At 37.1% G+C, this 144,179-nt stretch overlaps 3 protein-coding genes, 2 long non-coding RNA genes and 2 pseudogenes across 14 annotated transcripts in view; 4 read left to right on the top strand and 3 right to left on the bottom strand.

The window, feature by feature from the left end:
• The first annotated feature begins 34,625 nt into the window (after positions 1 to 34,625).
• On the top strand, positions 34,626 to 86,475 carry ZNF280C (zinc finger protein 280C). 5 transcript variants are annotated; one of them, XM_011384229.2, is made up of 22 exons: positions 34,627 to 34,799; positions 35,602 to 35,683; positions 42,740 to 42,778; positions 42,897 to 42,943; positions 46,665 to 46,811; positions 48,328 to 48,393; positions 48,489 to 48,625; positions 52,503 to 52,617; positions 56,469 to 56,639; positions 56,783 to 56,892; positions 60,751 to 60,971; positions 64,020 to 64,177; positions 64,830 to 64,930; positions 65,711 to 65,857; positions 71,148 to 71,279; positions 74,443 to 74,753; positions 75,215 to 75,355; positions 82,079 to 82,141; positions 83,961 to 84,017; positions 85,210 to 85,328; positions 85,472 to 85,508; positions 85,637 to 86,475. In XM_011384229.2, exons 4-22 carry the CDS (start codon positions 42,913 to 42,915, stop codon positions 85,650 to 85,652), a joined length of 2,280 nt encoding a protein of 759 aa, XP_011382531.1. In that variant the 5' UTR covers positions 34,627 to 34,799; positions 35,602 to 35,683; positions 42,740 to 42,778; positions 42,897 to 42,912; the 3' UTR covers positions 85,653 to 86,475. The 5 variants fall into 5 exon arrangements, with proteins under 5 accessions (XP_011382533.1, XP_011382531.1, XP_011382529.1 ...); XM_011384227.2 differs by lacking the exon at positions 35,602 to 35,683; XM_011384228.2 differs by lacking the exon at positions 35,602 to 35,683 and having other exon boundaries at positions 42,740 to 42,943; positions 85,637 to 85,682; positions 86,174 to 86,475.
• Positions 86,476 to 102,308: 15,833 nt separating this feature from the next.
• RAB33A (RAB33A, member RAS oncogene family) lies at positions 102,309 to 111,659 on the bottom strand. Its single transcript, XM_011384223.2, has 2 exons — positions 110,850 to 111,659; positions 102,309 to 102,894 (listed from the first exon to the last, which is right to left on the bottom strand). The coding sequence occupies exons 1-2, from the start codon at positions 111,105 to 111,107 to the stop codon at positions 102,439 to 102,441; spliced, it is 714 nt and encodes a 237-aa protein (XP_011382525.1). The 5' UTR covers positions 111,108 to 111,659; the 3' UTR covers positions 102,309 to 102,438.
• LOC111733441 lies at positions 109,077 to 109,195 on the top strand (annotated as a pseudogene).
• Positions 111,660 to 112,538: 879 nt separating the features above from the next.
• Positions 112,539 to 115,983, bottom strand: LOC105308315. 2 transcript variants are annotated; one of them, XR_897287.2, is made up of 3 exons: positions 115,759 to 115,983; positions 115,366 to 115,484; positions 112,539 to 114,321 (listed from the first exon to the last, which is right to left on the bottom strand). It is a non-coding gene; the product is annotated as an uncharacterized LOC105308315 (long non-coding RNA). The 2 variants fall into 2 exon arrangements; XR_002777990.1 differs by lacking the exon at positions 115,366 to 115,484.
• A 46-nt stretch (positions 115,984 to 116,029) lies between these two features.
• Positions 116,030 to 144,179, top strand: part of AIFM1 (apoptosis inducing factor mitochondria associated 1) — a 32,223-nt gene continuing 4,073 nt past the window's right edge. Inside the window, exons 1-12 of one of the 2 annotated variants that reach the window (XM_011384221.1) lie at positions 116,030 to 116,374; positions 126,275 to 126,417; positions 131,856 to 131,955; positions 132,927 to 133,051; positions 133,179 to 133,309; positions 134,495 to 134,585; positions 138,732 to 138,816; positions 139,452 to 139,528; positions 140,448 to 140,556; positions 141,324 to 141,431; positions 141,780 to 141,868; positions 142,315 to 142,455. In XM_011384221.1, coding sequence (XP_011382523.1) covers positions 116,269 to 116,374; positions 126,275 to 126,417; positions 131,856 to 131,955; positions 132,927 to 133,051; positions 133,179 to 133,309; positions 134,495 to 134,585; positions 138,732 to 138,816; positions 139,452 to 139,528; positions 140,448 to 140,556; positions 141,324 to 141,431; positions 141,780 to 141,868; positions 142,315 to 142,455 — 1,305 coding nt within the window. In that variant the 5' untranslated portion in view covers positions 116,030 to 116,268. Of the gene's footprint in view, positions 116,375 to 126,274; positions 126,418 to 127,603; positions 127,729 to 131,855; positions 131,956 to 132,926; positions 133,052 to 133,178; positions 133,310 to 134,494; positions 134,586 to 138,731; positions 138,817 to 139,451; positions 139,529 to 140,447; positions 140,557 to 141,323; positions 141,432 to 141,779; positions 141,869 to 142,314; positions 142,456 to 144,179 lie in introns of those variants that run through there. The other variant, XM_011384222.2, reaches the window with a different exon arrangement.
• Positions 121,907 to 144,179, bottom strand: part of LOC111733423 — a 42,193-nt gene continuing 19,920 nt past the window's right edge. For 2 of the 4 annotated variants that reach the window (XR_002777986.1, XR_002777988.1), the window contains exons 3-4: positions 139,605 to 139,720; positions 130,771 to 131,091 (exon numbers count right to left, since the gene is read on the bottom strand). This is a non-coding gene — a long non-coding RNA (uncharacterized LOC111733423). Of the gene's footprint in view, positions 122,885 to 130,770; positions 131,092 to 139,604; positions 139,721 to 144,179 lie in introns of those variants that run through there. The other 2 variants (XR_002777987.1, XR_002777989.1) reach the window with 2 other exon arrangements.
• Positions 128,647 to 128,764, top strand: LOC111733440 (annotated as a pseudogene).

The following is a 144,179-nucleotide window of genomic DNA, read 5'->3' as shown; positions in this document are numbered from 1 at the left end:
TAAAATGAGTTGGGAAGTATTGCCTCCTCTTCGATTTTTTGGAAGAGTTTGAGGAGAATAGGTATTAAATCTTCTTTGAATGTTTGGTAGAATTCACTGGTGAAGCCATCTGGTCCTGGACTTTTACTTTTTGGTAGGTTTTTGATGATTGTTTCAATTTCCATACTGCTGATTGGTCTACATAGATTTTCCAGTTCTTCTTGATTCAGTCTAGGAAGATTGTATTTTTGTAAATATTGGTCCATTTCTTCTAGGTTATTAAATTTGGTGCTATATACTTTTTCATAGTATTGTATTATCCTTTGTATTTCAACCCTGTTTTTGTTTATTTATGTCTTTTTTTTTCTTATTGGGTCTATCTAGGGGTTTGTCAATTTTACTAACCTCAAAGACTCAGCTCTTCGTTGCATTTATTTTTTCTATTTTTTTTTGTTTTCTATTTTATTTTATTTTTTGCTCTAATTTTGATCATTTCTTTCCTTCTGCTGATTTTAGGGTTCATTTGTTCTTCCTTTTCTAGATTTTTTGTTTGATTCTTTTGTTTTGTTTTGTTTTTTAGCTGAGGCAACCCTTAGTTGACCTCACAGATTACAAGGACCTTGTCAGTTTATAATCCCTTATTATTTTTTTATTTTTTATGCCTACAGCACCTGGTCTTCCTAGATGGTTTCCCATCCAAGTACTAACCTGGCCTGACCCTGCTTAGCTTCCAAAATCAGGGTGGCATGGCCATACACCTTTTCTAGTTTTTTTAAGATGAAGCATTAGGTTGTTTATTTGGGCTTGTTCTTTTTGGTTTTGTTTGTTTGTTTGTTTGTTTTTGAGATAGTCCTGTAATGATATGAACTTTCCTCTTATTACCACTTTTGCCATGTCCCAGAAGTTTTGGTATGTTGTGCTATCATTATCATTTTTTTCTATGTGTTTCTGATCTCTCTTTTTATTTCTTCTCTGACCAGCCATGCTTTAGTAGCATGTTGTTTAATCTCCATGTATTTGTGTTTCTTCTCACTTTCCTTTTACAGTTGATTCCGGCTTCAAAGCATTATGATCAGAGAATATGGCTGGTATGATTTCAACCCTCTTATATTTGTTGAGTCCTTCTCTGTGTCCCAGTATGTGGTCAGTCTTGAGAATATTCCTCCTGCACCACAGAAGAATGTATAAGCAGCTGTGTCGGGATGAAAGGCTCTGTAAATGTCGATTATGTCCAGTTGGTCTATGTGTCATTTAAGGATGTTATTTCCTTATTGATTTACTGTTTAGATGATCTGTCCATATCCGACAGTGCGGTGTTTAGATCCCCTACTACGATAGTGTTTTGGTCTGTTTGTCCCTTTAGTTCTGTTAGTAATTGCTTTACATATTCCGGGGCTCCCTGATTGGGAACATAGATATTAATAAGTGTTATGTAATCTTTGTTTATGATTCCCTTTATCATTATGAATTGTCCCTCAGTATCTTTCTTTACCTTTTTTATTTTGAAGTCTATTTTGTCCGATATTGGTACCACTACTCCTGCTTTTCTCTGAATGCCACTTCCTTGAAATATCATTTTCCACCCTTTCACTTTGAGTCTATATTTGTCTTTGGAGCTGAGATGTGTGTCCTGGAGGCAGCATATGGTTGGGTTTTGTTTTTTGATCCAGTCTGCAACTCCGTGTCTTTTTATTGGTGAGTACAGTCCATTTACATTTAGCGTAATTATTTAAATATGTGGTTTTCCTATAGCCATTTTATCTTCTGCTTTCTGGTAGTTTGGCATTTCCATTGCTTCTTTGTCCTTCTGTTTCTGTTTTCTTTAATTTGGTTGAGTTTTGTGTATTTTCCCTCTGATTCTTCTTCTTTTATGTTATATACTTCAGTTCTGAATATTTGGCTTGTGGTTACCATTACAAATATGTAAAAGAAAATTGTGTGTGTGTGTGTGTGTGTGTGTGTGTGTGTATGTGTGTGTGTGTGTGTCCTTTTCCTTCTTCATGTGCCTTATCTCCATTCCGCTTTGCGAATTTGGATCTTTGAATTCTCCCCTTTTCTGTCATGGCTGTCTCAATTTGTCCCTATGTATGCCAAACGTTCATTACTATCTTGCAAATCGCTTCTCATTGTTTAAGCTTATTCTTAAGCCTATTGTTTAAGCCTATTCTTACTAAGGGTTGCACTCCTCTGCTTCTATCTGCCTGCTAATTGTCTTACTCATAATTATGTTTTGTTTTGGTTTTTTTTTGTCATTTTGTTTTAGGTAAGCTGACCCCTTTCAGTATTTCCTGTAATGTAGGCCTCGTAGTGGAGAATTTTCTCAATTTTTGTACGTCTGGAAAGGTCTTTATTTCTCCTTCATATCTGAAGGAGAGCTTTGCTGGATCCAGTATTCATGGCTAGAAGTTCCCTTCATTTAATAGTTTGAATATTTGATTCCACTCCTTACTGGCTTGTAAGGTTTGTGCTGAGAAGTCCAACGATAATCTAATGAGTTGTCCTTTATAGGTTACTGTCTTCTTTTCTCTGGTTGCCGCGAGAACTCTTTCTTCATCATTTGTTTTTGATAATTTTAATATAATGTGTCTTGGTGAAGGCCTTTTTGGGTTGAGATAATGGTGTGTGCTGTTGACTTCTTGAATTCCAAGCTCCAGTTCATTCCTTAGATTTGGGAAATTCTCATCAACTGTTTGACTGAAAATGCTTTCTAATCTCTGCTCCTTTTCCTCCCCATCGAGAATTCTCATTATTCTTATGTTTCCTCTCCTGATGCTATCAGCTAGCTCTTGTATTTCTCTACCATTAGTTTTTATTCTTCGGCTTCTCTCCTCTTCCTTCCGATTTATTTCTAGATTTCTGTCTTCAATATCACAGATCCTTTCCTCCATTTGGCCAACTCTATTTCCCAAGTTTGCTGTTTCATTGTTCATCTCTTTTAGTGTGTTCTTTTCTCCAAAAGTTCTATTTGGTTCTTTTGAAGGGTTTAAATCTCCTTGCCAAAAAAAAAAAAAAAAGCTCATTCTGTTGATATGGTTGTTTTTTCAATTCCTGGATTTGTTGATGTGACTTATTTTGGATCTCACTGAGTGTTTGCAGAAGGATCACCCTGAATTCTCTGTCATTTAAGTGGCATATTTCTTTGTCTTTAAGCTTATTTTCTGGAGATTTTTCTCTTTCTTTCTGAGCTGCCTTGTCATCTTGGTTATTCATGGTGTTTAAAGGACTATTTCTCCACTTGGGCCTTAATGGAAGTGTATTCTGGGTTTTTTTTTTGTTTGTTTTTTGGGTTTTTTTTCCAAAAGATTTATTATATAAAAGTCTCTCTTTAGCCTATTGCTAAAACCAGTTTTCTTTTAGTTTCCAGTAGGTGGTGTCTAAGCCTCTTGGATCCCTGCTTTATATAATGCCTTTTTTCCTTATAAATATCCAATCATGCTCGTTACTCTCAGTCTCAGTACCTGTCAGTGTTAGCGACTATTTTGGGAGCTTTTGCTCAAATTCCCCTATGGCTCTGCAGTGTTGGGTCTTGGAGGATATGGGGAGAGGTGCCATCTGGGTTGAGGAATGGGGATTGCATCTCAGTCTCACATTTTGCAACTGCAGTTGGCAATAATCAATTGTTGCTTCTCTGCCGTCCCCACTTCTTTGCCATCCCCACTTCTCTGCCATTCCCACTTCTCTGCTTTCTTTTCTGATCCCTGGGCCCTGCTGCTGCATCGAGCTCACAGCTCTCTCAGGCAGGGCTGTGCAGGGAACCTGCGGTACCTTCTCTAATCCCTCATCCTGCAGCGAGCTCCTGCTACGGGAGGCTGCTTCTTTGTTTCTCCCAGTCTATTGCCTAAATCCTACGATTCTGACCTGTGATAGCTCTTATTCGCAGACCCCTCTCTTAGATATGCTTGTGTGCAGGTTGGGTGTTTTGTTGAATTTTAGATGTTCAGCTTATTGTTGTTTCAAGGAGAGAGTTCTGGGAACATCTCTCACTCCACTATGTTTCTGACCTGATGTACTGTTTTATCATTGAGCATCCTTATAACCAGCGTTTTGAACTCTGTATCTGTTAGATTGCTTGATTCTATTATTCCTGGATCTCTGTTCTGTTCTCTTATATGGTTTCTGTTTCTCTGTCTTCCCATTTTGGCTGCCTTTCTGTGCCTCTTTCTATGTGCTAAGCAAAGCTCCTAAGTCTCCCATTCTTATGAATGTGTGTCTGTGTAGTAGGTGTCCGGCAGCATAGTCATGAGAGGGGTTCATCTACAGGCCACGTTTAGCCTCAGCCTGTGCCCCTCCAGGGCCAGTTGTTAAGATTCAGTAAGCAATCCACAGATGCTGTGCTTATTGTTGCCTCAAGAGTCTGTGCCAGAAACCAATGCCAGCTGCCACCTGTGTGGGTCTTGGAGCTGCTCAGCAAAGAGCACCAGACTCGCCAAGGATACAACTGGATGTGGCTTAGTTTTGGGCACAGTTAGAGGAGGCGGAGTTTCAGGGAATACCTCTGTGCAGAGCAACCTCTGTTATCCAGTTTGATGATATCTCAACTATGACAGTGTCTGAATTTCCACGCAAGGAGGGGTAGGGCTCAACAAAGGAACAATGGTTGCCACCAGCATTTCTGCCCAAGTGAAAGCCTCACCTCCGGCTCTTGTTCAAACAACTCAGTGTCTCCCTATAAGTCCCTGGTGCCTCCTGAGAAGCTGACCCAGTGCTGGTGCTCAGAGCAAGCAAGTCTATCACGCAAAAGTCCGATCGCAGACTTCGACTCATTTAAGAGGTGTCTGCAGCTGCCATAGCCTCTGTCGCACTCAGCTGCTCCAGGTTGGGCAGCCTCGTGTCTTCGACCCATCGTATCTCTTATCATTGCAGGGTGATTTCTTATTTCTCTCCCTAGTTGCATGGCTTGTGTTCATCTAGATGCCAGGAGATTCTGCTTGCTGTTTGCTCCATGTTTCCATCACAACTTTGATTTGGTCACAAGAGGGGATGTACAAAGCCTCTATTGTCTATGCCATTTGGCCCAGGCTCCTCTTCACAATCTTGAAAATGAACTTAGAGGCACAAAATTTTCAATACACAACTTTGTATTGAAAAAGAACAATGTAGGAGAATGCAGCTTTCCCAATTTCAAAACTTACTACAAAGATGAAGTAATGAAAACAGTGTATTCCTGCCATAAGGATAGAAACATAGAGAAGTGGAATAGAATGAGAGTACAGAAATAAACCCACACATCTATGGTGAATTTATTTTTAATGAGGATGGCACAACCTTTCAATGAGAAAAAAAATAATATATTCAACCAATGGTTCTAAGAGAAATGTATATCCACATGCAAAAGAAGGATTGTGTCCCCTACCTTATACAATAAGCAAAAATCAACCCACAAGGGATCAAAGACCTAAATGTAAGAGTTTAAAATTTTTAATTCTTGCACGGAAACATAGGTGTAAATACTTGTGGTCCTAGATTAGGCAAACGGTTCCTTTCCATTTCTAGGTATATACCTAATGTACTGAAAACATATATTCACACAATAAGTTGCACATGAATGTTCATAGCAACATTATTTTTAATACAGTAAAAGTAGAAACAATCCAGATATCTATGAACTAATGAATGGTTAAAAAATTGAGGTAAACGCATACAATAAAATAGTATACAACCATAAAAGGGAGTGAAGTACTGCAACAAGCTACCACATGGGGGAACCCTGAATACATTTTGCTCACGGAAAGAAACCAGACACAAAAGGCCACATAATATACAATGCCGTTTATATGAAATATCCAGAATTGTCAAATCTATAGAGATAGCAAATACATTCGTGTTTGAATGAGGCTAGAGGATCTAGTGGTGATGATGATGATAGTTAAAGTGTAGGGAGTTTCTTTTCGAAGTGATGAAAATGTGCTACAATGTACTATGGTAAAGAAGACATATAAATGGACACTAAACCCATGAAAAGATGCTCAATATCATTAGTCATTAGGGAAATACACATCACAACCACAACACAATACCACTTCACACTCACTAAGATGGCTATAATTTTAAAAAGAAAGAAAGAAGAAAGAAAGAGAGGAGAGAGAGAGAGAGAGAGAGAGAGAGAGAGAGAGAGAGAGAGAGAGAGAAAGAGAGAGAGAAGGAAGGAAGGAAGGAAGGAAGGAAGGAAGGAAGGAAGGAAGGAAGGAAGGAAGGAAGGGAAAATATGAGTTACTTTTAAATAGTTTGGAAGGGAGGTAGGAAAGGAGGAAGGGAGGGAAAGAGGGAGGAAGGGATGAATGAATGAATTGATGAAGTAAATGTGGAAAAATGTTAATTGTGGATCTGGGTAAAGTGGATATAGCAGAATTATATCTATTCTCACACTTTTTCACAAGTTTAAAATAGCAACAAAATAAAATGTTTAAAAAAAACACATGAATTAGAAGTATCACCATAAACTCAATGTCTCCCCACCCCCAAGTTAAGTATTTCCTAATTCTGTCCTTTTAAGAGACCTAGAAACAATGACAACCTAATCAACGGCACGTGGTTTTGTGAGAAAACGTCCATTCTTTTAAAAAGATGCACACCGAGATTCACAGGGGTAAAATGGTAAGATGTCTGGGATTAAATTTGAAGTAACAGAAAAAGAGAGATGAACAAACATCACAGAATCTTGACAACGGCCAAGTCTGGCAGGTGCATGGGAGCCCGCTGTCCTATGTTCTGTGTGTGCATTTGATATTTTTTATTTTTTTCAATGGACCACAAAGGCATGTTAAGATTTTTTTTTTAACTGATAAGAATTTTCCAGGTGTGGCATATGGTCCACTCTCTTTTTGGGCTTGAAGGGTCTGATTTGGCCACGGTAAGATCTGTCTTTCCCGAGAGGCTGAGGGGAAGGGCATTTGCTGTGGGAGGACGGGGCCATTTGGCTATTATTATTCATAATAGTCAAAAAGTGGAAACAACCCAAATGTCCATCAAAGGAAGAATGAATAAACAAAAGGAGGTGTATCTATACAACCTTGAAAACATGATGCTATGTGAAAAAGGCCAGACACAAAAGATTACATATTGTATGATTCCATTTATATGAAATGTCCAGGATAGGCAAATCTATAGAGACATGAAGTAGAATGGAGATTGCTTGTGGCTGAGGGAGAAAAGGATGTTAGTAAGTGACTGCTTATTGTATATGGGTTTGTTTTTCAGAGTGATGAAAATGATATGGCATTAGATTGGTGATATTTGCACAATATTTGGAATTCCTAAAAACCATTGGATTGCACACTTTTGAAATGGTTAATTTTGTGAGAAGAGGACCAAAATAGTCATTTCTCCTAAGAGGACATAAGGATGGCCAATAGACTTATGAAAAGATGCTCAATGTCACTAATCATTAGAGAAATGTTAATTAAAACCACAATAAAATATCACCGCACACCTGTCAGAATGGCCATTATCCGTAAATCAAAAAACAAGTGTTGGCAAGGATGTGAAGAAAAGGGAACCTTCGTGCACTGTTAGTGGGATTGCAAATTGTCGGAGCCACTATGGAAAACAGTTTGGAGGTTCCTTAAAAAATTAAACAGAACTAACAGATGAACCAGCAATTCCACTTCTGTGTATTTATCTGAAGAAAACCAAAACTCTAATTCAAAAAGGTAATGCACCCAATTGTTCATTGCAGCATTATTCACAATAGCCAAGATATGGAAGCAACCTAAGTCCCCATCAATAGACGATTGGATAAAGAAGTGGTACATATATACAATAGAATATTATTTGGTCATAAAAAAGAATGAAATTTTACCAGTTTTGGCAACATAGATGAACCTAGAAGGTATTATGCTAATTGAAATAAGTCAGATAGAAAAAGATATATACCATATGATTTCACTTATATGTGGAATCTAAAGAAGAAAATGAACAAACAAAACTAAAACAGACTCACAGATACAGAGAACAAACTGATGGTTGCCAAATGGGAGAGGTGTTAGGGGGCTAGGTGAAAAGGGGAAAGGTATTAAGAAGTACAAATTGGCAGTTACAGAATAGTCATGGGGATGTACAGCATAGGGAATATAGTCAATAATACTGTAATAACTAAGTATGGTGCTAGGTGGGTAGGTGGGTACTAAACTAATCGGGGGATCACTTGATAAATTATATAAATGTCCGATCACTATGCTGTACACCTGAAACTAATACAAAATAATTGTCTATGTAAACTATAGTGGAAAAATAAAAAAAAATGTTTAGGGTAACAAAAATAAGAAGAGAGGTACACTGGTGGAATTTGAATAAATGTAAGTGATTGGCAATGAGAATAAAGTGAAAGTGACTGAAGTCATTCAAAAATTGGTTAATTTTATGGTATCTGAACTACAAATCAATTAAAAACTTATTTTCTGTAAATGAACAATGCAGAAACAAATAAAGAATTATATTTCACTTCTAATCCCACCAAACATATAGCCAGTAAAGACTTTTTGGTATGTTTTCTTTCCCTTCTAATCTATGCATGTGTGCACATGTATAATATATATTTCAAAATTAAAAATGAGATCTTATTTTAAATATAATTTTATAACTTAATGATATTTTATAAAAAAAATTACCTTTATGATATGGATAGAACAATGTAATTAGCCCCCATGAATCTACCATCTGGGTCAACAAATATTCAACTTATGGCCTATTTTGCTTCATCTTTATTTCCTAATTAACTTGAAGCAAATCCCAGACATCAAGTCATTTTATCCATAAATATTTCAGCATACATACTTAAAAAGATACTTTTTAAAAATATAACAATAATGTCAATATTATACTTACAATTTTTATAATAAATTTTAATACCATTGACCTTTCAGTCAGTGTTCAAGTATCCTCCAATTGTATTATGGATGTTTTTGTTACAGTTTGTTTGTTGAAATTGAGATCCAAATAAGTTCCACATATTACAATTGTTTGGTATGTCTTAAGTGTGTTTTAATCTAGAGCATCTCCCTCCATCTCCTTCAATTTATTTGTTGAAACAATACTGAGTTTTCTGTCCTGTAGAGTTTTCCATAGTCTGAGTTTTCTAATTATGTCCTTTAGTGTGTTATTTATCCTCTGTATTTTCTGTAAATTATTATTAAGATTATGGTCTTAATCGGATTTTAGTTTGATTTTTCACAAGAATATTTCATACAGTTGTATACATGCCATCAGGAGGCAAATAATGCCTAATGCCTGCTTGTCCCTGTTTTTGCGACATTAACAGCCTCTGAAGATACTTTCCGAGCTGTACTGTTTCATTAAGGATAATAAAATGATGGCATTCTATCATTTCTTCTCCATTTATTATCTGGAATCCTTTTGTAAAGAGAAATGTCTCCTTATTAACTCTGTGGTTGCCCTGATGTACAATATGCCTATGAAAGATGGGATAAATACTTCCTTCATTCTCTTGTATTTTCCAGTTCTTAAAATAGTTGGTTCCATAACATTATTCTAGAGCATCAATCTCTAATGCACTGAAACAGATTTTCTATTATTTATTATTTATTATCTACCTGTTTATGATCATGCTGTTTATAATTCATTACAGCTATTATTCTCATTGGTACTCAAATTATGCCCTCTTTCAGAAGCAGGAAGATCTTCAAGTTGACTCCTGAGTCCTTTTTAGCATGACCCAGTGGCCTTTGATACATAACTTCCAATATGACAAGGTATTCCAGGATCATCTTGTAATTTCCTACACCAACCGTGGAGTTGGCTTTTTCTCCACGGATATCTGGAAAAGACTATTTTAAATAGCTGCATCTTATGCACGCATTATTATTTATTTAAACAGTCCACTATTCAGAGGAAATGAGCTTTAGATAATTTCTAACTATTTGGTATTATAAATTAAATACTATTTTATAGAAATCATATATATAAGTGACTGTGTGCTAATAAATGTTTTCTCTATTATTTAATATTTAATGAAAACCTAGTCAATCGACCCATTTATGGCCTGACCAATAAACTGGTGTGTATCATTCATTTATTAGAGACATTTTCCTGTTGCAATCAATGAATTAAAAGGTGGCAGCAAACATAAAATAAAACCTCTGGAGAGAAAAGTATGCATGCTTAGTTCCTAAGGATATTAGTCCCTAAAGATATTCTACTTCCTGGAACTATAATTCCTCTCATAGTCTCTGGACATTTCATCACCAGCCAGGAAGATAAAACTTGGTGGGAATATGATAATTGAAAGATTTTAGTTGTTAAGCTCCATTGGAGGTGGCTTACTTCCTGTTCACCTATGCAAGGAGTTATCTAGAAAACTATTGCTATCTAGAAAACTACTCCCTTACTCCTAAGAATTATAAACAGAAAGTCACTTTTTCCCCAATCATACAAAATTCCCTATTTGGTTGGCTGGCAATATTTGTATTGACTGAACTATTAGAGTGAATTAAGCCATCATATATTTGGTAAGTATACCAAGGAAATTGGTATTCATTTTGGAGTACTAAAAGTTTTCTTTAATTTTTTAACAGAATGCTTCTAATTCCAATTGATACATCATACGATCTGCCTTTTTCTCATACTGTTTGAAAACTATTTTTCTAAGACTCCTGGACATTGGTAACTCTTTTCTTTAGGAATAAAATAAAGCATTCTCCAGAAGGAAGCCAGCACATAATTTTCATATTTTCTTTTTTTACCATATATCTTTATTTACTTTAAGACTCATGCCATCCATATTTTGAAAGGAATGTAAGTCAGGTTGTGTGAGAGAAAGGTGCTTTTAGTCAAAATTCATTAATTAAAAGTAGTTACAATTCATAGGTGCATTTGGTGGGAAAGACTTTATCCTATGGAACAGTTAATAGAGGAAGCCACTCACTCTTCAAATTATTGAAACTTCAAGCACTGAATGTTCATTCACAACTCAGTGTGCTTGAAACTGTGTAGAGTTTACAAGTTCTGTTTATTATCTACCTATTTATGATCATGCTGTTTATAATTAACCATGCCAAAATAGAAAACTAGTGTACAAGCTTTGCTGAAGGACATTATGTTAATTTTTTTTTTTTTTTGGTTCATTTTGTTAATTGTGAGGAGAGCGGTATGTAGACAAGTAGAGTTGCTAAATAACATACAGTACATACTTCTACTAAAAAATATTCATTGTTTATCTTGAAATTTAAATTTAACTGGGGGTCTTATATTTTTATTTGCTAAATCTGACAACACTATGGATGAGTAGAGAGTAATAGTCACTGATCTTCAGAAATTAAAAGGGACTACACATTCTATGGTGTAGAGCAGCACTTCTGAACTTTAATGTAAATATGAATTATTTAGGGTGCTTATTTAAAAGCATATTCTGATACTGAGTATCTGGAGCAAGACCAGAGGGTCTGCGTTTCTAACAGTTGATATTGATAATGCTGGTTTGAGTAGCACAGTTTGAGCACGGCTACTGTGAAAATTTAAGTGTGCATGTGTGTGTGTGTGTGTGTGTGTCTGTGTGTGTGTGTATGCTGTGTGTTTTGGCTACCCAGCATCTGAACTCAATTTGTGCACATAGGGAATTCACCAACATATGATTCTTGGAGGAAAATAGAGCATGGTTCCCACTATGGTAGCTTATAGGAGGTATTAAATGTTCATTTTACCAGCCTGCATTGCAGCCTAAACTGAGTTCTGTGATCTACACTGGGCCAGTCAGAAGCTCCTGCATAGAAATTTGAGTCAAGAACTAGTAACACCTAAGAACTATGATAACAGTGGGTTTTCACTCTTGCAACAGCCCCATTTGTGGCCAAATTGAGTTCCCAGAGCAGAGTTGTTGGTGGTGAAGTAGGAAGGGGCAGAGTCCAGCATGTTCAAGAGTATCGGTCTACTCACCAGGCTGAATCTGCAGCATTTTAGGCATTGTTCCTAGCTGCACAGCTCTGAGCTTGGTTCCTAACCCTCATTCTGTGAGTTGCTTCCTTTCTTACTAGCCACTTAGAATTTATATTTGTTGCTTGAAATTAAGAATTCTAATGAAGCCAAAGGGTCTGGTCTGTCAGAGGCTACCTGGCTTGCACAGTCTTGTCAATTGGCAGTATATGTGCCATCTAGGTAACCACTCAAGGTGATCTTTGCTTCACAGGGTGAGGACCATTCTGAGAGAGGAGCAATGTTTACCTGTGGGAATGGTATTTATTTCCTGACATATACCTCTATGTCTCTTCTCTTATTATTATGTCTAGTGATGATCGGTCTTGGCTTAATCGGACTAGATGCGTATGCTAACCCTATCATTGACTAGTTATGTGATTTGAGGCAAATCACTTAATCTCCATTTCCTTGGCTGTTAAAAGGGGGAAAGACTACATGATTCTATAATTGTCTTTATTCACATTATTTCATAATTATTTGTTTCATACAATCTTATTGAGGCACAAACTGCACATCATAAAAATCATCCATTCAGGTTGGGTCCAGGAAAAAACCTGGCGGAGGGAGAGACATCCTCAAATCTCTCCCCTTGAAGCAACAATAAGCTGAACATCTAAAATTCAACAAAAACACTCAAACTGCACACTATGAAGTCTGAGCGTGGGATCTGCGCATAAGAGCTACTACAGGTCAGAACCACAGGTGTCAGGCGATGGACCAGGACAAATAAAGAAGCTGCCTCTCATAGCCGCCAGAGCTCCTTGCAGGAGGAGGGGAAGAGGGTGAAGGTGCGGCAACTTCCCTGATCAGCCCTGCCTGGAAGTGCCGGGACTTTTCTACACAGCTGGCAGGAGGGCTCAGTCAACAGGGCAGAAAGCAGAGAAGCGGGACTGGACAGCAGAGAAACAAGAGTTGATTTTTACTGGCCCCAGTTGTAAAACAGAGGCTGAGCTGCATCCTCCAACCCCTAACCAGAGGGCCCCTCCCCCCATACCCTCCGATACCGTTCACCATGGAGCCCCAGGGGAATCTGAGCAAAAGCTGTGGAGACTGAAGTTACCTCTCTCAGCCTCTAGAGCTCCTTGCAGGAGGTGGGGGAGGGGAGAAGGTGCAGCGACTTCCCTGAACAGCCCTTCCTGGAAGTGCCGGGACTTTTCTATGCAGTCAGCAGCAGGGCTCAGTCAGCAGGGCAGAAAGCAGAGAAGTGGGACAGGACCACAGAGAAACAACAGCTGATTTTTACCAGCTCTGGTTGCAAAACTGAGGCTGAGCCACAGCTTCCAACCCCCAACTCAGAAGGCCCCTCCCCCCATATCCTCCGAGATCGATCACAGCGGAGCCCCACGAGAATCTGAGCACATGCTATCAAAACTGTTGCTAACACTGACAGAGACTGAAACTGAGAGTAGCAAGTGTGATTAAAATCTACAAGAAAATAAAAGACATTAGGCTCTATATAAAGCAGGGATCCAAGAGGTTTAGAAGCCACTAACTTGAAACCAAAAGAAAAGCACCTTCTTTGCAGCAGGCTAAATAGAGACCTCTATATAATAAATCTTCCTTCTGGAAAAACAACGGAATACACTTCCATTAAGGCCCAGGTGGAGAAATAGTCCAGTAAACACCATGAACAACCAGGGTGACAAGGAATCTCAGAAAGAAAAAGAAAAATCTCCAGAAAATGAGCTTACAGACATAGAAATAAGCGACATAAGTGACAGAGAATTCAGGATGGTACTTCTGAAAAAGCTCAGTGAGTTCCAAAACGAGTCATATCAACAATTGCAGAAATTGCAAAAACAATTAGATGAGCAGAGCAAGGAGATTGAAGCCCTCAAAAAGAACAAAATAGAACTTCTAGAGATAAAAAACACAATGCAAGAGTTGAAAAATGAAATAGCAAGTTTGGGAAATATAGTCAACCAAATGGAAGAAAGGATCAGTGATATCGAAGATAGAAATAAAGAAATAAATCAGAAAAAAGAAGAGAGAAATCGAAGAATGAAAAATAATGAAAGAGAAATACAAGAACTAGCTGATACCATCAGGGGAGGAAATATAAGAATAATGGGCATTATCAAAGGTGAGGAAAAGGAGCACTGATTAGAAAGCATTTTCAGACAAATAGTGGACAAGAATTTCCCAAATCTAAGAAATGAGCTGGAGCTAGGAATTCAAGAAGTCAACAGAACACCCAATTATCTCAACCCAAAAAGGCCTTCACCAAGACACATTGTATTAAAGTTATCACAAATCAATGACAATGATAGAATTCCCAGGGCAGCCAGGGGGAGAGAAAATGGTAATGTATAAAGAAAAACCCATTAGATTATCATCGGACTTCGCAGCACAGACCTTAAAAGCTAGAAAGGAATGGAATCAAATATTTAAACTATTAGGTGAAAGGAACTACCAGCCTAGAATAATGTATCCAGCTAAGCTCTCCTTTAGATATGAAGGAGAAATTAAGACCTTTTCAGACATACAAAAATTGAGGGAATTCTCCACTACGAGGCCTGCACTACAGGAAATTCTATAAGGGGTCAGCTCATCTAAAATAAAATAACAACAACAAAAAATACATGATTCGGAGTAAAGTGACTATCAGGCAAATAGAAGCAGAGGAGTGCAACCCTAACTAAGAACAGGGCCTTATAAACTTAAATAATAAGAAGAGAAGTGCTATAGCAAGATAGTAATGAACGTTCAGCATACATAGAAACAAATTGAGATAACAATGACTGAAAAGAGGAGGAATTCAAAGATCCAAATTCCCAAAGGGGAAAGGAGATAAGGCACACACAGAAGAAAATGGACAACTGTGTGCGTGTGTGTGTGTATACATATACATATACATATATATAACTATCTTTTTCATATTTGTAATGGTAAATGACCCCATAGAATCAGAAATAAAGTATATAAGATAAAATAAGAAGAATCAGAGGCAAAACCCACAAAAGCAAACCAAAAAAGAGAAAACAAACACACAAGGACAAGGAAGCAATGGAAATACTGAGCTACCAGAAAGGTAAAATGATTATACGAAACCTCATATTTCAATAATCACCCTAAATGTGAATGGATTGAACTCATCAATAAAAAGGCACAGAGTTGCAGAATGGATCAAAAAACAAAATCCAACCATATGCTGCCTCCAGGACACACATCTCAGTTCTAAAGATAAATATAGACTTGAAGTGAAAGAGTGTAAAATGTTATTTCAAGCAAATGGTATTCAGAGAAAAGCAGGAGTAGCGGTACTAATATCGGACAAAATAGACTTCAAAATAAAAAAGGTAAAGAAAGATACTGAGGGACAGTCATAATGATAAAGGGAATCAGGCATCAAGAAGACATAACACTTATCAATATATATGCTCCCAATCAGGGAGACCCAAAATATGTAAAGCAATTACTAACAGAACTAAAGGGACAAACAGAGCAAAACACTGTCATAGTAGGGGACCTAAATACCCCATTGCCAGATATAGACAGATCATCCAAACAGAAAATCAATAAGGAAATAACATCCTTAAAAGACACATTAGACCAACTGGACATAGTTGACATTTACAGAATTTTACATCCCAAAACAGCTGCTTATACATTCTTCTCTAGTGTGCATGGAACATTCTCAAGAATCGACCACATACTGGGACACAGAGATAGCCTCAACAGATATAAGAGGGTTCAAATCATACCAAACATATTCTCTGATCAAAATGCTTCGAAACTAGAGATCCACTGCAAAAAGAAAGCAGGAAGAACCACAAATACATGGAGATTAAACAACATGCTACTGAAGAATAACTGGGTCAGAGAAGAAATAAAAAGAGAGATCAATGATATGATAATGATAGTATAACATATCTAAACTTTTGGGACATGGCAAAAGCGATCATAAGAGGAAAGTTCATATCATTATAGTCCTACCTCCCCCCCAAAAAAAGAATGAGTCCAAATAAACAACCTAACCCTTCATATTAAAAAACTAGAAAAGGAAGAACAAACGAGGCCTAAAGTCATCAGAAGGAAAGAAATAATCAAAATTAGAGCAGAAATAAATGAAATTGAATTTTAAAAAAAAAAAAAGGAAAGAAAAAATGAATGCAACAAAGAGCTGGATCTTTGAGAAGGTTAATAAAATTGACAAACTCCTGGCTAGACTCACTAAAGAAAACAGAGAAGGACACAAACAAACAAAATCAGGGATGAAAGAGGGGGAATTATGACTGACATCGCAGAGGTACAAAGGATCATGCAAGAATACTATACGAAAGTATATAACACCAAATTTAATAACCTAGAAGAAATGGACCAGTACTTAGAAAAATACAACCTTCCTAGACTGAATCAAGAAGAACTGGAAAATCTATGTAGACCAATCAGCAGTATGGAAATTGAAACAATCGTCAAAAACCTACCAAAAAGTAAAAGTCCAGGACCAGATGGCTTCACGAGTGAATTCTACCAAACATTCAAAGAAGATTTAATACCTATTCTCCTCAAACTCTTCCAAAAAATTGAAGAGGAGGCAATACTTCCCAACTCATTTTATGAGGCCAATATTACTGCGATACCCAAACCAGGTAAAGATAACACAAAAAAGAAAAACTACAGACCAATCTCTCTCATGAACACAGATGCAAAAATCCTAAATAAGATACTAGCGAACTAAATACAGCAACATATTAAAAGGATTATACACCACGACCAAGTGGGCTTCATCCCAGGGGCACAAGGATGGTTCAACATATGCAAATTGATTAATGTGATACACCACATAAACAAATTAAAAAATAAGAATCATATGATCACATCAATAGATGAGGAAAAAGCCTTCGACAAGATATAGCATCCATTTATGATCAAAATACTTCACAAAATTTGAATAGAAGGAAAGTACCTTAACAGCATATATGACAAACCCTCAGCCAACATTATACTTAATGGTGAAAAACTAAAAACCTTCCCTCTAAGATCAGGAACAAGGCAAGGCTGTCCACTATCGCCACTGCTATACAGTATAACATTGGCGGTCCTAGCAAGTGAAATCAGGCAAGAGAAAGATATAAAAGGCATCCAAATAGCAAATGAAGAAGTCAAACTGTCACTATTTGCGGAAGACATGATTCTCTATATAGAAAACCCTAGACTCCACAGAACACTACTAGAAACAATAAGCAAATACAGTAAAATCTCTGGACATAAAATCAACATTCAAAATCCATAGCGTTCTTACACTCTAATAATGAAGCGTCAGAAAAAAAAAAAAGTGGAAAAAATAATTCCTTTTGCAATTGCAACAAAAAGTATAAAATACCTAGGAATAAATTTAATGAAACATGTGAAGAATCTACATAATGAAAACTACAAGACCCTATTAAAAGAAACTGAAGAAGACACAATGAAATGGAAAGATATTCCTTGTTCTTGGATTGGAAGAATGAACATAGTTAAAATGACCATATTACCTAAAGCATTATACAGATTTAATGCAATCCCCATCAAAATCTCATCGGCATTTTTTAAAGAAATCAAACAAAAAATCATCAGATTTGTATGGAAGCACAAAAAACCCGGAATTGCCAAAGCCATCCTGAGAAAAAATAATGAAAGTGGAAGCATCACTCTGCCCAACTTCAAATCATACTACAAAGCAACAGTAATCAAAACGGCATGGTATTGGCAGCAAAACAGACACATGGACCAGCAGAACAGAATCAAGAGTCCACAAGTAAACCCATATTTATATGGGCAAATAATTTTTGACAAAAAAAAGCCAAAAATATACTATGGAGAAAAAATGCCTCTTCAATAAATGGTGCTGGGAAAACTGAAAAGCTACCTGCAAAAAAATGAAACTAAGCTGTTGCCTATCACCATACAGCAAAATTAACTCAAAATGGATTGAAGACCTGAATATAAAACCTGAAACAATAAAATGCATGGAAGAAAACATAAGAACTAAACTCAAGCATCTTGGACCTAAAGAGTATTTTATGAATTTGACCTCAAAGGCAAGGGAAGTAAAAGCAAAAATAAATGAATGGGACTACATCAAACTAAAAAACTTCTGCTCAGCAAAAGAAATCTTCAACAAGGTAAAGAAACAGCCATCCGAATGGGAAAATATATTTGCAAGCAACGCCTCCAATAAGGGCCTAATATCCAAAATATACAAAGAACTCATACAAATCAATAACAACAAAAAAACAAACGATCCAATCAAAAAATTGGCAGAGGACCTGAACAGACACTTCTCCCTAGAGGACATACAAATGGCCAACAAATATATGAAAAGATGTTCAACATCGCTAGCTATTAGGGAAGTGCAAATCAAAACCACAATGAAATACCATCCCACACCTGTTAGACAAGAAATAAGAAATGTTGGAAATGGTGCAGAGAAAAAGAAACACTCATATACTGCTGGCGGGACTGCAAATTGGTACAACCACTATGGAAAACAGTATGGCGTTTCCTCAAAAAACTAAGAATTGATCTACCATATGACCCAACAATCCCACTACTGGGTATTTACCCCAAAGACTTGAAAACCTACATCCAAAAAGATATTTGCACACCGATGTTCATAGCAGCATTATTCACAGTGGCCAGGACATGGAAGCAACCGAAGTGTCCTATGATAGATGATTAACTAAAGAAGCTGTGGCACATATATACAGTGGAATATTATTCAGCCATAAGAAGAGATGAAATACTGCCATTTGTGACAACATGGATGGACCTTGAGATAAACATGCTAAGCAAAATAAGCCAGACTGAAAAAGTTAAAAATCATGTCATATCACTTATATGTGGGATATAAACCTAAAAGTAACAAATGAACAGGACAAACAGACACTCAGGGACATGGACAATGGTTACCAGAGGATGGGGGTGGGAGAGGAGGGAAGAGGTAGACAGAGTTAAGGGGGTCAAATATAGGAAGTTGGGGGAGGGTGAAGTGGGTAAAGGGGATCAAATATATGGTAGCTGAAGGAAACTGGACTTTGGGTGATAATCACACAGTAGAATATATAGATATCAAATTATAATGTACACCTGAAATTTATATATTGTATTAACCAATGTTACCCCAATAACCTTAATTTTAAAAAATCATCCATTCAACTATACAATGTAACATCTTTTAATAAATTAACTTAGTTGTACAACCATCACCATAAGCCAGTTTTAGACCATTTCATCACCCCAGTAGAATCCCTCAAGCCCACTTACAGTTAGTTGATCCCCGTATCCACTCTCAGGCTTGTGACTCATCTATTTATTTTCCATGTCTATAGATTTGCTTTTTCTGGCTGTTTCAAATAAGTAGGACCATACAATCATAATTATTTGTTACACAAGTTTTTTCTGCTATATAGTGAGTTCCCAAAAGGGCTCTGTGTATGAGCAGAAATCAGAGAAATCAATAAAGAAAATCAGTGAAACAAAGAGCTGGATCTTTGAAAAGATCAATAAAATTGACAAATCTCTAGCAAGTCTGATAAAAAAAGGCACAATTATCAATATCAAGAATGAAACAAGGTCTATTACTACAGATCCTGCAGACATTAAAAGGGTAGAAAGAGAATATTACAAACAATTCCACATGCACACACATTTTAGAATTTAGAAATAGACCAATTGCTTGAAAAATCACAAACCAACAAAACTCACTAAAGACAAAATAGATATCTGAAATCTCCAATCACTATTAAAGAATATTAATTTATAATTTGAAACCTCAAAAAGTAATCTCCAGGCTCAGATTATTTCACTGAATAATTATACCGAACTTTTAAATGGAAGTAACATCAAATCTACCCAGCCTTCTTCAGAAAATAGAATAGAGGTAACACTTCCCAACTTAATTTGTGAGGCCAGTATTGCCCTGATACCAAAATCAGACAAAGACAGTACGGGAAAGAAAAAAAAAAAAGAGCTACAGACCAGTATCTCCCATGAACTTAGACACAAAAAATAATTTTAAAAAATACCAACTGCATCTAACAGTATATAAAAACAATTATAAACCACGACGATATGGGATTTTTTTCATGTACTAAAGGCTGGTTCAATATTTAAAAACTCATTCAATGTAACCAACCACATCAACAGGCAAAAAAGAAAAATCCTACAGTCATATCAATTGACACTGAAAAAAGCATTTGGCGAAATCCGATCCCCATTCAATATAAAAGTAAATTAAGAATAGAGGGAAACTTCCTCAACTTGATGAAGAACATCTGCAACAACCTACAGCTAACATTATACTTAACAGTAATAGATCATCATACTCAACGGTAGAGGGCAGAATGCTTTTCCCAGGGGACTGCAACCCAGTCTTGTGCCTCCAGAGAGAAGCTACAGTCCAGTGCACTCATCTCCCTCTGACCCAGCCTCCGGGTGGTGAAGCAAACAGAAAGAAGGACTGTTTATCCTTCCACTAGGTCCTGCACGGCGGGAGGTCAGAGGCTCTGGGACCCCAGTGCCTTTGTCTGCTAGGATGAGCGGCGGGAGATTAGCCTAGGACTAAATTGGAATCGCCGTACAGGAGCAGCTTCAACTCCCAGACACGCTCCCCTTCCCGCCCGGCTTTCTTTCTTCCTCAGCGTTTCTCCTTTGAACCTTCTCTTTGTCTGGACCCTATCTTCTGAACACTTTGATATTTCTTTATAAAGTGAAAAGTGAAAAAAGTGTGAGTGTTTATTAGAATAATAATTAGCATTTTTGTCAAGGTTTATACTAAATGTTCCACTACCATCTAGGCTTTCTTAACAGATTGCATGTAGAGAGCAACTTCATGTAGCCTTCTCTGTGAGAAAGAAGAGAAAGTGCATCCCTCATGATTCTTTAGATACGCCGCGGAGAACTCTCAACATTCTTGAGTGTTCTCTATTCAAAAACAAACTCAAAAATATAAAGGACAATCTAGTGACAGCCAGAGGGGAGGGGAGATGAAGGGCTGAGAGAAAGGGGTGAAAGGTTAAAGAAATACAAACTAGTAGTTGATAGATGGTCACTGGGGATGGGGAGCACGGCATAGGGAATGCAGTTAGCGTTAATGAAATGGCAAGCCGTACAGCAATCAGGGGGATCATTTATAAACTATATACATGCCTAACTAATGTACTATATGCTCGAAACTAATAATAAAATAAATTCTTTTTTAAAATAAGAGGATTTTAAACTGGTGAATTTCTCACTTGGTTTTCAGCTGTGGTCCATTCAGAGCACTTGATATACCTTTTTCTTTTTAAATTAGGAAGAGGAAAAAACAGCACCACTCCCTCCTGCACACATTTTCAGACTTATGAGGCCACAATTGATATATACATTTGAAGGAGGAAAATACTGTATCATGCCTTGTATCTTACTTTCATTACATCCTCCTGAGACTGTGGCTGACCAAGAGGCCTTTGGCACTCCTGAATATAATTGGGATAGGTAATTAGCAGGCTAGTAAGAAAGAACTAAGCAAGTATTATCAAAACAAGTGTATACAGGGACATAAGACAATGGCTTGAGAGCCTGAGGACTTAATGGGCCACCCCAGCTCTGCCACAGACACCCTCTGCCTCTTCACTTCTTCCCAGTAAACTATTCTTATCATTCCCTATCTCACAAATATGTCTTTAAATAAACTTAGATAATTGAGGTAAAAATATCGAAAGTTTTTTTGGGGGAGGGAAGGGAGTGGTAGGTGAAAGACACTCTCTGAATGGAAGATTCAGTAAAAGAAAAGCCATTTCACCTTCAGTTTAGAAACAAGTTTTTTCAATTGAGTTCAGTACACATCTGTTGAGCACTAACTCTATATACAGCATTACGGTCTATGTGCTATGTGGCTTTCATATAGGTGTCATAATCTCATGAAGCCACACTAACTTCTGCATAATCTTTCTCCTATGCCTGTGCCAGTTCCCACCCTAAATGTGGGCCATTTTTGTTCTCTCTCTATTCATGCTCAAAGTCAGCAGAGCATTCTAGATACAGACACAAAATGGTGCCAAAGTTTGGGTCCCCCACTTGAGCCTAAGCTGTGGCTTGAGGTTTAGACATGTCTAATTACTCCAGTGACTGAGAAGCTTCCTGAGAGAGAATATGTCCTTAAGGAAGAAGGAGCCAAATACAATAAGCTTTAGCCAAAAATAATGACTAGGTCATCAGAAAGGAGAGACCCTCTGAGTTCAGCACTGTGTCTCCTGGCCCTTGTCTGAGTCCAGTGGGAGGTATAGAGTGAAGGGAAAGAAGAAGGAAGGGGATTATAGGTGAAAGCTGAAGTACCTGTTTCAAACTTTCAAACTCCACATTTCATATTTATCACACATAATCTCACTTCTTATTTTACTAAAAAGGATCAAATCATCAACACAAGTGCAAGCAACAGAAGACTGGAGGTGACATTTTTTTTTTAAATTATCTCATAATAAAATACGTTTGAGGGAAGTTGGTTCCAAGGTTGGTTAAGTGAGCAGCTCTAGTATGTCATTGAAGACCCAAGTTGATTTCTTCTTTCTGCTCTACCATCCTCAGAATGATGGTAATATCTCCTGTCATCACCTGTCAGGGCCATACCATGGCATAAGCGTTCCTTGACATCAGATGCAAATGGGAGCATTCAGCAAAGAAGGGGGACTCTGCCTACCATATCTGTGATATTCTCTCTCTCTCTCTCTCTCTCTCTCTCTCTCTCTCTCTCTCTCTCTCTCTCAACAAGGGAAAACAAACCCCTTTGAGGAGGCTTCTAGCAAAATTTCCCTTGGGTCCTATTGGCCAAAATGTTCACACATTCATCCTAAACCAATTCTTTGTAAAAGGAATGAGACAAATCACAATACAACACTCACACTGAGGAAGGAAGGAAATCCCTTCCCAGAGCATGTGGCAGAGCAGGCTCCAAACAATGTCAAATTTTGCCAGAAAGAAATAAGGAAAACTGATTGTGGCTTAGGCACCAACAAGTTCCTTCGCCTTGCCTCTCCTCCACTTCAGAATGTTTGTACATATTCCCTTCTACTGCAAAATGTTTTCATAACTACCCCTCTTCATCACCTCTAAGCCACCTGTCTTCACCCAGATTCTATACTATCTCAATTGGAAAGTTAATTCTTCTCCATTTCAAGACCTGGCCCTCTATCTGTCTACTTGATAAATCCTTGACCTTGCTCTTTTCCTAGCCCCTCACAGTGATCTATTGGCTGTTCAACCTGGCACTCTCTTGATGACAATCAGAGATCTGAAGCCCTTTTCTTTATCCCAAGAGAAGCCAGATTTAAAGATGCAAGGACACTTTCAGACCCTATGAGATGAGGCAGGAGTGGGGTGGGGGAGGCAAGGACCAAGAACATACATAATTGTTTCCTACCAAGATTCTATATCTAAGAATTCTATGTCCCACTTTGGGATATAGGAGTGCCATGTAGTACCCTCAGCCACTTGGCTATGGTCTACTTCTAACACCCCTCCACCTGCAATCAGCCACGATTCCCTGGAGATTAGGTTCCACTCTAATAATTTTCTGTGTTTTATCCAAGAGGAAATCTGAGAATGAATGACTTGGCTTGAACCTGAAACTTGTTCCTCTTTCCTATACTCCCATTGATGCATTTATTCATTCAACAAATGTTGAACTCTGTTCCAAAAACAGTATGCTAGGGAGACACTGATGAACGTATCAGGGTTCTCTGCCTTCATGGAGCTTACATTCTGGTGGGGGAAATTTGTTTCTCCCACAAGGCTTGCCTTGAAATTCATGACTCTTGCAGGGACCAGAATATAAACAAAACTTATTAGCACTGCTGAATTATTAACTCAGTACAACCCATGTTTTAATCCTTCACAAACAACTACTATTATTAACGTAAATTATTTTGCTCTTTATACAACTCATAACATATCACATTTCTCACTGAGGCTATTGCTTCAGATAATTATAGTTTCTAACAAGATAAACACAGTGTAGGGCAATGTACTTGTGGTACAATATGCTTTATTAAGAATATACCATGTCAGCTTAGTGGGCTAGGCCATCGATGGAGCCTGTATCTGAGCCAAGTTTATATATCACCAGAGTTGTTGCCCTTTCTCTGCTCATAGTCAGGAATCGATCAGATTATTCAGCAGAATGGTTTGTAGCTGCATTGTCAGGAGATAAAATATCTATTGCTACCAACCCTCCTTTTACTACACATGCTGGAGGATATATAGTAAAAGAAAATTTCCTTTTCTTTTTTTACATTTCAAAATTTACCCAAGTTTATTGTTTTCATTTTTGCTCTTAGTAAAAAAAAACAAAAACAAAAACAAAAACAAAAAATAGAAGTACAAAACTGCTTTTTTATATTTTCTACTTATAATAGTCCTGCTTCAGGTGATATCATGGACCCTTGGTGTCTAATTTATCCTAACAGTGTCTAAAGTAGAAGTAAAGCAATTCAGAAATATGATTCTGGTGATCAACGGGGTGACAGATGTTACAGCCAGGTATTGTAAACCTGAAAATTACTTAATGTTATAAACCAATGTTACCTCATTATATATAAATATATATATTTTTATTTTATATTAAATATAAACCCTATATTTCATCCTATGGCTATGCTCCTAATTTCCATTGTATACCACAATTTGTTTATCCATTTATCTGTTGATAGACATTTGGGTTGTTTCCAGTTTGGGCTATTACAAATAAAACTGCTATGAACATTTATGTACAAGTTTTGAGATGGACATTTATTTTCATTTCTCGTGGGTGAATATCTAGAAATGGAATGGTTGGGTCATACGATAGGTTTATTTTTAAATTTTTCAGAAACTGTCAAACTGTCTTCCAAAGTGATTGTACCATATTACATTCCCATCAGCAGAGTATGAGATTTCCAGTTGTTCCATATCTTTGTTAAAGCTTGGTATGATCAGTTTTTATTTTTTATCTATTATAATGGGTATGTGGTGGAATCTCATTGTGCTTTTTAATTTGCACTTCCCTGATGACTAATGATGTTAAGTATTTTCTCATGCATAGGTCATTTATATATCTCCTTTTGTCAAATGTATGTTCAAATCTTGTGCCCATTACTGTTTATTATTATTGAGTGTGTGTATGGATATATGTATTTTTTTCTGGCTACAGTCCTTAGTTTGAAACGTATTGTGAATATTTTCTCCCAGTATCTGGATTGCCTTTTCATGTTCTCAATGGTGTATTTAATTTATTTTTTATTAAATTTATTGGGGTGACATTGGTTAATAAAATTGCATAGGTTTCAAGTGTACAATTCAATAATGTCATATGTATATTGTATTGTGTGTTTAATGATGTATTTTAAAGGTAAAAAACATTTTGAAGTTTTGCTCTTATTTGTGTTATACCCATAGCTTATTTGAGGAGAATTATCATATAAACAATATTGAGTCATGGTCATGGTATATTTCAGTATTTAGGTGTTCTGTAATTTCTCTCAGTTTTGTTTTATAGTTTCCATGTAGAGGAATTGAATTAAATTTATTCATAAATATTTTATACTTTAGTGCTATCATAAATAGAATTGTTTTCTAAGTTTCATTTTCCAATTTTTTGTTTTTAGTGTATAAAGATATAATTAATTTTGTACATTAACCCTGTATCCTGTGACCTTGCTAAATTCAGTTACTGGTTCTAATATTTGTTTTCTAGGTTCTCTGTAATTTTTTCGTTAGTAGTTATATTATTAAAAATAATTATTGTTTCATTAAAAATAAGGATAGCTTTTCCTCTTCTTTTTCATCTTAATGCCTACAATTTCTTTTTCTTTCTTTTTTGCAGTGGCTAGGACCTTTAATATCATGTTGAATAGCAATGGTGATAGCGGCATCTTTGCCTTATTCCTATATTAGGAAAGATCAATCTTTCATCATTAATAATGATGCTAGCTGTAGGTGTTTTATAGATGCCCTTCGTTCATCTGAGGAAATTTCTTACTATTTCTAATTTTCTGAAAAATTTTATCAGGAATAGATATTGGATTTTGTCACATGCTTTTTCTACATCTATCAAAATGACTATATGGGTTTTCTCCTTTATCTTGTTAATATGGTGAATTACATTAATTGATTATTGGATGTTAAATTAACCTTGCAATCTCAGATAAAACCTACTTAGTCTTGAAGTATCATTCTTTTTACATGCTGCTTATTTTATTTGCTAGTGTTCTGTTAAGAATTCTTGCCTCTGTATTCATAAAGAACATTGCTCTGTAATTTTATTTTTCATAATATTTTTTTCTATTGTTTTTGTATTATGGATATGCTTGCCTCATAAAATGAGCTGGACAATATTCCCTCTTCTTTTGTTTTCTAAAAATTGTAAAATTGGTGCTATTCAGTAAGGAAGCCATTTGGCTCTGCAGTTTTCTTTTAAAAAAGATTCTTTAAACAAATTCAATTTATTTAATAGATATAGGGATACTCGGATTTTCTGCTTGTTCTGTCTATTTTGGTAAGTTTTATTTTTCAACAAAATTGTCCTTTAAATCTAAGTTGTTGAATTTGTCGACATAATGTCACTCATAATGATTGTGGGATTTTGTTTTTTGTTTTTTGGGTTTTTTTGATGTGTGTGTGATTTTTTAAAAATATTTTTAAATTTTTTCTTTTACAGTTGGCATGCAATGTTATATTAGTTTCAGGTGCACAACACAGTGTTTAGAAATTTATGTAACTTGTGAAGTGGTCACCTCAATAAATCTAGTACCCATCTGACACCATACATAGTTACTACAATATTACTGACTATATTCCTTATGCTATACTTTACATCCCCATTACTAATTTGTAACTACCAATTTGTACCTTTTAATTCCTTCCCCCACTTCACCCTTCCCCCAACCCCATCAAAATGTTCTCTATATCAATGAGTTTCTTTCTGTTGTTTGTTTATTTATTTTGTTCTTTAGATTCTCCATGTAAATGAAATCATGTGGAATTTGTTTCACATGACAAGATTTTGTTCTTTTTATGGCTGAGTAATATTCTATTGTATATATGTATAACCTTTTTTATTCATCGATTTATGAACACCTAGGTTGCCTCCATATCTTGGCTATTGTAAATAATATTGCAACGAATATATAGATGCACATGTCCCTTTGAAGTAGTGTTTTGGGTTTCTTCAGATAAATACCCAGAAGTGGGATTACTGGATTTCTCTTCGTCTCTTGTTATAGCCTTTGTTTTAAAATCTATTTTGCTGGTATAAGTATTGCTATATTAGCTTTTTTGTTTGTTTGTTTGTTTGTTTCCATTTTTATGAAATATCTTTTTACATTCCTTTATCATCTGTCTGTGTGTGTCTTTTCATTTGAAGTGAATCTCTTATAGGCAGCATATGTATGGGTCTTGTGTTCTTATTCATTCAGCCACTCTGTCTTTTGATTGGAGCATTTAAGTAATTGTGGAAAATATGTAGTTATTGCCATTTTATCATTCATCTTTTTATCTTCCTCCTTCTCCTCTTCCTCCTCCTCTTCCTCCTCCTCTCCCTTCTCCTCCTCCTCCTTCCTCTTTCCTCCTTCTCCTTCTTCTTCTTCTTCGAAGTTCCTCTAACATATCTTGTAATACTGGTTTGGCGGTGATGAACTCCTTTAGCTTTTTCTTGTCTGGGAAACTATTCACCTGTCTTTCAATTCTAAATGATAGCTTTGCTGGTTGGAGTAATCTTGCTTGTAGATCCTTGCTTTTCATCACTTTGAATATTTCCTGTCTATATCTCTGGTCTGAAAAATTTCTGTTGAGAAATCAGCTGACGGTCTTATGGGAGCTCCCTTGTAGCTAACTTCTTTTTGTCTTCAATCTTTGGCATTTTCATTATGATGTGTCTTGATATGGGCCTATTTGGTTTAATCTTACTTGGGACTCTCTGCACTTCCTGGACTTGTATGCCTATTTCTTTTGCCAGGTTAGGGAAGTTTTCCATCATTATCTCTTCAAACAGCTTTTCAATTCTTTGCTCTCTCTCTTTTCCTTCTGGTACCCTTATGATGTGAATGTTGTCCCAAAGGCCTCTTAAACTAGTCTCATTTTTTCGTATTCTTTTTTCTTGTTGTTCTTCTGATTGGGTGTTTTCTGCTACCTTATCTTCCAAATCACTGATTCGATCCTCTGCTTCATCTAATTTACTGTTGATTCCCTCTAATATATTCTTTATTTCAGTTATTGTATTCTTCATTTCTGACTGTTTTTTTAATGTTTCCTATCTCTTTGATGAAGTTCTCACTGCAGTCATCAATAATCCTTATAATCAGTGTTTTGAACTCTGAATCTGGTAGATTGCTTGCCTCCACTTTGTTTAGCTCTTTTTCTGGAGCTTTGCTCTGTTCTTTCATTTGGGACATGTTTTTTTGTGTCCTCATTTTGGCTGCCTCCTTGTATTTATTTCTGGGTATTAGGTAGAGCTACTATGTCTCCTAGTCTTAGAAGAGTGGCCTTATGTAATAGGTGTCCTGTGGGGCCCAGTGGCGTAGTCTCCCTGGTCACCTGAGCCTTGGTTTCTGATTGCACATCAATAGAAGGGATTAACCCTTGAGCTGATTGGTTGTAAGGACTGATCTATGACTACAGTGGTGGAGTTGTTGTGCAGGAGCTGACCCTACAGAGCAGGATTCTCTTCAGTAAGGCTCTGGTGCATCCCCAGTCTGCCTTTTAGATGTGTCATCTTCACATGTGGCCCTGGGTGATCCACAGTGTTTTCTTATTACTCTTTAATGTCTATAGGATATTTAATAACAACTCCTAGCCATAATTGTGATCATAATTACTATACATGAATTATGTTATATATGTTAACATGTAATAGATTTATTCTTAAAATAAATTCATATATAAATATTTTGAAAATTCTCTGTATTAATTTTAATATGACAAATGTTATAAGTACCTTAATAAGTAAAAACACTTTGATGTCCTCAATAAATTTTAAGAATGTAAAAAGGTTCTGAGAACTACTGCTGCATAATATTTCAGTCCACTCTTCTGCAATTGACAATTGGTTTTTCCTCTAGGTTTTGTCATTATGAATAGAATACTATGAATAGTCTTATACATATCACATGGTGGATGTATATACACATTGGTCTTAGATGTCTAGAGATGGAATGGCTAAGTCTCTTGGTGTGTTCTAAATGGATAATGGTGAATATCAAACCCCTGTTGAAGTCAGAGTCCATTGGATATATTCTAAGGAGTATTGTATAACATATTTTAATATTCAATGGTGACACTTCTATATTCATCTTCAACTCATTCCTCTTCTCACTTGACACATTCCCTCAGGTGAGCTCACATACACACACTAACCTATCCCCAAATCTTTCTCTTCAACTCAGAATTATCCCTTGAGTTCTAGACTTCCATATGTGACAACCTGTTGGACATCTTAATGTCCCATAGATGATCCACAGAGCAAACAAACCAAACATGTTCTAAATAGAACTAGAAACTGTTATTCCCATATTCTATACCCAGAAACCCACACTAGAGAACTGGGTCTCATCCTACTTTCCACCTTCACATTTAACTCCCACATACAGGCACAATCACCAATTCTCCCCTTTTTGTCTGTCTAAATATTAATTAAATCCATCTTCTTCTCTTCCTTCATATTGTTGCTGTCCTGGTTATTTCTTTCTAAACTACCACAGCAACATCCTGTTTATCTCCCAGCATCTAGCCTTAACTCCTCAAGTCTCTCTTCTGTTTTGCGTCCAGAGAGATTAAACTAAATCACAAATATGCACTTTATTCTTCCATCAAAATATTCAACTGCTCCTATGTCCATGAGCTTAAAGTCCAAGTTCCTGGGTGAAGTATTCAATGTCCCCAGTTGTCTGCTTACCTCCATCTACTTCTCCATTTCATTTCCCTCCACTGTCTTTCCCACAATGCTGCATGATTTCTTCTTCTTCTGCATATAGTTTGCTGCTTTGTGTCAGCACAGTTTTTGGAGAAGTAAATGTTAAGATTAGACATGAAAAATATTTATTTGGGAAACCACCTGTAAACGATAAAGGAGAGGGAGCAGAAAATAGGTGCGAAGAGCTTCGAAAACAGGATGCAGGTCTGACACTTGTGAAAGAAGAGATGAAAGAAGGATTGAGTAGGAAGAGCTTCATACTGCAATGCAGTTCTTAAAAAGTCTTGGATAAGGATAATAGGGAGTACCTAAGTAAAAGTTGCCCATTAGAAGACTATCACAACAGGCAAGAATTGTCTGGTTCTAGTAATTCTGCCATATCCAGTCATTCCCTGAGAGTCCCCCAGGGGAGAAGCATGACCCGGTGGGCACATTGCTATAGAGTCAAAGGTGCTGTAGCTGGAGACTATCAGTGATCAATGATCTCTGTGGCAGGTTCACTCATAGAGAGATCTGAGTGGGGTATTGTCACAGCTGCTACATGCTTCTACCCATATAGTATTTCACCATGTTGTTCTATCTACCATTCCCACTGTCGACCCCACTTTTGATTGGTCGACTCCCACCAGTAATTTAAGATCAGCCATCACCTTTTTCCCAAAGCCTTCCCTGACACACTCAGGCTGAATCAAGAGCACACATGAAGCATATCTCTATCATAGCAATTATATATATATAAACCGATTTCCTCCACTTGAATGAAAGCAACTTGAAGGCAAGGACTGGGTCCCATTTATCTCAATATTCCCAACACCTGACATTGTGCTCAGTAAGCATTTGCTGAATGAGTAAATGAATAAATAAATGAATGAATACGTAAACTCAATGTCCCCTACCCAATATCCAATATTTGCTTTAATTAAACTGGTCTCTTTATTGTCTCACGAAAGCATAATTCTCATTATGTCTCCTTACTTTCCTTTATGTCTCTGCTCTTACCTAAAATACCTCTTCTTTGTTTTATGTAGTTGTTTTCATTCTTCAAGACCCTGCTTAGTCTAAACTCAGCTTCAGACAAGCTTTCCATGTATACTTCCATCTGCTCTAATTTCCAGTTTCTATAAATTCTCACTGCACTTGACAGTCTAAACCACACAAAGCTAGTATACTTGATTATACATGTTCTTACATTACTCACTAATGATTTTGGGGGTTCTGAGCCTAGCTTGCCAGTTAGGTGTTAATGCCATAAGAAAAGAGTCTATGTTGTCTACTTTGTCCTCTCTCTAAATATAGCATAATGCAAAGTACTAATTACAAAAATTTAAACCTTTCAACTTTGAAGGGCTAAGTCAATCTCTGCATACAGTTACAAGAGTAGTGTGAAAACTCTCCTTTAATGGAAATTATATAAGTGAGTGAATCATCCTTGAGATTTATTCAAGAGCCTTCTACTTCTAAAGTGGTTTAATCAGAAATGTGAGGAATAGAGAAAGGCCTTAACTGGAATCTTAGAGACCCAGGTAACTAAACATGTTTCTTTTACCAAAATTTACGACAGGAATGACTTTTTCTTAGTGGGAGAGTCATTATACTTGTTATTTACTCTAATGCACTTATTCTACATGAAGGCAGCATTGCTTGATATACCCTGTTATTTGATATATCCCCAAGAATCTTTAATCCCAGTCTCTCATACTATCTACACATTTATTCATTTATCTATTCATTATACATACACACAAACACACACACACATGCATACACACACACACAGCACATCTAAAGAGATAGTATAATGGCTAAGATTCCAGATGCAAAACCAGAATTCCTAGGTTCAAATCCTGGCTTTATCACTTGTGTTGTGTGACTGCAAACAAAGTACTTACTGTCTCTGTGCCATCTGTAAATGAGGATGATAAAAATAGTACTTTCTTGATAGAATTGTATGAAATAACTAATATTTATAAAGTATTGAGAGCAGTGCTTGGTACGCAATAAGTGCTACATATATTTTAGCCACAATTGTAATTATTACTACATATCCAGTGTTTATACTACTACCTCTCCTAACATACAGTCCTAAGAACTTTGGTTACTCCATCCTATGTACTACTTGACATCTTCGTTTTTGATGGGATGAGAAACAGAACAGAAAAATTTTAATGCAGGACCATTGAATACAAATGGGAAGAGCACCAAACTGGAAATACGGAAACCTAAATTTTAGTACTTGCCTTGCCATTTTTCTCTTGTCCCTTGTGTGATATTGGACAACTCTTTTAACTATTGACTCATGTTTCAAATTATGTTGGTTAGCCTAATGCAATAGTTTTCATATGTTTATTATTTATTTTACATACTGACAAATGGATAAATATATATCCATGCAACGGAATATTTTTTGGCCACAAAAGGGAATGAAGTACAACATAGATGAACTGTGAAAATACTATGCAAAAAGAAAGAAGCCAGTTACAAAAGATGGCATATTATATAATTCCATTTATATGAAATGTTCAGAACAGGGAAATCTATAGAGACATAAAGTAGACTAGCGGTAGCCTAGGGCTGAGGGGTAAGCTTGTGGTGGGTGGGTAGGGCACGGTAATTAATGTGTATGAGGTTTTTTTGGGGGGGTGATGAAAATGTTCTAAAATTGACTGTGTTGGTGGTCACACATATCTGCGATTATAATAGAAACCATTGAACTGTACACTTTAAATGAGTGAATTGTATGGTATGTGAACTGTATCTCAATAAAACCATTTAAAAATTCTTGTACACCATCATTCATAGCTTCATTGTTTATAATAGCCAAAAAGTAGAAACAACCCATACTTCTATCACCTGAAGAATGGATAAACAAAAAGTGGTATATGTACATAATGGAATATTATGCAGCCATAAAAAGAAATGAAGTACTGATTAATACTATCAGATGGCTAAACTTACCTCTAAAACATTATGCTAAGTGAAAGAAGCCAGACATGAAATGTTAAATATTATATGCTCTCCCTTATGTGCAAACTCTAGAAACGGCAAATCTATAGAGAAACAAAGTTGATTAAAGGTTGCCAGGGAATATGGATAGGAGAGAATTGGGAGTATCTATTAACAAGTATAGGATTTCTTTGGCGGAGTGATGGAAATGTTCTGGAGTTAGATAGTTGTGATAGTTATACAATACTGTGAATATATTAGAAGCCATTGTATTAAACACTTTAAAATGGTCTTTTTAAAATCTATTTCAATTTTTTAAAAATTGCCCCCCAAAATGCTGTATAGGAGTAAATCCTGATTTAACAGCAGTCCTTAAAAAAAAGGAACACGTGACCAGTTGGTCAAAAAGACCAAACAAAACTGTGTTTTTTTTAGAAGCTTGTGAAAGAGTTTTAAGGATAAAGTTGTCAAAATCATCCAATTTCCCACGTGTGGATTCTATTATCACCAGGCATCTCTTTCATTATAGTTTGGTTTCTTGTGTATATTTCATTTTGAGAGAAAATTTGTTGACGAGAATTTTCTGGTCTTTTTGGCCATTATATTTTTCATGGAAAAAAAAAGAGAATAAATTGGATAGGAATTTTGGTTTGTTTTATAAATGTTATCTGGTCATCCCAGTGAGGCATATTTGACCCCCCCTCCTAATTTTAGCTCAGATGTGGAGGCTCTTCATACACTGAGAGAATCTGAGATAAATTTCATTTCTCAAGGGATCCCTGAAAAAGCAGGAGGTCCAAACAGGTCGGCTGATTTGAGAGAGGAAAAGGAAGTGCTTCCGGACTTTATAGTCTCTAGAGGGTGGGATGGGGTGAAGCTCTCCACCATGGGCTGCACATCTGCAAGTTTTAAATTTCTCACTGACAACAAAGAAGATAATGGGCTTTCTTATTAGCCTGTCCAGAAGTGGGGGTCAATCTACAAATACTCCAAGGTTTTGAAACTTTTAATTTTCCATATTTGTTATTTTCATTATTTGTTGTCTTTTCTTGTAAAGCTTATCTTCAGGGCCAGTGGCAAAGGGATGTATAGATGAGAAAGAAGAAATTAGCTCAAATAGAATTGGTAGGATTTAGTGACTAAACTTGAGTGCATGTTAAGCGACTATCAAGGCTAGGTTTTAAGTCTGGGTAGGGTAACTTTTGAGAGAATGACCACTATTGCTACAAACATTGTGAGGAAAGTTGGGAGAGGAAACTTTCTTTACCATTCAGAACATAGTATTTAGAAAATTTTTCTGCAAGTTGTGTCTTCGCAAATGTTTCTCCCGTAAATGTATTTTTTCCTTAACATTTTAATAGCATTATAGATATCTATATGACAGGAATAACATGCAAGAAAACTATACGTTTAAAAAAATTAGTAAAATTAACCAATAATTTAAATAACCTGACTTTTATTCCTTTTACTCATCTGATTTAGGTCTTCATTTCTCTGGTATATAATTTTTTTTTTCCCATTGATGCCTCCATGCCTTTCATACAGGGAGGTTGCATTATTCACGTTTCTATGTGCTCAGATACTTTGTGCAGCTCGGATTCCCGCATTGCAACTCGGGTTGGACAGCAGACTTGCAGAAGAGACCGGCATCAGCGCCAGGCCCTTGCCCTGGCTCAAGGCCCACGGCCCACGGCCCACGGCCCACGGCCCACCGCCCACCGCCCACCGCCCACCGCCAGAGAGCCGCTGCCTTCGAGAATGTGTAAGGCCATGCACATGTCTGCACCCGCCCTCCCTGGTCTGTTGGAAAAGAAACCCGGATGTGTGGGGGCGGAAAGGAGGGGGGAGGAGGAGCAGGAGCTGGCGTCTACCCATGAGGCAGCGCGCGTAATTATATCCTTCTACCCTGGTCTGAGGCGCACATTCCGCGCTGGGAGTCACCCGCGGTTGTTACTTTCTCTGTGGCCGCCGCCTGGTGTTTTCGTGCTCCTCCCTTCCCTCCTCTTTCTCCTCTTCGGAGTCCTAGTCAGGCCGACCTGTTCTGCTTGCGGTAAGTGTCCCTCGCTCCCGCCTGTGCCTCGTGGAGCACGCAGAATCCGTCCCGCGCAACCGTGACCACCTTGTTCTGAGGACGCCACGGCGGCCTGGCTGTGAGGAAGGCAGATTGAGGGTCTGGGTGCCAGTGTGGGTCGCCAGGATATCCCAGGGCGCGGTGGAGGGGACGGGAGCGGTGGTGCGGTGCCGGGTGGACCACCATTTTGCGCCAGCCTTGGCGGGGGAGGGATCTTGGGAAGGTAGCTGCTCGGCGGCAGGGTTTGGCGGGCTGTTCAGGCCGTGGTCGCGCGGGCCGCAGCCTCTCCCTCATCTCCCGGGGCCTGTGCATCTGTCTGTCCCCAGAGTGGTTTTGGCTTTTCTTTCCGGAGGCAACTGCCTTTTGTACATTTGATGCTGATGTTTGGCGAGACCCGCCCACCCCCAAGTCTCTAAAGTCATAGGAAAAGAGACCAGAGAGGATTCCGAACTTTGAGGCTTCAGAGGCCCTTGGGGTCCATCCGTTCTGTCCAGGTTCCCCCCCCCATCCCCACCCAAGTTACTGGTCTTGGAGTGCTCACACTCTTGTTCTTGCCAAAGAGACTTCCCTTCTCCGTCAAAGAAATCGTGCTCCATTTCGTTATTGTCTAGAGAAGAAAAGCCCTGAGGAGAAACGTGTAGTTAGATACACATTTTTTTTAACAGTGAGCTTTGCAGGTTTTACTTAATGGGGAAAAAAAAATCGTTATGAAGTTTTAGCCTTCTCTAGACACAGAAGGAGTTCCTCTTAACTTATCTCAAATTTTAATGCTTTTATTAAGGAAAAGAGAAGAAAATGTCAAGTGCACCATCTTCTGTAAGCATGAGAGATCTTCATCCAAGGGATTCTCTTTGTTTGCAAAGGTTATTTAGTTTTGTTTTTTTTTAAATATGTAAACTTAAATTTTGTCTTTTCTGTTTTCAGTTATGGATTGTGGGTTTTAATATCTGTTAGTGCCATTAAATGTAAAATTGAAACCAAGAAATCGAGTTTTAAACTACAAAAGTCAGCTTTTGTAAGATGTCTTGCTTTGAGGGTTACTAAACAAACTGAAACTGTTACCTTAAGAATAAACTTTACCGACCCTATGAAGGCACTAGTTTTGCTTATAAAATTAAGTTAGGGTTGTATGTCCTTGGTGTTTTGACATTGCCACAAATTCCACTATAATTGCATTTGTGTATTTGTATCTTGCATTTGTGTATTTCATTGATATCACCCATTTTGATGTGGGCTGTGGGGTGTTGATAAAACTGTTTCGAAGGTGAAGAAACAGCTTCAATGAGAAGATTTTGCTGAGGTCATAATGGCTAGGAATTGATAAAACCTTTTCTTAAACCTAAGACTTTTAACTTTTCACCCAATATTCAATTTACTGGATTGTGCTCCACTTCTTGTTAGAGTGAGGTGGTGAAGGAGAAACAAGGCTCAGCTAAATATATTTTTTAATTCTCCTTTATATTTTTAAGACTTCTTATCGTTTCAACTTTTTAGTATTTAAATAATATTGTTATTATTTCTAAGTATGTTGAAAAGTTGAAGAGCCCATTGAGAAAAGTTCTGGTGTTGAAGGGCTCCAAACTTCAGCTTCCCCGGTCAACCTATTTTCTTCAGTTAAGTTTTCAATCCAGTCCAATTTCTTCAACCCAGAGTTTTACTACTCAGCATTGGCTTTTTTAGTTTCGGAGATGAGTAAGGGGAAAGGGATTTGTAAATCTGTACCTCCTCTTTTCTCCCATTTGTTCTCTTTATTCAGGAGGACATTTAGAATCATACCAAAATATTTTTTGTTGCTGTTACTCTAACTGGGCAGGGAAAATACCTAAATGAATAACAATTTTTGTAAATAGAAAGGAATCCATAGTTTTAGTGACAAATAAGATTATACTGAAAACATATTTTGTTATTTCAAAAGTAACTTTTTAAAGATCGGAAATATTTGTGACCTATTCACTAATTAAATATATAACTGCATTTCTTTTTTTGTCTTCATGCATCAAGAGTGATTTTAAAATACTTGTTTTTCAATCAAGTTGTTTTAAATACCAACTTGGGAAGGCTTGGTTTACTCAGTAATTTGTATCAAAAATGTGTGTCTAGACTTTTTGATTAATTCTCTGAAAAGCAGTTTTCTTTTAAGTAGTGTCTTTATTAACCTTGAGCATGTCAGGAAAAATAGTCATAGCTTTGTGCCATCTGGGTCCAGTATGCTATTTTGATTTTTTTTAATATATATTTTAAGTAATTTTACAAATAACTTACAAAAGAATAAAGAAATAATGAAGCCAAATTTTTTAGATATTTATTAAGAATTTAGACATAGTGTACTTTGTATATACTTAGAAAAGCAAAAGATACATTTCAGAAACTGATAAAAGACTCCAGTTGTCTGTTATTAAGAAAGATATTAAAGGCATTGCAAAAGTATAAATTGGTGCTATTCATCTCATTAAATTTTTTGTTTTAGAAAAGTTATTTTTATTAAAACTATGAATATTATTGTACTTATTGCTTTAAATAAATGCAGATTTAATTTTTTAAGTTGTGATTTTTAATATGTTGTTTCAGTAGATACAATCCACATAAATGAAAAGCTCACTGTTGTCTTTAATAAGTTTTAAGAATGAAAAGAGGTCCTGAGACCAAAAAGTTTGAGAACTACTGATCTGCTGTACTTTATTTGTGACAATATTTTAACAGTTCTTTATATGAACTAGAATTTTGTTTCATTTTTAGTGCAAAGTACTGTACAATAATTTTTTATATGCTTTACTTTCTCAGTGCTCCAAGGAAGATATTACTGTTTTTATTTTCCAGATAGAAAAACTAAGCTCAAAGAGTTTGATTAAACATTATATGCATTTGGCAGCAAGAAAGTGGGAGACTCCAAATTACCACTCATTTATTCAGCCCTTATGACCGGTGTTCCCATCATTGTACTCCACGTTTTTTCTTGACATTTTCCCTAGTGGATAAAATTTACCCCTGTAAGGTGTGAATTAATAAATAATACATATTTCCTGAGATTACCTTAAGAATTAGTAATTATAAGATATTTTATGAAACTTATACAAGATAGTATATAGTTTGGCTTTGAAAGGCCAATTATACATTAGTCTTTTTGCCAGGTTCTTATACATATGGATTACAATAAAAACATATTCTTATAGATAAAAACTTTAGCCTAAATGTGATATAAAAATTAGTTCACAGAGAGTAAGGTTTACTATAGTTCCCCATCCTAAACAGTAGCATAAAAAAAGTTTTAAAATATAGGCAATCTTTGCAAAATATTATGCTAATGAATTTTAAATCTTAGTGTTAACTAGCTATTTTCTATAAATAGATAAAGTATGAAAGTCAATAGAGACCAAAGTGAAAAACCTAAATAAAATTAGGGGGAAAATAATAAAATTATTAAAGAAATATCTTCTCAAAATGTACTTGGACTTCGTGTGTTCAGGCTTTCATGAAATAAATAATCCCCACATAATAAAAACTTCCGGGCAAAAAAAAAAAAAAAGGCGGTTAGCCTATGTTTTACTTCTAAATTATATGTGATTTGTTCCCAAAACCTGGTTTGAGAGTTTGAATTATTTAGGTGCCAGTAAAATTGTCTAAGGAACCAAGGTATAATCCAGTGTTTCTGGGATTTGAGTACTGTACCAGTTAATTTCTGTTATAAGATAAACATTTTCACAGATACTCTTCTACTTAAAATGTTTAAACTATTCTTAGAGCACTTACATACCATAAAACAAAATAATCAAATAAAACTACAAAATCAATGCCATTTGAATCAACTTTAATATGTCAAATAATATATTTTGATGAAACAAAGTCACTGCCTATTTTTATTGAGTTTTTATACCTATAATTCATATCTATGTAAATAATAGCAAGTTTTTTCTATTTAGACCTTTTCAATATCTTCATTTCTATAGCTAACTATATTGTCATTTGCCCTTCATTTAGTGCAAATCCATTATTTAGATATTCTCTCCCTCTGATCTTTTATTACTAGCCAACAGCTGTAAAAGTTATAATACTTGATGACAATGCAGTAGTAAGTACACAAAAAACATAAGTTTTAATACAATCCAGCAGCTCCACTTCTGGGTGTTTTATCAGAAGAAAACAGAAACACTAACTTGAAAAGATATCTGCACCCTCACGTTTATTGCAGCATTATTTACAATAACCAAGACATGGGGGAAAAAACTAAGTGTCCGTGGAGGTATGAATGTTAGAGATGTGGTGTATGTACATGCAATGGAACATTAACAAGTCATTTAAAAAAAAGGAAATCGTGCCATTTGCAACAACATGGATGGACCTTGAAGGCATTATGCTAAGTGAAATGTCATACAGAGAAAGACAAATACTGTTTGATCTCACTTATATATGGAATCTAAAAAAAAAAAAAAAAAAAAACTCATAGATACAGAGAACAACTTGATGGTTGCCAGAGGGTGGGCAAATTGGATAAAGGTGATCAAAAGGTACAAACTTCCAGTTATAAAATAAATAAGTCCTGGGGATGTAATATACAACATGTTGACTATAGCTAATAAGACTATTGAATATTTGAAAGTTACTAAGAGACTAGATCTTAAAATTCTTCTCATAAGAAAAAAAATGTAACTGTATGGTGATAGGTATTAAGTAGACTTACTGTGGTGATGATTTCACAATATACGTATTCTGAATCGCTATATTGTATACCTGAAACTGATTTAATGTTATATGTTAATTATATCTCAATTTTAAAAACCACAAGTACTGAAATTATATGACAGCTTAGTTATAAAGTGGTAATCCAGATGATCTCCAGAGCTTGCTGATGTTAATTTTTTAGATAGATAGCAAAATAATATATTGTTTTAGAGCTCTCTTGCACCTGGAATGTATCTATTTTCCCCAGAGGTTTGTTAGTTTGAAAAATATTCGGATGGTAATTCATTAGTAAGTGTATTGTTGCTCTTCAATACAAGTACCAGAAACCTAGCTCAAAGTAGATCAAACCAGAAATGAACAATTTTTCCCTGTCTTATCTGAACAGTCTTAGTAGTTAATTTGCTTCAAGCATGGCTAGCTTCAGGTGTTTAAATGGTATCATCGGAACCTAAATGGCTCCCTTCCACCCTTCTCCACCCTTCTCTACCCAAGTCATAGCATGCGCCCCCCCCCCCCCCCCCCCCCCCCCCCCCTCTCTCTCTCCCTCCCCCTTCCCCTACTTCCTCCCTCCCTCCCTCCCTCCCTCTCCTATCTTTCTTACTGATTTATAGAAAATTTTTCCTTTAGGGGTTTTTGTTCTTTCTTAGGCAATCTTTCTCCACATGCTAACTCACCCATGCCCAGCTTTATATCCTACCAGCTTATTGTTTTCTTAATAGCTTTATTGAGATATAATTCATATAACATACAATTCACCCATTCATAGTGTACAATTCAATGGTTTTAGTATAGTCACAGTGTTGTACAACCATTACCAATCAATTTTAGGGTATTTTCATCACCCCCACCTCCCCCCCAAAAAAATTCCATACCCATTTGGAGTCATTCCCCATTTCCCTCCCAGCCCTAAGCAACTACTATTTTACTTTCTGTCTTTATGGATTTACTATTTCTGGACATTTCATATAAATGAAATCATACAATACATGATCTTTTTGACTGGCTTCTTTCACTTAATGTTCTCAAGATCCATCTATATGGTAGTATGTATCAGTACTTCATTCCTTTTTATGACTATTATTCAATTTTATAGGTATATCATATTGTTTATCCATTTATCAACCGAGCATTTGGGTTTCTACTTTTTTGGCTTTATCAATAATTCTACTATAAACATCTGTGTACAAGTTTTCATGTGAACTTGTTTTCAATTCTCTTGCTATTGCTGAGTCATAAGATAACCTTATGCTTAACTTTGTGAGGAACTGCCAAAGTGTGTTCCTCAGTGTCTGCATCATTTCATAGTCCCACTAGCAATGTATGAGGGTTCCCATTTCTCCATATCCTTGCCGACACCTGTTATTATCTGTCTTTTTTATTATAGCCATTCCAGTGAGTGTGAAATAGTATCCATTTTTTAAAATGTTTTTTTTTGTGGTAAAATACACATAATATATACAATTTATGATTTGAACTATTTTAATCAGTTTTTTAATTATATAGAATGAACTCTCAAAAGAATGTTCAATTTTAAATATACAAAATCTGAAAACAAAAAGTATCTAAATAATTTTAATTATTTATCCAAGCAGTCTCTAAAAAATAATGGGTGTGTCCCAAGAGGTGTTTGTAAGTTAGTTACTTGGAAATCACTTTTCCCCCATAGGAACAGTGTATTAAACATGGGCATAATATCTCTACCTGAGTTAATAGATGAAGTGGAGAGTTCTTTACTCTTCTACCTATTTCAGTGCCAACTCTGAGTTACAGAACCTAGAGACCCTCTGGAGTTGCTATTATAGAAGCTCCAAGATTCTCATTGTGTGTTTTGCTGGATATTCCATTTCTCTGACAGATTACTCAAACTCCCATAGAATTCCTTGCCATGACACCAAAACTCTGAAGTGATAATTTGAGAGTTTTTTGTGGTGATAGTTTTGGAGGGCTCAACTACCTTATTGGATAGCACAGTTTTAGACTAAAGTGATTCCAAATGGAATCTGAGGGTTTCTTACTCTTTAGAGTGTTTGCGAATGTACTAATTGAGGCTCTTTGGTGGCTGCTATGGGACCAAAAGCCATCTCTGTAGTCATAGGCAGTAGATAGAACTTGCTTATATATGCTATTAGTACATTTAGTACTAATTTTAGGGTGTTCCAATTGATATTTTATATGCTCATTTAATAAAAGTGTTCTGTATGAATCTCATAGTTTTGACTCTTAAAAATATTATATATTCTTAGCAGCAGTAGGTTCTTAAGGCTGAGCAAGAATTATCATGTAATTTATCAACTTGACATGCATTACCTTAATTCTAGTTGTGGGACAAGTGATAACTATTCAAATAATTGAGTAAAGAGATTTGAATAGTCAAACCTCAGAACTAGGGAAATTTACTTAAGTATTGAATTCACTAGAGATTCTCGTAATAGTAATTCAAGCATTTATAGCAATAACTTTTTCTGGAGTTAGTTTTTTCTCCCTTTGGTCTGATTATGTCTAAATAATTGGGAATTGAAAAAAACAGGGAAGCTTACTTTTTCAGTCTAAGGATAAAGACAAATGTTGAAGACTCAATTATCTGTTTATCCTAATACTTTAGATTTCTGATGTCTACTTTTTTAATATTTTTGTTAATGTAACAGGTTTTTTTTTAAGCCCAAAGGTCCATAGACATATAAAATTGTAAACTTCTGAGGGCAAAAACTATGATTTATTCATCTTATTTTTTCTCTAGAACTGAGCACATTACCTTGAGCACAAAAAGCAATGAGTTACTCTATGATGAAATTTATCCAACTAATTTTCAGTTCCTTAGTGTTGATAAGAAACAAAAAATATATAAACTAAAATTTTCTTTGCATGTGTTTTCTCATAATAATTACATTTATTTCTGCTGCAAAGAATAAGTAAGTTACAGGTTAATGTCACTTAGCATTTCAAAATTCACATTTACTGAAACATATCTTATAGGATGATTACTTATTTTTACAAAAGGATGCCTTTAAAAGATTGTAATTTAATAGATCAGATTTCTTCAAGTAACAAATTCTTAATACTTCAGCATTTTATTTAACAAATTTGCATTCATTCAGTAATGAACCAATTTGGGGAATTAAGTAGCATGTGTATATCAAACATCAAATTGAAAAGGTAAGCTTTTTTTATAGGCGAAAAATATTAAATGTGTGTACATTTAATTTAACAAACCTATCCTAATAATAGGTATTTTTATTTTATAGGGCAGAAAACTAAGACCTAACCTTGTCTGGAGTCACATGGTGAGTTTGCTGGACATTAAAATCAGAACCAAAGATTTCTGAATCCTAAGTTGCATGTTTCAAGATTTGGTGTTAAAGTGACTCATAAAGCTGATTGATGTCATATGTTGGTGCTTAGGTGACTCTGCAACTTGATGGATGACAACAAACCTTTTCAACCAAAAAGTAAGTATTGATTCTGCAAGCGATACTCATATATTTGGCTTTTGTACTTAGAACCTTGCTTCATAAGAAAAGATGAGTCAGTAGAGGTGGGCACATTTAAAAAGAAACACATTCATTAAAGTAATACATGCTCACACTAAAAAAGAATAGTATACAATAAAAGTGTTAGTAAAGGAGGAATGAAATGTTTCTTCCTCATCTCCAAAAGTAATTACTGTTATCAGTTTGGTATACATAACCACAAACTTTTTTATGTATAGACAAAAAAATAAATATTTCTAAATGAAATACTGTATCTGCTATTATGTGCTTTTAAGTAATCTTTACTCAATAATCTATCTTGAAATATATTGACAGTTGGCAGTACCTAGTTAAAAGAACAAGGACGACCTATGTGTCAATATGGTATCAAGACCATGGTATTATTAGTAGACATGATCTCCCTTATTTTTTAAAACTTGGCATTGCCTGACTGCCCATATATCATCATATATGAAGTGCCTACTGCATATCCAGTAGACTGCTGTGTATAATGGGAAATACGAAGGAAGAAGAAAATATGTTCTTTACTCTTACGGAGCTTACTATAGAGTCAAACATATATAGTTAAGACACATTAATAGAGAGCAATTTGAGATCATAAATAGTAAATCTTGAATTGCATGACATAGACTTTCAGTGTAGTAAGAGGTGGAAGAAAAACAAGGTCTAATGGTGTATTGAGTAAGTTATAATCCAATCAAGAGTTGGGAAGGGGCAGGGAATTGATATATTTTTTTTTAATATCTGCTTGAAGTTAGGTATTTTACATTTCATTTTCCTGAATTTACCTTACCACTTTGATTAGGTAGATATTATACCCTTATTAGAAAGGAACAGATTCGAGTAATCTCCGGAGTTACATGATTAGAAATGGTGCAGTGAAGATTTGAACTGTTCAATTCGATGTCAAGTTCATGCTCTTTCTACTATACTTGAATAATATAGACAGTATAAGGAGGAAGGATATTTTAGATGGAAAAAGCAGTACAAAGAGCTTCAAGAGACACAGGATTGTTTTTTCAAGTACTCAGAATATGCAAATGCTAAACTATGAAATGCTTTTTAATTTTACTTAGAGCATTGTGTGTGTATAACTTTTAAAATTAATTTATTTTAATTAGTTTCCAGTATACAGTACATTGGTTAGACATTTATATAGTTTATGAAATGAACCCCCTAATTGCTCCTTCTCTCCTCTGGTTTTCCACCTAGCCAATATATTAATGCTAACTGCATTCCCTATGCTATGCTCCCTATCCCCGTGACCATCTATCAACTGCTAATTTGTACTCCTTTAATCCTTCACCCCATTCTCCCAGTCCCCCCAACACCCCTCCCCTCTGTACAAATTGTCCACTATATTTGTATGTTTTTGATTAGTTTCTTAGATTCTGCATATAAATGAAATCATATGGTATTTATCTTTCTCTGACTTATTTCACTCAGCATAATATCCTCTATCTAGGTCCATTCATGTTGTTGCAAATGGTAGGATTTCATTTTTTTAATGGCTGAGTAATATTCCATTGTATATATAAACCACAACTTCTTTATCTAATTGTTGATGGACATTTAGGTTGCTTCCATATCTTGGCTATCATAAATTGTGCTGCCATGAACATAGGGGTTCATAGATCTTTACAAATTATTGTTTGAGTTTTCTTTGGACAAATACCCAGAAGTGCAATTGCTAGGTCAAAAGGTGTATCCATTTTTAATTTTTTGAGAAACCTCAAAACTGTTTTCCATAGTGGCTGCACCAGTTTGCATTCTCACCAACAGTGTATGGGAGTTCCCTTTTCTCCGATCCTCGCCAACACTTGTTATTCTTTGATTTATTGATGATAGCCATTCTGACAAGTGTGAGGCGATATCTTATTGTAGTAATATGTTATTGATACATTTACTTTTTTCTATTTTTAAAGATATTCAGCAACTTAAAATTTTCATTTTTTAAAATTTCCTAAATTTTATTAAAATCTATAGTCAAGTTACCTCACACCTTTCTGTACCTCTTAACTCGATTTTCTACATGGTAAAACTTGTCAGGTAATCTAACAATTTTAATTGTGTATGAGTGTGTGTGTGTGTGTGTGTGTGTGTGTGTTTTCTCCTGGAGACATTCCTCCTGGGAATAATGTTCTCCTGCTCTATTCTGCCTGGTTGCTCTCTAAACCTATTGAACAGCTATTGTACTGGGACTTTCCTTTGTCTTTGTATTGTATAAAATGTCAGATTTTCTGCATACTATGTCTTCCTCATTTTTCTTTGTGTCTCATATTTTAGTGGATTTTTTTCTAAGATAGAAAGGGTGAATGGGAGGTAATTTTTGTGTCTTTATTCTCAATGAAAGAATATGTACTTCATGCTTGATGAAAATCTTCACTGAGTTTAGAATTCTAAATTGAAAATTGTTACTAAGACTTTGAAAGAAATATTTTCTTCTCTCTCTCTCTCTCTCTCTCTCTCTCCCCGCCCCACCCCCCTCTCCCTCTCTTTCTCTCTTTCAGATTTTACTATATTCCCTTATCTCCAGCATTCTGAAATTTCACAGTATGTCCCTCTACTGTAGTTTTTTTTCTTCATTATGCTAAGTGCTGGTGGGCCCTTTCAATTTGGAGATTTGTGTCTTTTAAAACTGGGAATTTTTTTTTCCTTTGATTAGATTCCCTCTTTTTATTTATTCTTTTTCTGGAACTTACTAAAGGTGAATTGTACCTTTGAAATTGATTTTCTAACAATCTTGTATTCTCTATGTATATTTTTGTCTTTTAGTTCCACTTATGAAACATTTGCTCAACTTTGGCAATTGATTTTACTAAATTTTGATTATCTTGTTTATAATCTTTTTTTTCTGAATGTTACTTTTTATAATATTCTTGTTTTCTCTCTCTAAAAATGCTAATTATGTTATCTCTAGCATTTTTCTCCTGCCTTCTATATTATCTCTGTTTTCTCTAAGATCTTTTAATCTGTTTTATTGTTTTGGTCTTTCATATTGGAGGTTTTAGTCATATTTATGGTACTCATTGGTTGTCCATCAATATTTAAGAATGAGGCACTAAAAGGATTACTAGGAGCTCTGTGTGCTTGGTCAGCACTTGCAGGCTGGTGGTATTCACAGTATGTTCTTTACTTAGTTTTTTCAGGCGAGGAATGTCTAATCTGCTCTGAGATGGAATAAGCCTCACTTAATTCCTCTCTTTCCATTGTAGCACCTCACCTCTGTTTTGCTCTGCCTGGTATCCCTCAATCTGTTCAAGTTTTTCTATTATATCTCCCATCTGTTGCCTCTTATTCTTAGTTTAGCCCCCTTTTATTAATACAGAAGTTTGTAGGTGGAGGGGGTTCAGATAATAGTCTGGTACAGTTATTTTCATAGATATAATCATTGTCTAGTCATAAAACTGAAACTCAGTTTGATTGGATCTGATTGTTACTAAAATTTATTGGCCACTATAAATGACTATTGTCATCCATTATCTAGCTAGCTAGCTTAATTTTACTAGTTTTGATGTTAGAGATTGAATTTTGAGTTTCTTAATTTTGCTACCATGTACTGACTACAAATATCAATTCAGTCAATTGATATTAGAATTATTAAAGTACATGTTAAATATTATACTGTTTTTAAAAAATACTTAAAAATAAAATTTGTTTCTCTCCTTTTGAAAATTAGATAATTCAAAAATGGCAGAACTCTTTATGGAATGTGAAGAAGAAGAACTGGAACCATGGCAGAAGAAAGTAGAAGAAATTCAGGATGAAGAAGATGATGAGCTGATCTTTGTCGGAGAGATATCAAGTTCAAAACCAGCCATTTCAAGTAAGCATTTACTTTCAGTGAAGTAAAGTTTTATAAGATGTTCTTCCTAATACAAATGTTTGTGGGTTGTCTCATATGTCACTGTTACTCTGTAAAGCCTAGTTCTTGCTTCTCTTGACTCTAAACTTCTGATAGCACTCTATTCAGTTTTATCAGAAATAGAATAATGTATTTTAATTCCCATGATTTCTTGTGGCAAATTGAAAGGTGCTAAGTGGAGTGCCACTTCAATTATAAAATGAACAAGGCATGTTATCATGTTTGTTAATAGTGGAAAAGAATATTATATTCTATTAATTATTGTTTCCTAGTCACTATGATTATTTTTATACTGAAATATTACCATATTTCAAAATTATTATTCAAATCATCTTATTGAAAGTATGACAGTTCAAGTTGGATTTATATCAATTGTAGATAACTGTTAACAGTACTTAACTAGAATAATGTGTATTAGTTTTAAGTGATTCTATCAAAAAGAAAGTCGACCCTAGTGAAATCTCTAAATTAACTCAGAATTTAAATGATCTCATTAATGTTTTATATGTGAGCCATAAAATATTTTTAGCATATGGAACCTGAGGTAAATATTTACAGAACCACCATAGAGGGTATTAAAAACTTGTGTTTGATAGACTACTGTCACCTAAAAGTATTATAGGAATAACTCTTTAATGGCTTGAGTAAATACTTATTTTGAATTTCTAAATGAAACAATATCATGTTGTTTGAATAAGTAGATTTTTCTCTCAGAAGATTTCTGTAGTGCTTAGTCATAGAGCACTGCATTTCCATTATCATAAAACAACCCTACTTTTGTGACACTTTACCTTATAGAATTATTTTATGAGATCTGGTTCTTTTCTTCTAGGAGGAAACAAAGGAAATTTTTTGAGGTTTTATAGGATTTTTAATGCTTCATATCTTTTCCTGATTAGCAATTTTAGGCAGATCTCTACTCTTCCAAATTTTCATTTGATTCCTCAATAACCTAGAAGTTATGGGTTCACATGGGTACAAGAGTAAGCAATCTTAAATTGATCGAGATCTAGGAAGCTAAGCAGGGTCAGGCCTGGTTAGTACTTGGATGGGAGACTACCTGGGAATACCAGGTGCTGTAGGTGGTTTTAAAAAATTAAATTAATCAAGAAGCTCATGTTAGGCTCAAATTTATTTTGGGTATAGCATTAAATTTTAGATACTCTGGAAAACTCTAGGTCTTATTTAGACTGCAGTCTCTGTAGTGTTCTTTTCAGAACTCCAGAGTAATGGCACAGATAATCCAATCAGCTTGCCCATAATGAAACATCCAGGCTTTTAAGGGTAGTGATACGGCATAGGGATTGGGGAAAGGTTTGAGTCGCAGGGACCCAAGTCTATATACAGTCTATCACCATTAAGATAAAGAAATATACTTCAATTATTGGTTATATATGGATATATTTTGGAAAGTTTAATCTGTTATCTTAATATATATTTCATTCAAATAAATTTTAAAATAAATATAATTTTATAGATATTTTGAACAGAGGTAACGCCAGCTCATCTTCAAAAGGAATAAAGAATGAGACACTCAATCAAGGTAGACTATTGTACTATTTTAATTTTAAGTGAAATATTTTGACAAAATTGGTTGTATAGAAAATATTCAATATATTGTGTAATTTTAAAATACAGGTGTTACTGATGCATTCAAGCCTACAAGTCAACACTACAAAGACCCAACATCAAATCCAGTGGCTGCCTTACCTAGATTTCATCCTGAATCTAAATCTTCACATAGCTCTGTTATTGTTCAGAACGTGTCTAAACCTGTAAGTTTTTCTGAAAATACACAACTAGCTCAGGGACACATTGGATATTAGAATACCCAGTTAGAATTGTGGACTTATAACTAGTCACCATTTCAGTAGAGGCATAATCACTATAAGAAAATATCACCATCTTTATGAAAGCTCAGCAAATACCCAGAGTAATAAATGCAGGAACTAACTATCCAACCTGTTAATAAATCAGATAATTATATTTAGTTTAATTTAAATAGATATAATATTGATAGCTGCACTATCTAAAGGTAAGTTAAAAAGTATAATCAGTAATGAATGTTGCATTATGGCAAAATTCTTAAGATAGTAAATTGAACTAAGTATTCTGAATTGGAACATTGTTCTCAGATCATTGTCTATTCTGAAAACATGCCTTCATAGTTTAGTTTTTAAACTTTTTACTAGATAATGGTAATATTCAATATTCCTTAGACTGTTAATATGGGTCCTTTTTTTGCCCTAAATGCTATATATAAATTAATCTCATTTAATTCTTATGACTTCTCTATGAGGTAGGCACAATAATTATCCCATTTTATAGTTGAAGAAACTGAGGCTCAGAGAGGCTAAATAATTCACTCAAGACCACACAGCTGGTAAATGATGGATCTGAGATTGCAATCCACGTTAGACCACAGTTTCAAAAATATGCACAACATCTATCCATACATTTAAGTCTATATACTTTAAAAAAATAGAAGTAATGCCTTAAGGCAACATAGATTAATTGGGGTTCCCTGAGACTCTTTCAGAAGTCCATGAGGTTAAAACTGTTGTCATAGTAACACTGCGACATTTGCTCTTTCACTTTGTTAATATTTACACTGGTGATGCAAAAGTAGTGGAGGGTAAAACTGCTGGTACTTTAATATGAATTAAGGCAATGGAACAGAATTGTACTAGCAGTTTTTGTACTAGTGACCCCCGAGCACCCACAGTAGAAAAATTGACTTTTATTTAAGAATATCCTTGAAGAAGTAATATTTTTTACTAATTTTATTAACTCAACCCTTGAATACACTTTTTAATGGCATGCCATTTTTCCTTGAAAGGATAACTGGCAAAGCACCGTGAATTAATTATTTATTCTGCATAACAATAATACCACAAACTTAGCAACTTAAAAAAAATATACACGTATTATCTCATGGTTTCTTTGAGTCAGGAGTCAGGGCATGGCTTGACTGGATCCTCTGCTTCAAGGTCTCACGAGGCTACAATCAAAGCGTTAGCCAGATCTGCAATATCATTTAATATGGCTTCCAACATCACTTGGTTGTTGGTGTTATCCAGTCCTTTGTTGGTTGTCAGACTGAGGACATCAGCTTCTTGCTGTTGTCAACCGGAAACTACCCTCAGTTCCCTGCTATGAAGGCCTTCCTAACATGACTAGTTGCTTCCTCAAAAACAGCAAGGTAAAGAGTCCTCAGCAAGATGGGCTGTGTAACAATCATACATCTCATCAATATTTTATTGGTTAGAAGCAGTCACGAGTCTCATACATACTTAAGTGGAGATTTCACAAGTGTATAAATATCAGAAGGAAATCATAGGGACCACCTTTAGAGTCTGTCTGATACATATAGTTTTTCAGTCTTCAAAAATGTACAAAGTGTGCCTGTCACAGAAAAATACTAATAGTATCCTTGCCAATGAGAAACCTTGAGCTTTCAAGCAAAAGTTAGAATTTTGGTAAACTTGTATCTGTATTCTGAAACATCTATCAGTAATGGTATGAGCCCTTAGTATTTCAAGAAACCTGGTTTAAAAATGAGAGAATTGAGTGCTGATTCAGTCTTTGATCCTAAATAGAGCATTGTCACAACTTCTCCGGGCCTCACTTTCTTCATTTCTAAAATCAGAACCTCTACCCAGACTATTGGCTCTCAAACTCTAAGATATTCTAAGCATCCATAGGCTGTTTTTTAATGTTTTTTTAGAAACTTCATAGGTATACCTGAAGGTGGCAGGCTACCAGAAATACAAAAAAAATTATTTGGTTTTAACTGGAATCAGATTAACTCACTGGTTTCTCACGCTATTAATAAGCTGTTTGTCATTTGGAAATGGGAGGACACTCATCATTTAAATGCAAATAAATGAAAATCATTCATACATTGGACCCATGGGGAAAGAATAATAAAGGGTGGAGGGGTGGTATCTTTCGTGTTAGAAAAGTTAGAAACTAGAGTTCATTCAAACTCAGAATTTTTATTTCTGTGGGCATGATGTTTTAATCAAAGCTTCTCAATCAGGTTGCCAATCCTGCTTTAAAAAAAATAAAGGATTTTTTAAAAATAAAGATTTTTGTCAATCAGTGTGTGGTGAGACCTGGGTATGATTGATTTTTTAAAAATTTAAGGTGCCTTTAATGTGCAGCCAGAGATGAGAAGGACAGATATATATAGATATAGATAGATATAGATATAGATACATACATACATACACACACACACATACACACATATATACGTATATAGACATACACATATACATACATATGTGTATATGTATACATACAAACACACACACACATGTTCTCAAATGAATTGAGAATCTTAAGTAAGGAAATAGTCTTTGAAAATTTTAAACTTTTTCATTCTCTTTAGCTCAACAACTCTTTTGGGGAAGCAGAGAGATAATTATTATTCCTTTTAAAGTCAGCAAGATATAGCTTAAGGGCACAGGCTTTGTAATCAGGCTAGCTTAGGTTTTAATTCCAGCTTTATCATCAATAACAAGCTGGGTTGTACTAGAAACCTCACTTAACCATACTTAAGTTTATCATTTATAAAAGGGAGATAATATTCGGTCTTTATTAGTACTGTTGTGATAATTACTTGATAAAATGCATGTACTGTGAAAAAGGCAAGTACATTTTAAATGGACAATAATTGGTAACTTATTTCATTTGTAAAGGAAAATAACTTGAATCTCAGAAGGGACTTGCCCAAGGTTTCATAGTTAAATAAATGGACAGGTCTTCTGAATCCCAGTCTATTGCATATTGTACCTTACCCCAGGGTATTTTGTATCTTTCTGAACTATTTTATGAGATATAAAAAATTGGAGAATTATTTTAACATGCTATTTGTCGAATAACGTGTTTGCTCTCTGAAATGGTGGTACTTAATTAACCAGAGTCATCACCGAGGAAAGGGTTTAAAGTATTAACTTTATTTGGAGGAACTAATGTTAAAGAACTATTTTGGACATTGCTAGTGAATAATTTTCATTTTTAAGGGCAAATATTCAGAGAAAATATTTACCCTGCAGTTAGATTGTGCTTGGTTACAGTAAAGTAATATAGCCATTGTTGATTTTATATAATACACATTCAGGCTCAAATGTTTTGTCATTGGATATTTTTCAAAAACATTAAGTCTGTCATTTAATTTATTGAACCATTCTTCTATTGTCGAACATACAGGTTTTCATTTTTTGCTATAATAAATAATTCTCCATTAAATATTTTCATTTCCTTAGCATGAATTCTCAGAAGTGGAATATTTGAAATAATTGAGTCAAAAGATATGAACTTTTTAAAGCCCTTGATAGATAACTGCTAAAATTTTCCTACAGAAAAGCTTTGCCAAAATATAACCTCTACTTTGCCAATACTATTATTATTTTTGAATTTTAACTTTTTACTTCAAAACAATTTTAGATTTCCAGAAAAATTGTAATAATCTAGAGTTCTCTATACTCCTTACCTAGTAGATGCTAATTTTGACAGTAATAATTACCTTTGTGTTTTATAATTTATTAATAGTTGAATCTATAAGGTTATCTTTATAGTATTGGCATATAGTTAAATTTACTTTTATAAAAGTTTATGAAACAAAATAATTATAACTTTTTACAGGATTTTACAAAGAATTCATCACAAGTTGAATCGGATGATTCTTCAGATTTACTGTTTGACTTGACCCAGGATACAATACCACTGTCCCAAGAGGGATCAACAATTTATATAGAAGGTTTGGTTTAGCACTTTTTATAAATAAAAGGAAAACTTGAATACACATATGGAATGAATTTCTATTTTGAAGTCCATACCTTCATGTTAAGTTTTTCATATATTGTAAGACGAAAGCTAATAGTTCCTGAATGCCTTTCTTGGGTGATTTTATATAAAATTGTATTTAATAATAGAATATTTTATTTCTGTTAAGTTGGCTAACATGTATTCTTTGAGCTCATTCTCACTTGGAACCAGCCATGGGCTGAAAAGTCTTAATATAATTTCTGTGAATCAGGGAAGTCCCTTGATGCCCTAATACTATGTTTTTGTTTTTGTTTTTTAAATATTAAATGTTTGGAAGGTCATTAGTATGAGGAAAAGTGAATAGTTATGGTTAATTTCTTCATAGGCTACTTTATGTCTTTCTATCCAAATAAATGCTATAGATGTAATAACTAAATACGATTAGAGAGTAGTATTATAAAATGATAGTACTAAAGAAATAGCAATTCGCACATACTAAGTACTCAGTAAATATCCATTAAAGGAATAATCAAAATGTCCAACTGGAGAAGAATTACAGTTCTTTGATTGTATACCATAACAAAGTTTTTCATTATCATGTAATAAATTAGTATGCCTTAAACGAATTTTACCTAGTTGAAAAAGCCCTATAATCAAAAGCAATTACTATTTCTATATTAACAAATTTTATATATTTCACTAAATGGAGCAAGGTACACAAGAATTTTTACATGTTTAAATTGTTTAACTAACAAATTAGTATGCATTTGCCAAACAAAAATAGTAAGAAATTTATAGTAATATGTGTACCAAAAATATTTCCCCATTTTGAAAATACTTGGTTTGATATTCACCTATCTAGGTGTCACTTATATAGTTAGTAAAATAGCCAAGAACCAAAATAAATGAGATAAAATATTTGAAATCTGAATTTCTAAAGCACATGGTCTTTATTCATAGAAAAAGCCAGAATTCTTGAAGCTTCTAGGGAGTAAAGACAGTGACTCTCTCTATAAAGTCGTAGTACTACAAGGAGTAGAACTTTGCCGTAATGATAAATAGGGTTATAGTTGATTAGGAAGATAGAGGTTTCAGCCTCTATTCTAAAGGCTTTTGTGGCCTTTATCGAGTCAGCTAACCTCTTTACACCTAATTTTTTCATTATTAAAATATATACTTTAATTCATTCATTCTTCAGACCTAAAATCAGCTGTTTGGCGATATAATTTTATCTGCTTATCTCAGCTTTTATGAGCCTCAAGTGAGATAAATAAGTGAGAAATGCATTAAATCCTTAAAGGACTTGACAGTAATTCTTAGCATGATAATTATGAATACTAACATGTGCTATGAGTTCAAAAGAGTGATTAATGGACTTCTGTCTAGGATGATCATAGAAGGTTCTTGGAGAAAGCTGGATTTGAACTTGACCAAAGAATGAAAATAGGATTTTCATTGGTACCTTTGTGGATAGTGAACAGCACAAGCCAAAGGCAACCAATATAAATAAGTCAAAGCGTCAGAATTTAAAACTATTGAGCTCAGAGTAATTTTATTTAACTTAATTTTATTTAACTCATGCTTTAAAAATTTGTATATCAGTGGACAATTTGGTGACGGACAGAGAGGAGGGGGTTTGTGGGGCTAGGAGAATGAGGTGAAGGATTAAAGAAGTACAAATTAGTAGTTGATAGTTGGTCATGGGGATGGGGAGCACAGCAGAGGGAATACAGTTAGCATTAATATGATGGCTAAGTGGAGGGCCAGGGGAGGGAGGGAGCAATTGGGGGGATCGTTTTATGGACAACATAGATGTCTAACCAATATATTGTATACTCGAAACTAATTTAAATAAATTTATATTTTTAAAAAAACTTGTATATAAAACAGTCTATTTTTACTATACAGCCTACTAGATAGATAATCAGTTACCTAGTCCAAAATACCGGCTGTCTGGTTTTTCAAGTAACCTAAACATCTGAGAAGAATGTTAGTGTGATTATGCAGAAATCAGTCCCGTGTGCCTGCAGTATAGCTGTCAGTAATCATGTGCTTAAAGATGGAAAAAGTCACTTCTACATTATCTCAAAGAATGAAACATAAATTTGACAAAAGAGCTCACTAATATAATACTCTTATTTTCCTAGCTTATATCTATTCTACTACTATTAGTGAACAGTTGGGAGAATTAAAATACAATCCACAGTTTTAGAATCTTTATCACAAAGTATGATTTTGTGTTACTTTCTAAAGGACTTTTGCTGGGTCTGGTTGCCCCACTTCTCTTGCAAATGCCCTGAATTATGTAATCCTTTAGTCTTTAAGATGATGGTTTTCAAACTCAAAACTTCTTAGCAATGAAATCTCTATTCAAACAAAATTTTATTTAAACATCTAATTTAGGAAAAAAAGGTAAAAGGGGAGTTTCTCTGTCTGACATGCCCACTATATTCCCTTAGAACCATTAGACTCAGGTGGACATAGTTTTAAAGCCATTATACTAACTCCAAACTTTTTCATAAGAATCAGTGAAGTACTGCCATTCAAGATTAGTTGTTTCTATTTTGTAAATAGGGAACCAACTTGAGTTTTCCATTAGACAGCTTAAGTATTTTTCCATTAGACAGCTTAAGTATTTTTTTAAGTATCTTAAAGGGTTTCTCTAAATTTTTAGAATAGAAATTGTTTTTGTTTACAAGCTCAAATGTATTTAAGCATCTTAAGATAAATTCATTTTTTGTAACCAAGCTTAGAGTATTCACGGTGCTTTAATTTTTTTTCTTGGAATATATATATTTTTTTGGTTTGACTTTTTTCATGGTACCTATTTATATATTTATTCAAAGGTGTCTTTAGAATTTTCATTTGCATTAAAAGTTTATTTCATGAGAAGAGTCTATCCAGGTCCTCTGCCCATTTTTTTAAATTGGATTGTTTGTTTTTTGTTGTTGAGTTGTATGAGTTCTTTATATATTTTGGATATTGGCCCCTTATCAGAGGTGTTGCTTGCAAATATCTTCTCCCATTTGGTTGGTTGCCTCTTTATTTTGTTGATGCTTTTCCTGTGCAGAAGCTTTTTAGTTTGATATAGTCTCATTCATTTATTTTTGCTTTTACTTCCTTTGCCTTTGAGATTAAATTCATGAAATCTTCTCTAAGACCAAGGTTCATAAGTTTAGTACCTATGTTTTCTTCTATGCATTTTATATTTTCAGGTCTTAAATTTAGGTCTTTGATTCACTTTGAGTTAATTTTTCTGTATGGCGACAAATAACAGTCTAGTTTCATTCTTTTACCCGTGGCTTTCCAAATTTCCCAGCACTATTTATTGAACAGGGATTTTTTTTTTTTCTCCATTGTATGCTTTTGGCTTTTTTTTACTCACAGGCACAGAAAACAGTTTAGTGGTTACCAGAGGAAAAAAGGGGGGCAGTAGAAAAGGGTAAAGAGAGTCAAATACATGATTACAGAAGATTTGACTTTGGTGAGCACACAATGGAATATACAGAGAATGTATTACAGAATTATACACTTGAAACATATATAATTTTATTAACCAATGGCACCACAATAAAATAATTTTTTTAAAGTTTACTTCATGACTTGTTCAAATATATGTAGTACATAATAACTGTTTGTGCAGTTTCTACCTATTGATCATATAAATTTTGATCATTCTTTATTGTCATTTGTATGATGTGATGATTTAATTATATTACCTTTAATTTAGCTCCAAAGCATTTTTACTTAATTTTAAAGGTAAGGCCCTTTTAGCAGCATTTGTAAGCAATGTTCTATACTAAAGCATTTAAAATATCTTTTTCACTATTTAAATTATTGTAGCTCCGGATGAAACTCTGCCTATAATAAAACGTCCTTCAGCTTCTAAAGTAAACAAAATCAATTCAAAAAAGCCAAAGACCAGTGAAGATGTTTCTGAAATAAATTCTTGTGCTTCGTTGTCTTTAGTCAACTCTCCTTTGGTGACATCCTCCCCTGTTATGATATCAAAAGGTAAATATGAATCTGTTATATAAAAGAGAAAATATTTATGCATAAGTTTTAGAAATTGCAATGAACTTTAAAACTATTATTACTGGTTGTTTAAGGTTTAAAAAAGAAAAGTTTAAATCACAAAAATCCTTAATTTATTTTAGGTACAGATACCTCATCAATTGAACATAAAACTGGAATGCCTTTTCAAAGATCTTGTCCAAAGTGCAATGTTCAGTTTAATCTTTTGGATGCTTTGAAATATCACATGAAGGTAAAATTTTCAAAATGTAATTTTTAAAAATATTCAAATTTCTGAAAATATTAAGGATTGATATATAGTAAATGCTAGTTGATCCAGATATTTAGATAAGAAATCGTATTGGTATTTTCATACAGCTTAAGTAAAATTTGATATTCATAATGATTACCCTCATACAAGATTTAAAAATCCTTCTCAAGCATCAAATTTTGAAAATTATGTGTATATATACACTACAGTATATGCATATTTTAATTTTTAATGAAATACAATAGGCAATTAGTTGCTTTTATTTATATTGTACAATTCGATGAGGTTTTTTTTTCAATTATAGTTGCCATACAATAATATGCCAGTTTCAGTTTTACAACATAGATATCAGAGATCCACATAATTCACAAAGTAGTCACCCCATTAAATCTAGTACCCCTGTTCCCCCTTACATATTTATTACAACACTATTAACCATCTTCCCCCATGCTGCACTCTACATTTCCATATCTATTCTGCAACTATCCATTTGTACCTCTTAATCCCTTTGCCTTTTTTTTTGTCTCCCCAACCCCCTCCCATCTAGTATCCCTCTAAATATTCTTTGTATCTCTGAATTTATTTCCACTTTTATTGTTGTTGTTGTTTATTTTGTTCTTTAGATTCCACATATATGTAAAATTATGCAATATTTGTCTTTCTCTATCCCATTCATTTCATTCAGCGCAATACTCTCTAGGTCCATCAAGGCAGTATCTTTTTCCATTCCCTTCTTTTTAGTGTGTGTCTTTTAACCTGAAGTGAGTCTCTTATAGGCAGCATATGTAGGGGTCTTGTTTTATTATCCATTCAGCCACTCTGTGGTTGGAGCGCTTAATTCTTTTCCATTTGATGTACTTGTTGATAGGAATGTAGTTATTACCATTCTTTATTCCTGCTTCTCATACATGTTTTTTCTTCTTAAGTCCCTCCACCATTTCCTGTAATACTGGCTTCGTAATGATAAATATCTTTAGCTTATTTTTGTCTGGGAAGCTCTCGATCTGTCCTTTAACTCTAAATGGTAGCTCTTCTGGATAAAGTATTCTTGGTTGTAAATCCTGGGTTTTCATCACGTCGAATATTTTGTGCCAAGCTCTTCTGTCCTGCATAGTTTCTTTTGAAAAATCAACTGCCAGTCCTATGGATGCTCCCTTGTAGGTAACTAACTGCTTTTCTTTTGCTGCTTTTAAGATTCTCTCCTTGTATTTAACCTTTGGCATTTTAATTATGATGTGTCTTGGTGTGGGCTTCTTTGGGTTCCTGGTTTTAGGGACTCTGTGCTTCCTGGGATTTTATGTCTATTTCTTTCACCAGGTTAGGGAAGTTTTCCATCATTATTTCTTCAAATAGTTCCTCAATGTCTTGTTTTCCTTCAGGTACCCCTATGATGTAGATATTTTTACCTTTAATGGCATCCCATTGGCTCCTTAAATTATCATAATCTTGGCTTCTTTTTTCTTGCCATTCTGATTGAGTGTCCTTGGCTTTCTCATCCTCTTTATAAGTCATTTGATCCTCTTCTTTATTCACTGTGTTCATTCCATTTAATATACTTCTCATTTCAGCTAATATGTTCTTCATTTCTGACTGGTTCCCTTTTATAATTTCCATTCCAATTTTTATGTTTTTTATCTCTTTGTTAAACTTCTCACTGAATTCATCTACATTTCCCATAAGTTCATTGAGCATCTTTATAACCAGTGTTTTGAATTCTGCATCTGTTAGATTACTTGACTCCATTATTCCTGGATCTCTGTTCTCTTCTCTCATATGGTTTCTGCTTCTTTGTCTTTCCATTTTGGCTGCCTTTCTGTGTTCATTTCTATGTACTAAGAAAAACTCTTGCCTCCCGGTCTTATTAGTGTGGCTTCGTGTGGTAGGAGTCCAGTGGCACAGTCCTGAGAGGAGTTCAGCTGCAAGCCAAATTTAGCCCCACCCTGTGCCCCTCCAGGTCTACCTGTTAGATTCAGCAAGCAATCCACAGATGCTGTGCTTATAGTTGCCTCAAAAGAGCACACCAGAAACCAAGGCCAGCTGCCACCAGTGTGAGTCTAGGCGCTGCTCAGCAAGGGGCACCTGGCTAAGGGAGGATGCACCTGGATGTGGCTTGGGTAGGGCCGCAAGTTGGGGGAGACAGAGTTTCAGAGAATCCTCTGGATGGAGTGACCTCTGTTATCCAGTTTGATGACTTCTCTGCTATGGCACTGTGTCTGCACACTGAGAGTGGGGAAGGCTCAACAGAGGAACAATTGATACCACCAGCACTTTTGCCTGGGAGAGAGCCTTGCCTCCGGCCCTCGCTCCAACAAGTCAATGCCCTCCTGTAAGTCCCTGGTGTCCCCTGCGCAGCCGAACTTGCCCTGGTGCTCAGAGTGAGCAGGTCCATCACCGCAGAAGTCCACTCGCGGACACGGCCCCTTTAAGAGGAGTCCGCAGCTGCCGCTGCATCCATCCCAGTCAGCTGCTGGGAACCGGGCAGCCTCGTGTCCTCACCCCGTACTACCTTCTCCTGTTGCAGAGTGATTTCTTCGATTTCTCCCTAGTTGTATGGCTTATTCATCGAGATCTCAGGCGATTTTCCTTGCTATTTGCTCCTTGTTTCTGTCACAACTTTGATTTGGTCGCCAGAGGGATGAACAGAGCCTCTATCATCTATACCATTTTTTCTTCCTCTCAGATCTATTTTTTAACTTCATTGTGAATGTACCCTTTAGGATTTTTATAAAGTGTTCCTTTTTTTTTGGCCTGGATTCTATTTTGTTTGATATCAGGCTCACAACCCTTTCTTTCTTATGTTCATTTTCCTGTTATATTCTTTGTTTACCTTTTTATTTTTGACTTCCAAATCATTTTGTTTTTGGTAGTTTCTTGCTTTTACCAGAGTTGTTTTTCCTTTTGTCTTCCTACACGAAATTTCTTTTTTTTTTTTTTCCGGTGGTTGAGTTAAACATATGTATTCATTGACAAGATAAATTTAATTGGTCTGATAGGTTTAATTGGACTCGATTCTGTTATAATTTTTGTTGTGCTTTATTTTTTTAAAGGCTTTCACTTTGTGGTTGCTTTGTGTGTACATAATTGGTATTTTTAGGAAAGTTTGTTTTTTTGCTCTCTAGTTATTCTTAAAGAATTCTTCTAGAGAAATTCTACAACTGAAAATTGTTTATAATAAGTGAATTCATTTTATCTCATTGGAAATAAAAAAAACTCATGTATGAAAATATTCTCCATTAAAGTCAGTTTACATGTGGTCGTGATTTTATTCATGAGATAGATTTACCCTTCTGGTATTTCAGCATTCTAGATAGATTGTGCTGAGGTTTTCAAGATGTAAGTGATGATTCTTTCTTTGTGTCCCATACATTTCCTAGCACCTTGTGGCTGGTTATCTGTGCTTAAAGTCCAGTTCCAACCAGGCTTTACTGAACTATTATGTTATTTTATAATTAACCATAATAATGGTGTATAAAACTACCATTCCATTTAAGGTATATCTTGACACATGAAATGTATGTTGTTAGCCAAGGGACAAATTATGATTAAATATTTACATCTGAGAAGTTTAATTGCAAGGGAAAATGTTATATAACCATCCTTGATCTTAAGGTTTTTGATTTGTTTTTGAAGTTATTTCTCTATTAAAATAATAGGTGTGTATTGTTTGAATTTTTTAGACTACGTAAAGAATGAAGCCAACATTTTGGTGAATATCTTTCCAAATATATTTGAAGCATAGTTTTACATGAGCTGGCCCTAATTATAAACACAGAGTCATTTTTAGCATCTAATTTTTAAAAGAGATATAAATAAGGCTCATATTTTTTCTTCCTCTTTTAGTGTTGTTGTCCAGACATGCTAAATCAATTTTTGGAAATGGTTAAAGTAGAAATTTCAAGTACTGAAAATAAAGATAAAGCTGGTGCAGAGAAAGGAAAATTGATCATGTTAGTTAGTGACTTTTACTATGGAAGACATGAAGGAGCTGTTGACGATGAACAGAAGACTTACACGACCTTTAAATGCTTCAGTTGCTTGAAAGTTCTTAAAAATAATATTAGGTATGTAAATATTTATTTCTATTTATGTTTGAAATTAGGATGCTACAGATGCAAATATTGTATCGTTATTTTTCTATGTCATCCTACATAAGCGATAATACTTTGTACAAAGAACAAAGGCAGATTATCATGTTGAAAAGCTTTTGTCCTTTCTTGTATTTTAGGAGTTTGACAGTTGGATCTACTTAGTTGCATTTCTTTGAAATAACTTAAAGACGAGATTTATTTTTACCTAAGAGAAAATCATTTCTTTTTTCTATATTTATCATTGAACTAGAAGCCTTCATGAGACATTTGTATTTTTTAGCAGCTTTTGAATTTTACTTTTCCTATCATGTGAAGAACCTCTTTATCCAGTTTGACCTCCTCTATGCTAGTCTTATTTAATGCTCTAATTTTTCATTTCATATTCACAATTTTTAGTACACTTACCTTGCAGAGAAAATTATCTTCTTTGGTGCTCTTTAGAAGAGTACCAGTTCTATGAAACATGTCTACTTTAATTTTATAATTTAGTACATTTTAAAAGTAAAGATTTAATTCTCAGTGGAATTTTGAAAGTTCATACATGTTATGCTTTAAATTTTAAAAACTTGTACTTTGCAGTCTGAGTTGTATGGCATATTACATATCTATCATCTTAAGTGAGAGAGTAATGAGAGCAAAGTAACAAGACATATTGATTGGTATTTTTTATTGGTTATACTATACAATCTGACACTTTTTCCAACACTATATTATAAAAAATATTAAATATTCATCTAAGTTGAACAATTTTACAGTGAACATCTATATATTTACCACCTCAATTTTACCATTATCATTTTATTATACTTGTGTATTTATTCGTCCATAGACCCACCTGATTTTTTTTTATATACTTTTCAGAGTAAATTCCAGACATCAGTGCACTTTTCTTAGGTGAGATACACATATGTATATGCATATATGTACATATTGTGACACGCATACACATAAACTTTAAAAATATACTTATCTTTGATAAACATTGTTTGTAACTAATATTCTTAAGCATCATATAGGTCATTTCTAAGCCTAGCATTTATTTTATTTTATGGTAAATTCTTGGGTCCAGAATGAAATACATATAAAAACCCTGAAATATACTGTAATATAAGCCTAAAACTAAATTATGAATGTTATGTTTAGAGTAGTGCTTTATAGTTTTCCAAGATTTTTCAAATATTAGTCATATGAGTTTTCATACTTCTTTACCTCCTTTTTATCAATCTCTAACAGCCATCAATTGCTAACTGTCCCAGTAGTTTAACAGAAGAGAAATTATGCTTTGAGATGTAACAATAATAGAATTCCGTGACCATTATCCATATTTTTACCATTTTTACAGTAAAATACATCAGAAAATGTTAGAAAATGTTGTAGAATGCATAGAAAAGTGGTTCACTGGTTTATGTTCCTTATTATATTTAAATATTATTCATATAAGATTTGATGTTACTTTAGCAATAGCTTTTTGGATTTTCCTTTAGGATTAGCCATTGAATATTAAACATGAAGTTTTCTTTTTTTGTTTTCCCGTCAAGACTGGTTATAGAGTTCTAGTTTATCAGAATATCTAGAAATTTTAAGCTAACCATATTTTATAATATCTAGGAATTTTATAGCATTTTTGACATATTATTCGGTAAATGAAACCTAAACAGTAAACACTGTTATATATGTTAAATAACATTTTACCTTAGTGGTAAAAACTAGGGTGGCAAATTAACAGTTTTAGAGAATAATAGAAGCTAATAGTTCAAGATTTCTACTCTCTGCTCTGTCAACATGTAGAATATTTTTTTTCCTACATTGAGTGTCACCAAAACCAGGTAGGGCTATTTTATTCTGAGAATAGCCTTGTAAGGGATTTTCTTTCTTCCACATCTCCATCAAATAGACAGTAATTGATAAAGAGATTATTTTATACAAATAAATTTTATTAAAGTTATGAGCTGAAAGTTTAATGGCTCATGACCTTTATAAGTAAACTTAGGCCAGACTAGGATTTTTAAAATAGATTATAATAGAAATAATGTTAAAATGAAAGGAAGAAAAAAAGACATTTCACAGTATACCATAAGGAGCTCTAAATAGAAATAGTGTGTTGGAAGTGTAAAAAGATAAATCTTAAAACCTCCATGATGATTGCTGTCTAGGTTGATGACATTATCACTTTATTTCAAGATTATTTCCTTTAAGGACTCATAGTGAATAACAATATTTGGTCCAGTCTTAAATTGTTATTTTGATTGAATGACTTGACTTTGAAATTCAGTAAAGAGTTTCAGTTAACTCTGAAATAGATATGCCTGTTTATATTTTAATCTCTGCCATTGAAAATCAGAGTTCCTTCTTCTAAGAAGCCTTTTTGGGAATCTGACATAGTAGAATGTAGAATTAAATGAATGGTGCTAAAATGGTCATAGTCTGCAAGTTAAAACGAACCATTTGTGCTAACAGTAAACCAGTGCCGTTAAGTAAAACAAAAGGTTCTCATAATTATTAGTATTAAAATGCTACTACATGCATTTAGAAACCAAGACACAAATCAGAAAAAACTAATAATTTGTATTTCAAGCAGCTGAAAACTATTGCTTATCTTTAAGGCCTTCCAAATATTTCTTTCATGACTCTAGCTGCTTTTGATGGTAGGGTTTCCTTGCTTTAAGTATTTTATTTTAAAATGTAAATGGTATTTCATGTATGGAAAAGAAGCCTGCCATTTTTCTTTACAAAAATTTTTTTTTCATCTGAAATAGTGAAGAGTTATAGCAAATTAGTGGTATTTCATATTAACTATAAGAATGGATTATTTTAAAACAAAGATGCAAGGAAAAAATTTACTGAGCCATTTAATGAAAGTGATTATTTAAAGTACACATTTTTCTAGAAGACTTTAAGGCTTAGAGACATTATTTTGAGTAATACAACTGCATGTTTAACCTTTAGATTTAGATACTTATTTGTGAGATTTTTCTTTGGTTATAAATCTGAATACTTGTACCTGCTGACAATTATTTATAGGTTTATGAACCACATGAAACACCATTTGGAACTTGAGAAGCAGAACAGTGAGAGCTGGGAAAGCCACACCACCTGCCAGCACTGTTACCGACAGTATCCCACACCATTCCAGCTGCAGTGTCACATTGAGAGTACACACACACCCCATGAGTTTTCTAGTAAGTCACAATTTCATTGAAGTCCTGAACATTAATAATTTTGATCATCTAAACTATGAGGAATACTTAAGCACTCTGATGGAAAAATAGGACTAAGAAATAGAGTTTGTAATTGAAGGCAAAGTTGACAAATTTTAACTTGCAGAAACTTTTTAATAAAAATAACTTACTAAAATTGAAGTCTCTCTTGTAAGTAGAAACTTCCTTGGCATTACTAATGCATTTTATGTAGGAAACTAAATTAGAAAACTCAGATTCCCTGGTTTGCAAATATAAAATCTATGATTTTGACTTACAACTCTAATGATAAAGGTGAAGTTAGACAGCTTGGATTCAGATTGTATCTCTGCTTCTTAATTCAGCTACAAGATCCCAGGCAAGATGCTTAATCTTTCTGTGCCTCAGGTTCTTCATCTGAAAAATGGGGATAAAAATAGCAGTATGTCTCTCAATGATGGGATGAGAATTTTTAAGTAAACTAATATAAGTATAGCCCTTAGAACAGTGTAACAAAGTTAACATCTATAGAATTGTTGTAACCACCATCACTATTACTATTATTTCTCATTGCTGTTGTTACGGATGTACAAAATGAACTTTTTATTTATATACATCTTTAAAATGGTGTAACATGGTTTTTTTCCACTTTCAGCTATTTGTAAAATCTGTGAATTATCATTTGAAACAGAACATACTCTTTTACAACATATGAAGGACACTCATAAACCTGGTGAAATGCCGTATATTTGTCAGGTACACACACATTTTATCATATACTTACATGTTCGTTTAAATTTCCTGTGCCACGAAATAGTCCTTTTGATTTTTTTAACCATCTAAATAAAACATGTTACTAAAAGTGAAGACTCTCTTTAATAATTGAAACTCCCTTGGTTTAACTCATTTATATGGGGGGTGGTGGGTTAGATCTGGCCAGCATCTAATAGTTTACTGACCCCTGTACTAGACAAACAAAATACGCTGCTGGAGAAAGACAAACATATGGACTTTCTTACCAAATAGGGAAGAATAAGACATGTCAGAGAAATAGGAAATGCTCTTAGTTATGAGAAGTTCAACTAAATGCTTTGGGGCTGGTATTTTTCCAGAATTTGAAGTGGTTCCCAATAAGATAGCAAGATAAAGATAAATTGCCTCTGTCATCTCCTGGATGCTATTTAAAATAGTATTCCAAAGAAGAGAATACTCCATTTTATATAGCAAGAAAAATCTTTATAGGACAAGAGATGTCAGAGTTTGAAAATTCAAGTCAAGATAGGGAGTAGTAAATCTGAAAAGAAGGGATTCTAGTTATGTTTAGGAATATATCCCTAAACTTTGAACGATAACTTTTCTGTTTCAAAGATTATTGTTATTACTTGCAGTAATAGGATTCTTGATTGTATAGGCAGCAGAGCTGAATTAGTAGTATGTAATGTTCCTCTAAACAAATGACTCATCATTGCTACTGTGATGTAATTGCATATCAGTTATAAATTTTCAAGTTAAACTAAACCTTCTTTATATTTCTAGGTTTGCCAGTTTAGATCATCAACATTTTCTGATGTAGAAACACATTTTAGAGCATCCCATGAAAACACTAAGAACTTGCTATGTCCATTTTGCCTCAAAGTTAGTAGAATGGCAACCCCCTACATGAATCATTACATGAAACATCAGGTGAGATTTAGCAGTTCTTGTTTGTTCATTTTGTATTAGTGAAAAGGTATATATATAAAACTTAGAACATTGGTTAGACTTGTTCGAGAAGGAAAGTAAAGTTGTTCCAAATGACACAATTAATTTATAGTTTATGCTGAATTGCTTGTGAAACTTCCACTTCTTTTCCCTGTCTGTTTCCTGGTGATGATGAGGCTCGTAAATAGTGGAAATTTTGAAAGATAGGTAGAAATAGGAACCCTAGAGGGGAAAGGAAGAGGAAATATGAATGAAATATTTAAGTTGGATATTTCAGGGGTCTATAAGTGATGAGAATGGGAAAGATTTTGGAGGTAGTTAATCAGGAGCAAGGAAAAGGTTTAGTTTGAAATGAAGAAGGTAAGATTGAGGACTCTTTCTGTTTTCCTTTTTCTCTTTAAACTTTATTTCTAATTTCTGACCCACTTTTTATTATGAGAAGACATGTGGTTCTTATAAGTTTTTTGTAGCAGCCAGTGACAAAGGAAACAGTAACAACACTTATTTCTAGATATGTGAACCATGCCAGGGAATTAAATTTCGGTTTTTTTAACTTGTTTCTAGATGACATTAGCCAGTTCTGCTATGTATTTCTGAGATACCAGTATTAGTGCTTGTACCTTTCCCTTAAATTCTCATTTCATGCTTGCTTGTTCTTTTCCTGACACAATTAGACTATCTTTTATTTGGGCTGAAAACTTTGATGAAATCGTAAGCCAAAAGCAGTGGTATCTTTGCCAAAATCATCAGTCAGTGAATTCACCGAATCTGATTATATAATCAAGTTTTGTCTCCTCACTGATCAGCTCGTTACCTTTTCTCATTATTGATTGTATTGTCATGACCAATTTATTCAGCACTGTTGCTAACATTACTTTCATTTCTAGTCATTAGATAATCATGAAATTAACTTATAGTTGTTAATTGTGGAAAATCATAAAAGTAGAATATCCAAATACATTCAGGATCACCTATGTTATGACTGGGATGATACCAACATGCTTATTTTTTTATCCTGGTATGCTATCTCACCCTAAGAACCTCAGGTGAAATCTTTCCATTCTAGGGTTTCCCCACCAGTGTTCCATTAGATGTTAATAAATGTTCTGCTGTAAAATTGTTTCTGGAAAAAGAAATTCAGTAAATTTCTATTTACAAAATTAAATTAATAGTTTTTGTTTATTTTTTAAATAAGACTTTTCAGAGCTTTAATATACTAAGAAAACATAAATCTCTAAGCAAGGGATATTGCTTATTTGACCATCGAACCCTTTATTTGCTCAATGCCTATAATCATTTTTTGAGGAATAGAGTTTGGGAAACACTGGTCTTGATGCTGTATATTTCATCTTTGACTTTTGATTTGGAAAGAAGCATGAGATATAAAGCTGTAGCTCTGACTATTTCATTATGAAGCTTTTAACACAGTTCTTTCTCCCATGCTTTACTAAGCCCCAAGTGTGGAGGGTGTAATATATACTTAGAAAGATAAGAAAGATGGATGGGTCTGCTACGTGGACTGTGTCTCTTAAGAAATTTACCTTGCTGTCCCATAGTCACTGTTTATACCCTGAGTTATATTTTTTAACATGCCATGTGTATAGGAAAGAGTCAACCCAGCAGATCTGAATTGCTCACATCATGCACATTTTCAGAAAGGTCTACTTGAATAACTGGCTCTTGGTTAACTCCTGATTATGATGAACACATGCTTTTCTTCTGGGAGTCTGAAGATTTGGTGACTGAACCCCATTAAAAAAAAAACTCTGGGCTCTTAGACCCAAGAAAGCTTCCCTGGCTAATAAAACACTTTATACATGTTGCTGGGAGAGGGTTATTAAAAGTGTCCTGTGCAACTCCATTGGGAAAAGGCACTTGGAAACTGGTGCCAGTATCCTCCAGACTCTACCCAATGCACTTTTTTCCTTTGTTAATCCTATTCTGTATCCTTTCACTGTAATAAATCAGAGCTGTGAGTATAACGACTTCTAAGTCTTATAAGTCCTCTTACTGAAGCTTCAAACCTGGGAGTAGTCTTGGAGACTACTGACACACCTTGGTGCCCACGTCTTATGTAAGTTTAGAGTACATAAGAGGTAGGTAATCGGCAGTCAATAGAGGAAAGACTATTAATAAGAAAGATCATCAGGCATCCTTCAAAGTATTTGCAATTTATATAATTGTTCACAAAAGACTTGAAAACTATAGCAAGATTATAAGCTTGTAACAGATGATATTAGTGCGATTTTAGGCCATAGGAATTATTGAATCTATGGCCAATTTTATTCTTTTTGAAGATTTTGGTTGTAACCTTTTCCTAAAAAGAATAGTCTTGAGTGATTTTAGAGTTAACAATACAGTTTGTACAACTTTTAAAAGGATGAAGGATTTCAGATGTTTTAAATAGCCTCGTTATATCTTTATAATGATAACAAGCAGTTAACATATTAATCACTTGCTGTATTGCAATTACTAGTTCTTTTACTTGTATTATCTTATTTAATTCTCACAACTATGTGAACGTTTTTCGTTTCATAGATGAGGAAACAAAGCTTAATAGAGAATAACTTGCCCAATGTCACATTCTCTAATAAATGGCAGAGCCAAAAATTCACTTAGCACCCAGCTTTTACCACAGAGTCATATTCTTCACTGACATTAGGTCTAAAGGCAGATTTACAGATAGTTGGAATTAGCCTTGAAAATCCTCTCAGATCACCCAAACAGTATAGTATGCTTGTCAAATAGTTTAACACAATTTTTCTTTATCCTTGGAAAGATCACTATTGTTTTTGATTGAACATCACGTTATTTTAAAAATGTACTTTATTATCGTCATCCTTAGCACATCACAAACATGCATGCGTAAGAGGGATGTGTAAGACTTGACTCCAACTAAAAGAAGAGTGGATTAATGTTTCACATCTCAGCTCTGGGCAAATGCTTACTGAATGGAATGGCAGACATTTTGAAGTAATTCAATTGTGCCTTCTCATTTGCACTCTTGTCAGTCTCTTGCTGTCTACTTCATTATTTATTTAACAAATATTTATCGAGTGCCTAATATATGCCAAGGACTGTTTTATAGAAGTGAACAAAACAAGGTTTGTTCCCTCTGGAATTTGCATTATGATGGGGTGAGAGAGAGAGACGTCTGAATGTGTATATGTGCCAGCTGGTGATAAGTACCATGGGAAGAAAATATAGGATATAGAGTGTCAGCACTTAGAAGGGGAAGGAATAGTTTCTGTATTTTTATATGGGGATATCAAGGAGGGCCTTTCCAAAAGAAATAAGGAAGTAAGCCATATGGATATCTGGAAGAGAATGCTCCAGGGAGAGGGAACAGTAAGTAGGCAGTGAGATAAGCATACATCTAGATGTTCAAGGAGCAGCAAGGACCCTAGTGTTGCTGGAACACAGTAAACAAGTGGAAGAGTAGCAAGAAATGAGGTTGTAGCAATAGAATGTAGGGCACGTGGTGTAGGGCCTCGTAAGCCAGAGTCAGGATTTTGGAGTATTATGGGAAGCCATTGGAGGGTTTAAGCATGTCAGCATTAGAATAGACTTTTGGGAAGTAAGTAGAAACAAGGAGAACATAGGCTATTGCAAGAGTCCAGGTAAGTGACTTGGTCTGATATGGTGGCAGTGGTTAGAGGTGATGAAAAGTGGAAAGATTATATTTTTGAAGGTAGAGTTGATAGATTTTATTAATGGGCTTGATGTGGGGTGTGAGAGAAAGAGAAGAGTTAAGATTGACCAACTTTTTTGTCCTGGGTATCTCCAAGAATGGTGTTGCAATATACTGAGATATTGGGAAGATGAAGGAACAGATTTTTTTGAGGGGTCAAGGTGGATGGGAGAAAGTCTAAAGTTCAATTTTGTTCATGGAGATTTGAAATGCCTAGTAGATATCAAGTAATGAAGTTGGGTAGGCAGTTGGATGGATGCTATTTTAAATCATGAAACTGGATGAGGTATAGGTACAGGTAGAGAAAAGATTTGGGGAAATTATACTCTTGGGAACTCTCTGTCCTGTTAACCTTGCTATCTGTTTCTCAACTGAGATGTTTTTTTCCCTCTTTCCCTCTCTCTCTTGAGCACATAGAGGTGAATCTGTTTACGTTTCCTGTACCTATGATAAGATCCGATGCACCATACTTCTAAAATAGCTTTAAGGTGAAACTAAACTAGTAATATAAACACTTTATTTATTTATTGCTTCGAACTTTGTAAAGAGCTTTTATTTATCAAATGCCTGCCGTGCACCAGAAACTGCTAGGTACTTTCATATGTTACCTCATTTGATATTCCTAAATGATTATTTGTGTTTTAAATGTAAATAGTGATGGGCCTGTAGAGATACAGCTTTAGAAAAATCATTCTTTTGTATTTGTACGTCATTCTAAATTTACATAGAAATATAAAATATGTTTTTAATTAATAAGAATGTATACATAAAGATTATAATTGATAATAACTAATAATTGAATACTAACCAGCTATGAGCTAGTGACTTAGATTTCTCATGGGTCCTATTTCCCACTCATAAAATATTAATAGGACTGGGTTTGAGAAGGGACACAGTCAAGGGGTTCTCAAACAGTAATGCTGATTTATGCTTCTATACCCATACTGTACATTATCATAGGCACTAGCCCCATGTGTCTATTTAAATGTAAATTAGTTAAAAATAAGTAAAATTTAAAAATCAGTTTCTCTGTTGCACTTGCCACATTTCAAGTGCTCAATAATTACATGTGGCTAGTGGACACCATATTGGACAGTGCACCTATAGAACATTATCATCACTGTAGAACGTTCTATCGGACAGCACTGCTTTATACAGCCATTTCTATAACAACTTTCTTGGGAGAGTCTGGATAAATCTGTTTTTAGAAAGTTTAATTTATTTTACCAACTTAAGAACAAATGGAAATAACAATAATTAAAAAGAATTTGTTATGTTCAAGGATAAAAATACAGTATAGCTTATTTTCATAGTTTGTGTTTGAATAGTTTATACTTCAAATTTAATTTTAGAAATTGTCAACTCTAATTGAAAAATAAAAATTAAAAAAAAAAAGTGTTTACCCTACAAATGGTATAGAACTTGTCTCATTGGATCCTAATTGACATAATTTTCCTGTTGATTGCCTATATAGTAACAAATACTTTTAACTATTAGATTTAAGAGCAATTTCAAGTCCCGGGATTTATGGCAGTAGAGATTATTATTTCTAATACTATTTCTAATGTTATTTGTAAACAGAAAAAAGGAGTTCATCGTTGTACAAAATGCAGACTACAATTTTTGACCTGCAAGGAGAAACTAGATCACAAGACCCAGCATCGGACATTTATAAAACCTAAAGAGCTAGAAGGATTGCCTCCTGGTACAAAAGTGAGTTTTAAATATGTTGTATTTTAACATTTTGTGTGATAATAGAAATAAACTACTGCTTGGCTTTATCTATTGAATGTAATATTAAAAGTTGATTGTCATTAAGATTTTAATTTTAGGTTTTCTCTTATGTTTGATAAGAGTTGATTGACATGTGTTATATTAGAACATATTCCTGTGCAGTGAGTACAACTAGATTAACTGTAGTCAGCCAGTCGTTTCAATATTCCATAGGTTGTTTTTGAGCTATTCCAGTTGGCAACATGTAAGTCTGCTTCAGTCACTAGACTATAAGGCCAGAAATCATGCTTAATTTATCTTTGCGTTTCCAGCATCAGTCATAGTGCCTTGAATGCCATAGTTTGTTGAAGTTGATATTACTGAGTCTACTCCTAGAGAAGCAAATTCTGTTCCAGAATAGCATTGCTGTTTTAAGTGAGCCAACACATCTGACTGCAAATTTCCTTTTCTCTATTTTCCTTATGTGCATCTGTATTCTCTAACTTTATGGAAAGTCGGCTCTTCTATGCCTCAGTGGATAGATGCATAAACCAAAGTGAGGAATTCTCAAATATTTATATTTGGCTTTGAGTACTTACTTTTGAATGTATGTCTACTATTTGAATTAAGTAAAATAATGTAAAGCAATGCTCTGAAGATGTAGAACAAAAAAAGCTATCCAGTATCCTTCTCTGCAATCCATTCATTCTGTGCTGGGACTAGACATGCAGAATACTAATGTAAGCAGTGCAGTGCAGTCCTCTCTCATATCTTCCCTTATTAGTAGTAATAAGTAGCATGTTACATTATAATATCATTATACTATTAATCATGATTGGTACTAGTACTTTAGAATTAAGCTTTCAGTGTGATTTTTCATACATTCTATTATTTAATCCATGTAGCAGTTCAATGAGGTAGACAAAACAGGTATTACTCTCATATTATAGATGAGGAGACTTGGCAAGGATAAATTGCTTACTCAAGGTCACATAGCTAGGAAGGGGTAGTATTGAGATTTAATCTGGGATCTTTTGACTCCTAATTTAGTTCTTTTTGTATTATACATGTATTACATAGGACTTCCTCATTGGCTGCTCTTCAAATATGTGGGGATAGTATAGTCAAATGATTAAAGAGAATGTAAACAGGCAACTGTTTTACATTATTAACCAATGGGTATAATTGAACATTTTCTTTTTCTAATACTAAATGATAAATTTTATATTATCTCCCTTTAAGGAAATTTTGAATATTATAACTCTCCATACTGTATGATGAATTGATGTAACCTCCACAGTAACCTTTGGAACCATAAATCCTGCCCAATGAGCCCCCAGGGAGCACAGGTCACATTTACTAGAGATCTGTTTTATAGTTACCAAAGGGTAATACAAGCCTTTTGAGAGTGACTATTTCAGGCTTTGAGATTTCAATTTTGACCTCTGTATTTGTGAAAGCTATTTAGTTATATCAGAGCATAAAATAGCCATGGAATGTGCTTTTTTGGTATTCATATAATTTGCACTAACTTCTAATTATCGATTAATATCTGCGTTAACATATAAATAGTATCGATACAAAACTAATATTATAACAGTTAATAAATATTGAGGTAAATTTTATTTAATTGGTATGACCATTTAGAGTAAATGGAAGACTTAACTGATTGTAGTTTAAACTTGCTGTTTTCAAAGTAATGATGTTTAACTTTTTGTATTGCAGTGTTTTTTGAAACAGCTTTATTGAGATATAATTCATATACCGCACTATTCACTCATTTAAAGTGTATAATTCGATGTTATTTAACACATTCACAGAGTTGTGCAAACATCAACACAATCCATTTTAGAATGTTTTCACCACCCCGAAAAGAAACCTCATACTCATTGGCAGTCACTCCCTATTTCCCTTCCACCATGGCCAGGCAAACTTTAATCTATTTTCTGTCTCTATGGATTTTCCTGTTCTAGATATTTCATATAAATGGAATCATACATTATGTGATTTTTTTATGACTGGCTTATTTCACTTAGCATAATATTTTTCAGGTTCATCATATTGTATTTTATATCAGTATTTCCTTTTTATGGCTGTATCAGTACTTATATGTATCAGTACTTCATTCTTTTTATGGCTGAATATTATTACATTGTAGGGGTATACAATATTTTATTTATCCATTCATCAATTGATGGGTATTTGGGTTGTTTCCAATTTGGGGCTATAAGAATAATGCTCCTATGAAAATTTATGTGAATGTAGTTTTTCATTTCTCTTGGGTGGAATTACTAGGATGGAATACCTAGGAGTGGAATTGCTGGGTTATATGATAACTCTTCTGTTTAACATTTTGAGGAACTGCCGAACTGTTTTCCAAAGCTGCTGTACCATTGTACTTTCCCACCAGCAGTATATGAAGGTTGCAATTTCTCCACATCCTTAGCAACACTTGTTATCATTTGCCTTTTTTATTATAGCAATTCCAGTTGGTCTAAAGTTACATCCTATTGAAGTTTTGATTATATTTCTTTGATGAGTAAAGATGTTGAGCATCTTTCCATGTGCTTATTGGTCCTTTGTACATCTTCTTTGAAGAAATGCCTGTTCAGATCATTTGCCCATTTTTAAATTAGGTTATTTGTCTTTATGTTGAGTTGAAAGAGTTCTTTATATATTCTATACACAAATCTCTTATTAGAGATATGATTTGCAAATATATCTCTATGTCTTTTCATTTTCTTAATGGTGTCCTTTGAAGCATAAAAGTGTTAAATTTTTATGAAGTCTAATTTATCTATTTTTTTTGGTTGCTTGTGCTTTTGGTATCATATTTAAGAAATCATTGCCTAACCCAAGGTCCCATAGATTTACTCCTGTTTTCTCTAAGAGTTTTATAGTTTTAGCTCTTACAGTTTGGTTTTTGCTACATTTTGAGTTCATTTTTTGTATCTAGTATGAGGTAGGAATCCAAACTTATTCTTTTGTATGCAGATATCCAGTTGTCCCAGCACCATTTGTTAAAACAGTTGTTTCCCCCACTGAACTGTTTTGGCACCCTTGTCAAAAACCAGCTGACCATAATGTAATGGCTTGCAGTGATCTTTTTAATATTAGTGTAATGATTAATTTTCAAAAATATATATTGCCTTCATTTTTATAGGTTACTATTCGAGCTTCATTTGGACCTCTTCATTCAAAGACATCAACTGCATCTTCCAATAATACTCCAAGCACTTCTTCTCTTCAGGTCTCACCTCCTAGGTCTAAAAATACAACTGCGAAAAGTTCCACAAAATCTAATGCAAGTAAAACTAAGACACATAAGGCTCATGCAACTACATCCACTGCAAGTAAACCTAATGCAAGTAAGCAGGGTAAAGGTACATCCAAATGCAAAGCAAAAACTTCTTACAAGCAAAAGAAACAACGCAACAGAAAGAACAAAATCAGCATAGCTTTGAAGAACTTACGGTAATATCTTTTATTCCTGATTTACAATGTCAATTGAATATTAAATATTAAAGGTTTATTTTAATATAATTTACCATATCACAAAACTCCCTCGCACATTTATGTGATAATCACTTATCTGGCATAAAGGCCAAGCAGATAGGTACTTTTTACAACTGCTGAGAAGAACTTAAATTACTGTGTTTATTGTATTATTGTCATCTTTTACACTAATCTTATATTTTGTGTTTATATCTTGTGATAATTGAATTGGTTAATATTATCCTTTTTATTCTAGAGAAAGGTTAACTGGTGTTAGCATTTTAACACTTATCCTAACTTGTTTCAAAACAAATTTTCAAATTATGAGTCTCTATTTAAAGATGTTAACCACCCTAGTTTCAATTAATAAAATGTTGGTAAGGTTTTGCCTTATTATTTTTGCTTTACAATATTTTTTTCATTTTTTCTGTCTCCATAAGGTGTCATCGAGGACTTCATAAGTGCATTGAGTGTCATTCCAAAATAAAAGATTTTGCAAGCCACTTTTCAATATATATCCACTGTAATTTTTGCAAATACAACACTAACTGTAACAAAGCCTTTGTAAATCATATGGTGAGGTGAGTTAAACATATATACTGCTGGTCAAAACTGCCAGTCAAGATGTTTGCTTTTTTAAAGCAAATTTGTCCTCTTAGAAACCAGTTTGTCACCTCAGGGAACTAAAAGGATCTAGCAATAGAGAACTTTTAGGATATTACCCAATACTATTTTCCAGCATAATAACTGATGAAATTATTAGAACAAAAATTTTAAGGCGTTAGACTAATTAAATTAGAATAAATTTATTAGGGAAATTTATTTTTCCAAGTCTTTCAAAAAGTGGTTATTTTCAAACAAAATGTTAAATATTTTTAACATATTTATCAAATAAACACATGTAACCACATGAGCAGTCACTTCGAGAGTGACTTTGACTCCAGACTTGTCAAAGATGCTAATAACATTATTGGCGCACGCATATGTGTACTCCATCTCTTTCTCTCATTCCCTTTTTTTCCCTCCCTTCCCTCCTCCCACCTCTCTCATCCATGTCTTTCAAGTCATTCATCTTTGCATTCATTCAATGAAATGAGAAATGAGAGGCTATAGGGCTATTCCAGTCATGATGCTACTGTTGGAATTTCTTTTCATACATTAATCCAATTTACATTATTTGAGCACCTACTATATACTTTATGTTAGAAAAAGACTTTAAAGCCCACATTACTTTCATTTGGACTTTATTTGTAGGCATTTCCTTCAGTATGGATTTTTTTCAATAGATAAAAAATTGTTCAGATATAAATGTGCTAAGTTTATTATTCAAATTAAGGTAGTTTTATTTTTAGTCAGAAATAAGGTATAAACAATAAAAGCGGCTTACTTATAAATCATAGCAAGACCTCTATGGGATTTTCTGGTCATAGTTAGCTACCACTTTCAAGGATTTGCCCACATTTTTTTATGGCTTCAGCACTTGGTTTACAGGGATTTTTTTTCCCCTCGATAATCAGCTGACCTCATGGTACCTTGACTTCTTTAATGCTGACATTTCACATCCACCTCTGACATGTTATACTCCTTTCCTTACCACTATCTCATTTTACTTCATCATACACAATATTCATTTTTTGAATTCTCATTAATTACTCATGACTTTCAGAGTTTTGACCCCTCTTTCTAGTCCAACAGCACCATTCCAACTTTATAGACAACCTCACCCTCCAGGTCATCTGTTTTGAATGTTCTTTGTTTTTGTCCTGTTATAGCCCTTTACATCTTTAGTCCTGTTTAACCTTGCTACCCTTGACTCTCTTGTCCTTTTTTATCTGTCTCTATGCTCAGTTCTAGACTACCAAACTGTGGTTGATTTAATCAGCTCTGAATTGATGGTCTTTAACTTTAATTTGGTCCTGTCTTTTTAAAAAAAAATACATCTTTGTTTTTATCTACAAGATCTGTTTAAGTCCTTTTCAGTACCCTCAGGATTTTATTCTAGTTTCTCAGTTGTTAGCCTTGCCTCCTAATTACTGAGGTCATCCTTTCCATTTTTCACAAGATTAACTTTTTTCTACCTCAAGTTTTTCCCTTCATTCAGACATTAATCTCAGAAAAGACATGTCCCACTTTTGCAGAGTTAACCCTGCCTCTAATCTCCTCCATTTCCTTTATAGCAGAGTATTCTTTACTATCTTATTTGTCATTTCTTTACCCTTTGTCATCTGAGTATCACCTCCACCTATCAGTTAAAGTTGCCCCGTTAACAGTTTTCAGTCGTACTCCTCTGTGACTTCTGTAGAGCATTTGATAGCTTTGATCATTAGCTTTTTTAAATTAAATTTGTTGGGGTGACATTGGTTAATAAAATTATGTAAGTTTCAAGTGTACAATTCAATAATAAATTATTTGTATGTCGTATTGTGAGCATTCACTTTTAAAACTATTTTCAACTTCTTTTAAACTGTTACTGCCATTTTTTAAACTTCTTCGGCTACTTTTCCATTTCATTACTTTTTTTTTTCTGTTTGTCTCCCCACCATATTGAAATATAGTAGACAATTAGTTGCTCATATTTACATTGTATAATTGAATGAGATTTTTTTTCCAGTTATAGTTGGCATACAATAATATATTAGTTTCAGTTGTACACCATAGTGATTAGAGCTCAAGTGATTACCCCACTAAATCTAGTACCCTTCTTCCCCCTTACATATTTATTACAATATTGTTGACTATTTTTCTTATACTATACTTATACTACGAATGACTATTTTGTAACTATCCAGTTGTATTTCTTAATCCCTTCACCCTTTTTTACCATCCCCCAATCCCCTCCTCTCTAGTACCCCTCAGAAAATTCTCTATTAGTTTTTTTTGTTTTTGTTGTTATTACTGTTGTTTATTTTCTTCTTTAGTTTCTGCATGTACGTGAAATCACATGATATTTTTCTTTCTCTATATAACTTCATTTAGCACAATATCCTCTAGGTCCATCAAGGCAATATATTTTTCCATCCCCTTCCTTTTAGTCTTTTAATCCGAGGTGAGTCTCTTGTAGGTAGCATATGTAGGAGTCTTGTTTTCTTATCCATTCAGCCACCCTATCTTTTGGTTGAAGCACTTAATTCTTTTCCATTTGAGTTACTCGTTGATAGGAATGTAGTTATTACCATTCTTTATTCCTGTTTTTGATACATGTTTTTTCTTCTTAAAGAAGTCCCTCCAACATTTCCTGTAATACTGGCTTGGTGTTGATGATTTCCTTTAGCTTATTTTTGTCTGATAAGCTCTTTATCTGTTTTTTGACTCTAAATATAGCTCTGCTGGATAAAGTATTCTTGGTTGTAGATCCTGGGTTTTCATCACGTCGGATATTTTGTGCCAGGCCCTTCTGTCCTGCATAGTTTCTTTTGAGAAATCAACTGCCAGTCTTATGGGTGCTCCCTTGTAGGTAACTAACTGCTTTTCTTTTGCTGCTTTTAAGATTCTCTCTTTGTCTTTACCTTTGGCATTTTAATTATGATGTGTCTTGGTGTGGGCCTCTTTGAGTTTCTCTTTCTTGGGACTCTCTGAGCTTCCTGGGGTTCTATGTCTATTTCCTTCACAAGGTTAGGGAAATTTTCCATCATTATTTCTTCAAATAGCTCTTCAACTTCTTGTTCTCCCTTTCCTCCTTCAGGTACCCCTATTACATGGATGTTTTTGCATTTAATGTTATCCCAAAAACTCCTTAAATTATTATTATATTCTTCACTTTTTTTCCTTGCCATTCTTATTAGATGACCTTGGCTTCCCCATCCTCTATATTGGTGGTTCGATCGTCTTCTTCATCCATTTTGTTAATCCCCTCTAATATACTCTTCATCTCAGATAATGTATTATTCATTACCAACTGGTTCCCTTTTATAATTTCCACTTCCATTTTTTGTTTTTTATCTCTTTGTTAAAGTTCTCACTGCATTCATCTACCCTTCCCCTAAGTTCACTGAGCATCTTTATAACCGGTATTTTGAACTCTGCATCTGTTAGATTGCTTGACTTCATTATTTCTGGATCTCCGTTCTTTTCTCTCATGGATTCTGCTGCTTTGTCTTCCAGTTTTGGCTGTCTTTCAGTATATGCCTCTATGTACTAAGCAAATCTCTTAAGTCTCCCAGTCTTATTAGCATGGCTTTGCGTAGTAGGTGTCCAGAGGCACAGTCCTGAGAGGGATTCAGCAGCAGGCCAGTTTTAGCCTCAGCCTGTCTCCCTTCGAGACCACCTGTTAAGATTCAGCAAGCAGTCTACAGATGCTGTGCTTATAGTTGCCTCAAGAAACAACATCAGAAACTGAGGTCAGCTGCCACCAATGTGGATCTTGGAGCTTGCTCTACAGGTTGCACAGGACGTGCTAAGGACACAACTGGATGTGGCTTGGGTGGGGCCATAAGGTGAGAGAAGTGGAGTTTCAGGGAATCCTCTGGTCAGAGTGACCTCTGTTATTCAGTTTCATGCTGTCTCAGCTATGACAGCATTGTGTCCACACACTGGGAGTGGGGAGAGCTCACCAGAGGAATAATGGATACTGCCAGTACTTCTGTCCAGAAAGAGCCTCACCTCTGGCCCTCACCCTGACATCTTAGTGTCCCCCTGTAAGTCCCTGGTGCCCCGCATGCAGCCAACCTGGGGCTGGTGCTCATAGCGAGAAAGTTCCTCACTACAAAAGTCTGCTTGTGAACACAACCTCTTTTGAGACATCTGTGGCTGGCAGCTGCCACTGCCGTAGCCTCTGTCCCACTTAGCCTCTGGGGACTGGGCAGCCTCGCATCCTTGCCCTGTCCTACCTCCTCCCATTGCAGGGTGATTTCTTATTTCTCTCCCTAGTCATAGGGCTTGTTCATCTAGACCCCAGGCGACAGCTTGCTGTTTGCTGCATGTTTCTGTCACAACTTCGATATAAAAGAAGATGAACAAAACCTCTATCATCTATGCTATTTTGAATTCTTTTTTCTATTTCATTACCTTTTGTTTCTTCAACTCTTGTTTCTTTACATTTCCTTTCTTGGTATCTTAACCACTCTCAGGATTTTATCTTTTACCTCTCATCTGTAAATCCTTGAATTTCAATGCTGAGTTTACCTGAGATCCAACTCTTTATTTTAACTATTTGATAGATATTTTAACCTTTGACTCACTAGCATCTATAAATAACACAAGTCAAAAACATTATTGTCTGTTTAGAATTCAAACTATCACCTAATCCTTTAAGCTCAGTCTGTCTTAAGGCATCATTTGCATAAATGTGGAGCATCATCTAAAAATAATACACTTAAAGTTTCTGAAGCCTGTGTTCTCTTGATCTTCCACCATTCATCATGGCTTCCTGAGGATCCGTCTTGCACAGTTTAACACTCTGCCTCCCAGTTACCACAGTGGTTCTGCACCCATACCTCGGTTGCTCTAAACCATGTCCTCGCTAACCTTTCTCTCAATATACTGCTGGGAAGAATGCTGGTCTCTTATTCTATACCAAACACATGACTGCCCCAATAGAGCTTTAATTCTGCCCCTAATTTATAGAAGATTAAATTGGAAAATATTTTTGGTGTTTCTTAAACCCATGGGTCGTTCTGTCCACCTCTTTTACATTCCCCATAGGCTCCTCAACCATCTTCTAGGATTTCTAGCCCCATTCTATCTCAAAATATTTCCAATTGGCCCCAGGCTTCCTTCATAAACTTTTCCCAATTTCCAGTGAGCCCCAACCTCACCCTGCATTGTCATTACAAACTGAGCACTTACACGTTGTTAGCCTCATATAGAACTGACTTCTACTTCTAGTCTTCTAAAGGCCTTGTAGATCTCTACATTTCCCCTACTTCTATGGTACCTTGCTTTCCTTGTTGCCTCAGCTACCTGCCCCTTAATGGTACACTCTCACTCTGACCCAGTTGAACTTTTGCCATATGCTTGAACTCTGCATACAGAAACTTCATTTTCTCAGGGGTTGAGTACCTTTAAACTTTCTCAACATATAGTTCATTCTACATTCAATATTTCTAAAGTGGCTTTTCCTTATTCCTTGTTACTCCTTGGAATACTCCTCTCCTTCCCTCTCAGTTCACCTTCTGTGAAGTATCGGATTACCACAGCCACTCATGGGAGTCATTTCTTTCTTTGAGTTATGTACCACTCAGCTATTCTACCTCATATTAAATATATGTCTGTCTTACCTACTTGAGAGAGCAGTTCTTTGTATTCACCATGGCACTTACTCTGGGGTTATTTTCTTGGAATTATACCTAGCCAGAATCTTTTTTTTCCAGTGCATACATGGTATGCTTGAGATAGTTACCTTGTGTCTAAGGATAACCAATGACTTGCTGTGTTGGCTGCTTTGGATCTGTCAGTACAAATTAGGGCTAGTTCTCGAACTTTAGCTTGCATAATAATCGCCTGAAAAACATTGAAACTGATTTCTGAGTCCTACTGCTAGAGATTAATTCAGTGGGTTTGGAGTGGAATCTGAGACTTTGTATTTCTAATTAGCTCCCAGGTGATGGTTATGTGGCTGTTATATGGACCACACTTTGAGTAATACTACTGTGCTGCACTAATCCTGTCTAATCCCACCTGGATTTCCAATACAAGAAAGCTTTCCTTATCAGTTTAAAAGGGGGTATAAAAGCTATTACCATTGGCTGCAACATTTGGTTAGTGGTTTTCTTTTCTATGCATAGAGGAAGTATTGTTTTTACTCCTGAGTTCTGCATCCTTTAATTCACTTTCCTTAAAAGCCCTCCTAGTTATTGCAAAAGATTCTTTAAATTTTTCATTTTACTTATAATAAGTAATGTCATTTTGCCCAAGTAGCATTTACTTCGAATATTCAGATTCTCTCCCTCACTAAGTATATTAAGATTACAAAGTGATAAATAAATATTATTCATAATAGTTTATATTGTAGCAAAATACATTATTAGCAAATACCTTTTAGATTGTTTTCAACTCTTAGTAGTTGCAAATTTTAATTTGATGTTCTTTGCATTTTTAACTCTGAGGAGTTGGATTTTTTTAATATAATGACGAGGTATTGATCATTTAAGAATATTTTCAGGAAAATATGTTGTAAGAAAATACACAGGTAAAGTGAAATGTAAGATAAAAATATTGAATTAAACAAAGATGGCTAATAGAATTTTATCATTTAGATCAGAAACTTTTATTCAAAACTAAGCAACTAAGCACAGACTTGAAATATGGTCATAAAATTAATATGACTTATTGGGTAATAAAATCTCATTTGTCTCCTATCTCTCCAGCTCTCATAGCAACCATCCAAGTAAACGGTTTTATATTTTTAAGAAGCATTGTGGAACTCTCAGGTAACTAGTCGACCTTTTTCCATTCCATTTTTATTGAAAAATTATAGTAACTTTTTTTAACCTGATGCTGCAGTGCCTAGTTTGGAAAATAAAATGATTTTGCTACTAGACATAATAGAGTTCTGTTCATTATATCCTTAGATCAAAGAGGGGATAGCCTATATTCTCTGGCTAAACTTGTTTCAGTTGTGTTAGGCATTAAGATGAAACTTTCATGGACTCGCATGAAAAAATAAGGCTTTTCAACAATATTTGAATATTAAAAAGAGTTTAAGATACCTAGTAAAGTGAGTAACACTTTTTTTGGTTTTGATCAATATATAGCTTCATGATTCGTAAGGTTTTTTTTCTTTCCGAAGTAAAAGTATATAACTTGTTTACTGTAAAGAAAGAATTGTTGATGAACATTTCTAAAGGTACTGATAATTAACTTGGTTATACCACACACACTTAGCTCAGAATCTACTAAGCATTATTTTTTTCACATTCTTCTGATTCCTTTTGACTCCGCCTTCCTTTGTTTAATTTTTTAGCTCATGTTGTCATTGCTGTTTGACATATTAAAGATCTGTGTAGCACCATGCTAAGACATAGACTTAAGTTTAGCCAATATTTGTTTTGATGTTCTATGTAAGTGGAAAAGTAGAAGAGAGGCTATTCCCCACATATCTACATGGCTAACTCCCTGCAGGTTCCTACTCCAATGAGTGAAGCTTTCCTTGACCAGTCTATTTAAAATATCATTTTTTTTCCCTTAGGCCCCACCCCAGCACTTCCTATTTTCTTGTCTTGCTTTATTTTTCTTCATGGCAGCTTTTTACTGACATATTATATATTTCACCCTTTTGTTCATTGCCTGTGTCTTCTCACTAGAATGTGTGTGGTTCAGACATTTGCTGGACATTGAATAGTGCCTGGCACATGGTAGGCACTCCATAAATATTTGTCAAGTAAATTAATGTTGATGTTGAAAATGACATATGTGGATGACATTGGACCAGCAGCTTATAGGCAGAGGGAAGTTTGGTTACATTTTAAAAATATATTGGAACTCTTTTTAAAATATTAACTAAAGTCAAAGTATTTGAAAAAAGTGAGCTTTATTAGGTATTACGTTTACTGAAAATTTTTTATAAGAATGAAAGAGGACTTTTTAATTCTAAAGATGAGATCTAATTTGATTTTTACTGACTGTTGTCAAGCTTAGTTGTATGCTTGGTTCTTAAATTAATTGTATGACTTTGAAGATTTGAAATGCTTTTTTCCAACTTGGATGGGTCTCAAATTGAAATAGAAAATTGGTTAATTTCTGTGTATGGTATTTAGCATATTTATAATTCTATGGAACATTAAATTTTGTAATTACTAGTTTGTTAAAATGCAGTGCTCATTCTTTAGCTATTTATTGTGTAACTATCATGTATAACAATGTAGCAAGTCCTGTAAAGATGACAGTGATGAAGAAGGTATGGTACCAACCTTCAAGGAATGTATGATTCGTGATAAGATGTGAACATAAATAACTACAGTAATACAAGGAGGTTTGTAATAAGTGCCATGAGAGTTACTGATTTCAAAGAAAGGTTTCTACTTAAAAATAGAGGCACAGGGGCATTCTAGTTGGAAGAAATAGCATGAATAAAAATGCATAAAGGAAAAAAGGTATACACAGTGAATGACTAGTAGTACATTTTGGATGGAGCATGAAGTTCGTGTAAGAGTATTGAGATCAAAGTCTGGGGAAATAATTTTGAGATTAGATCCAGATTGTGGAATCCTTGAAAAAGGCTAGGGAATTTAGACTTAATTTTATTTGCAGACATTGGGGAAACTATTGGTGTTTTGTGCAGAAAGATCAATTTGGAAGGGTATACAGGTGAGTTGTAGCTGTATGAGGCACATAGACTGGTTAAGACTATTATGGTAGGTAAGACTGATTTAATAAGAACCTAGGTTAAGGCGGTAAGGTGGTATTATATCATGTTTAAAAACATGGGCTCTGGAATCAAAGGGCTGAGTTTCAAACCTGGTCCTGGATTTGGTAGGTTCCTAAACTGACCCTGCCTTCTTTAAAAAAAAAAAAAAAAAAGTTATAGTATCTACTTCTTTAGCTTGTTATATAAGACTTAGAAGAGATGATATGTTTAAAACCTTTAGCTTGATGCAGTAAGTGCTCGATAAATTGTTGATGTTATAAAATGTTTGAAATATTGACTGTTTTAAGGAAAAAGAGAGAAAATACTAAAATTTTGAGCCTTTGTGTCAGGGACATGTCCTCAGAAGAGAAACCATTCAAGAGGTGTGATTTTTATGGGGTGGGGAGGAAAGCACATGACTTTAGTTTTATGAAGGTCATTTTTGATGTGCCAGCATGACACCCAGATGTAAATACACAACAAACTGTTAAGACTAGAGCTGCAGGGGAGAAGTCAGTCTAAGGTATGCTACTGGTTTTTATTCCTATACAGGTGAAATACTTAAAGTATTTAAATTTAAAATGAACTGCAAAAGTACATTTTTGCTGTGTTAATAAGCTGATAATAACAATAGTTACATTATTTTAATGATTTCTTTTTAAAGCCTTCCATTTCTTTTCTGATTTTATTGTCATTTAAATAAGATTTCAAATTGTAAACTCCACAGAGTGTACCCTTTTGTTCGCTCTTGTATCTATAACACCTAGTGTAGTACATAGTGTATAAAGAAGGTCACCAGCAAATGTATATTGAATGAATGGGCAAAGGCACAGAAAGATTGTGCTTTGCACAGGTTCTATAAGTTGTTAGTGGAACCACAAGTGAGCTTTAGGTCTCTTCGCTCCTCTGTTTTAGCAACCAGTGTGAGAGGGAACAGTTTATAAAGCACAAAATATTAGCATAACAGGCATGGATATGCCATTTTCTAAAGCACCATTTCAGCTATATCAGCCTTATATAACAAAATTGAACAGTGATGGTCATGATGCATAAAAAGCAAATCAAATTATTACATAGAAAAATAATTATTGAACCTATATATAGATTTTCACTAAAGATAAAAATCTTTTCTTTCTGTCTTTCTTTTCATAGGGGCATTACTCTAGTGTGCCTTAAATGTGATTTCTTAACTGATTCTTCCGGTTTAGATCGTATGGCTAAACACTTAAGTCAACGCAAAACTCATACTTGCCAAGTTATAGTAGAAAATGGTATGTATGTATAATTGTGTTACTTTGATTTTCTGATATTTATTCCAGTATTATTTATCAGCCACATATGGGTTCTCAATTGTATTAAATTAGTAGTCTCACTCATATATGCTATTTTAAATGTAAAACTCTTCTAATTTCAGTTCCCAAAAGTACCTCAGCTTCTGAACCCACTTCTGAGTAAGTTTAATTTTTATTCAGTGCATTATTCTTTGATGGATTTTATTAGCACTGTTGCATATTTTTAATGTATCATTAATAGAAATGAAAAATATTAAAGTATTTTGTTTTTGTTTTTGTTTTTAAAGCTACTTGGTGAAATAGATTCCTGCTCTATGGAGCTCGTGCAACCTGGTACAAAACAAGTTGGAATTTCCTAAGTTCAAAGTTCTGAAGTAGTTTCTTACACAGAGAAAGTTTCCTAAGTTCAAAGTTCTGAAGTGTTTTCTCACACAAAAATGGTTAAATAACCAAGTTCATGACACTAGCTCTTATTATTCAGCTCTTTTCAGCTTTCAGATGGCACTAGATTCTTATTCCACCTTATCTTTGTGTCAGATTCACATATCTTAACATGTGCTTTTTTACTCCAGTTGGTTTTCTCCAAAAATAACTTTGTTTGCTATGGTTTTTCTTGCTTTGTTTAAAATAACTTGTGTTTATCTCTGCTGTACTTGCCTCCAGAATATTGCATTCCAAACATTATAGCTATTCATCTTTTTTTCTTTTTGTCTGTTTTGTCTGGTTTCTTAGTTAATTTCGTGTAAGTCTTACATTTTTAGATCAGATAGCTATCTTTTTTCTCATTCCTTGTCTGTCATTGTTCTATTTTTCATATTTTTCAGATGCAGAAGTAACAGAAATTTCAAAAAATGTCCAGGGTACTCCTGGTCAGTGTCCCGCTGCGTTGGACACAACTGATGCCTGTTCTCTCTTTCCAAGGAATGTAAATTATTTGACTGTGAGACCTCTTCTAGTTTGTGGCCTTAGGAAATCAGATCTTGGGGAGAGTCCCTTCCTTCGTGACTGGCCTTCCATAAGGCTGATGCTAATTTAGCCAGAGATGACCTCAAGGCCCACCAAATTGAGCACAACTTCCCACTGGGGGCTTTGGTTCTTGATCTTAAGCTTATGGGCCAATTCTGACCAAGAAAGCCCATCAAATCAATGCTTTATCACCCAAATTTAAGTTTAATCATTTTGGCTGCCGCCTTTTAGCATGCATGCAGTCCAAAGAATATAAAAACTGGCTGTGTAGGGAACCAAGGTTATTTTCATGCTCTTAGAAAACAAATTTCAAAAATTACAGTTCCAAAATTACAGTTATTTGTACTGTCATTTAAAGTTTTATCCAGTATTAACCCTAGGAGTTTTCAGCAATACTAATATTTAAAAACTTTTTAAGTTTAATTTAATTTTATCTTGGTTTTATGTTCTTCAATAAATTTATTGATGTTTTTTTTGTTATGTCCACTTTTATCTCTTCTTTAAGACTTTTGTGTTTATTTTGTTTTGATAAGAACTCCAAGAAATTCCTTAGAATTCTCTACAGATTTCTTGTTGGCTTCTTAATTTGGTAATTGTTCAGACCATAAGATGTTATTACATCCTCTGTTCGATTGTGAGTTCAAAGACAAAGAATTGGCCAAAAAAAGAAAAAAAGAAATACTTCCTACAGACCTTAAAACATGTTTTAAAGTTACATTTCTGTTCATCTAATACATAATATCTTCTTAGCCGTTAACATAATTCCTTTGGATAAAGATAATATATTCAAAAATATTGGGACCAAAAAATGCACTTGTTTCTTACATATGTATGTATATATATATATATATATATATATGTATGTATGTATGTATATGTATATGTATGTATATATCTTTTAATTTGGTGTTCGTTTATTTTGGTTACATTGAATATAGATTTGCTGAACAGTTTTGATGTTATTATTTTTTTTAATAAAATTTGTATTGTTAAAGTGCCTCAGGAATTATTTTCTAACAAATAACTTCATATAAAATCTGTAGATTTTATCATACAACTAGGAGCATTGCTTTGCCTCTTACATGGAAGCCAGATTACTTGGCCTGCAGACTGAGAACTTTATCTACTGAGTACATCTTGCACTTTTTCTTCCAGCACAGTTAAATGCTCACTATTCATACTTTACTAATTTCTTGAACTTTAAAGGGTGGCAAGAGTCCCTTTGTGATCTTAATAACCAGGAAGGTGAGCAAGCTCTGAAGTTATTTGATTCAATCATGAGTGGTTTTTTTTTTTCCTCTTAACATCAGCATTTCTTGAATTGTATTTGAAACTGCCTTAGTCCATTTGGGCTGCTATAATAGAATACCATAGACTGGGTGGCTTATAAATAATAGAAATTTATTTCTCACAGTTCTGGAGGCTGGAAAGTCCATGATCAGGTTAATGGTAGATTCAATGTCTGGTGAGAACCTGCTTTCTGGTTCATAGACTATCATCTTCTTGCTGTGTCCTCACATGGTAGAGGGGCAAGAGAGTTCTCTGAGGTCTACTTTATAAGAGCACTAATTCTATTTGTGAGGGCTCCCTAAAGCCCCATGTTCAAATACCATTACAGTGGGGATTAGGTTTCAACATATGAATTGAGGGGTGATACAAATATTCAGCTTATAACAGAAATATTGAAAGCCAGATCGTGACCACTTGTTATATAGTCTACTCCTCGCAATTCATAGTCAGAAGAGTTGAATCCATTAGTTTTAATTTTCCAGACTAACTGATTTATGCTGTGAATGATTTTCAAAATCTTCTAAAGTGGCTTATTTCTTAGTAGTGGGCTTAGTGATATTCTATTGTTTATTTCCATATCTGACTCTATGATGTTCTTTTCATCCACCATCTTTCTGCCTATTTTACTTTTCAAAAATTGTGGTAAAAATATATAACATAAAATTTGCCATTTTAACCATTTGCAAATGAATAATTCAGTAGCATTAACTACACCAAATTTTAAACTTTTGCCCAGAAATAATTTCTTTTCAGCTTTAACAGGTTCTTTTTTTTATATACAGGTATTTTCTCTGCATATGTCATAGTTCATAAATATGATAAATTACATTCTTGCTATAGCAATATCTTAGGCCTTGTATTCTTCCATAGCATTCTATTTCTTACAGTATATATTAGGTTCATTTTCTTAAAGTATAATACTCTTAAAGTTCTGTGTCCTGTAGCATCATTTTATTTTTGCTTTCTTTAAATAAAACATATCAGTCAGTCAGTACTAAGCTTGCTTATTATAGGCAGTTAGTTGAGTTTTAATTGGTGCTAATGAGTTTTGGCCTGACAGTCTGATCCTTTTACCTTCAGAGATCCCATTACTGTATTCTAAATACAGTAATGCTTTTACCTGGTTTAGAAATAGCCATCTCATGCATAGTTACAGCTGAATAAGAAGTCTGATTGGCTCAGTTTCAATTCATCACCATTATTTAAAAAATAACCTCTAAACTGCAGAGACTTAGTTTCTTGCTCTTTTGGGGTCACACTTTGCCAAAACACTTCTTTAGGCCTCATTTATTTGTTCAACAAATATTAATTGAGTGCTTACTATGTGCCTGACACTATTCTAGGTGCTGGAAAAACAGACTAAAATCTCTGCCCTCGTGGAACTTACATTCAGTAGTGGAAAATAGAAAATAAGACAATTGTATAGTATGGTAGATGATGATCAATGCTATCGAGAAAAGTTAAGGGAGGATAGTGAGTAGAGCTTGAGGGTTGGAGGCTGCCATTTTAAATTTGATGGTCAGGGTAGACCTCCATGAGAAGATGACAATTGAATAAATACCTGAAGGAGATGAGGAAGTGGGCCACTTGGGTGTCTAGCAGAAGAGCCTTTCAGAGAAAGATTAGCAAATGCAGAAGCCCTGAAGGGGAAATTGAAATCCTCATATATCGCTGTTGGAAATGTAAAATGATTCAACCACTGTGGGAAACAATTTGGCAGTTCCTCAAAAACTTAGAATTATGATATGACCCAGTAATTCCACTTCTAGGTATATATCCAAAAGAATTGAAAGCAGGGACTCTCATACTTGTACATATATATGCATAGCAGCACTATTCACAGTAGCCAAAAAATGTCATCAACAAATGAAGGGATAAATGGTAGTATATTCATACAATGGAATATTATTTAGTCATAAAAAGTAATGAAGTAGTGATACATGCTACAATGTAGATGGACCTCAAAAACAATGTTAAGTGAAAAAAAATCATAAAAGGTCACATATTATATGATTTCATTTATATGTAATAGCCTGAATAGACAAATCCATAGAGACAGAAAGCAGATCGGTGGTTGCCAGGGACTGGGAGGAGGGGGGAATGGAGAGTGACTGCTTAATGGTTTTTAAGGGTTTTCTTTTCAGGGTGATGAAAATGTTTAGGAACTAGATAGAGGTGGTAGTTAGGCACATTGTGAATGTACAAATTGTCACTGAATTGTTCACTTTAACACTTAGTGAACTAAGAATTTGAAGGAAACCTCCTTAACCTGACTTAATAAAAATCTATAGCTAATGTGATGAGAGGAAGAGAAAAGAGGGCCCTGAAGTAGGATCATGCCTGACTCAAGAAACAGCAACAAGATTGGTGGAGTTACAATAGAGTTAGGAGGGGGCAGGGGAGAGTAGTTGAAGATGGGGCCTGAAAGGTGATATGGACCATGTAGTATAGGGCCTTAAATGCAATTGTAAGGATTTGGCTTTCATCCTGGAATAGTAAGCCATTAGTGGATTTTGAATAGAATAGTATTTTATACCTCAATAAAAAAATAAAAATCCTTAAATACAGTCTTAAAAGAATCACTAGCTGCTATCTTGAAAATAAGATGCAGGGGGCCAAAGGCAAAAACAGGGAGATCAGCTAAGAGGCTATTGTAATAATCCAAATAGGAGATGATAGCAATTTAGACCACTGGAAAAGCTTGCTGTTGTCAACAAACTCGGAGAGGCTACTATGCATCTCTTCTACTGTTTTTAATCCTCCACACTGAAAAATATCCATTTATCCATGTAACTGGGATGTAGAGTTGTGTGGATTGAGTTCATCCTTGAAATAAGACAGCCTTAGGTTTAAATCCTGGATTTGTATTTAACCAGCTGGGTAGCCTCAAGTAAATAACCTAAACTTGTCAAGCCTCAACTTCCTTATCAGCAAAAGGTATGTAATGCTAATTTCCTCATAAGTTTGCTATGTGACAAAAGGTAGGCACTCAAATGCTTCTGATTTCACACTACCACTAATGTTAGCACCATTCCTGTTGCTACTTCCACTGTTAATACTGTCACTGCTGTTACTATTGCTGCTGAGAGGAGACCCTGGAAACTACACGGCAGTGGAATCTTCTCATTGACAGTCTTAGTGACAATCCATTAGCATTATGGTTATCCATAACTTTGGTTTATAGTTCCCAGGCCTTGCAATACATTCCCCCAAGATGCTGTGTGGACTACATCTTACCACACTGCTTCAATTACGTGTGTTATAATTCTCTAATGTCGGAAATTCTGGCTTTTCCTGTCTAAAGACTATGAAATGCCGCCGCCTTGTTGAAAACTAGTACAGAATCCAACCTGCTTTGGAGGGAAACATTCCTTTTGTGGTTAGAAAATCCTTTCCTTACAGGAAACTTTGTAGCAATTATTACCAGTAATTCGTTTCCAGAAATCTCAGCTACCTATCCAATACTGTTAATTTTATGAAAAAGTATAATTGTAAATACCAGCAGTAAAGTAGCTTTTCCTTTTGTAGGACTTTGAAATGATTGAAAGTACTTGCTTTACTCAGAGTTTAGGGATATTGTCATTAAGTCTTAGAATTGATCTGTTAGCCCTATCTCTTCCCCTTCTTCCATCTTCTCCAGTATATCTACCTGAACAGGTTAATTATGATATTAGAATAAAAGGAGCAATTTAAGTTGTACAAGTTTCTTTTTCTTGGTAAGATGTCAATAATAGAATGGAATATTTCTATCTAGCAAATCCAGAGCATAAGAATCCTTGAGTAAATCAGTAAATATCTAAAGTAAAAGAATACATTCAACACAACTTTATTTTTAAAACAATGACCAGGAAAAGCCTGAACGGTCTTTTGTTTTCATTTCTTAGTGCCCTTTATATCAGGGGAATTGAATAAAGTATAATACACAAATGTTTATCCATAAACTAGATTTCACATACCTTATTTAAATCTTCAAAAAATAAAGGTGATTTTTAATCCCATTTTACAGATGAGCAAACTGAAGTCACTTGTCATTCTGAAAATGGTATTAGGAAGTACTGACTTGTTCCTTATAGAAACATCAGCCTCCCTGCCCTGGTTTTAGTCAAATCTGAGATTTTCTTTAATGGAAGATCTGCACAATTTATGCTTCTGATGCATAAATAAGTAAACAATCTTTACTCAGAGGCCTAAAACTTCATTATCTTTATAGCTGGCTTAAAATGCATATGGCTGTGGAAAAAACTAGTACATGATCACACTATTTTTGTTGTTCATGGGAATGGTGAACTAGAAAGGATCTTAGAGGTCGTTTCTTCCCATCTCTCAAATAGTGCAAGAAGCTTTTCTAAAATATCTCTTTTTTAAAAGTTCTAGTTGTTGGAGCTGGCCCATTCCTAGACTCTCCATCCCTTGAGCTAATAGTGGACATAGCATCAGCGGCCAGCAAATCTGCTACTTCTGCACACAGCAGGGTGGAGCCCTTAGTCTCAAGCTGAGGAGCACATCTTCCTCTCAGGCTTGAGAGAAAAAGAGAGTAAGAAGCTAACAATGTGGTCATAGCTCTGCAGCTAGACCTAGTTTATACACCGCTCTAACACTGGACAGCGGTGTGACTCTGGACAAGGTGCTGTGATCATTCCATTCCTCGGGTTATTGTGAAGATTAAGCATGATCATCCATGTTATGCCCATAACAGGAATTTGTGCATAGTAAACACATGTTAGCTGTCATGAATCATCATGATTTCATTTGGAGTTAGAGGTTGAAAACTAGGCTAGGTCAGATATCTTTCCCATCTAATGATGTCCCTGGAAGGATAAGTAGAACCACAATACCTGGGATACCTCCATCCCCTCTATCTGAATCATTGAGGTTTCCAAATAGAATTGGTGGTTAAGGATCAAGCAGACCAGGTTTCTTTTTATATTAAATTTATTGGGGTGACATTGGTTAATAAAATTATATAGGTTTCAAGTGTCCAATTCAATAATATATTTTCTGTATGTTGCATTGTGTGTTCACCCAAAGTCAGATCTTCTGTCACCATATATTTGACCCCCTTTACCCTTATCTACCTCCCCATTAAACTGTTGTCTGTGTCTATGAGTTTTTATTTGTCTTGTTTTGTTGCTTTTAGTTTTATATTCCACACATAAGTGAAATCATGATTCTCAGCTTTTTCTGTCTGACATTTTCAGTGAGCATGATAATCTCAATTCATCCATGTTGCAAATGACAGTATTTCATCTTTCTTTCTGGCTGAGCAATATTCCATTGTATATATGTACCACATCTCTATCCAATCATCTATTGAAGGACACTTCTGTTGTTTCCATATCTTGGCCACCATGAATAATGCAGCAATGACTATCAGGGTGCATATATCTTTATGGATAAATATTTTCAAATTTTGGGGGTAGGTGCCCAGAAGAGGGATTGCTGGGTCATACGGTCATTCTATTCTTAATGTTTTGAGGAATCTACATACTGTTTTCCATAGTGGCAGTACCAATTTACATTTTCACCAGCAGTGTGTGAGTGTTCTTTCCCCACCACACACAACCTCTCTAACACTTGTTATTACTTGTCTTGTTGATAATAGTCACTATAACAGGTATGAGGTGGTATCTCATTGTGGTTTTGATTCGCATTTCCCTAACAGCTGGTGAAGTTGAGCATCTTTTCATATGTCTGTTTGTCGTTTGTATGTCTTCTTGGGATAAGTGTTCAGGTCTTCTGCCCATTTTTTAATTGGATTGTTTTTTTTTATTGTTGAGTTGTATAAGTTCTTTATGTATTGGGGGTATTAGAGACATTGTTTGCAAATATCTTCTCCCATTTATAAGGTTGTCTCAATTTTGTTGATGGTTTCTTTTGCTGTGCAGAAGCTTTTTAGCTTGATACAGTCCCATTCATTTATTTTTACTTTTACTTTCCTTCAGGCCAGGTTTCTTATCCTGCTTTCGCCTGACACTTACTCCAATACTTTGAGAGTAAATACAATGGTTCACAATACATATTTTATCACTGGGTAAGGAATTAAGTACCAACCAGCGTCAGCTCAGGTCATGAGGTACATTTCTCAGTCTATTTTAACTGTATAATGGCTTAGGGGAATCTTCCTGTGCCCCTAGTGGTCTCTCTTAAGACCTCATGGCTATTACTTACCTACAAGCTTTGAAATCTATCTTTTTGGGCAGATGAGGCACTTCTCAATGTCTCCCCTCACTCCCTGCTGCCATCCTAGACATTCTTACCAGGGTTCGCAGATTTCCCTTGGGATAGTTAAGCATCAGTGATTGGCCAGAGATAAGTTATTTATAAGAGTAACCCTTAACATGAGATCTACTCTCTTATCAAAAATTTTAAGTGTCCTTACCATAAAAAGGGGGTGGTACAAAGAAACATTTGGAAGTGATGGATGTGTTCTATTACCTCAATTGTGATGATTTCATTGGTGTATGCGTATGCGCAAACTCATCGAATTTTATGAATTAAATATATTCAGTTTTTGTATATCAATTATATTTAATAAAAGTGCTTCTTTAAAAATTGCTAACCCTTCTAATTCTAGGTGTGTTAAGTGCCCAGACTGGGACAAGATTAGCTCCTTCTGTATGAGCTTCCATCCCAGGAAATGGTACCAGTCAGAAAAACTACTGGTAAACACTGTCCAAACTTCACAGCAGAGAGCACACAGCAGACATGCAATCTCTATTGAATTATCAGTCTTGTGTAATGCAAAGAGAGTGGTCCTCACAGTGTAGAGGTGTTTATACTCCAGAATACTTCTTCACTTGTCTCTCATGTTTAAGAGGCTCTTGCCTACTCGTTTCAGATGAACAGCATAGGATATTTGGTATGACTGGAACAGTTTCATTTAAGAAAGGATCGACTTCAGGCTGGGTTCCATAGTTACCCAGACTGCTAGATTTGAATTTCTGTTTCAGGAAAGGTACTTTCTGATTTCAGAGTTCATCAGGAAGCCTAAGGATACAAAGATACATAGAGAGATAGAGAGAGAGAGACAAGAGAGACACAGAATCACTAACCTGGAGGCACATCAGAATCAACTGTGGACATTTTAAAATTACAAATTTCTGAGTTCCAGTCAAGATGGCAGAGTAGGAAAATGTCATGCTTGCCTCCTCTCACAACCACATCAAAACTACAACTAAACAACAGAACAGCCATCATTGAGAATCACCTGAAATCTAGCTGAACAGAAATCCTACAACTAAGGACATACAGAAGAAGCCACCTCGAGACTGGTAGGAGGGGCTGAGATGTGGAATGGGCTGGTTCCACACCTGCATGTGGTGGATAAAAATCAGGATATCTCAGCTGCAGAGGACTCTCAGAGAAGCGAGGGATCCCAGCCCCACACTAGGCTCCCCAGGCCAGGGTACCAGTGCTGGAAAGAGATTCTCACAACTCTGACTGTGAAAAACAGCAGAGATTGTGGCTAAGTGAGACAGAGGTCAGCTAAAGTCACATGGGGTTCCTCTTAAAGGGCCTTGCACAGGCATATTTTTGACAGACTCACTCATTCTGAGAAGCTTTGAGTTCCAGCACTAGAGCAGCAGCTTGAAAGGCGCCAGGAAGATACAGGGAAGAACTAAATTGTCTAGCTTCTGAGTGAGGGCTAGAGGGACAGCTTTCTCCCAGACAGAAGTGCTGGCAGAATCCATTGTTTCTTTGTTGAGCCCTCCCTTCCCCAGCATACAAACGAGGCAGCTATCAACCTGGCAAACACTTTTTGCCCTGTCCTGGTGATATCCCTGAGACCCCACCCCACCCAAATTGCAGGCCCAACCAAGCACTTTCAGTAGCTTTTCCATACAAATAGCCTGTCTTGGCTCATGCTTCAGACTTTCGTAAAATCTCAAAGGTTCACAAACCCAAACAAGCAGCATCTGGCCTTGGCATGATGAGCATCCCCAAGCCCAGTACTCACAGCAGCCAGCCTCAGGTCACAGCTTAGCCTCTTCAGGCACCTCCAAGCCCAGAGCAGGTAGTGGCCACTTATGGATGACTTTGTGGTTCATGCCAGGTGGCCCTGAGTAGCACATAGGCTGCAGCTGAACTTGGCCCATAGCGGGGTGCCTACTGGCCAGTTTTAGACCCAGCTGGAGCACCACCTAGCCACCTCCAAGGATAACACACCCAAAGGGCACACTTGGCAGACACCAGAGCCTTGCTAAAGCAAATCCTGCTCTGTAGGGTCAGCTCCTGCACAACAGCTCCTCCACTGTAGTCACAGGCAGTTCTCATAACCAATCAACTTGAGGGTCAGTGCCTCCCCCTGACATGCAAACAATAACCAAGGCTCAACTACAACAAGAAAACTCATGCAACCCACACAAGGGACATACCTGGAGCACCCGGCTCAAGTGGCTAAGAAGACTGTGCCACTGACTCCACAGGACACCTACTACATAAGGCCACTCTACAAAGACTGAGACACATAGCAGCTCTACCTAATACATACATAGAAACAAATACATGGAAGCATCCAAAATTGGGAGACAAAGAAACATGTCCCAGATTTAAAAACAAAACAAAACAGAACAAAGCTCCAGAAAAATAATTAAACAAAATGGAGACAAGCAATCAACCAGATGCAGAATTCAAAACACTGCTTATGAGGATGCTCGATGATCTCAGTGAAAACTTCATCAAAGAAATAGGAAAAATAAAAAAAGAACTAGCCAGAAATGAAGAATACAGTAACTGAAATAAAGAATACATTAGAGGGAATCAACAGTAAATTGGATGGAGCAGAGGATCAAATCAGTGATTTGGAGGATAAGGTAGCATAAAACAGTCAGAACAGCGACAAGAAAAAAAGAATCCCCCCCCAAAAAAACGATAGTTTAAGGGGCCTCTGGGACAACATCAAGTGTAATAACATTCACGTCATAGGAGTATCAGAAGAAAAGAGAGCAAGGAATTGAAAACCTATTTCAAGATATAATGACTGAAAACTTTCCTAACCTGGTGAAGGAAATAGACACACAAGCCCAGGAAGTACTGAGAGTCCCAAACAAGATGAACCCAAAGAGGCCTACACCACGACACATCATAATTAAAATGCCAAAGGTTAAGAACAAAGAATCTTAAAAGCTGCAAGAGAAAAGCAGTTACCTCCAAGGAAGCACCCATAAAACTGTCAGCTGATTTCTCAACAGACACTTTGTAGGCCAAATGGGTCTGACAGGAAATATTCAAAGTGTTGAAAAGCAAGGACCCACATCCAAGATTACTCTACTCAGTAAAACTATCATTTAAAATTGAATGACAGATAAAGAGCTTCCCAGACAAGAAGCTAAGGAGTTGATCACCACCAAATCAGTATTACAAGAAATGTTAAAGGAACTTCTTTAAGAAGAAGGAAAAAAGATAAAAAATATGAATAACAAAATGACAGTAACTGCATATGTATCAACGATTACTTTAAATGTAAATGGATTAAATATGCCAATCAATAGACATAGGGTGACTGAATGTATAAGAAAACAAGACCCTTACATATGCTACCTACAAGAGACTCATGTCAGATTGAAAGACACACAAGACTGAAACTAAAGAGATGGAAACAAAAGAATCTGGGGTAGAAGTACTTATACCAGACAAAATAAGCTTTAAGACAAAGGCTATATAATAAGAGACAAGGATCCAGTAATCCCACTTCTGGGTATTTACAGAGAAACCCAAAACACTAGTTTTAAGCAACATGAGCATCTATACGTCCATTGCAGCATTATTTACAATAGCGAAAATATGGCAGCAACTTGAGTGTACATCAGTGGATAAATTGATAAAAAAAAAAAGTGGTATATAGATACAGTGAAATATTATTTCTCCATAAAAAAGAATGAACTCTTGCTATCTGCAACAACATGGATGTACCTAGAGCAGCGGTCTCCAAAATTTTTGACACTGGAGACTGGTGCTCCTATGAGAATCTAATGCCTGATGATCTGAGGTTGAGCTGGGGAGCAGCTGCAAATACAGATGAAGCTTCGCTTGTTCACCTCGTGCTATGTGGCCCGGTTCCTAACAGGACACGGACTGGTACCAGTCCACTGCCCAGGGGTTGGGGATCCCCAGCCTAGAGGGTATTGTACTGAGTGAAGTAAAATAGAGAAAGACAAATGTCATGATTTCACTTATATGTGGAATCTAGAGAACAGGATAAACGAACAAATAGAAACAGTCTCATAGACATGAGAGCATTTTGATGGTTGCTGGGTGGTCGGGGTTGAGGATGGGTGAAGTGGGGGTTGGGATTAAGCAGTACAAATTGGTAGTTAGAAGAGTCATGGGCATGTGGAGTATAGCAGGAGGAATATAGTCAGTAGTACTGTAATAACTACGTATGGAGTCAGATGAATTAGGTGAGTATCTGGTCACTTGTTGTATACTTGAAAGTAATGTATGTCAACTGTAATTTAAAAATAAAAGTATTAAAATGGAAAAAATACAAATTCCTGGGTCCTGCCCACAGCTCTAGTAGATCAGTGTCCAGGGCTAATATCCTGTACTTTAACAAGTTGCCAACCAATTTTATTCTGTCAGTTGACAGTCATGGAGTTGAAGTCAGAACAAAGTTTGAAACCAGTGGAGTCTAGGCCAGCCCTTCCAGAGGAAGCAAAGCCCCTCCCAGTGAGGGGATGAGGGATGCTAGGTAGAGCAAGGTCTCTGTAAGGTAAGGCAGCGACTCTCTCAGATGTTACAGGAGAATAATTACTGGCCCCTCTCTCCATCTGCCACTCAAAGTCGCAGAAGTCAAGCCTTGCTATCCAGGGAGCTCTCAGCACATCTCGACATCCGTCACCCTCACCCCGCACATACTCAGAGAGGGCTGCAGTCAGCTTCACTTGCGGTGCGGGGGGCGAGGTTCCAGCTGTTCTGGGCTGGGTATCCCTCATGGGCACTCCTCTAGGTAGCAGTGCTATAGAAACATCTGGTCTTGGCTTCGCTGACTGAAGGATCCTGCTGAGGTAGTCCTTGGCCAGAGCAAGTCTTCAGGCTGAATCTGGGGCCCTAAGCAAATGCACAGATATTGGGGAGAGATAGTTCTTGGAGGGGGATCTGTGACAGATCCTACAGCTTCAAAGGCTGAGTAGAAGAATCCAGCTGGCTTTGTGGTTTCCAGCTATTGTCCTATTGGCAATGACATCTTAGGAAATCCTTTGACCCAGAGGCTGACACTTCTGTCAGCCACTTGGGCTTCTTACACAGATCTGGTCATGGGCATCTCATTCAATGTGGAATGTCCCAGTCTGGCCTGAATAATAAATGAATGACCTGCTCACAAAACCCCCATGGGTCAGGGGGATTGGCTGGAGTCAACCTGCAATCCCTTAAAGGTCCTAGACCTTGGAACTAGCTGGACAGACAGTATGATATCATAGAAGGAGGTTAGACTTAAAGTAAGACAGATCTCACTTCACCACTTACTACCCTGGACAAGTTACTAAATCTTTTGGTGCATCTGTATTCTTGCCTGTAAAATGTAACCTTTATCCCTACCTCATAAGGTTGAAAGAGCATTGAATAAACTAGTGAAAGAATGTGTCATGTTTTAACACAGGACCTGGCACATAATAGGCATTCGAATGTTAGTAGTTATTTCTCCAGATCTTGTCTCTTTAGCACCAGTGAAGACTCAAGGGCACAGGTCTAGAAAGTGAAGAGAAGCTGTAAAGGAGAGGTACTGACCATTATGGATCATTCCAGAGACATAGTGAGGTTAAATGAGGAGCCTGGAAGCACCATGCTTCCCTTGAATCCTACTCCTTACCACCCTCAAGGAAACAAGGATGTCATGGTTCTCTGGCCTCCAGAGTCCCCTTCTTCTGGGCGCAGCCCATTCCCAAGTCCTCTTGCTCAATCTGAGGGATGCCCGAGTGTCATTGGGCCATCCCGCTATTGCGAGAAGAAAGTTCTGGAGCTAGGAAACTGGGTGGAACCCAGAGATTCTCAAGATTCCTGGGGCCACAGTGAGGATCCCCAGGACTTCTTGGCTGTCTCCAAGCTCCTGAGGGAGAGTAATGTCATACTGCAGGAAGGGACAGAATCAAGCAGGTGACACGCAGAAGATAGAGGCAGGTAGGATTGGTGGGTATCTGCTATTCACAGCAAAACTATCAAAGCCTTGGCAGAACCAAAAAGTGATAATCTGAGAGAAGTTTTCAGTGTCTGTTTTTCAAGGTGAGGGCCAGCCAGCATAGAAGTGGCAGCCCCAAGGCCTACACTCAGGAGTCACCAGGAAGGGGTATCTATTTTTCTCAGAGTAGTTAAGAAAAGTGGAGGCTTTTCCCTCTTGCAGGTCAGCAAACCTGCTGAATCTTTCCAAAGGTTACTGACCCTAGACGATGCTAAAACCTTCCACTGGCTTCCCACAGCATTTAAATAAAACCATAACCCAACAGACCTGGCCTTACCTACTTCATCACCTCATCTCCCACAGTCTCTCCCTTTTTCGCTCAACCACACCAGTCTCATTTCCATTCCTCGAACATACCAACCTCACTCCTGCCTCAGGACTTTGGCATTTGTTGTTCCTCTGCTTGGGGTTCTCTCCTCCCTGGCCTCATAGCTAGTTGCTTTTCTTCACTCAGGTCTCAGCTCAAATGTTATCTCTTCAAAGATGTCTTCTGTGACCACTCTAATATGTCACCCTCCCCCCACCTCCCTCACTTTCTATCCATTTACCCTGTTTAATGGCCCTTAGAGTCTTTATCACTGTCTCAAATTATCTCATTTATGTATCTCATTTCTGATTTAGTATCTGTCTCCTTTATGAAAATGGGGATTTTATTTTGCTCACCTATGTACCTGGGGCCTTAGAACAATGGCACATAGTAGGTGCTCAGTAAGTGTTGAACAGTGTCAGAGGCAATCCAGGTCTAGAAGAGGCAATCCTGGTTAGAGGACTTGGAATGTTGTCATCTTGACCCAGTTACAGCAGAAATGACCAACACAGGCCAGGACCCAGACTGAAATGTATTCATTAGAATCAACAAGTATACCTGAAGCCACTGAGAGGTGATTTAGCCCTGCAGCCAGGTCGTAAGAGCCAAAAGACACCACAACAGCAGGTAGTGTCCTGGGCAAGGAGTCAGCATCCGAAGTCTGAGACAAAGTCCTGGTTATTTCATTGTGGAGAAGCATAACGACAGGGGTTTCAGCAGGCAGTTCACCAACAGACAATAGGCTCCCAGTCCTTGGGTGAGATTGAGGGGCTAGGCATGAGGTGGGGACAACTAGTAAGAAAATAACCTTCACTGGGAGACTAGGCGGGCTGCAAAGACTAGGATCTAGGCAGAAGCCAAGTAATGAGAACCAACCAGGGGTGGGGGATAAACCAGTGTGAGAGGAAGAAGGCTGCAGGGACAACCAAGAAGGACCAGATAGGCTATTTGTTTCGGTGCGAGGTGCATTTGGGACTTATTACTCTTTGCTAGCTGGAGGCAAGAGGCAGACCTGCATTTGCCTATGAGAGGAATGTGCTCAGGAGCTATCTACCTGAGACCCTCTCCCCACAGGCTTCCAAAAACAGAGGTGGCTTAAGGAGCACCCTCAAGCAAAGAAATCTACCTGAGGTTATTGTAGATATACTTTTATAACCGTTTAGTTACTTTAACAATTGAACAAGAGGCTTTCACATGCTTAGGACCAAACATATAAAAAATACCTACAGGAATCCTGCTGGAAAGACACCAAAAGCTCCCATTTGGCTCAAAATCAGCAAACTATCCTTCCTGATGCTCAGGCTTCCAGGCCCTCAGCTCCCCACTAGGGCTGCTCAGTTGTCAGAGGGCCAGAATCTCAGTTGTCCTCCCGCTGAACTCCCAAGGTCATTCCTGCCTCCAGACTTTTGCACACTCCTCTTCTTTACCAATTCAAACATTACACTTTATTCGAAATACAATATAAGTCCAATTATTTTTCAATGACCCCCCTCCCTGATGTTGAGTACATAATGCTCTCAATTCCCATAGCACAGCCTTGCATTCAGTGATCTAATTGTCTAATTTTTGTTCTCAAGTAGTTTCAAGATGTACATTGTTCCCGCAACTAGATCAGAGGGTCTTTGGATGTAGGAGATGGATCCTCCTCTTGTTATGTTTCCTCCATAGCACCCAGCAAAGATCTGGGGGCATAATAGATATTTGTTAGTTTGAGTTCTGCCTTTTCTAAGAAACGGCAGCAGAGGTAGGGAACTACTTTTGGTGTCAGAGACTGCTTGGCAGAAAAATGGGAAGAAGGATCTAACTACTTTGGAAGCAGATGGGCTCATTGGGCAACCTATACTTTTTATTCTTAAACTTTGGGAACTAAGAAGAGAGTAGCCTTCTCTGACATCTAGGGGTCCGAGAAAATACTGATGAGTCAATATCTCCTTTCAAAACTCTATCCCGCCACCTGCATTGGCGCATGTTCCTCCAGGAGGTGGGATATCTGGCCTGTACCCACATCCTCTGGGTGTTTCTGCCCACCGATGACACCAAGTGAGACAATGACTTAGTCCTGAAGAAGTGACTCAGATAATGAGATCTTCAGGTAGCATAGAAGGCTGGTAGGGAGTGTGCCTTAGCATGGGCATATCATTCTAGTAGGGCAAGCTGCCTCTTCTACTCATCACAATCAGAAATGTCTTCCGAGAGGAAAGCAAGACATGAAGGCATGTGGTAATCTATACAAATTTTATTTTAATATCAATTTATATGGAAACAAGCAGGTGTCAGCATTATGCAGGCATGGAAAAAAGAGAAAGAAAAAACTCCAGTGATAATCGATCTTGTATTTACATCATTTGGTTTCAACAGGGACATGAAGTTTTACTGTTAGCTTCCTGTGGGAACTCCAGTTTCTGCACCTTCCCCTGCTGCCTCTCAGCATCACGATAGAGCAGGGATTTCTGTGCCTTCAATCGGCAAGCCAGGCACATGAAAATTGACTCCACGTTCTGGCTCTCTTTAGGGTCCTTGGCAGATGTCTCAAACAAGAGCATGTTGTGGGCATCGGCAAATTTCAGGGCTAAGTTGGAGGGCACCTGGATCTGTTCCCTCAAGTCACACTTGTTGCCCACAAGCACTTTTGGGACTAGTGGGGGCACAGCATGCCCATTGCATTCTTGGATCCACATTTTGAGGTTGGTGAAGGATGTCATTTTGGTGACGTCGTAGACAAAGACCACTGCATGCACATTGCGGTAGTAATGCTCAACCATGCTTTTGCGGAAGCGTTCCTGACCTGCTGTGTCCCACACCTGAACCTGTAAGACGCAAAAACCCATATATCAAGTCAGAAAAGGAAACAAGGATAGACAAAACATGGTTCTACGGCATTATAAAACTGAGGTGACAAGCCCTGACACAGGAAGTGGTTCTTTGACAAAGTGGCAGAACAAACTTATCAAAGTATGGAGAGAAGTTTCTTCTGGGGTTATAAAGATTTTTCTTAAGATTTTCAGTTGAAATGTTGAGTTGAAAAATCTTAAGGTTTTTAGTTGAGAAACTGGAATGTAAATTGGTCAACTTTTCTGAGGGCAATTTGGCAATATTATCAGAACCTTAAAAATCTTTAAATCTCTTTGAGCCTATAGTCCCACTTTCAGAAATCTATACAAAAGAAATAACAGAGATGTGTTCAAAATTTTGTACAAAGATCTTAATCACAGTATTATTTATACCTTAAAAAAAAAAAAAAACAGGAAACAACCTAAATGCTTAGTAGGAGAGGAATAGCTGAAATGTATGTATATATCTATATGATGGACTATTATGTAGCCATTAAAAATAATGTTCTCAAAGGATAAATGGTGGAGGAAATGCACACAAAATATAAGTAAGTGAAAGCAGGATAAGAAATTCTTCATATGCTATGGTCCCAATTAATATATGTATATAAAATCATAGACACATGCATAGGAAAGACTAGAAGTATATATACCAGAAAATTAATGATTATTTATGGGCAGTGGGACTATAGGTGATATTTCTTTTATTTATTTATTTTTTTCATATTTTCCAAATTTTCTATTGTAAGCATCTATCACTGTTTGGGGGGTTGTTTTTTTTGCATAACATTTTAAAAAACAAAGTTAGTGTTAAAATCTCACCTTTTACTTCAATTTATTTTAAGTTCATTTCTTTGTTATATAAAAGGTGATTTAACTCATTGGATTTTTCTTCCACATCTCAGCTTTTGGGATAAAGGCCAAATTACAAAAGAAAAAATGCTGATATAAGTAACATATACAAAGACATAACTCCCAAAGGACACTCTGGAGTTGACACACATTCAGCCCAATCTATTTCCCTTTATATATCCAAAGTCTTGGACAAGAAAAAGTCATACTCAGAGTGATAGTCAAAAGGCCCTATATAATTCTCAGTTATCAAAGGAAATTTGATTATGGCTACTAATTGACTACTATGGCTCTTAAAATGAAGTATAGCCTTTATTTGGAGTTAGCAGCTGGTAAGTGTAATCTAGTAAATATAATTGGGTCTCTTTGCTGAGTGAAGACCTTACAGGGCCCCAGAGTCATCATTCTGAACATTGATTTTCATTGTCCTGGCTCTCCTTCATCCTCTCTGTGGGCATGACCACCACATGCCTTGGCACAACTTTCAGATTCACCCATTCTTTCATTTCAATTTTCATGTCTCTAGGCCAGACCCTCCTCTCTTCACTCCTGGACTATAGCGAAGTCTTTTGGATTCTAGATGTCTCTCTGCTCCAGTGCTTCCTGCATAGTACTTTCAAACTAGCCTTCCTAAATCCTTGCTTTTATCAGCAAGGATTTGTCATCTTCCTCATCAGGAAATGATGATAGCCCTCTACATCATATGGCATCAAATGGACAATTTTGTCTGCCATAATTTGACTCCACCCAATCTCATTTAAAATTACTCAGTTATACCTAGCTCATTCCTTTCTTTGTACCTTTGGTCCTGCTAGTTCACCCTTCCCCTACAGAATCAGTTGCCCCCTCATTGACTTACCCAAACCTCACCCAATCTTCAAGGCTCAGCTCATGCCTCCATCTTCTTCCTAAAACCTTTTCCAACTTCTCTTCAAATTCTTTTTTCTTAGAAATTTCTATTGCACTTTGAGTCTATGCCACACCATTTAGAATATATTTATTTGTTCTCTATTTGTTTTATCAGTGCTCTTGGCATCTCTCCAGCTAAACTGTAAGCCATCTTTTTCTGCATCAGATCACTCCTCGTTACGATTGTCAGCATCAGTGTCGTCATCATAATCATCATTATCAAAAAGCAATATTGGCCTGAGCCACCAAAACTACAAGGAGTCTGGCATCCTAGGTATCTGCCAAGGCAATTTCAGAGTGAATAGTTGACTTTGGTTATGCAGAAAAACATAAGTCCTCGAAGACTGATTTGCTTCTACAAGCAGAGACAGGAAAGATGTTCATTTCTTCCACCACTCTGGTGCTCTGAGCAGGAAGAAAGGGAGAGCAGGCCAGGAAAGGAATAAAGGTCAATGGGAAGAGAGGAAGTATAGCACAAGAAAATCATGACCACTTGGCTCCTGGTCCTCATCTCCATCCCAACAGTAGTCCTAACTCTTGCCTCTGAGTAAGGCTGAATCCTTACCAGCCCTCAGGCATTTGGCAGATGCTGTAACACCATGAGCTCAGGACTCTAAAAATACCTGCCACTAACAAGAACACAGGTGGGAGTGTGTGAGGTGTTTGGGGCTGAGTAGGCTGGCTGTTTGGCTTTTCTTTGGCTTCAGAATTGTGTACACCACCCAAGCCACCAGAACTGCAGGGATGGCCCTCTCTGCTGGAGATCAACTTTGCCTTTCCAATATGATAGGGAGCCTTGAAGCTTTTATTTGGAGGTTCAGAATTTAAACTGTAGGCTCTGTTCCCATTCCAGTTCTTTATAAACCCCACCCCAAGTTCTTTGCAACCCTGTATGTGGTGAGAAGTGAGCCAGAAAGCAGGATGCTCACAGCAGAAAATCAGAAGAGCCATCACAAAGGGAGAGCACAGCAGGCAGGCTCACTGGACATACAAAAGACCTCATTTTGTTTTGGGATTTGATGTTTCTATTCTCAGCATCCTCATAAAACCCTGGCCCCTGCTGGACAGTGAAAGCATCTCCTTACCCTTTTGCAGCTGGCACTCCTCTTATCCATTCTTCCCTTCCTATGGGCATTGCATCCACATGGTGGCTGGGGGCGACAACTGCCCCTTAGCCACATTCATGTTCCTCGATCCTCTTTTCTTTCCAAGGGCCAGTGGGGGGTAATAGAGTCAAACTAACTTGGGTGCAAATCTCAACAGAACCACATACTACTAATTAGGTGTCTTTAGGCAAGTTACTTACTCTATCATCAGTGTTCTCTGGAAACTGAGGATAACCACAGCAATCTTGTAGGGATGCTGTGAAGATTAGCATTCATTGTAAGTTCATGGCACAGTGCCTAATACACACTCTTTCTCCCTCTCTGGCCTGAAACCTCTACCATCAAGTCTGGCCCAACGAGTAGTTGAGCAGGCACTGTTGAAATGCAGTAGTGGCTCTGGAATTCAGAAACCTGGGTTCCAGCTCCTCCACTTAGTTGCTAAGCGAATGACTAAACCAATGAAATAACACACGAGAAAGAGCTTTTGCAAAATATAAAGTGCTATGCAAATGTTAGTAGTTGTCATTGTCTCAGAAGGCCCATCAGCCCTGCCCTGGTAGCACTACTCCTAGGACCCATTGATTCTCCTCCTGAAAAGCACAGAAAGCTTGGCTTCCTGACAATGAGATAGAGCCAAGGCAAAAACAGTCTATGGGGAGGGGGAGAAGAGAGGAATGTTAGCAACCTGCCATGTGTGGCTCGGGAGGGGTCCAAAGTGATGGAGATGCTGAAGGAGGGTCAGAGGGCACAGTGTGGGGTCTACCAAAGATTAATCTAGCCTTTTTAAAACATTTTCCTGGGGCTACCACAGCCTGAGCAAGCTTCAGCAAGTCTTCTACCCGCTGCACGTGCTCATAGCTGACACAAGTATTTCTTTTCCCTAGGGAACATATCTGGCATCTTTCTGTAGATGAGGCATGAATGTCCTTTTGTTGGAGGCCAAGTGATCAGCAGAGGAAGAGAAATCTGCAAAACTGGGTGGCACCTGCCCACAGCCAAGGCTGACCTACAGTTTGCCCAGTTGGGTGGGCTGGGGCTGAGGGTGTGCCCAGCCTGTGGAAGGACCAGACTAGGCAAGAGAGGGTGCTTCCATGAGAATTTACAAAGAATGGCTCAAAAATTATTTCCGAGCCTCCCCTCTGATACCTCCTTCATCCCACCTCCCACACACTCCTATTTGGTGTTTTCCAGTGTTTTTAGTCTGAGACAGGCTCAGTATGATTTAGGAGACAGACTCACAGTATTCATTAAGGGAAGCTCCACCCTTCCTTTGGGGATCGGGAGATGCCTCCACCCTTCCTAGGCTGATGTCAGGAAGGACTGCCAGCTTTCCCATATGATGTCTCTCCTCATCTCTATCACAGAATGGACCATGGAACAAGCTCAGAAAAGAGATTTATATGGAAAGAGCGCCAAAAGGGGAATTAGGAGACCTGAGTTGTAGGCCTGGTCTTGTGATCTTGGGAAGTCACTTCCTCTCTCTGAACCTCAGTTTCCTATCTGTAAAATGAGGGTGTCAGATTAAAGATTCTTTAAGGTCTCTTCCATCTTTGAACATTCTCTGATCCTCACACCCAAGTTGAGACAGTCCAGATGCAAAATGTAGCTTTCGGTGGCTATGAAGTTGAAGAGATCCTGGCCTGGCAGAAGAAGTCAGATTTCATTGTCCTCCCAGCTCTTTGACCCTTCCCAGAAGGCCCTTGATAAAATGATTTGATCCCACACCACCCTCCAAAAAAAAAGATGCAAAAAGTAAAACTTAAGTACTCAGCTCAGTGTCTGGGGTGCAGTTGACTTCAAGTGAGACATCTTGAAGTCTCCTGGGTCCTGGGGTTATAACCCTGGACTCTTGGCCTAGAAGAGACCACCAGGCTGGCTGCCCAGTATGCCACCTCCCCCTCCCCCCACCCCCGAGGCCAGATATTGCCCCCTCCAGTAGAGTGCAGTGGTAGAGAGCATGGGCTCTGAATCCAGGGTGAGATCTTGGCCCTATCACAGGGAAAGCACGATAATGAGATGGTGAAGTGTTTAGTTAGGCTCAAGGGTCATAGACTGAAGCTCAGATCCATACGCCTTTAGGCATATTTATTTAAGCTCTCTACTTTGGTCTCCTTATTTATAAAACGGAATGATAATAGTAGTCCTAATTTCACAGGCTGCTGTGAAGATCAAATAAGATAGTGCATGAAAAGTGCCTAGCTTGGGCTCTTTGTTTAATCAAAAACAGAAGTTGTTATTATTATTACCATTGACTCACAGGAGGCTTTTCTTGATGATGTTAACCAGTAAACACTGGATTATAAATGTTGTGATGGGGAGGGAGTGAGGACACATTGAATAGAAAGACCAAATGGGGTTTCAAAGCCCTAGGGATGGCCCTAGTAATTAAGAAAGTAGCCCCAAGTATGCTAAATCAGTCATCCCCCTGCAGGGATTGACCTGTATGCTACCCTGTGATACAGGGAGGCAGCCCAGGAGAGGCCATACCCTACTCTTGGACTGAGAGAAGAGCTCACTGAGCCCTCTCTCCACTCTCCTGTGAGGGCTGGCATTTATAGCCTGACAGCCTTCTGTTGCTGGCTATGGTCTAGGGCTACCTCAGCCTGGCACACTGGACTTTACTCTCTCCCCCAAAGGGAGAAGCTTTTGGCAGTCACCTCCTAGCGTGATTTTGATACTTGTTCCTTGAGAAACTCTAGGCCAGCTGGAGTGTGGGGCCAAATTTTCTATCGAGATCATGTGCTCACTGCCGTGCTCTGCCATCTTCCCATGGACATGCTGGTCTCTCCTGCTGGCTTTGGCCTTAAGGTTGCAGCAGCTTTACAAGAGGCAGGGTCACCATCTCCCCACTCCCACACCCCACCCTGAGTGAGCTCCTTCAGAATCTACTCTCAGAGGGCTCCTTTATGTCACTGGTGTTACAAGGCCCTCTTGAAAATATCATCTTCCCCTAAAAAGCCTGTATTGTGTACTCTTCTGCCTGTGGTGTCCTGTTGAGCTCCATTTTTAGTGAGTTACACTGTTACAGGCTCTGCCCCCTGGGAAAAAGTCTGGAATCTGGAAGAGACCATAAAATCCAGTCTGGCTAAGTACTGGGCTGTTGGAAGGGAGGGAATCTTTTTAAAATTTCCTCGAGGTCATTGGGCAGTAACTTTCTTCCACTCATTTTCACCTCCCATTTTCCACTTTCTAACTTCCTCTTCCCTTCTCCCCCAGACTCTCAAATACTTCCTTTTTCCTCCATGTGAATTTCAGGCGGATTTATTTCCTCTCTCTTAAATCCAAGAGAGAGTCTACAGTCATGTCATCCTGAACGTGCCCAATCTTGTCTGATCTCGGAAGCTAAGCAGGGATGGGCCTGGTTAGTACTTGGATGAGAGATCACCTAGGAATACCAGGTGCTGTAGGCATTAAAAATAAATAATAAATAAATAAATCCAAGAGAGCCATTTGGCTCAATGCAACACTTGATTTTAAACAGGCAATAGAATCAAATTTTAAGGGTCTTGAGGGTTTAAGAGCACATCCATAAGTACATTTCTACTTTGGATTAAAAAAGGCATGCTTTTGAAATTTCAAAATCTTACAACCTTATATTTAAGAAGCTAGACACACTAGAGAAAGTCCTAACCAAGCAAATATCAACATAAAGTCCTGGGAAAGGAGACAGATACCTACTTTGACTTTAAAAAGGAAATGTAGTAATTCCCCCCAAAATGCAAGAAGCAAAAAAGATTACTATTTCAAAACAGCATCCTATATTCCCAACTCTGGGGCTCAGTTGTTCTCGAGAGCCCTCCGTTACCAGCCCATCTTCCTGACACATCTAGTTCCTTGGCCAGGTTTCTGAAGCCCTTTTAAAACACATTCATTTTAATAATCACGGAGTCAGGAGTCTTGCACATTTTACCGTATTTTATCATTCTCCCCAGTTACTTAACCCTTCGTTCCACATCACTCTGTAGATTTGGCCTTGTGGTCATTTGGGCTGCTTGACCAGCAGGAGGGAGGTTTATCTTCGCCAGACAGGATCAGACCATAGGCTCAAGAAAAGGCCAGCTGTGGGTCTAGTAGAGTTGGTCTTTAGTGCCCAGTGACTTTTGAGGTGACTTTCCTGACCTTAACCCTGCCTCACTCTGTTCCCCTGACACATGAAGCTGCTCTTGTCATGTCTTCCCTCCCCCTATGCTCTGTACATTGAAATATTCCTGTCATATCGATTTTCCACCTTTTCTGAACCAAAACTGAGTACAAATGGTCAGACAAGAATATCTGTACTTAGCCTACTTCATAAAACAATGAGATGGTAGGACTAAGACACTTCCCTTGGCCCTCATGTAAGTTGCTCTGCATTTTTACAAAGGCCTGCCAAAGACAATACCAACAGAATGAGTAATGGCATTAGGTACCCCAGACAAATAAAGAAGATATCATTTGAGGGGGACTGTTCCAAAAGAACAAGTTTTGTCTAGAACGAAGGGCTGGCATGTGACCCTGTCTCAATTTCTTTAAAAGGTCTCATGACTTTGTGCCAGAACCACTCAAACTCCACCCTTATTCAAGCTCGGCCCTAATCTTAACCATAAACTGTAATTCTCTATGGATTTCCATCATTTCCTCCCCTTCTAATGCCTTGGAGCTTAACAAAATGGGATTTGGGAGCCTACTGGCAACCAAGAGGTAAAAGAGACCTCAAGATTGCTTTGGGGTCCATCCCACAGACCAGAACTGGGTTCCCTCCTATTTCCCTCTGCCCACAGGTGCCACTGCTCCTGGCTCAAGGTTAGGGATGGGATCACATATGCTTTTTCTGGCAGGAGCTGCCAGGCAGGGGCAGAGGGGATGAATGCACCTAGTCTGGCCCGCCAGGAAGGAAAAAAAAAAAAGGTAAGGTGGGAACTGGGCCCCTGAGAGAGACTAAAGGGGATGAGGAGGTGCCAAGGGTCTTGGGCTCAGCATGGGGCCACACAGTCAAGTACAGGACCATTCACAAACACTAGAGTATGCCTCAGGCAAGGCTCCCTCCCAGAGCCCTCCCTTCCTGAACCTGACCGACTGAATCACCTTGATCTTCTCGCCCTCGATTTCCACAGTCTTCTCCCTGAAGTCCACGCCAATGGTGGCCTCAGTCTTGTCCGGGAATGTCCCCCCGCAGAAACGGAAGGTTAGGCAGGTCTTGCCCACGTTGGAGTCCCCAATCACGATGATTTTGAAGATGCGAATCTGCACGTACTGGTCCAGCGATGAATCAAGCTCCAGGGACGCCAGGCCAGCTGCTGAGGTGGGCTGCAGGCTCCCACGGCCCAGGATGGGCTGCGCCATCTCCCCGGAACCTGACTGTGGCCCCAACCCCCCTCGTGGGCTCCACACAAAGAAAACAGCCACGTTAATGCGATCGAGATGAGCGAGCTTTGTGTGTGCGCGCGCGCGCGCGTGTCCGTGAGTATGTGTCTGTGAGTGTGGGGCCGCGCGTGTGTGTGCACGCGCGCGCAGGGGTGCCTCTCACCCACGTCTACCTTCTCCTCCTCCAATGCACCCTCCCCGCAGCTCCGAGTCACCAATACAAAAGCCAGGCAGGGAGGAGAAATGGAAGAGAGGCTGCAAGCCTTGAGCCTTCTCCTTCTGCCTTTGCCCTTAGACCGGACTTTTGAGCATGCGGCCGCGCCACAACTGTTGCCGTACCTCGGCCTAGACCCTCCCCAGCCTAGACCTCAGGGACACACCGCAGGGAGGAAGCCGACGGAGGAAAGGGGGACTGTAGGGTTGTCCTCCTTTCTCCTCGTTCTCATTAATTTTATAGGTCGCAGGCTCCCCACCTCTACTTTCTCAGAGTGCAAAGGAGTCAGCAGGCCAGGAGCACAGCTGGGAAGGACAAAGAGCTGCACCCTAAGACATCTCTGGAGCACTTCAACCTCGGAGCAACACTACACTACTCGGCGAGGGTGGAGCGCCGGGGGTGGGGGGGAGACACCTCGGTTGGCAGCTGAGCTGTGCCTCCGCGCCTCTCCCAAGCCTGAGGATAAAGGGATGCTCTGTCTTATCGAGGAAGCAGGTGCACTCGTGTGCCCAGAGGAGGAGCCGGGAAGGGCGCTGCCAAGACACGCCGTGAGAGGGGGGAGCCAGAGGACACTGGTATGCGTGTGTTGGGGGAGTTACTGTTTCTGTCATAGCCTTGCCAGATGTGGGGCGGCGGGGGGGTGGGGGTGGGCGAGTGCCAGGCACCAACCTCCTCCCATCACACCACGAGCACCCATCCTCGGAATGTTCAGGAGAGCAGCTTCTATTGGCTGCTGCTGTCAGTTGTGTTTGGCTGGCCAATGGGGAGGGCCTGCTGCGGGAGAGGGCCGTGCAGGGGATAATAGAAGGGGAGAAGCTAGTAGTGGCAGCTCCAGCATAAGGGGACTTTGTTTCCAGGGCTAACCATTCCAGGACCAGGTGTTAGAATCTTGGGACAAGGCATAAACCTCACAGTGTCTTCCATTCCCGAGCCCTCCATATAATCATAACTCCTTCCAGAATGGTGGAATTTCCAAAGGAATTGGAAACCCCTAGGAGGGCTCACCCCTCTGCGACTGAATGTAGAACAAAGTGGTTGGGTCTAATTTGCCAGAAGCTTAAATTATGCTTGGAAGAAGATAAGCGAATAGAACTTTCTTACAGTATTACAGGGCAGCTTCCCAAAGCTTACTAAGCATCACACGTCTTGGTCAAGACCAGTATTATCTTTCCTGAAAGTGATTTGAGGGTTCAGAATCTGTTTGAAATAATTTTACTGAGGTATTATTTACACAGGATAAAGTATCTCATTACTTTTGTTTTTAAGACTTTAAACATCCTTCCACATATTTCATAGGCTAAGGTAATACTGACATATGCCAATAGTACTAACATATGAATTATTTGCTAATGTGAACAAGGTCAGGGGTTCCAGCAGCACAAGTGAGCTGACATCTTATTCATGTGTGAGGCTGACCTACAGAAGAGACAAACATGACTAAATCCATTCTCACTATGAGAAAAACAATTCAGTGCATCAATGATAGATCTGTAAGCAAATTGTAATGCAACTGTTCAGCTAATTCTGAGTTACTCAAAATGGCTGGGGGAAATGGGGTCTTCCAGTTCATAAGCTTTTCAGTTGAGTAAGACATATTTATAGCTAACTCTTTTAGCAAATATGCGGGTCACTCGTTTCTAAAAACCTAAATTATACTATTCAATATTAAAACCATCTCGAGAAGGATCTAATCTTAGTTGGATAATCCAAGGTACAGTGTGAATAGTAATCATCATTGTATAGTATTTTAGTTTTTTGACTGGCTGATATCTAGATAATAGTTCCCAGCATCATTCTCGTCTGTATTTGAAGCTAATGCTCCTGGTGATCACTAGCTACAGAAGAGTAGCTATTAAAAAGGTGGGGAGGTAACTATTAATTAGGCATATCCAATAGGTAGAGTGGAAAGAAGCTTTACTAATTCATATCCCGAATTAATGCTAGCTTTCCGATATAAAAAAATTACATCTACATAATAAGATTAGATGTATGCTTCTAGCAAAAACTCATCACTAAGTCTGAAAGTTCACATATTTGTAAGGTATAAACATTAACTTCTGGAAATGTAGTATCTCGAAATGGTTCCATGCCCTAATAAAAAGTGTTTGTTATCTCTGTGGGATAAGATTTTTGGGAACTTCCACTTATATTTTTGGAGTTAGTTCGATGTGTGTATATTGCTTTTGCAAAAAAAAAGAAATATAATTTTTAATTAAATGGATAAGTATGCTACATCATTGCACCTATTGCAAAAATAAATTTAAAGTGCTGTACAATGCCTTTTCTTTGTTAATTGTGCATTAAATGATTGTCTTTCAAATATACCCAGTTGTTTTCATAGGTGCCTTATCATCACGATTTTGATGGTGTTTTCCAAAGCCTCTTTCACCAACAAATATGATTAACTTTCTTTTACCTCAAACCATAAACCATTATTTTATTGTCGATGCTGTTTTCCCTTGGTGAAAATAATTATATCAAACTTTGCTCAAAAATGAGGCTTATTGTGAGAGACTGTAAAAATGACCATGAATGAGCCAGTTCTCCAGACCCTATCTCTGATACTTGAAGGCAGAAGACATTCTCACAGGCAAACCTTGCCTTCACTTCTTGCAGTCTCTTCTCTTCTTGTGACTTCAAAGCTTCTGGATTTCTCTACCTGCAAGTCCTCCACACCCACGTTCAGGCCTCTGCTGCCTTCTGGATCTATTCATCCCAGCGCAGCCAACTGGGAGGCCCAGAGAGATGCAGCCAAACATGTACTGGTTTCAGTTTATTGAGGCTGAGGCGGCCAGAGCTGAGGGAAGACCAGGTAGCTTGACTCTGGCAGACAGGAGCACCCAGTGGTGACAGCTGTGGCAGCAACCTGGTCTCGCTTCCTTGGGTCGATCTCTCTGGCTGTGGGCAGGTCCCAGGCACCCTGGAGGTTGCTGCAGCTCCAGCTCTCTGAGTTGCCACTGCACACTGCTGCCTGATTAACTTTTCAAAATCAAACCATGTTTATTATTGGCTTTTAGAAATAGCAATAAATATCAATGTCTGTGAGGCCTTTAAAATATTAAATGCAAATAAATTTTACCTTATTGTGGAATTGATATTTTCACTATTTATTCCCCAAAGCAGCCCTAGGTAAAAAGTTATTCATCGCTTGCACTTCTAAACATTATTCTTACTAAGGGAACCCCGGGTCATTTTCACCCAGTAAAGACCGATATCTGGGTTAAACTTCCTAAAACAATGCCTTTGTAATTTCATTCTCTATCCCTGTTCCACTAAAACCCAATAATAATGTCATCATCTACAAGACTGGGGCCACACTCTAGCTAGTTCAAATCTGGCCCCACCGTATTAATCTGTCCTTATTTACTTCCTAGTATGTACTCTCTGCCATTGTGTCTTGAAAATGTACTGGGTTTTGTTTCTTTTATACTTCTAAGCCTTTTAATTTAAAAAGAACTGTGCTTTCTCTAAGATATTTTACAAATATTAGCTCATTTAATCATCATATCAACCCTGAGAGATTGGTAGATGACGAAAGTGAGGCAGTTAAGTGACTTGTCCAAGCGGTAGAGCCAAGTTTCAACCTGGAGCAAACTAGATCCAAAATCAATGGTGTTTAACCACAAAAAACATTACCTTTGGTCCTAGTATATTCACTATCTGAAATATCACTCCTCCTCCTCCACTATTTGAATTTCACTACTCATCCTTCAAGATACAGGCTCAAGTAACACTTCTTGCATGAAGTCCTTGCATAGCATTTCCATCTCATACTCTTGTTCTCTTGCTCTGGCACTACATCAGATATTATTTATTATTCAGAATGACCAGTATATGTCATCTCTCCAATTAGACACTACCACTTCCTATACTTTTCGTATCCCCCAGGACCCCTTTTATAGTATTGTCTACGTGGCAAGTGCTCAATAAATACTTGTCAAATGAATATGTAACCCAAAAGCTGGAAAAAAGCGTATGTTATGTTATGCATACAGCCAAAAACTTATTTCCAATTTAGCTTACATTTGGTAGAATCAAAACACCTATTTACACTACTTCTCTCACGACTCCTCTCACAAGTCCTGCTGAGGATTTCTCTCACAGAAAGTCTAGTAAGCACGAACGCTTTTTGCCAGCACCTGCTGTCAAACACAGAAGCCATAATAAGCAGAAGACTACCCACAGCACCTGGTACAATATCGAGGACTCAGAATTGCACACTATAAAAAGCGATATGGGGAAACAGAGCACGGAATAAATACTCGCCCGGGGAAAAGGGGCTGGGTGGGAAAGTGCCAGCAATTTGTAAAGGACAGATATCCAATCTGAAGCTGGGAAGTCAGGAGCCCCGGCTCAGACCTATGGTAAGACTGGAAGTGGACTCCAGCCAGAGAATCCGGAAGGCTTAGTACTCACTAGCGAGTGGCCCAAAACAAAATTCGGTGCAGGGGCCATGCTTCGTGAGGTACTGTTATCAGTCTCCTCTATCGACACAGCGGCAGCACCCGCCACAACAGCCAGGCAAAATGGCCCCACGGGTACCTCCTTGGACAGCGTTCCGAACTCGCCTAGCGGAACGCACAGTCACCAACCCGTGGAAACTTACAAGCAAGCCGGGTGGCAGACTTTGCAAGCGTGCAGGCAGCTAAGCACATGCGCAGATCTTCTCTCCGTGCGGGCCAATCGCAATGCGGCGCTGAGTACTAAGCCTGCGCAGAAGGCCTCCAGTCGCGCTTCCTTTTCCCTTGCACTAGCAGGCAAGCTTAACTGTCCAATGCCCACCCGGAGCTGGGAGGAGGAGCTTGCGAGGAGTGCGTGTGAAGGGAGCGGGGGCCTGGGGGGGGGACTGGCCGGGGCCCACTGTGTTTGACCCGTCTGTCGGTGCGTGAGAAGAAAGGAAAGAGGTCCAGAGTAGCGGTTGCCGAAATGTTCCGGTGTGGAGGCCTGGCGGCGGGCGCTTTAAAGCAGAAGCTGGCACCCTTGGTGCGGACAGTGTGCGTCCGAGGCCCGAGGCAGAGGAACCGGCTCCCAGGTGACTGACCTATCTCGGGCATAACCCATACCTCGAAGACCAAGGGTCTAGGCTGTATAGGCTCCATTTGCCTCGCAGCTCACCCCGTCCCCCAACCCCCGCTAAAACTTACCACACTCACAATCGCTTGAATTCCGAGTTGGCAGGATACAAACCATGAGTTTTGCAAGCCGTGCTGACCTGACCTTCAAGGGATTTGAACCCAAAAGGCTTGAGGCCTTTTCCTGGGAGGGTTTGCTGTTCAGGGAAAGTATTGTTCAATGCCACCTCCAGGCCACCCCTCGTCTGCCTTTTTAGAGCAATGAGATAGAGTACACTTTGTCATTTACTAATGAGACTTTAAACGGGACATTTAAGCCCCACGTCTTAGTTCCTTATGTAAATGAGGGTATTACCTGCTTTACCTTCCAAACCTCAGATGAGATCCATAGATTTGAGTGCTTGGTGAATGGCCTGTGAAAACAGAAACAGTGCAGCACAGGCAGGAAAGGAGTCAGTCGGTTGTGTCCCAGACAACAGGAGAGCTGACACAGAATTAATTTGAGCTGTCTGGTCAGTGTAATTCTTGGTGGTCTTTAATACTTCAAAGAAACAGTTTGCAGCATGCATCATATTTGCCCCCACCAAGTTGTTTCATCAAATTTTAGAGCTGGAAGGGATTTTGTGGTAAAGTTCTACCAATTCATTTTGTAGATAATAAACCAAGGCACAGAGAGGTGAAATTACTTGCCCAAAGCCACTCCCCCAATTAATGGGTCGAGAAAAGGATAGTTTGCCAGTCTCTATGCCCCTAATCCACTTGCCACAACTCCACACTGCTTCCTAAAGTTTGACCTCAAAAACTTTAAGAATCAATCTGGTTTCTCTTCAGCCCATTGTTCATCAGCTATCTGGATTTATCTGAGCAGATCTTGAGCCTGCTCATTTTCAACCTGCACAACTTCATGAGAGTAAGAAATTATCCACCTTAGGAGATGCGATTTGTTTGTTCGTTTTTTAATCAATAATCTTTGAATGACCACCAGAGGACACTCACATTTTCAATGTCAGAAGTTATTCTTGAGGCCTTTCCAATGTGCAACCACCTTCAGAATATTTTAAAAATATAAAATGGAAAATATTTTCCTTAGATTTTTATGTTTGGAAATGTGCATTTGAACAGTTTTCCCCGTTGCTGTTCCTCAAGAAAATGTTTCCTGATGGGTGTATTAGAAGTAAGTCCTAAGACATATTGTTCTTGGAACTTAATTAGTCTTAGCTTTTAGACTAATACCTCGTTTATGATGTCATCTGTATGGGTTTTGTGCCATGAAATGAGGGTGCTGTATGCAAGTTCCATAAGAAGTTAGAAACTTAGGCAAGCTGAAGGTTTTCATCCACACTGGCCTTTCAAGACTTTGTGTATTTATTTTGCTTAAAACTCACAACTTTTACCAGCATTCTGAAGTCTGACCAAACGTTCTCATCAATTAAATGTGAATTTTCAAAGTTAAATTGATTTATTAGACATTTGAAGGTGGTTGATGATATTAGAACTAGTACTGAAAAATTAGACTCAAAATGTTTTTTTTTTTTCATTGCGTGACTTTGTATGAAGGACACTCACATATAATCTTCTGGAGAATATATGACTTTGTATGAAGGTAGTCTGCCGTAGGATATATTCTAACTTCTTGACATATCTATCCATCTCTTTGTATACACCTATTTTCACCAAAGTACCATCATATGCCTTTAGAAATGTGTGGGGCTGAGGTTACAATTTCAAAAAGAAATGATTCTATCATTTTAAGAATTTATCCTGTTTTGCGGCCGATTACTAATTGCTTTTAATCTGATTTCTTTTTCACATAGTCACATCTACCATATGTTTTTGCATTGGTGGAGAAGAGACATTGTTGATATTCCATTTCCCTCCCCTTATTTTTCTTCCCCCCCCCTCAATTCTTTGCCAGGATGTTAGCAAACTTTAAATCTACCTTGAAACAATCTCATCCACATCTGTCACCATTGTCAGGTTCATTTCCATTATATGTTGCCTTTTGCCTTAAAACTTTTATTGCTACTATTTATTTACCTTATTTGGATGCTCTGTCTCTTTCCAGAAATTATTGAAGGTAATTGATAGTCACCACTTTATGTCTGCATTCAGAACTGAGGAGCAGATAGGTTAGCTAATAGATATTTTCTGTTCTGTAATATTTTATTTGGTCTTCAAACATTGTGCTGCCCATGTGATCAAGGTGATCACCTGAGGATCAAATGTGCAAACATTTTTCTCTATTCGGAATCTTTCTCATCTCCTTAAAAAGGAAACTGAACTCCTTGTGGGCAAGAATCCAGACTTCCTGGACACTGCCAAGTGATGCTGTTTTTTTGTTTGTTTTGTTTTGTTTTTGAGGCCTAGAAGACGAGCCTTACCTCACTCTTTTCTGTTGAGGCAAAGCTTTCCAGAAGAAAATCTTTAGCAAGTCAGCTTTTTCTGCAACCAGTTAATATGTTATATTTTCTAATATTTTAAGAGAGTTGCTGCATATTGTAACTTTCTTCTAGAACATGTTTCCAAAGTTGCCTGATCATATAAATCCAATGGAGGGCCCACCCAAACCTACTGAGTGCGAATCTCCAGGAGAGTGGCCTGGGAATGAATACACACATGCACACACACACACACACACACACACACACACACACACGTGTATATACACACATACACATACGTACACACATACATATATATTTTTAACAATTTTTAATTTTTCAATTATAGTTGGCATGCAATATTAGTGTCAAGTGTACAACAATGATTAGACATTTATATAACTTACGAAGTGATCACCCTGATAAATCTGACACCATACAGTTATTACATTATTGACTATGTTCCTTATGCTATACTTTACATCCCCATGACTATTTTGTAACTACCAGTTTTTACTTCTTAGTCCCTTCCTTATTTTCACCCATCCCCCTAAAACTCCTGCCATCCGACAACCCTCAAAATGTCATCGGTATCTATGAGTTTGTTTCTGTTTTATTTATTTTGTTCTCTAGATTCCACATGTGACTGAAATCATATGGCCTTTGTCTTTCTCTGCCTGACTTATTCCACTCAGTACAGTGCCCTCTAGATCCATCCATGTTGTTGCAGTTGCAGATGGCAAGATTTCTTTCATTCATTCATTCATTCATTCACTTATTTATTTTTATGCTTGAGTACTATTCCATTGTATATATGTACCACCTTTTCTTTATCCATTCATCCATTGATGGCCACCCAGATTGCCTCCATATCTTGGCTATTGCAGATAATGCTGCAATGAGCATATGGATGCACATGTCCCTTCAAAGTAGTATTTTGGGTTTCTTCAGATAAATTCCCAGAAGTGAGATTACTTGACCCTTCTTTGTCTGTTGTTATAGCCTTTTTTCTAAAGTCTGTTTTGTCTCGTATAAGTATTGCTACCGCAGATTTTTTTTTTCATTTCCATTTTCATGAAATATCTTTTTCTTTCCCTTTACTTTCCAGTCTGTGTTTGTCTTTTGATCTGAAGTGAGTCTCTTGTAGGCAGCATATGTAAGGTCTTGTTTTCTTATCCATTTAGCCACTCTATTTTATTTAAAGTACTTGTTGATAGGTCTGTAGTTATTGCCATTTTATTATTCATATTTTTGATACATATTTTTTTTCTTCTTAAAAAAGTCCCTCCAACATTTCCTGTAATGCTGGCTTGGCGGTGATGAACGCCTTTAGCTTTTCCTTGTCTGAGAGGCTCTTTATCCATCCTTCGATTTTAAATGATAGCTTTGCTGGGTAGAGTAATCTTGGTTGTAGATCTTACCTTTTTATCACTTTAAATATTTTGTGCCAAGCCCTTCTGCGTGCAAAGTTTCTGTTGAGAAATCAGCTGACAGTCTTATGGAGCTCCATTGTAGGTAACGAATTGCTTTTCACTTGCTGCTTTTAAGATTCTTTCTTTGTCTTTAACCTTTGGCATTTTAATTATGATGTTTCTTGGTGTGGGCCTCTTTGGGTTCATCTTGTTTGCGGCTCTCTGAGCTTCCTGGGATTGTATGTCTATTTTCTTTACCAAGTGAGGGGAGTTTTCCATCATATTTTCAATAGATTTTCAATTTCTTGCTCACTCTCTTCGCCTTCTGGTACCCCTGTGATATGAATGTTGATATGCTTGATATTGTCCCAGAGGCCCCTTAATTGGTCTTTTTTGGGGGATCTTTTTTCTTCTTGCTCTTCTGGTCGGGTGTCCTCTGCTACCCCATCCTCTAAATCACTGATTCAGTCCTCCGCTTCATCCAATCTGTTGATGCCCTCTAATGTACTCTTCATTTCAGATATCATGTTCACCATTTCTGACTGGTTCTCTTTTATATTTTCCATCTCCATTTTCACGTTTTCTCTCCCTTTGTTAAAGTTCTCACTAAGTTCATCTATTCTTCCTCTAAGTTCATTGAGCATCCTTATAACCAGTGTTTGAACTCTGCATCTGACATATTGCTTGTCTATATTTTGTTTAGTTCTTTTTCTGGAGCTTAATTCTGTCCTTTCATGTGGGACATGTTTCTTTGTCTCCCCATTTTGGCTGCCTCCTCGAGTTTGTTCTGTGTAGTAGGTAGGGTTCCAAAGTCTCCTGGTCTTAGTAGAGTGGCTTTGTGTAGTAAGTGTACTGTGAGACCAAGTGACATAGTCTTCCATGGTCATCTGATCCGGGTGCTCCAGATGTGTTTTTTTGTGTGGATTGTATGTGTCCTCTTGTTGTTGTTGAGCCTTGGTTGCTGTTTGCACGTAGATGGGAGGATTGACTCTTGGGCCGATTAGTTGTGAGGACTGGCTGTTGAGGGGCCAACCCTATGGAGCAGGATTCACTTGAGCAGGGCTCTGGTGCCTGTCCATTCTTCCCTTCATGTATATCCTCAGATGCAGCCTTGGGTGGCGCTCCAGCTCTAGTTAAAGTAGACCACTTAGTATGCTGGCCCCAGGGCCTCCTGGAAGGGGCCCAGCTGCAGGCCAAGTTCACCCACAGCCTGTACACTTCTGTAGCCACCTGGTAAGAGTCACCAAACAATCTGCAGATGGTTACCACCCGTGCTGGGCTTAGAGGTGTCTTGAATGGCCAAGCCAGGAACTGAGGCTGGCTGCCACTAGCGATGGGCTTGGGGCTGCTCAGCAAGAGGTATGGGGCACACCAAGACCAGATTCTGTTTCTATGGGTTTTGTGAGCCTTTAAGAGTCCACAGCATGAGCCAAGATAGGCCATTTGTATGGAATAAAAACAGGGGAGGCAGCTTGGGTAGGCCTGCTATTTGGAGATGCGGGGTCTCAGGGAATCACCTGGGCAAGGTGACCAGTGTTATCCAGGTTGATGGAAACTCAGATATGGCGGCTACCTGCATCAACATGCCAGGAGTGGGGAGGGCTCAACAAAGGAACAATGGATTCTGCTAACACTTCTGTCCAGGAGAAAGCTAGCCGCCCCACCCCAGCCCTCACTGTGAAACCAGACAACTCAGTTCCAACCCATATGTCCCTGGCACTCCTTGAGTGATGCCCCAGCGCTGGAGCTCAGAGTGAGTGAGTCCGACAGTGGTTAAGTCCACGTGCGGGCTTTAAGAGGAATGTCTGCGATTCCCTCGGCCTTCCATCTCGCTCAGCCACCACCTCTGCTGGTTTTCACAGCCAGAAGTTGTAGGGACTTCTCTTCCCGGCACTGGAACCCTGGGCTGGGGAGCTAGGTATGGAGCTAGAACCCCTTGCTCCTCTGGGGTAGAGAGGGGTTTTGCAGCCAAGGTAACCCTCCTGATTCTTGACCGCCACACGCTGTTGTGGAAACAGCCCATTCCTCATCTCCGCCCCTCCTATCAATCTCAAGGTGGCCTTTTATCTTTGTCCCCAGTTGTAGGACTTATGTTCAGCTAGACTTCAGGTGACTCTCAATGATGGTTGTTCTGTAGTTTTGTTGTAATTCTGATGTGTTCGTGAGAGGAAGTGAGCACAGCATCTACCTTCTACACCATCTTGACCGGAATCTGAGAATTTTAACAAGCCTTTCAATGTAATGCATTATGATCAGTCAAGTTGGGGCTACTGTTTTGAATGAATAATGACTCTTTTCTTCTGTTCCACTGACATAAGGATTAATAAATCAGACTGAGTGACCTTGAGTCTCTTATGATTTGTATCAAGCACATTTTCTGATATTCAGAATAATGTCAGTCATTTTTCCTTCCTAAACTATATACTACCTAAGTACATGAATTATGTCCTATTTGTTTTTGTGTCCTTAGCACTTTATACAGTCTCTGGCACATAGTAAATTCTCAGTGACTGAGCCCAAATACAGTAAAGGACTTAACTTTGCAGAATAGTTAAATTTCTTTCTTTTTTTGGTCATGTAAATTATTTTTCCTTTGGTGACTTTTTTTCAGAGCGGTTCATACTCTACTATAGTTGTTACTGTTCTGGTTCTTCTAAACTTCCAGCCGTGGTTGAGGCTAAAAAAAAAAAAAAAAAAGGCTGATTAAATAGTTGTTGGATTCCTTATAAAGAGGCCCCTCCTTACAGTGAACAAATTATCTAGGCTTGTCCTTTCCTGTGTTTTATCCATGTCAGAAAAATCGATTTGACATTCAGACGCCAAGACTCAAGAGCATATAGACCTCTTAACCATTTGAGATTCTTAGGTGCTTCAATTGTATGGCACCTTTCTAGGAAATGCTTTCTGGAGTTATGGAAAAACAGGAGATTATAAAATATACAGAAATGAACTTGGTGATGATTTGGTTACTATTCTCATGCTAGTCTGTGGTATTAGAGATTACTGACTTATTATTAAGCAACTTGAAATAAATGGGATCTGGTTAAAACTTCATTGCAAAGAATTCTTCAAAATGTTCAGTCCTTATCACTAGAATTGGGAAGAATTTCTAGTCCTTCATTAATTCAACAAACATTTATTGAGCAAACACCTACATGTTAGGCACTGTTCTGTGTAACAATTCAAGAAATGAATCCTTGCACAGTATAGTAAATATATGCAACAATATTGTATTATAATCATCAGACTTGTCCAGAGACTAGATCTTAATTATTCCAACCACTAAAAGTAAATGGTAATGCGACATGATAGAGATACCAATTATTGCTAAAATTACAATCATATTATAATATATAAATGTATCAAATAAAAAAGAATTGAATCCTAAGTATGAGAAAGTATTACCTCCATGTGTGGTCTGACTACAGAAAATCTAAAACAAGTAGACTGGTGCAATAATGAGAAGTCAAGGAGTAAGTTGACTTTCTTATGTTAGTAAGACAAGTGAGAAGGCATGTTTCGGTTGTGATTTAAAATTTCCTAAAATTTTGAAGCTCCTGGGTTTGAGAGAGGTATAGGAGTGATTTTATGGGTAATAGAAAATTGGTGGGAAATATCAACATCCATACAATATTTATCACCTTTTACAAAATTAAAGTCACTTTGTGGGTATATAAAACGTTGGTTTATTAATGATAATAGTGTTGTATTACATTTCTTTTCAGGCAGTAGTTTAAATGTTAACCAATTTACTTTTTTTAAAAATCTATTTACTTTTAAATGTTTTTTTTGGGGGGGAAGGGGCATATTGAGGCAAAAACTGCTGAACTTTCCCAAATCTATACTCTTAGTTTTATCAGTTTGTAAAAAGCAAGCAAAAACAAAATAAACACATTAGTATTATATTAAAATAAAGTTACAATTTCTGGATTTAGGATCTTCTAGAGGGATAAACAATTAAAAAAAAAACATTTCAGTAAGCAAACTTGGAGTGGAGTGGAGAACAAAACAGATTTCATTGAACTGAACTTAACCATGTAAAACTTTTTCTACCCAGTTTCATTTTTTGAGTTCTGAGAGTTGTCATTTTCTACTTCTGATGTTTCATCATTTTTATGGACTTCTGAAAATCAAAAGCTTGTGCAGATTGAAGTAAGCTTCTCTACCCTTGCACATGTTTTTTATTTTCATGATTTGTTATTTCCAAATATAAACCATTTTATTTCACATGGTGATGAAGGATTCTAAAGCAGGTAAGAAATAAAAAACAGTAAAGAAAAAATACATTTTTAGTTTTAAGAGTATAGGTCCATAGTTTCTTACCTATAATTCAGAAATCAAACTAGACTAAAACTCAAGTTTTTATAATTCATTTGCCAGTAAAACCTGACCTGAACTGGAGAGAAGCTACTTGAAATCTTTTATTCATCATACTCAGTGCGAATGGTCATAGAAACATAAATGTGTGTGACTGTGGGTTGTTGGGTGTTACTTACTATATGGTATATGCACTATATACCTAAGACCAAATAATTCTAACTTCTGGAATACGCATGTTCCCAAGGATTTCAGGTAAGAGACTGGATATCTGTATTGGATTTGTTTTTACCCCTCTGTGCCCTGACATTGTAAAAGCAAGGGGGAAAGCTCCCTGTTTCTGATCTCCATAAGTACATATGGAATGCTACTACCAGTGCCTATTCTGTTTATCTTTTAAAGCTGGTTCAGACCAGGAACATATCAACCTGCCTCTATACCAGTGGTTCTTAAAGTACAGACCAGCAGCATCACCTAGATGCTTATGAGAAAGGCAAATTTGTGAGCCCCCATCCCAAATCTCCTAACTCAGAAACTCTGGGGGTGGCTATCTGTGCTTTAAGAAACTCTCCGTGGATTCTGATGAAAGTTTTAGAAATACTGCTCTACCTCAGGATAGCAAACTACAGCCCACAGGCCAAACTCACATGATTTTGTAGGCCTCTCGAGCTAAGATATTTTTACATTTTTTAAATGGCTGAAAAATAATAAAAAGTAGATTATTTTGTGACACATGAAAATTGTTTAAAGTTCACATTTTAGTGTCTATAAATAGAGTTTTATTGAAACACAATCACATCGATTCATTTATACATTGTCTATGGCTGCTTTTGCAAAACATGCAGCAGAGACCGTATGGCCCATGAAGCTGAAAATATTTACTATCTGGTCCTTTACAGAGAAAGCGTGTGAACTCCTGCTCTAAGTCAATAGTTAACACAGAGATTGTCACAAACAGAAGGTTCTGATGTCAGCATCCTCCTGGAGAAAGAAATCTAGGAAACTTACATTTCCGTGTGTAAGAGTTGTTATGATTATTGCATAGCTTCACAGAGTTTTATATTGACATAATCTTTGTATTATTTTGGAGGACTAAGCCAAGTAGTTGGTAGATATTTTAAATTTTGTTGTTCTAAAAAATACTTCATAGTCCAGAATTCTTCATTTCTTTGGGAGAGATATATATTCACTTAAACTTTATTTTTCTGATTTTCTTCTGAGCTTTAACATTTCCGTCTTCCAAGACATAGTACCTTTCACGCAAGACTGAACTGTGTCCTGGTTAGATTGTGTGGCAAGGTTTTATCATTTTGTGCAAAGTTTAAGCCAACTGTTTAAATTACTCCTTAAGTGGTTGTTATAATGTCCCAGGTAGTTTGTAGTTAACTTTTTTATATCTGTTCTGTCATCTCTCTGTGTTTACTTCATTTATAGTGAAGAAGTGAAGAGAGTATTTGATAACTGCGCATATGTTTTTCATTATCTTTTCTTGAAGCTATAAATTTCCTGCATGAGTAGCATTAAACTGTTTTCTTAAAAAGTCTAACCACTTTAAGAGTGTACATTCTAATATCTGTTGTATTTGTGTGTACAGTTTCGATGATTCTTTTCTTGGTCATTTAACAGTGAACGTCATGCAGCCCAGTGGGCAGTAAGTCTTGACTTATACAATGCATTGATATTTAGTCATAAACATGTATTAACTATTTTATTTTTGTATGTGTGTGTCTTAATAAATTGTGTTCCTTAGGCAACTTGTTCCAGCGATGGCATGTTCCTGTAGAACTCCAGATGACAAGACAAATGGCTAGCCCTGGTTCATCAGGGGGCAAAATCGATAATTCTGTGTTAGTCCTTTTTGTGGGCTTATCAACAATAGGTGCTGGTGCATATGTAAGTAGAAAAGCAGTTTGTATAAAGAAGCTGCCAAACAGCTCCCATTAATAGACTCAATACTACTCTGCTTTAAAACTTTTGCAACTAATTCCCTTTTCTCCTTTTGGAAAAATATCCAATAAGTTCTTTAACATGCCTACTGCCTAATATCTATGAGAGCCGATTTGGGAATGACTGAAACTTAATCTCATGTTGATTATCTTTGCTCTTTTCACTTGTCTCTTTACTCTTTACTTGAAAGCCACTGTGTTTTCTTAGGTTTGACCAATTACCAAAAAATTGTACCTTTTCTCTTGAATATGACACACTAACCTGTGAATAGGCCAAAATTTATTGCAGCTCCTTAGCACAATATTTGATTTTGACCCATTTGTCAAATATTTTATTTTCCCTAGGTTGAGATAGACATTAAAAACAAAAACAACAGTTTTCAATCCAAAATATTAAATGTTCCTAAAAGGAAAACTATTCTTGAATCTCACCCAAAGACTAAATTATAAAAGTTGGCCTAGTATCTCTAATTTTAGAATGGAGTTTGCGTGAAGTGAGGAAATGTGCTTTTAACTGCTATGTAGTAATAGCACAATTATATCTCCTTAAGTGAACCCTGATCAGCTTAGTTGGTCACAGAGGAATTATTTTGTATGCATTTGTTTTAACTTGGCAGGGTTTACTGTGACTAAGCAGATCAGTCCAAAGTTGGATCATGTAAGGTTGAGGAACCAACTTAGATAACACATAGCAACACCCTTGATGAAGAAATCTGTTTTACTTACTAAGAGCAAATGGTTGAACACCATTTTAATTTTAGTTCTTTCTACATTGGTAAGACAGTGAAATTATTGTTGTCAATCACTAGGTTAAAATAAACATGAAAATTATTTGAAGTTATCTAAATTGTCATTCCCTGACCAGACTCCCACATGCACAAGTAAAGTAGATAGCTCTTGCCAATTATGAGTCATATCAGAGTAAAAAATAGGTGAGCTCTGTCAGAGAATAGACTTTGAGGAAATATACATTCTTCTCCAATCCTGGAGCAGCATTTTAAAAAAATTTTTTAGCACAGGGTAACCAAACATGCATCCCCGCCTTTGTGTTGAATGTTTCTACATTAATACTTAGTGCTTTTTAAAATTTCCTTTTGTTTCTTTCTTGGCCTTATCTTTATCTACAGTTGTGCAGTGTCATCACCTAGGATACCCTTCTAGATCACTAGCGTCTACAGGTGCTTCTGGGAAAGATGGCAGCAGACTAGTATACTTCTTAATTGTAGGAGCAACAGTCACTGGGGCAGGAGTTTATTATGTAAGATGCTTACACTAAATTATATTTTGGGGTAGGGTGGGTGAGACCATGGCACTAATGAAAACTTGATCCATTAGAGTACAATGAAGTATTCACAGCATGTGTTTTCTGAGTATTTAATAAAGGGACATTGTCAGTTACTAGGGAGTCCTTAAATCTCATTTTTCCAACTGCTGAAGTCTTACCGGATATATCTAAAACCATACATTTAATGATGATAAATCCTCATCATCAACCCTTTCTTTAAAATTTTTGCCAATTCCATAATTGTTTTTTATGATGCTAACTTATATTGTGCTTTAGTGCTGCATACCTAACAAGACAGTCTCAAAGAGTAAATGTTGAATAAACAAATAAAGATAACTTGAACACCATTCATTTTGAATCATTTGAGGTAAAATGTAATTTTTGTGTTTTATGGGAAACAACTCTACTATTATTGTGAAAAAGCATTTTATTGAATACTTCTGAGGAGGTCCAAAAAGTCAGAAATTGCAATATTCTCCTCACACACCCCCAGCCTCTATTTCAAAATGAACTCATTTGGCACTGTCCCTTTCGTAATATCTTATTTGGTCAAACTAGTGGCTGAAGTGGTATAAGCTAACACATTTCTGTAGATTGCTTTCTTAAATGCCTCTCGTTTATAATTCAGATACCATCCTCTGAGTCTTAACTTTTCTCATTTCATAACTTTCTTTACTTTTCCCATCAGTTCCATCTTATTCATTCAAAAATTGATTTAAAATGTTTGCATCTGATATTTTTGTAACAGTTTAAACCTATTAAACCTTTGGCTTATGTTACTGTACCAGAGTTGAATGGCCTCCACAGAGCTGACCACAACAAATCTTTTGATGCCAGGCACCAAAGATAGGGCCAGTCACTGTTGCTTTCTCCTGCCTTAGAAATATCTGAGTCTACGGCCATGCCACCCTGAACGAGCCCAATCTCGCCTGATCTCGGAAGCTAAGCAGGGTTGGGCCTGGTTAGTACTGGATGGGAGACCACCTAGGAAGACCAGGTGCTGTAGGCATAAAAAAATTTAAAAAATAAGGGATTGTAAGCTGACAAGGTCCTTGCAATCTGTAAGGTCAACCAAGGGTTGCCTCGCCTAAAAAAAAAGAAAAGAAAAAAAGAAATATTTATGAATCACAAGTTTCTCTCAGGCCATTCAGTTAAATACCTCATTGCCTTCTGTGTTTATCCAACACTGGTAATAATAAAGCTACTATATTGTAGTGGTTTTAGGTTAAATGATAAGCTTTTGTCTACCTACAGCTGTTACCAAACTATTTTCTATAGTTTTATACTAGGTTTTTAAATCATTTAAAATGTAATCTGAGGTGGCTTAATTTTTTTTTCTCTGAAATTGGTATTAGTCTAAAGAGAACTGTTAACTTAAAATCAGACTTCAGATTCAATGAGCTATGGCTCTAAGTTGTTTAGCATTTGTATTAATCTGCTCTAGCTACCATAACGAAATATTACAGACTGGGTGGCTTAAACGACAGAAATATATTCCCTCACAGTCAGAATGCTGGAAGTCCAGGATCAGGGTGCCAGTATGGTCAGATTCTGATGAGAATACTCTTCATACTCTTGGCTTGCAGGTGGCCACCTTCTCCTCTGTCCTCACATGGAGAAAAGAATATGAGCTCTTTCTCTCCTCTTTTTATAAGGGCACCAGCCCTATCAGATTAGGGCCTCACTCTTATGACTCCATTTAACCTTTATCACCCCCCTAAAGTCCTGTCTCCAAATACCATCACATTGGAAATTAGAGCTTCAACATATGTGCTTGAGGTGTACACAAGCATTGAGTCCACAACAGTGTTCCTTTGTAACTTTTCTCTCTCATAGGAGGACATGTTCCTAATTTAAGTATAGAGACTACATTAGCAATTCCTGAACTGGGAGCCTTTTATCTGCCCCACAAATCTACCTTCCAAAAATAAAGGAGGTTTTTCTGAAAAGTTTGCCAAGGGTCTGTGCTTTAAACCAGTGGTTTTCTAAACGTTTTACCACACAATCCACAGGAAGAAATACATTTTATCTTGCAACCATTATATAACTATAAATATGTAAAACTGAAAATGTCAAAATAATACTCAGTAGGTATAATATACTCCAATAGTTTCTATTCTCTTCTATTTATTTTTTTTTAATGCTGGTCATAACCTACTAAGTTGATTTTACAGCCTATTAATAGGTTGCAACCTCAGTTTGAAAAACACTGATTTGAACACTTCTTCAGCTTAGATTGCAAACAGGAATTCCTGATTGGCGTGGATGTGAGCATTTCTCCCCTCTTGTTAGAGACTTTTACTAGGATCACAGGCACATCTTTAAGTCCTATTATTTGTCAGTGAGCAGAGCTAAGTAGCCTTTAGGATATTTAATGAGATTTAGTATTTGGGCCCCTTGCCATTGTTCAATTGATAGGATCGTGTTGCCTCACTGAGAAAATGACCTGTTTCCTTTCAAATTTCTTTAAGTTGGATAAATGCTGCCATATTCATCTTTTAAAAAAAGTTATCTCCACTAATATTTTCATAAATTTGTAGTTTTCCTTTACCTTACATGTATTCATGTAACTAATTGGAAATCTGTGCAAACTGGGAATATAGAAACACTTGGAGGAAAGGTAAATTTTTAGTATGTCTGTAAACTTATTTTTATATTAGAATATTTACTTACAAGCTAAATAGATAAATATATATGATTATAAATATAAGACAAACCTTATTCTTGTCCTTCCCCACCAAACCTCAAAATATTTCTTGGTCTGCTCTTCCCCTCATGTGTGAAGCCATTAGGAGATATGAGAGGGGCTAGGCTATTTTTGCATATCCTTCTCAATGTGAACATAACCCCAGTTTATTTTTCTGTTCACTAACATTGACCAGCTTAAGCCATCTTTTTAGGTAAAAGTCTCTTTCTTAAAAGATATGCACACACATATTTGCTTGTTTTGGGTATGAGTAAATACTAGGCTTATATAGAATACCTGATGACAAGATTTAAAGAAAACGTTCTTAATACAAGTTGAATTCAATTTATTTGGTGAACTTAGTGGTATATTCAAGGAATAACCATTATCTTTTAACATACAGTACTTAATTTTCTAATCCATTCATATCATATGTTGGATGTTTCCAGGCTGATAAGCGTTAAGTCCAGGTCTCAGGAGCCAGGTTCCTTATTGTAGTATGTTGCCTAATGAGCTGCTCTATAAAAGGCTCATAGAAATATTCTTAGAGCCTACATAATACTTCCTCTGATTGTCCTTTCTCTTCCAATTAATTAATAATCTGGGATTTCAGTTGATACAGGGTCACTTAAATTTCTGTCTCGTTGACCCTGTGGGGTACAAAAGAGTAAAAAGTGTAATTAAAACAAGTCATCCTTGCCTACCATTCTAAAAAAAAATCCAATAAACTGATACCATATGTTAAAAAACAACTAGTTATAATGCTAAGATATGCTTCTTCAGTTTGAAAGGATAGAGAACATAGTATATTTGAAATACCACAGGTGTTTAAGCAAGGCGTTTAACCTTTAATGAAAATCTGAGTGTCATAAAAGGGCAGACCATTAAGGGAAAGATTAGTTACTCTATCAGACTAGTATACAGGAGGTCATATTTCAGGGCATTATCTGAGTACCCAGCAAAAATTGATTTGCCTACCAGGAAATCTTCTGTCCTGGCTTCCTACTCTGGACCATATAGATTGATTTCACAGCTAGTATCCCGCTAGTCCAAAATCCTTTTTATAAAGTTCAGCCCTTCCTAGCATTTTATTCTTCTAATGTAAAGTGTTTTTCTTTTTCCTTTAGCTGTACCTTCAGAATTAAATACAGTATGAGGAAAATTCTTCACATAGACCCTAAGGAAATCTGAAACTGGAACAATTTCATTTGCTTAACCTATATTCTTTCTACACCAAGTGTGTACATATTCAGTATTTTTATTTCTTAAGAAAATAATTTTGCCTTAGTGATTTTCACATAGAACTTGCCTCATGTAGACAAAAGCTTCTCATTTAATTGGAAGATAATGATATTACTGATGGTACGAGCTCGCTATATGATGAAATAAATTTTCTCCATGTTTGGATCTACAGGCCTATAAGATTATAAAAGATGATCAAGAAAGATATAATGAAAGAATTTCAGGATTAGGGCTGACACCAGAAGAGAAACAGAAAAGGGCCACATCATCTGGTGAGTATGATTTGAGGTTCGGTATATGAAGGGAAAATTAGAAACAGTTTAGATGCTATGCTTTGTGGATATCTTGTCGACACGAAGATGCCATGAGATTATAAGCTTCCAGAAACTATGATATTACACCAGGCCTGGCAGCAATTTGTTAAAGTGTTTGACTGGAATTTGGGTTTGAGAATAAAATTAGTGCTAATTATGATTGGTTTTTCCTTATATTAGACTCTTAAGAGGCAAGCTTTAAATTTAAAAAGCAAGCTTGGCAAGGAAAATTATTGGAAAAGAGATGAAGGCCCTTTTTCAGTGAGGAAATTCTTTTGATCTGTTTTGTTCCCCTTTTGAGTCTTTGGTTTTGAGTTGTTAAAGATGTATTTGTTTTCCTAAAGCATATAGCCCTAGCCAGCACTTCCATTGTACATGACTGGCTTGGTTTTTCACAGAAGAATGTTTTAATCCTTTAATAAGCTCCACAACCCTGCGTGGGCAATTTATATTGCTTTCTTCAATAACATCTCCTTATTCTTGAACATTTTATAATAATCTTCAATTGACCTACTGGATTTTCCCCTTTTATTGATAACAAAAGGTGAAACTGAACTTGATATTTTTTTGTTGGGCATTAGGAAATTAATGCAAAAGGCAGAAGCCTTCTAATATATATTTTCTAACAGATTTTAGAAATAGATAAATATTTAAGCCAGGTTCTAGTTCTGATAGACTTGATGAATGAATGACATTGGCTAAATCATTCACTTCTTTTTTGGGTATTTGTCACTTATGAAATGAAGAGAATACTTGCTTTTCTTGTCCCATCAGGATGCTGTGAAGTTTGTTAAGATAAATGTAGGTACAGTGTTTTGCTAGCTTTATGTAAAGGATTGAGGTAAGTGCAAGGTGATTTTTTTTAAATAGTGGCAAGGAGTCATCTGAGACTTTAAGAAAATTCACCATGTCTGTTCTGTTGCTTACAGCTCTGGAAGGAGAGCCAGTTCCTAAAGTCAGGGTACCAAGTCATGTTCCATTCCTGCTCATTGGTGGAGGCACTGCTGCTTTTGCTGCAGCCAGATCCATCCGGGCTCGGGATCCTGGGGCCAGGGTAAGGCATACACCATCTTGCTTGTAATGGAGGATATAATTTGCAAGCACTTAGCCAATGTGAACACTTTGATATCTGCCTCTTAAATGACTTGGCTCTGATAAGTGTCATTATGTTGTGTCTAAAGGTACTAATTGTATCTGAAGACCCTGAGCTGCCATACATGCGGCCTCCTCTTTCAAAAGAATTATGGTTTTCAGATGACCCAAATGTCACAAAGACACTACGATTCAGACAGTGGAATGGAAAAGAGAGAAGGTATGTTCATTTATGTAAAATAGGCCTGACTAGCAACTTCTAAGCACAGGGAATGACTGGATTTTGCATGAACCATGCACAGTACATAGGACAGATGGCATGGCTGCACACTGGAGTTCGCTCTGGTATGCACTTGTTATAGCTTAGGGATAAAAGTTGATCTATGAACAACTGAAGGTGTAATATTGGCCTCTGAAGTACTGATGCTCCTATATTCCTGGACTTTTATGTTAGACTTCAGTAATGATCAGCTCGGCCCATGTTGTCACTTCTTTACACTTGCCTAGGCATGTCTCATAAGAGCAAAAGAAAAGACACTGTTCTATGGCATCTAGTAGACATTTAGAATCGTAGGAATAGAGTGGACACACTGTAAAGAAGAACCTCTTTATTAACATGTTTGCACAGGAGACTTAGAAATGCAGGTCCAGAAGCCTTTTCCTTTTAAAGGACGGCTCGGATCTCTTGATTTAAGTACCATGAACTGTAAGTACCAATTTTTTTCTCCTTAATGATCCCTTTGATTTTGGACTAAATTTTATAAATCTACCTGCCTCCTTCACCCCTGCTATCATGTTCCTTTCTCAAGCAGGATGTATACTTCAAATTATCTTAGCTACCCCTCAATTATTATCTCATTGTTACTGTTTACTGTTTGAGGCAAAATCATCTCGGGAGCTAGACCTAGTTGTCCATTGACCAGCACCATTCTGGACAGCTCATTTTGGTGGATGTCTGAATACCAGCTACTTGGGCAGTCTTCTTGTTCTAATTTTGAAAAGAACATAAATCCAAAACAGCATTTCTCAATCTTGGCACTATTGACACTTGGGACTGGATGATTCTTTGTCATGGGGGTAGTCTGTGCACTACAATAGTGTTTTGCAGCATCCCGGGCCTCTACCCTCTAGATGCCAATAGCATCCTTCCCCCACAAGCTCTTACAGACAAAAAATGTCCAAATGTCCCCAGGGAAGGGGGTAAAAAATTGCCACCAGTTGAGAATCGCTGATGTAAAATACCTCTGTATAAGTAAGTCACAACCAAGATTTAGTGGCCTTGAAGACTTACTTTGGAAAATGTTCCCAAAAGTTTTTCATAATGGAAACAATTTTACTAAAGCTATAGGGGAAGTCGATAGCAGTTCCAGGTGTTAATAACATTTTCTTCCTCTTCTCTGTGCAGCATCTATTTCCAGCCACCTTCTTTCTATGTTTCTGCTCAAGACCTGCCTCACATTGAGAATGGTGGTGTAGCTGTCCTCACCGGGAAGAAGGTGGGCTAGTAGGCTGCTTCCTTTGTCAGGCTCCATGTATATGCCCATGTGGGCAGCGACTATGGTGACTTGTATTCCCAGTACCATTTATGTCTGTTCTGCCATTGTATTTCATCAAAAGAAGGATCGAGTTATTTTAGGTTTAATATTACCAACTTACACTGCTTAGTGTATCTTTTTGGGGAAAGCACTGATCTGAAACCCTGAGTAGCATGCTAACTAAACTGTCCCAGGGAAGTCAAATCATTGGGACCGTGACTCTGAAGCCGTTCCCTCTCCTGATTTGCTCCTCTGCCCTTCTTCCTTCTTCCTATTTTTCCATACTCCCTTCTTCCTATTTTTTCCACACTAAGATTTCTTCAGGATTATGGATGATGAGATATTGACCAATGTATATTATTCATGGTAGTAAAACAATTTGGGTATAATGTCAGCATGGAAAATATTGTCAGTGCCTGAGTAATGGGGACAGTTATTGGGGGGCATTCGTGGGATCCAGGGAGGGTTTTGTTTTGTTTTGTTATGTTTTATTTTTGTTAATGGGAGATACCACAGTGTGTTTGTAAACTAATGGCAACGTTCCAGTAGAGAGGTAATGGTTATCAGGAGAAAAGCCCAGAGTAGATAGGGTCCAGATCACAAACGGAGGCATTGACCTATGATAGGGACAGACCCACTTCTTCTATAAGGAGACGTTAGGCAGAGAAGAGGGATATAGGTTTGTAGAAAAGCTGGTAATGAGACATTATGAATTAAGTACCCCCTATATGTAAACACACAGGCCCTGCCCTCTAAAGACTAATCATATTAGACAGAAACATAAATAAATAATCATAACACAAATGCGGAGCGAGAAAGATATGCACAGTGTGTTGTGGGAATTACTAGAAAGTGTGCCCAGTGTACTGATGGTTTCAAGGAATGATTCCTGGACAAAGAAGTCTTATAGAATGGGATATGTTATGGAATGAAGGCATTAGAAGTGAAGAGCATTCAAGTTAAAAAGAACAGCATTAAGAAAATGCACAAGGGTATGAAAAAAGCATGTTTCATTCAGGGAAACACAAACAGCTAGGTCCTGACAGAACAGAAAGTACAAATTAAGAAATGGTAAAAGATGAAACTGAGAAGTCATGCAAGAGCCTGATCGTGGAGAGCTCTGTCATGTGAAAGATCTTGAGTTTTATCCCATAGGCACTGGGGAGCTGTTGAGTTTTAGACAAAGATATACTACAGTTGGATTGAATTTTCAGTAATACTCTTATTGGCTGTGAGGAGGATAGATTTCAGGGGGACAAGACTAGAGACAGACCATTTCGAAGACTATTGCAATAATCCAGGTGAGAGATGATGAGAGCCCAAACTAGGTCAGTAGTGGTGATAATGGTGTTGTAAGCACAGTTTTAAAGCACTTTACATGTATTATCTCACTTTATCCTCACAATAATCTTATGAGGTAAATACTATTATTATTTCCATTTTATAGAGACACAAATCGAGATTAAAGAAAGGTTAAGTAACTTGCCTAAGATCACATAGCTAATAAGTGTTGGAGACAGAATTTGAGCCCAGATCCTTCTGGCTACAGAATTCTGATTGCAGAGCCCAAGCTCTTACTAACTAACATCAGTGTATAGCTTCCCAACAGCAAGGTGGTAAGGAGTGGGGAACACTGGAGACATGCTTATGAGGCAAACTCGATAGGTGTGGTGATTGATTGAAGGTGGAACATGAGGGAGAAGGAGGAGGGAAAGGTGACTTTCTGTTTTCCACCTTGTGTGGTAGGTGCTGAAGTATCCCCACCTGAGACAGATATTACAAGAGTAAGATCTAGTTTAAGGGAGAAATAAAATTTCAGTTTGGGCTATTAAGTGTGAAGTGGAATATCTGTGCAGATGTCCTGTGGGAAGTTGGATATATGACTGACACTCAGAGGAGGGGTCTGGTCTCAGATAGAGATTCAGGAATCCTCCATGTACATGTTGGAGTTGAAACCATGAGAGTAGGTCAAGCCTCCCAAGGACAAGTTCTACACTCAGAAGAGGAGTAGGGCCAAGGATGAAACCCTGGAAACCCAAGTTTTAGGTAGGCTTAAGAAGAAGAGTCCACTAAGAGTTGCCTAATTATCATCTCCCCTCTCTCATTTAACTCCACTAAGGAGAGTAGGAAAGAAGTTAAAGGGCAGTATAAGGAAAGCCCAGGACAGGGTCTAGGGTTGGAGAGAGTTTCAGGGAGGAGGGTGTGATCCACAGTGTTACTGCAGCAAGAAAATCTGGTAAGAAAAGACTTGTAAAATGACCCATTTGATTTAACAACTCAGATATCATTGTGAAGTTAGAAAAAGAAAAAAGTTGATAAACTCTCAAAAAGTTTAAATGAGAGAGGGGAGATGATAATTAGGCAAAAGCTTGAGGAGGACACAGAATCAAAGGTGAGACTTTTAGGATAGGACAGACTTAATTAAGCATATTAATGGGCAGCCAGTATAAGGTGTCAGGAGAGAGGTGAAGGTGATAAGTGGTGACTAATAGGGGAAAGTTCTGGGAGAGAAAGGAAGGGGTGGGGGTCAGGCACAGAAACAGAACAAAGAGGATACTTAATGCCAGAAGCTGGAAGAAAGGAAGTAAGGTTTTTATTCAGGGGTCAGAAGGTGGGAACCCTTATGGGAAGCTGAGGAAGATCACATCAAATGGCTTGACTTGTTTTTGCAATAAACTAGGATACTGGGTGGTTATTGAGAGTGAGCAGTGTGAGGGTTGAGTATTGGGGTTGGATTGAAGAGGGAGCTTACACAGGACAAATCAAAGTCTGCTAAAGAAGCTACTCATCCATCGGATTTCTGGGTACGTCGTTGTCTCAGGAAAGATCAATTGGGTTCTCCTGTCATATGTTCCTAGAGCTATCTATATTGCTCTCATCAGAGCATTTCTCACTCTTAATTTCTCGTGCTTGATTGTAGTGCTTGTTAAATTGTCTCTCTTAGCTACTAGACTCTGAAGGTATCTGTTTTCTCACTATTGTGTCCCCAGGACTTAGCACAGTGCCTGAAACATATAGTAGGTGCTTAATAAATATGTCTTGAATGAACGGTCTCACAGCTAGTAAAGAGTGGTGCACAGACTGGAACCCCAGCCTCTCTGACTCCAAAGCTGAAGCTTTTCACCATAGGAAGGAGTAGGATGGAATGCAGTTAGGGATGCTGGCAAGAGAACAGTTTGGATGATCTTCCATTGGCCAGGTTGAGATGGAATAGCCTACTGGGTAAACAGAGACAATCAAAGGTAAGCATAGATGCCAGTGGGACTGAGAGAAAGCTGGAAGGATGGGGAATTGTGACCAAAGAGTGGGATATCTGAGGTAGAAGTAGAGGTTAAAAGATAAGATTCTGGATGTGGCTTAAAGGAAAAGTATGAGCCAGATTTGCAGGTCTTCAGTGAATGAGGAGGAGTGGCCAGAATGTGGCTGGATGACAGTGATTCATAGGGTTATAGATTGGCATCCCTCAGAGGACAATGAGGGTACAAGAACCTGGAAGCAGCAGCAGCCAACACCCCCCTCCTCGACTTTTGATGGGAAGGATTGTAGGGGAATGAGCAGTCTTGTTAAGGGGGCGGGAACTAAGTTTTAGTTAGTGCTAGAAGTTGGAGAAAGCATCCTGCAAAAATGGGGATGATCTAGGAAAGTTGCTAACAAAAAAAGTCAGGCAGGATTCCAAAGCCCCAAGCAGAAAAATCTGTCCCTATTCTACATTTCCACAAATTGGGCAGAAACTTTGGAACTGTAGGAACTTCCTCTAATGTAGGCTGCTTAGGAAATAAGGACCACCTGAAGAAACTGGATACCAGAAACAGTGGTGCCAATGATTACTCAGAAGTGGTTTCTTAAGGATTGATCACCTTAGGTCAAGAACTAATTCTTCTCATTGAGCTGGTGGCTAAGAGGTACAGTGTTCTTTTTGGGGGTAATGGAAATATTCTCGAATTAGATAGTGGTGATGGTTACACAACCTTGTGAATATACTAAAAACCACCGAATGGTGTACTTTAAAATGGTGAATTTTACGTTAAGTGATTTATATCAATAAAATTTTTTAAAAAGCTAATTCATCTCTCCATCTTTCTGTGTACGTGTGTGCGACTGTATCAGGTAATACAGCTGGATGTGAGAGGCAACATGGTGAAACTTAATGATGGTTCTCAAATAACCTATGAAAAGTGCTTGATTGCAACAGGTGAGTATTTCTGGAGATGACTTTCTTCCCTGATATAGTTGATTCAAGTTTTAGTATAGAAGGCTTTACTTAATCTTAAGAAAACTGAAACCCAAACTCTCTAAAGTGGGTGTCTTGTCTTGGTGCAAAGCCCAGCTAACTACTGGCGTCCCATCAACAGCCCTTCTGATTATCCTTGCCATTCCTTCTGGTAAAGGCATGGATGTGTATTAAAGAACATTGCCTTTTTTTTCACCCTGCTTAGCCTCTGCCCTCTCTCCTGAAAGTAATATAACCTCGTGGCTTCATTGCCAGTTCCAATCAGCAATCAAAGGGAGGAGACCAAAGCAGTTGCTTAAACAAACATATCTATGCTATCTGGTGTATCTTCATGAGAAACTAGAAGAGAACTGGGAAGCAGAAAGTGAGGCCTTGCGACCATCTGTCGGGAAGGCAGGCCCTTTGAAGAGAGACTCTCAAATCTGCTTCTCAAAACCTGCTGTAAAGGGAGTTGAAGTAAAACAAAGCCTCTTGTCCTGTTGCTGCTGCTGTAGCACCAGCGGGAGCGCATACACTACACCATCACCTTTGTCGGGGGATTGTTTGGGTTAGCTCCTGCTTGTTGAACTAAAGGATTTTCCTCGTCTTATTTCCAGGAGGCACTCCAAGAAGTCTGTCTGCCATTGATAGAGCTGGAGCAGAGGTGAAGAGTAGAACAACACTTTTCAGAAAGGTAATTGCCTGCTTTAGTGCTTTCACTGTGTCAGTTTTGAAGAGGTGGCAGAATCTTGTGGTCCCCAAGTACCCACCTGAGAATTGGGAGATTCAGGTTCTATTTATGGCTCTTCTACAGACTGGTTATCTTGCCTTGAGCAAGTCACTTCTCTCTGCACCTCACATACCTCACTCAAGTGTTTTCAAGCTCCTAGGAGAAAAATACATTTTGTGTTTTTATTGCTTGCTACAGTTCCTTCCAATCACCCTTTCATAGCTGTTTTTTCCTGATGCATTTGAGTCATTGGAACTCATAGCCTCTTAGAATTTTTCATTGCAAGTTCTATTTTGGAGACTTTGGGGAGAAAAGTTAAGAGTACCTAAGTGAGGAAGTAGGGGAGGGGTTACTTTTTATCACCATGCTTTGCTTATGAAAACTGCTAAAGTTTTTCATCCACTCTTATGGGTATTTGAAAAGATCCATACTATCCTTGAAGCTCTTGACAGAACAAGGCTTGTCAACCTCTGTACTACTGACATTTTGGGCTGGATTTGCTGTGAGGGGCCATCCCATGCATTGTCAGATATTTAGCAGCATCTCTGGACTTTACCTACTAGAAGCAAACAGCATCTCCTTACCCCCAGCTGTGACAGCCAAAAATATCTCCAGACATTGCTAAATGTCCCCTGGGGGTGAAGAGACAAAACTGTCTACCCTCGCCACACCACCACCAGTTGAGAACCATTGTCACTAGAAGGAGTGTTACAGTGGAGAAAGAAATTTATATCAATATCATATGGGCTATAATTGAGCCACATTTTACAAGAAGAATTTATGTCCAAATTACTATAGTCAAAGACAGCGGAAAATATTTCCTGGTATTATTATCCCGTGCCGCTTTGGTAAATCAGTGGATTAAACTGCTGTGATCCTGCAGATTGGAGACTTCAGAACCTTAGAGAAGATTTCCCGTGAAGTCAAGTCAATTACAATTATCGGTGGGGGCTTCCTTGGTAGCGAACTGGCCTGTGCTCTTGGCAGAAAGGGTGAGTACTGGAGTGTGAGCTCAGTTTTCTTTCTCTGTTCTGGTATTACATGCTTTTTGGGCCTTTCACAAATTCCAGAGATGCATTTGCCAGGATTAGTAGAAAGACTTCGATTAAGGTCTGTATGGTGAAAAGCTAAGCACCGATCTTAGTTCTGATGAAGAATTCTTTAATGACCACAAAGCTGTCATCTGAGCAATTGAGCAGCAATGCTTTCTTTCCTTTCTTCTAGCCTGTAGGCCAAGACTCCTTAGAAATAAAATATTAAGGAAAGTGAGCTATTGAGATGGTAAGGACAGTTTAGACTACAGAAGTGTATGTATCTTTGAACTGCTGCTCCCCATAGAAGCAAAGACTTCCTTCAGACACACGATGGTTCTGTGTGTCTTGACAGATCCATGAGTTACCAGTTTGCATGTTTCATGGCAACCATTTTTCTTAATGTTATTTCTCAGCTGTGCGAAATCAGGGCATCTTCTCAGGAGGGTGCTTACTATTCAGAAGTTGCAAGGCATTTGTGGAAGTCCAAGGTGATGCCTGGGTGCAAGTGCACCGAGTTCACAGTATGTGGTCGAATCCAGGGATGACAGTTCTGGCACCTGTTGTATTTGCCTTGTGACTGCCCTACTGCCCCAGTGCCCCACAAATGGGAGCTCTGGCCTGGGTCACAGTATTGCCGTGTGTGTAGTAAATGGCTGCCTGCTGCTTCTCTTTCTGTCTTAGGACTGGCTTTTGCCTTCTGCTATACCTACTCTGTTTCTTCCTAGCTCAAGCCTTGGGCACTGAAGTGATTCAGCTTTTCCCTGAGAAAGGAAATATGGGAAAGATCCTCCCAGAATACCTCAGCAACTGGACCATGGAAAAAGTCAGACGAGGTAGAGAGATTCTTTCCATATGCTGGCCACTCTTTTCTCTGAGATAGGCTTCATGCAAAGTTGGCTTCTTTGGGAACCCCCTTGACATAAGCCATGTCATCCAGCAGAGGAAATGTTTCCCCCATTCTCTAGTCAGTCAGGTTCATGTAAGTATTCTGAATCTGATGCACCAGATTCTCAGATATGTTGAAAATGAACTGTGGATGTAGGTTTTTGCAGCTTTCCAAGGGTGCGTGCATGCTGATAATTACTGGTTTCATGACAGGAGATGCCTCTAGTCAGCTTCCCTACTTTTCATGAAGGTGGTAGGCTCATAGGCTCAGCTTCAGGTCTTGTTTGCCTTCACAGAGGGTGTTAAGGTGCTGCCCAATGCTATTGTGCAATCAGTCGGTGTCAGCGGTGGCAAGTTACTCATCAAGCTGAAAGACGGCCAGAAGGTAAAGAAGGGGGGAGACAGGCTGCCAGAAGACCTAGCCCTCCTCTTCTTTTTCCTCATTCTTCTTCATTTGTTACCAGTACATTAGTTTTCTTGGCAGCCACCATTAACCTGTCATGATTTTCTGAATGAACTGTCCCTGAATTAAAACAAAAATGATAAGAACCAGAGTAGATGCCTGGGACCCACTTTCCTATAGCCCCTTCCTGTCTTATCAAGGATTTTTAAGACCTGACTAGGGTGACAGATTTCTGTTCAGATGATATGGGTTATGGGTATGTGAAGGAGGGCACTTTATGAAATGGAACTTAAATCTTTTTACCAGAGAAAGTTAACCAATGATTTTTTTTGTAAAGCTTGGGTTTTTCATGACATGATGCGCAGTTGCTATGTCCATAAGTATACATAGAAACTATGGTAATTGATCGAATTACTTTTTTTCCTCAGGTAGAAACTGACCACATAGTGGCAGCTGTGGGCCTGGAGCCCAATGTTGAGCTAGCCAAGACTGGCGGACTAGAAATAGACTCAGATTTTGGTGGCTTCCGGGTAAATGCAGAGCTCCAAGCACGTTCTAACATCTGGGTGGTAAGTGCACTACAGCCGGACCAGGCATGGTTCCTTGTCCCCAGCCTAGGAGCAGGTGTGCCCAGTGGGGTGCTAAAGCGCATCAGTAACTTATCCCAATAGGATTGGAACATTTGGAGGCCAAGTGGAGAGAACAGAAATTTGTGAATAGCTTGATTTACAAAATCAAGTATGGTCTCACACTGCAAGCTAGTGATGAAGGAAATGAACACCGTGCATACCTATAGAACTAGCATTCTTCCGGTGTTATTGTTGTTGGAAGTGTACACAGCTTTCAGACTAATCTGTTTTCCTTGCCTGAACTTGAGTCCAAGAAATGGAGGATAAGGCTATTTCATGACATTCTCTATAAAGGAAAATTACTCGTTTTCATTTTTCCTTGAATACTATTTTTTAAATAGTTTTTAAAAATCTGTTATTGTATGTAGAAACCATGAGGTAATTTCCCCATTAATAGATTGTTACAAGTTTATCGTGTTTGATTATGGACTCTGCAACTAAGGGCATAGGAACTTTGAAAGGTGTTTTTCCCTTACAGTTTTCTTTTTCAATAAAGCATACTAGATTTTTCAAAACTTGTTATAAAAGCAACACACACTCAATATGGAAGGTAGACAAGAAGGAGAGAGGGGGGAACCACCTGCACAATCACTGGGTTTTTTTTTTTTTTTTGGTATATTTCCTTCTCTTCATTTTCTTGCACATAGGCATTTTTTTCTTTATTGCAGACAGTCATAGCAAGCATACTATGTATAAATATTCACGTTCTCCTCTTTTTTACATAACATAATGTTAAGTACTTCCCACATTGCTTCAGATTCTATAAACAGTTTAATAACTGTATAATATTCCATTAAGTGTGTTTCATAGTTCAGTATTGCTCACGTGTTGGATTTTTAGGGCATCATATATACACTATCAAAAACAGCTGAGAGTCCATTAAAAAAAAACTACTCTATGCCTCCACAAACCTAACCTAAACTTTGTATGCTCCATACTATAGCATTATATGCTTCCCCAACTAGGTTATACACTCCTTGTGGGCAAGGTAGTCCAAATAGCCACAAAGGTGAGCAAAGGGTTAGAGAGCTCATATACCACCTCCTTTGTGAAGCTGGCCTTGTTCACCTCTGGCTGTGGGTTCTTTCTCTCCTTGAAACACTGAACTCACTTAATCTGTACCCCTCACATTGCACATTGCTTGTTTACATTGCACTGTAGTGAGGAGCAATGCTGCACCTTCTTCAACTAGGTTAAACACTTGTAGGCAAGGTCTGTGTCAGGTTTGTCTCAGCAACCCAGACAGTATAATGCTTTGTACAGAATAAGTACTCCATAAATATTTGTTGAACAAATGAACAAATTCTGAACAACCAAAAAATTTTATCTTGGAAAAGATTTCTAGATAATAGGCAGTCACATCTAAAAACTGGTTTCCACACATAAGAAAGAATATTCTGCAAATCATCGTTTTCTGTTAAGGGCAGGATGAGATGAAATAAGTATGAGCTGGAGCATACAAGGTTTAGGTTAGGTTTGTGGAAGCATAGAATAGTTTTATGGTTTTATTTTTAATGGACTCTCAGCTGTTTTTGATAGTGTATATATGATTCTGGCCTGTAGGTGGAAAACATTAATTAGTTAACATCACAAGCATATTTTTTGAGCCCCAAAAGTTTTATGTTCTGTCTTTAACTTGCTTTTTTTATCATGTGCTCATGTAA

The sequence above is a fragment of the Pteropus vampyrus genome, unplaced genomic scaffold (genome assembly GCF_000151845.1).
Source record: "Pteropus vampyrus isolate Shadow unplaced genomic scaffold, Pvam_2.0 Scaffold566, whole genome shotgun sequence".
NCBI lineage: Eukaryota > Metazoa > Chordata > Mammalia > Chiroptera > Pteropodidae > Pteropus > Pteropus vampyrus.
Note: the sequence above shows the minus strand (reverse complement) of the source record. Positions and strands in the feature narration are given on the sequence as shown.

What these genes read in the sequence shown, in the direction of transcription:
- ZNF280C (XM_011384227.2), top strand. Translation starts at nt 42,913, where the DNA reads ATGGATGACAACAAACCTTTTCAACCAAAAA. An exon ending in ATCAACAATTTATATAGAAG is followed by an intron (nt 52,618 to 56,468) that starts GTTTGGTTTAGC and finishes AAATTATTGTAG; the next exon opens with CTCCGGATGAAACTCTGCCT. An exon ending in AAATGCCGTATATTTGTCAG is followed by an intron (nt 64,931 to 65,710) that starts GTACACACACAT and finishes TTATATTTCTAG; the next exon opens with GTTTGCCAGTTTAGATCATC.
- RAB33A (XM_011384223.2), bottom strand. Translation starts at nt 111,107, where the DNA reads ATGGCGCAGCCCATCCTGGGCCGTGGGAGCCTGCAGCCCACCTCAGCA. An exon ending in TCGAGGGCGAGAAGATCAAG is followed by an intron (nt 102,895 to 110,849) that starts GTGATTCAGTCG and finishes TGCGTCTTACAG; the next exon opens with GTTCAGGTGTGGGACACAGC.